The following is a 144,179-nucleotide window of genomic DNA, read 5'->3' on the forward strand; positions in this document are numbered from 1 at the left end:
AATAATTTACAAAAATATAATTTTTCTGACAAAAAATATATATATTAGAACAATGAACAACTGTGCGGATGGATGGTTTGCTTCGCTCTGTGGAATATAAAAATTTAATTGACGCTCCAATTTTTTAAAATCACAAACCTGTCATATATTTGCTTAATTTTTAATATAAGTCCTTATTTTAAAGATTATGTCTTGCGCATCTGATTTTTCCTCAGTGCTGGTGTGCTTTCATTTTCTCTATTTCACTCGCAGTGAGTTTAGGCGAGGGAGTGTTTAATAAGTAAAATTGGTCTCAGACAGTTTAGTTTAGTCTGTGTCAAACCTGCGGGAAAACATCAGGCTTTTCTGAAAGGCTGGTTATTTTACCAGTGATGAGGGTCAACCGTGGTAGCCCTTTACAGATTTCAAAGAAAATATCTTAACATTAAAAAGGAAACATAAGCTGGACCACAACAGATCCTATCAATATAATGAATGCTTAAATAATGTAGCCTAGTTTACAGCAAGCATCACGTTTTAGTGAGACTGTGTCGTCTGTCATGCACAGTAGGTCTATAGGTCTGTTATTTTTACTAAAGAAGATATACATTTACTTAATGATCAGTAAAACTGTAGAAACTGTATTTTTTTGTGAAAAAAAAAATGGCACACTATCGCATTATTGGATATCGGTTGATACTCAGAATTTTGATATCGAGATTGGATCAGTTCCAAAAAAAATGGTATCAGTGCATTCTCATATATTGTTACTTTAAACTCTTACTAAAAACACGTCTTCTATAATGTTCAATTGATACATTTGTAAACAACTTTACTTGAACCCATTGTACAAGCTTTGAACCCATTGTGCATTTTACAACTCATCCCATATTGACCATGTGTTGTGTCAGTAGACGAGAATAGGTTGTGTTTTGTGACTGTTCAAATCCATTAAATCTTTAAGTGTTTACAATAACAAAACAATCTGAACAAATGTGTTTTTGACTTGGAAGTGGTTGCATTAGACATCTTGTGATCAGATCAATAAAAATGTATCTTTACACCAGGTGTAAACTAGGTTAAAGTGGTCAAAATTGGACAAGCTCAAAATGTTTTAGAACGTTTACACCTTTACTCAATGTCATCCACTTGTGATTGGATCAATGAAAATGTTTCTTAATAACAGGTGTAACCAGGACCAAATTGGTCAAATGTGGATTACCTCTAAATGTTTTAGACGCTGTTTACAACTGCATTTAGTACCAGGATTACCTTTAAGTGGTTTTAAATCCCATTTACACCTGTTTTTAGTATTTTCCACTTGTGATTGGGTCAGTAAATATGTATCTTAATCCCAGGTGTAAATGGGATAAAAAGTGGATTAACTCAAAGTGGTTTTAAACCCCATTTACACCTATTTAATATTGTCTACTTGTTATCTGGTCTATGAAAATGTATCTTAATGCCAGGCACCAACAAGGCTAAAGTGGTCAAAAGTGGATTAGTGAAAAATGGTTTTAGACCCCATTTACACCTGTATTTAGTATTGTCAACTTTTTTATCGGATCAGTGAATATGTATCTTAATGCCAGGTGTAATCTGGGTCAAAAGTGGATTACCTTAACGTGGTTTAAGACCACATTCATACCTGTATTTAATTTTGTCCACTTGTGATCGGGTCAATGAAAATGTATCTTAATACCAGGTGTCAACAAGGCTAAAGTGGTAAAAAGTGGATTACTTCAAAAGTTTAGACCCATTTACACCTGTATTTAGTCAAAGTTTCTACAGGTTTCACCAAGTCAAATTTAAGTCATTGTAAGCCAATTTTAATTACTAATCTAAGATCATTATGAATTACATTTCAGACTTAAACAGGGACAAACGCTTAGGATTTTTACTTGTCACACCCCATATTTTAAATGTGTGTCAAAACAAGCAAACATTAGTTGAACACATACAAATTTTTTCAATATACCTTTTCTTAAATTAATACCAAATGTACAACAGTCTGTGCAGGTCAGTGTCCTCACCATATATTGTCTATAAATACAGAGAACTTTTAAACCAATGTTATTGTAAGGAAAACAACTAAACCCTATTAGTAAACAGGGTTATAAATAGAGTTTTGTTAAAAGATTTAGTTAGATGGATTGTTGGTGATTATATGGGTAGCTTAACATGGACATAGGAAAATTAAGACCCATTTAAAATGTTAAGCAAACCCACTTGAAAATGCAAACACTGTTTGTGTCTGTACAGTAGTTTGAGCAAAAAATGTTGAAATAGTGACAAAAAAATATTAAGTTAGGAAAAGAAAGTAATTCTAAACCCTGGAATCCTAGGATTTAAAATAACCCAGGTTTAACTTTGTAAATCCTCTGATGCATGCATTTAGATCATAAAGGATCTATAAAAAAAAATGTCATTTTAATTTTCAGCCCCATGCTTCAGAGGGCTAAGCATAATCAGTCAAAGCAAGACAGAAAAACAGCGAATGACAGCGAGGCAGGGAGACGCACACATGTATGCCTGCAACTAGTGGGAGGTCAGTAATTACTTTCTGCCCCTCTGGGGGACAGGAGCTTCGGTTATTGTACTTTGCTGGAATTAGTTATCAGTCTCTGCACTCATACCTTGATGAAGAAACAGCCGGCAACATAAAAAAGACGACGAGAAAGGGAGGGGGAATGAAAGGGAGCATTGTGAGGCGAAGACACAAGAACAGCAAGAATGAATCTAAAATACATAATGTAAATAATGACTGTTCATTTTCAGCTGTCTGCTAGAATGTCTGCAGCTGTGTGAGGCATCTGTCACAATAGTAATCAGCCTTTCACAGACGTAAAAACAGGGGTGAAAATTCTCCTCAGGACACACTATCACTTTAGTTTAGAGCAATCAGGCCCGGGAGGGAAAACAAGATAATAGATCAGCGCTATACGGAAAGATGGAAGATCTATTTGCGAGGTAGGATGAAGTGTGCAGTTAAGATGAATAGTAAGGCTACTTTGAAAAGAGCAAGAAAGACAGCCGGACAAAGTAGAATAAAACTGTTTGCTTTTCCATTTTTTCTTTTTTACAAGCACTGACCCACATGATGTTAGTAACGTTACACATTATTATTTTGTTGTAAGGTGTAAAAAGAAAATATGTTGCCTTTACAATGTCTGAAGGGGATTGGGGGTCATTATTATTTTATTAAACATAAAAATGTATAAAAAAATTACTAAACATAGAAATAAATAAATAAAAATTCACAATTGTATTGTTTACTGTATTTTTTTATTTAAAAAATGCTTACTTGGTAAGCATAAAAGACAATAGAAAACATTTTTGAACATCTGACAAGCCCAATCTTTTGAAAGGTTAAAGTATAAATATGCTTGTTAGGTTTACAAAGCGCTGTAATACTTTCGATCTTGATCATGGTTGCAATATAAATAACCATGCCTAATATCAGATGGCCAGAAAGTGGTTTATTTATTTATTTTTAATATTATAATAAAATATAACATGATTTGTTAAAATATTAATGTAATGCAGTAAGTCCAAAGACTATGGCAGCACAATATATCGTTTCAGCATCGATATCGCAATGTGATCATTCTCAGTAGTCACATAGTGAGTATATACAATGTTGAGTCTGGGTTATAATTTATCACTTTGCAAGTGTTTTGTGAGGTCTGTGACTGTGAAGGTTTTAAATTGCTAAATTGTACCGTTTTTAATTTAATGACAATTAATTTTATTGAATTGTTTATACAACTATAAGACAATGCAATATTATTTTACATTTGATTATTCAATTACTGTATACCTGCATACAGTTCGACTCCTCTGGAAAACAATAAAATGCTGTTTATTTGGTCACATTTTACAATAAGGTTCATTAGTTCATGTTAATTAATGCATTTACTAACATGGACAAACAATGAACAATACATTTACTACAGTATTTGTTCATGTTAGTTAACGTTAGTTAATGAAAATACAGTTGTTCATTGTTAGTTCATGTTAACTCACGGTGCCTTAACTAATGTTAACAAGCATGGACTTGTATGTTAATAATGCATTAGTAAATGTCCAATTATGATTAATAAATGCTGTACAAGTGTTGTTTATGATTAGTTCATGTTAGTAAACACATTAACTAATGAATCTTATTGTAAAGTGTCACAGTTTATTTAATTAGTATCTTTTCCTTTATTGAATTTATCTATGCTTGTAGATTTTTGTATTATATTATATGCACTCCCCAACATAATCATCCCAATCTATCTAATATTTCAAATTCTTTCCAAATAGTTATACAACTTATCTAGTTAAATTGTATTCGTTTCACAATACATATCGAAGAATAAAAACATATCACAATGTTTACATATTTACCAATATCATGCACCCTTACCAGAGACTGTGTACACCATGATTAAATAAAAAGAAAAATCACTTTAATGTGTTTACTAAAAAGGGGTCATGAAGTAATATTTTTTCAATTGAACAGAGTAGCAACTTGGACCCGGAAACAGAATTCCATATGTCACGACTTAACCATAGACTGTAAAATATATAAACACTGTATCTATGACGTCACTCATAGGTTTCTAAAGAATGCAAATGAAGCTACAAGTGTGCGTGGCCAACCTTCGTCCTTTTGTTTGCGCGTCATTGCACTGACTGGGGTTTACCAAAAAAGGGCAAATAGGTAGATGAGCGGAGCTACACATGCTGTCTAGCATTTTGCTTAGACAGGTTTTTTTGGGAGAAACATCACACCCTTAATTATGTAGACTTAATATAAACAAAATAGGTGAATTATACAAAAATTCACCCCTTCACAGTTGTCTTGAAGGGTAATATTAACTATATGCACCAAAACCATTTTTTGTACCAGGCTGTAAACACCTTTTTTCTACTGTAAAGTAGGTCATTTTGACATTGGGGTCATTAGAAATGTGCTCTATTATGGAGCCAGGACTAGCGGAATTTTAATGACTTGCAGTTTCAGTTACTTTCATATTAGCTTCACGAGGGAGAGTGGGATGTTGGCGCTTGGACTTAACAAGCGAATATATGACTCTGATAAATATATACAAACATATTTAACAGTATGCATATACGCTATGTAAAATAGTGCATGATGAAGACCTTAAAACGTGTTCAGTTTCCAGGGAATTATGTGTAGAAAAATGTAGAGTTGCAATGCATAATGCACAATTGCTAAAAGTAAATAGGCCCATGTGTGCGATAAAAAGACAAAAAGTATATGTTTGGTACCTGACAGATGGGCCATCTGCTCTGTCGTTAGTGTAGAACCCCAAATCTTCAACATGGGTGCAACAATGAGCCCTCATCTCTCATTACACTACCATTAGGAGTGAGGTCGAAGGTCACGCTGGATTCAATTATGGCTGTGTACTTGCACAAAGCCGGTCATTCTGTTCCCCAAGACAATGATCATTAAGACCAGGACCACTGTGATTTTTGCCTTTGTTGGATGTCTGTCCTGGAAAACAGGAGGTGTACAGGTCAGGCAATGGCATTTGTGGGAGGATCCATGTGGACACACTGCACTTTATCTGGTCAGCTGGTCATCTTGCCCCAGTGACCCATGACTTTTCTCACAAGCACACACTCACACAGTAACACACACTGTCAGCATCTCTTAAGTGCCGTCAATCTGTCAATTACTACTCAGGTAGAGCCATTCATCCATACAATTCAGGTCTGTGGATACAGTCTCAATGATCCACCTACTACTACACACACACACACATTGAAGAAGCAGCAATGGGATGTTCCACATGATTGGGTTTCCTAATGTTGGGCATTTCCATTGTGCATTGAAATACAACTGAAGTGCTGTATTGTTCTGAACTAGGAAAAGGGGAAAAAATCCCCGGGAATTACAAAGTTGTTTTCCACGTGAGCCACCATCAGTGCTGTTCATCCATCCAGTGCCAATGAGCCTTTAATCCACAAAAGCCTGAATGAGCCAGTGTGCTGATGGCTTTATTTTTGTTACCAAGGCTCAGCATCTTCGTGTTTGTGTGAGAGAGAAAATGGTGAGAGATGCAGAATCAGTCGGGATAAAAAAGGGCAGCATTGAGTTTTTGGCCCGTCTCAGACCCAAATTTACAGCTTCCTTTAGGAGCATCCCAGAAGTGCAGAGCTTTCAGCTGTCAGCACTTAGAAAGACTTTACTGCCAGCGTCTGATGCGTGTTTGATGATTCTTACTGTCAGTGTAAAACTATCCATATTGAGAATATACTTTAATATATACAGTTAAAGTCAAAACGATTAGCCTTCCTGAATTATTAGCCCCCTTATATGTTTTCCCCAATTTCTGTTAGACGGAGAGAAGTTTCTCAACACATTTCTAAACATAATAGTTTTAATAACTCATTTCTAATAACTGATTTCTTTGATCTTTGCCATGCTGACCATACATACAAGATACTAGCATTTAGCTTAGTGACATTTAAAGGCTTAACTAGGTTAATTAGGAAGGTTAGTGTAATTAGGCAAGTCATTGTATAATAATTGTTTGTTCTGTAGACTATCGAAATAAAATTGCTTAGAGGCTAATAATATTGAAATTGGGGCTAACTGCTAAAAACTGCTTTTATTCTGCTTTAATTAGTTTTGAGTAAAGCTCAGAGCATTATGTCAGATGATTCCCATCCTATGCACCACGAGTTTCATCTTCCCCCTTCTGGTATTCGATACAGAACTCTTATTAGTAAAACAAATCGGTTTAAACTTTCATTTATACCCTCAGCTCTAAAGTTTTTTAATTTAGGGTAAATTTGTATTGTACAATGTACTTTTGTGTATTATGTGTGACAAGCTTGTATGCTGCAACCAAATTGCCTTCGGGAAATGGATAAAGACTGACTGACTTTTATTCTAGCCAAAAATCAAACAAATAAGACTTTCACCAGAAGAAAAAATATTATAGGAAATACTGTGAAAAATTCCTGGCTCTGTTAAACATCATTTAGGAAATATTAGAAATAGAAAATGACAGGGGGGCTAATAAATTTGACTTCAACTGTATATTATATTATATTATATTATATTATATTATATTATATTATATTATATTATATTATATTATATTATATTATATTATATTATATTATATTATATTATATTATATTATATTATATTATGGCTGTGCAATTAATCGAAAATCCAATTTCGATTTTGGCTTCCAACGATTATGAAAAAACATTAATCAAGATAAACGATTATTCCATCATTTACCGCTCCCTTTCCAGCTATACACATCTGTTGCTCTTAAATGCGCAAACACAGTCAGAAGCATGCGGTTAGCATTCCGTATCATTCGCACACTGTGACGAGCAGAGCGCACACATCTAAAGTTATCTTAATGTGAGCGCTTTAATGGTCAAATAGGTGTCAAAACGCGGTGTTTAGTGATTATTCATATTAACCCTCATTTGTGTAATAAACAAACGAGTTGAGGATCAAAAGACATGTGAAAGAGAAACCATTAAAGTGACAGCACAATATTCCTGCTGCCGACTGGTTTTATTATTAATCAAACAACAAAAGGAGAAAATTCCTCACTGCTCTTGACTGAAGGACTTTTGTAGCTAAAGTTTTTTTCTTACAGTGAAGATGCTTATGAGATGCTTAAAAGCACAATTTGGTTCATATTTTTATTCTATTGTATTTATTTCTCTTTCCTTTGCAGGGAGGAAAATAACTGTATATATGCAGTTGAAGTCAGAATTATCAGCTCTCCTGAATATTAGCAACCCTTTTCCCCCAATTTCTGTTTAATGGAAAGATTTTTTTCAACATATTTCTAAACATAATAGTCTTAATAACTCATTTCTAATAACTGATTTCTTTTATCTTTGCCATGATGACAGCACATAATAATTTACTAGATTTTTTTTCAAAATACAAGCAGTCAGATTCAAAGTGTGATTTAAAGGCTTGATTAGGGTAATTAGGCAAGTAATTGTATTACACTAGTTTCTTCTGCAGACAATCAAATATATATATTGCTTAAAGGAGCTAATAATATTGACCTTAAAATAGGTTTCAAAATATTTAAACCTGCTTTTATTCTAGCCAAAATAAAACAAATAAGCCTTTCGCCAGAAGAAAAAATATTATAGGAAATACTGTGAAAATTCCTTGCTCTGTAAAACATCATCTGGGAAATACTTATTTAAAAAAAAAAAAAATTCTCAAGAGCGCTAATAATTTTGACTTCAAGTGATAATCATTTTGAATAATCGTGGTTACAATTATGACCAAAATAATCATGATTATGATTTTTCCTAAAATCGAGCAGCCCTATATTATATTATGTTATGTTATAATATAAAATTTCAATTATAAGCCCTCGTGTGAAATTGTAATACTTTCAAATATTTCCCAAGTGCTAATACAGCAAGGACATTCTATAATGAGTGTATGTATGTATGTATGTATGCGTGCATGTAAGTATGTGTGTATATATATATATATATATATATACATATATATATATATATATATATATATATATATATATATATATATATATATATATATATATATATATATCTTTTTATACATCTTTTTCTATTTAAAAAAAAAATCTTAATTCTTTTAGTTTAGCTAGAATAAAAAGCCATTTTTACTATTAACCATTTTTATAGGTCAGGATTAGGGTTAAACAATATAACTTTTGATCATCGATATCACAATGTGTGTATCTGCAACAGTCACATTGCAGGATTAGATTATTTATTAAAGATTAAAAGATAAAATTATGATTATTATTTTTTATAATATATACAATGATAACAATGTTATTTTACATTTGATTGTTCAATTTCTGTACTTGACTACTGTTACACTCCCCAGAACCCCATATTTATTTATTTATTTATTTATTTATGCTTATAATTTATTATATTTTATGCATATTCACTGCAGAGAAAAAGGTATCCCAGTTGATCTAAACTAATGAAATCTTCCAATAAGAACTATTCAAATCATCTGGGCCAATTATGTTTATATCACAATATACTGTATTCCACAGCAAAACAAAATATCGCAATGTCAGATTTTTCCACTATCTTTTCCAGCCCTAGTCAACATTATTAGCCTCCTTAAGATTTATTATTTCTTGACTGGCTACAGAACGAACCACTTAAATCAACCTAATAATCTTTCTCTAGTTGAGAAATACTAGTAAGTTGAATACTAGTATCTTGCAAAATCTCAAGTAAAATATTATGGCATCATAGCAAAGACAAAATAAATTTGTTATTAAGAATTGATTATTTAAACACTTAGGTTTAAAAATGTGCTCCAAAAACATCTCTCTATTAAACAGCATTTGGAAGATATTTGATATTGCAACAGAATTTAAATTTCACAGGAGAGCTAATAATTCTGCCATCAACTGTATATATAATGCATTGAATTATTGGGTTAGTCCTAATTTAATTATTTCACTGTCATTACTTGGCTGAAGCTCTCTCTTCCATAGCGTTAGCAGCATGCTTGGCTTGCAGGTGGATTTTACAATTTGAAGAGGTATATTGTGCTGTCACAACACAGTTAGCATGCAACAGCAAGCCTGGATAGACATTCTCTGCTTGCAATACAGACAGCGCTGTTGATTATAATGGGAGCAATCCAGTCACGTCGCTCAGCTTTCTTGCAGTGTAGCCACACTGTCACATGCTGATTTGGCCTACGTGAACAATATAGGGAAGAGATGAGGGGGTTTTCAGCTGGATTTATGTGTGAATAAAAAATACATATTATTTAGCCACAGCTTACTTTTTGAAATTACTTATTATTGTAAATTACTTATTGAAAATGTGTATTTTCCATTTCTGTATTTACCATTATTTTTCAGCAATGGTCCATTTTAGCCACATTAGAGGAAAAAATTTAATTAAAATATCAAAATAAAAATCTAAATAATGTCATAAAAAATAATAATGACAACAAAAGTCTAAATAATGACATTTTAAATGAAGTTCTGTCAATTATGATGCAAAAAGTCTATTTAAGATGGTCTATATTTAGACTTCATTATCTTTATCTTTTTATATCAGTTTTACTCAAGTTTTTATGTGATAATTGTGTGTAATTAATAATAAGTGTCTTCATTTTAGCATTTTTCTTTATCCAGTGTGTTTGACTATTTATGTTATGAATTCAATTTTATATTACAATTATGAATTAATATAATTTTGACTATTCAGAGTCAATGTGTACAGTATTTACAGTACAAAAGCATAAATGGGCAGAAATGGGCTTCCATATGAATCAAGTTATTTAAAAAAAGAAAGTCAGTTGCTTGTGTCTACATTCAGATTATTGAATTAGTGAATTAAATCAATGTAAGGAATTTATGAATAAATTAATCATTTATTGTTAAAGTTAACAATATAAATTTGTGAAAAGATTTAATTTAAAATGATTTTATTTCTAAAATTCAGCTTTTAGATTTCACAGGACAAAAAAAATTAAAATCACAAGATTATGATGACATTGGGGTTTAGTGAATTTTAACAAAGCAACCATTTTGATTTAACTATGCATATAAGCTTACACTAAAAAAAGCTTTCATTCATCCAATTAAAAAAAAATTAGGGTAATGGTTTACATAAAAATTATGACTTGACCCAATGAAAAATAATTTGCCTTAAACAATATTTTTTATCGCCTTGAGGACAATTTTATATAACCTGGTGCAAAGCATATTTGTCTTGTTGAAGAAAGTCGATTAAATAAAATTTTATTTTTGTTCTAAACAAGAAGATATAGCTTTAATCAAAACAATGATTACCATAAAAGATTAACCTAATAAAATTTTTTTTAATAAAAATGGGTAATGGTTTCACATCTAAATATGTTCACTTGAGCCAATGAAAAATAAATAATTTTCCTTAAACAACATATATATTTTTAAGTCTGTTAGCACATTAGCGTGGAGAACACTTGTGTCCCATACCACGCAGAACCCTGAGGGCGCACTCACACTATGCCATCCGAACCATGCCCAGGCCCGTTTCCCCGTTTAAGAAGTGTGAGTGCATGGAATCGGGCTCAGGTGCGGTTCAGTTGGCCGGCCCTGGCCCGGTTGGAAGAGTTGTGCCAGAGCGCAGTTCATTTGGGCTTGATTAAACATCTTGGGCATGTTTACGTCATCGATTATGCACTATTTAGTTAAGCGCTCTCATTCAGTACAGTGGAGATTTCTTGAGATATAAATAAAAAAAAACAAACACACAAATGTTGGGCATGATCCTTATATCATAAAGAGGACTGAGTTTTCTACTGAAATAAAATACATTTGCCTGTCAGAGGCGGTAGATACTGTATAAGCTATTACCTTACATGAAAAAATACTATAGTGTTTGGAAACATACTACAGATAATTACTTGAATTAAAGTCGTAGTAATTATATTGTTGCTGTGGTACAACACAACTGTAGTAATAAACAAATTCAGTAGGCTTCAGTTTTCTTCGCTATAATTATACACCATCCCAATGCACCACAATTTACACTAACGTTACAGTGTTTATTACAGTTTATCAGTCTACTATACTACAGTATTCCGTAGAGTTGTACACATTAGACATTTTACTATGTGGTTCAAAAACATATTTATTATAAATTACTATAAAGTTTTTTTATTTAAAAAAAAAAAATTCCCCATGTGAATATTTTCCACAAAAAAAACCTGAACGCTAACAAAAGCGTGGATACATAGGCTGCATTATATTATTTATTTATTTTTGTAAGGGGGAATGAACTTACCAACAAACATTCACCAGTGCTGAGCATATAACATTAGACGTTGTATCTGATTAGATACATTAGATATTGTATAACCCATTAACATATTTCTACACATAGTTAGGCCTGTATATAATCTTTATTGGTACTGTCAAACAAATTAACGCGTTCAAAAAAGCTTGTACACATGGATGTATTCTTCCGTTTTTCGACATTTTCGCTGTTCGACATTTCTTATTTTGGCCTATTTAAACTATTATTAACAACATAAAACAGAAACATTTTGATGTTCTGATTCCCCTGTAGAAGAATCACTTCCTGCCCTCCATCTGAATTTCGCACATCAATGAAGTCATGTGAAAGCAACCTATATGGCGAATGAAGCCCCGCCTTCTAGTACAGGAGCCAACAAGCGATCGTCATAGACTGACGATTCACCGGGGGATAGGATTAGATTAGACACGGGTTTCTGCAGATTTTGTGTGTTTCAAATGTTTAGAAATAAATTTAAAGAGACAGTGGTTGTTTAATTTTAATGGTGATTCCTAATATGAGATTTAATCGTAAGCTTAGCAAGCAATTTTGAAGAATTTGATGTTTCCCCATTCAAACAGAATGCCTGAGCATACTGCCCGAGAGGCGTTTCAAAGATGGCCGTCAAGTTAAATGACTTGCCATTAAGGAACTTTGGTTGAGCTCTTAATCAAAAACCTTTATATTTAACTATGTTTTGAAATTAAAATATATTACTTGAAAAACAAAACAAATCATTTTAAACTGAAATGAATGATACATTTTTAATTGGATGAAGTACTGCTTGAAAAAATGTTTAGTGTATAACAACTTCCCTCCTCGTTCATTGATATGCGTTTGTGCTAATGGATGCGCAAACATCCCTCTTGTCACAGTGGCGGTGTGATGTTGACAGCTCAGGTAGCTGTAGTGGAAGTAATGCTGCATGTCAGTGTGTGAGCAGACAAGCCGCTCTGAATTCACACTGAAAACTTCCACTTTTCAGCCTCATCTGCAGCCAATCACCCCGCTGAACAGACCCTGCCATGAGCTCATTGAGATGTCAAAACCTCAAACGACCCCAACTGGGAAGAAAAGAACAACTGCAGAAACGTCTGTCTTTCCTTCCACCCGGGGTCAGTTTTCTCAAAATCTTCTCCAAATAAGCTCAGAATCAGGGTTGCCGTGGGAACCCCTAAAGCCAGGTCCTGCTCAGACCAGCGGGCATTTAAATGATAATGGGCAGCGCAGGCAGCTCCTTAAAGGCATCTCCCTTCTCTCCTTTAGCTCGTCAGCACACATTTGGGCATGGCTGGCCGCGCAGCAAAGACACCCCACCGGCACACCACGATGTTCAGACTCAGAAGATTAGGAGATCCTTTTACAGAAACTAATCTGATGATATAAAGGGGACAATGCAAAAAAGGAGACAGGGGAAAGGCTGGTTCGTTTTAAACTGTCCCTCAGCAGCTCAAGTGATTTCATTGCGTTTGCCACCCCAAAATATGCACATAATACAATCTGGACTGCTCTTCCCCGACTGATTGTGTGTCGTTCTTGCATGTCACGATCCATCAGGATCAACATGCTGGCGAGAATCTGCCACAGAGGTGGATCACATGACGAGAGAGAGAGAGAGAGAGGATGACGGTGCCAGGATGTCATAATAAAATGGGCAGAATGAAAGGCTGCTGTGTCTAACGTGGTTAAAGAGATCAGCTCTTCAAAGCGGCCGCCCCCTTCGTATCTCTCTGATGCACCCCGCACCCAAAGGGCTGCCTTTCAGCCTCACAGCGGTCCGGTCGAGACGCATATGGTGCAGCTGTTTCAGAACGTCTCCGAGTGTATTTATGTGTCTGTTTGTTTGCGTGCTGACTGAGGCTGAGATGGTATGCAAAAAGCTGCGCTGCATTATGGGAAGAGCATGAGGTTGGGCATCGCAGCGGGGAGTGTGGCATGGTGATTTGCTTGTCATCTCCATGTGTTCGGGGATATCGATCCCACTTTATGTAAATAATTGGAAAATGAAGGCAATTTGAATGTTTGTGACAGACACGAGTGTGGCGTTCTGGGTAATTGGTACAATCCCTGCTAAAGCATACATTTGAGAACAGAGGTATGAAAAATGCAGTAGCCATACCAATTTTTTAAATTATGATTATTTAAATAATACATTTTAAATGTTTCTAAAATTAGACATTTGTGATCGTTTTTGAGCATTTATTATCAGCTTTTATCATCGCAATTAAAAGTATAATTTAACATGGTTTAAAATGCCATTTTTCTTGTGAATTTTAGTTACGAATTACACATACTCGAATTATTGTAACTGTACTGTAGGCTAGGCATGGGACGATAACCACTTTCAAGGTATACTGTAGTTTGGAAAAGTCTTAAAAACCACCAAAATGTTTAAGGTATGTGTAAGATTTTTTATTTACATTTTTTATTTTGTTGTTTTTTTAGGACAACAGTATCTCCAGCAGAAAAAACCCAAAGATGCCATTTTAAATTGTAAAGAAATCTCTGTTTTTTAAACAAATGAAGACAGCAGAAGTCAAATAATCTTTTTAATTATTTAGCCTGACATGTTTACTGTTCCAAACTATTATAAATCTTTCAAAAAATAAAATATATTGTTTTCAAAGGGGGAAAAGTTTCTGTTTTTTACCCAGACATTAAAAAAAGAATATATTTTAGAGCAGTGAGCACAATACCGTGAAACCATAATATTTTTATCCAAGGTTATCATACCGTCAGAATCTTGTACCAGCCCATGCCTACTGTAGGCACTGGACAATAACGGGTTTTAAGGTTTACCATGGTTTGAAAAAGGTTTTAAAACCGCTAAAAATCTGTTATATTATTCCTATGATATTTGCAAGTTTAATTTCTTTGCGACAAATATATTTAGTTCTTTAGGGCAACAGAATCTCCAGCAGAAAAAGACCCTCCACATCAAGAGCTAATGGTCATCCTACAATTTAGCAAACATCTAAAAAACAAATCCCTTATAAACCAACATCCAAGCATGCTATAGACCTGAGCAGTGCAGTGGCTTACTTTATATCCAAAGAAAAGTAAAATATCAAAAGATTTAGATCTTTTCAAGTTGTTTTTGAAACTAATGAAGAGAGCAGAAGTCAATAATGTATTTTAAATATTTAGCCTGACATGCTTATTGTTCTAAAATGCTTCTAATGTTTCTTAAAAACGAATATATTATGTTCAATGGGGGAAGTTGTTTTTTACCCACACATGTAAAGAGAACATATTTTAATGCAGTAATCACACTACTGTGATAGCGTGAAACCGTGATATTTCTACAAGGTTCACATACCATCAGAATCTTATACCGGCCCGTGCCTACTGTACTGTAAATTAGCTTATCTGTAGAAACAGTGCTTTACTAAGTAGTTTAGTTACATTAGTTACAATTTATCTTCAACCTGCAGTCACTACTCATTCATTCATTCATTCATTCGACTTAGTCCCTTATTTATCAGGAGTCGCCACAACGGAATAAACCACCAATTCACCTATTCTGGCATATGTTTTACACAGCCGATACCCAGTACTGAGAAATCAGCAACAACCCAGTACTGGGAAACACCCACATACTCTCTCACACACACATTCATACACTACAGCCAACTCACTTACAGCGCATGCCTTTGGACTGTGGGGGAAAGCGGAGTCCAATGTTGGCAGGTATGATACATTTAGTTTTTCCAGCGCATTCTACTCGGGTGTAATGTAATTATTTTCAGCACCGGAGGAAACCCACATAAATACAAGGAAAACATGCAAACTCCACACAGAAATGCCAACTGGCCCAGCCGGGAATTGAACCAGCAACCTTCTTGCTAACCACTGAGCCATCGTCCCCCCTACAGTCACTACTTTATTTATTTTTTTGTCATGTCTATGGTGATTGGCTAAGTAAAACAATCAGTTCTTGATTTATATCCAACCCAATCATGACAGAAAAATCACATCAGAACGATTCTGAAAAGAAGACAGTCCTAAAAACATGGACACTTTATACATGCAGAAAACATGTACAGTGTGGAAGCATTAAAGTATCCAAGAAGATGCAAAATCAATACGCAAAGACAGAGAGAACGTAAACACTGAAAAAAATTATTCAAAGATGATTCCTTGGATTTACTAAATTTTTTTACGTTAAGTGGTTGTAAACAATTTATTTGGCCTGAATTTAAACAAACAAATTAAGTGGAACATTATTCAATTTAATTTGTTTGTTTAAATTCAAAACAAATAAATTGTTTGCAACAGTTTTGCATGCAACACTTTTTTCAGAAGACGGTGTTTCACTGATGAGAATATGAAGGATGCCTACTGTATGATGACTGAAATCACCAAATGGCCACCAAACTAAATTGACTACAGAATGTTAAGTTTTCAAATACATGCACAAATTCCATGTATTCTATCAGTGCTGCAGGAGGTTGGTTTGCTGGACACTAGTAGCTTGTTAGTCAGGGTGCACAACCTAAGCGTTGACATATTGTCACAGGTACAGTTAAAGTCATAATTATTAGCCCCCCTTTTAATTTTATTTATTTTATTTTTTTTATTTTTTTTTTTTTTTCTGAGCAAGGACATTTTCACAGTATGTCTGATAATATTTTTTTCTTCTGGAGAAAGTCTTATTTGTTTCATGGCCAGAATAAAAGCTAGAATAAAAAGCAGTTTTTACTTTTTAAAACCCATTTTAAGGTGAAAATTATTAGCCCCTTTAAGCAAATTTTTTTCTCGATAGTCTAAAGAACAAACCACCGTTATACAATAACTTGCCTAATTACCCTAACCTGCCTAGTTAACCTAAATTAACCTAGTTAAGCCTTTTAATGTCCCTTTAAGCTGTATAGACGTGTCTTGAAAAATACTTACTGTCATCATGGCAAAGAGAGAAAAATCAGTTATTAGAAATGAGTTATTAAAACTATTGCTATTCAAAACTAATGTGTTGAATAAATCTCTCCGTTAAACAGAAATTGGGGGAAAAAATAAACAGGGGGTGCATTAATCAGGGGGGCTAATAATTCTGACTTCAACTGTAGATTTTTGCACCTTAGGTTACACCGATTTTGCTCCGTATGTAAACACATCAACCTGCTTTCCGCCAGTTTTATCGGTGCATATATTCATGTAATGTTCTCACATTAACTTCATCTCACATCTTAAATATACAGTATAACCCATGAATTGCAAATAATTTAACTTGTACTTAGAAACACCCTTGCATGCCACCAGTGTAGCTACAATTTCAATTCGCTACATTTTTTATTCACAGGCTATGAGGTGGAAAAATGTCAGTGTATTTCGCTACACACTACTCTTGATAACTTCTGAAAGGCTACTTTTTACTCAAACTTTGAGTAATAACTACATTTTTTTACTTGACTCTGTTTTTTCCTTACTCCTGGTTGTTAGTTAGCAGCCATAACTCGAATCTTCAGTGTTCTGTTAACAATGTTATCAATGGACCATCCATTTAGTTTTTCCAACGTGTGTACTGGAACGCGTTCTACTCAGCTGTGACATAATTACCGGCATCTCACTTTCAAAGCAAATCGAACGTGAAATTGTTGTTTTTTTACCGCGCATTTTAGTACCAAGCTTAAGTGAAACGAGATGGTGTAAAAGGTAGCAAACAACACCAAATCGTGTGCTATGACATGCATTTGACGTACAAAAGACCGCGCGTTTTTTCTAAGCAGTCATTTCATTTATTGAGAGGGGAACCCTGTCACATAGAGAAGAAAAACAGTCAACTTGGGTGAAGAAGAGACTACTTCGTTCTTACCTCTGTAGTCTGAATAGCTTATTTAAGAATAAACTTGATAGCAGTCTAGAGTCACAGCTAGCTTTCATGTAAACAGTCTGCATGCTGCGTGGCCTGCGTTTGTCCAATCAATGACGTCAGAAATATGCAAATGATATGCAAATGAGAACTATATGTTTGGGGGGGGGGGGGGGGGTTGCTACTTCGTTTTTGCTACTTCTTGTTTTTTTAGAAAGTATATTTATAAAATTTATATATTTTAAAAAGAAGAAAAAAATAACAGCCTTTATTTGAAATACAAATCTTTTGTTTTTAATTTTATAAATGTCTTTATGGTCAGTTACCAATCAAATGCATTTTTGCTGAAGAAGAGAGGTAATTATTTTTTCTTTTTATATAATACAAAAGTAATAATTACTTAAGGGTGTAGATTTGCTTTTGATATTGGTGAGGACCTAATTTGAAACCCCCCACCCAATTGCACAATTTAAATGTAACTTCTGGAAATGGGGAGGCATATGACACAATAACCATTTTATTTCGAATGCTGTTTTTTCATAATTGTCATGGAGGCCAAAATCGAAACAATTTTTTTTATTAATGGCACATCCATGGTTATTATGCTTATGTCCATGTCTCACCTGAGTCTTGCACAGTAAGCCTGACTGGAAAATTTAGACAAAGAATTATTTTATTTAGCAGGCGATTCAATTACTGGTGGGGATATTTTAATAATCTGTGAATATTGGTGGGGACCCGTCCCCTCCGTCTATGCTAATTCTACATCCTTGTACTTAAAAACATTCATGTTTTCAGATTATTAAAGACTTTAATCACTACTCCAAATGCTGATTTTATGTAAATTTAACAGATTAACACAGTGAATTGTATTGACATTTCAGTAGTCAAAAAATTGAAGAAATAAATCCATACAGTGACTGTAAAAGTCAAGCGTTGTGCCATATCACAAAATAAGCAGACAAGCTGTTTTCATTTCATATCAAATAATTGGAATAATTCCTGAAGCATCACGTGACACCGAACACTGGGGTAGAGAAAATTTGCAGGATTATTTTTAACTGTAATAATGTTTAACAACACCATTTGTTTTTATGCACTTTTGATCAAACCTGAGTCTTAGTGAACACAAGAGAATGTTTTCAAAAACATTAGAAAATCTTTATTTCAAACTTTTGACCAATAGTCTCATTTAGCATTCAGCAGTCGTCTGAAAATCTCAAACCACATGGCTGGAATGAGCAACCAGTTCAAAAATCTGCTCCTGATTTCACTACTGTTTTATTTTATTTATTTATTTTTATGCCTACGCCTGCGATTCTTCCATTTAGATTGTGAAATGTGAAAGTTACTCTCTCTCCCTCCGATCTGTCTCTCTGAAACATTCATTCATTCATTGGTTTATTCAGAGAGCTGCAATCAGGCAGAAAATCAAGCTTAAAGAGAGGGGGTGCCAGAACAGACACAGGGTTTCCTTCCCAAACCTAATCCACTTTTTGTTGCAGGCTACTAAATTGCATTCCTGTAGGCGAGGAGAATGGAGTGGGACTTTAGACTGGCTAATACAAAGTCTGAAAAGACAGAGATATGGGAGTCGTTAGCTACACTGGTGGCAGGAAAGATGTCTCCTGACAGCAGCTGTTAGGACATGCCAGCTATATAATACTGTTTGGAATAGTTTGAGCCATTGCTTTTCTCCTCGGCTAGGAAATGAATCACCTCGAGACAATCTCAGCTTCAAAATACAGTATACATTACCAACAACAAGTTGGATATTGCAAAACATAAAAGACAGATTCTCAAACACTAGCCAGACATCATATAAGGCTTGACCATAAACATTGCAACGGTATATATTATATTACATTATAGTATATAATTTTTTTTATATAATTAATATAGACCATTTGGAGGGATGTAAACGATAACAATAGTTCTGACCTATTTCCTGTTTTACATTTTTAATTTCTTTAGCTTCATAGAATCCAAAAAGGTCCACATAATGATAAATAATGTATTGGCGACTATTTTAACTCGTTTTAACATTTGATATGATTGAATTGCCAGTTGTTACAGTTATAAAATAGTTTAATTTAAAATAGGAAATGTTAATGGGCCAGTGACACCGCCACATTGAAATGGTCTACATTATACTATTGAGAGGTTTGGTGACCACAGAGTGAGGTTTTTGGTCCAAATTCTTGTAAATGTTGAGACGATGTATGTTAAGACAGATCCTAAATTCCAATTTCCAACTGAAGCATTAAACCAATTGTCCAGTGAGATTCCCCACACTATAAGTGATATTGTAAAGATGCAATATTTTATCACCTTCTTTTGATAAGCCTGAAAGAGTTTGGCCTTCATCTGGACAAGTGTTTGTCCCATTTCTGTGACTTTAGAACAGGGATGTCAAACTCAATTCCTGGAGGGCCGCAGCCCTGCACAGTTTAGTTCCCGCCCTGCTTCAACACACTTACCTGTAGGTTTCAAACAAGACTGAAAGACTTAATTAGTTTGATCAGTTGTGTTTAATTAGGGTTGGAGCTAAACTGTGCAGGGCTGCGGCCCTCTAGGAATTGAGTTTGACATCCCTGCTTTAGAACAACAAATTTAGAATGGTTTAAGTGACTTTAAAACTACTTTTTCAAAGTCAGTGAAAACCTTGAATAGTAGGCTGCCATTTAATTAATGTTTGTCAAATAATTAGGGACATTTCCACCAGATTGCTGATTAAACACCAGTAACAGTTCAGAAGGCACACAATGTCATAAGACGTTAATATTAGGTTAGATTTAGGTTGTGACCAAAATTCAATGTCTAGACAGCATCTAAAGGCTTTACTTTTTTGTCAAGTGATCGGCGTAACTCACAGCGCCTGCCTTGGGCATAGTCGTGCATTTATACTTCTGTGTGTTGTTTGTATTGCTCTGCAATAACACTTCCGAAACGCTTGCTGGCAGTAGGTTTTTTATGTTATTCTGGGTCGTGTTTCTTTGCGGGTGTTTTATTTTTTCTGAATGCTACCTTAATGTACAAGCAGCTAAAACTCGTTCATTCAGAGGCGGAAACCAGCTGACGTGCAACAACATTAATCATAAGGTAAACACGAAACAACAGTTTCTATCAAGAGCTACTTCATGGGACTCGACACTTGTAAACACTCGCTGCATCAGGCTCACGCGGCTCTTGCCCACACTGGTCAGAGCTACCAAGCCAACCAATCACAGAGCTTGCGTTACGCGTCGTTGCAATGCGTAGTTACATTTTTTGAAAGGTGAACGTCGGCGTCAGCCACGGCAAGAGCTATGTGACCATGCAAAGGCTGCGCTGGTGCATATGTGTGCGCTTGATGCAGAAGTATAAATCAGCCTTTAGGTCAAGGTTATTTTGACGTCCAATAACAATGTCAAATGACACTGATATTTGGTTGATCTTAGGTTGTGTTGGAAAGTAACCAACAACCAAGTTACCAAGTAAAAAAAGTCCAATGTCAAGCCAACATCTTAAACCAACATCATATTGATGTAGAATACTGACATTTATTCATCAGGTATGGCTACCAAAATCCAATGTCTGATAGACGTCATAGTGTTCACACAACGTTAAAGCTATAACATCATTAGACGTCGATACTTGATTGATTTTAGGTTGGACGTTGAACACTGACGTCGACCTGACATCAACCCGATTTTCATTTCCAAACAAAATGCAAACTGAAGCCTCCAAGACGTTGGGGTACAATGTCAATCTGACATCATGTTGATGTCCTTTGCTTGCTGGGAGGGAGGAATCTAGAGTGAATATTTTATGTGTTATACGAATGTAACAGAATATACGTATATTATTATTTAACATATTAAATAGACTAAAAACGTATTTGCTAGTTTTGATCTCCACATTATAGGTAGTGGACAGACAGACAGACAGACAGACAGACAGACAGACAGACAGACAGACAGACAGACAGACAGACAGACAGATAGATAGATAGATAGATAGATAGATAGATAGATAGATAGATAGGATTCAGTAATGCTTTGTGCTCTTTGAAACACTGGACATTGTCTGCAGTGTTTTAAAGACGATTCCTAATTCTGTATTCATTGTGTGTGGGAGATACATTAGGGACAGGGTCGACTCTAATCGTTATTGTCACGACTCTCTTTTCCATTAGTCAATGCTTACGTCCACACTCGCGCACCACATACACAGACACCGGGCAGCACAAGACTGATTGAAGCTTGGCGCAGTACGTTAATGAATGTATGCGCACCGAATACAAATAAGGTTCCTGCTGAAGTTGATCTAAACAAAAAAAAACAAGCTGCATATAAACAGCAGCACAACTGTGGAAAATCTGTGAAATTATTCAGATATTCACAAGAAAGCAACATGGAGGCTGAAGTCGTGGCCTAGTGGTTAGCCTAGAGGACTTTGTACTTGGTAAAGGTTGTGCTTTCAGACTTCAGGAAAATTGGTGCAGTGTTTTATCAACAGAGGTTTAACTTGCAAATCAGCATATGTCCTTCATTACTCAATGTTCAATGATACTATGGGAATGTGGAATGCTTGATGTTGATAATCCATTATTTCTTACTTAAATTCAAACAAAAGTTTGACTATAACTCAATTCAATTCATCTTTATTATCTATAGCTATAGCACTTTTACAATGTAGATTGTGTCAAAGCAGCTTAACATAGAAGTTTTAGTAAATTGAAACTGTGTCAGTCCAGTTTTCAGAGTTGAATCACAACTTCACAACATGTTTAGAATATTGGCATCAATTCAACTTTTATTCATTTTCCTTTGGTCTCTGATTTATCAGAAGTCGTCACAGTGAAATAAACCTCCAACTTTTCCAGCTCATGTTTTATGGAGCGGGCGCCCCTCCAGCCGCAACCCACTATTGGGAAACCCTCTTGCATTCACACACACACTCATACACTACTTCCAATTTTGTTAACCCAATTTACCTATAGTGCATGTCTTTGGACAGGGTGGAGGGGAGTGGAACCGGAACACCCAAAGAAAACCCACGCGAACACAGGGAGAACATGCAAACTCCATACAGCCACCGTGCCACCAATTCAACATCAGTACGCTATAAAAATAATGGGTTGTCGGAACCCAAAATTTGTGTCAAATATGGACAAACCCAGACTGTGGGTTAAAAATTGTAATTTTGAAAATTTTCATGCTTTTTATTTTCTTTTTTTTACATTGGCACAAAAATTCTGATACAAACTTTTACACATGTATAGATTATTTTTTACAACTTTTTTTAACATCCTATAGTGTATAAAGGGTAAAGGGAAGAAGAAAAAAAGAAAATGAAAAGTGTAATCTAAATTTTCATTGATAAAACATTACCCATAATGGCTATAAGGGCATCACTTTTGGTTCACAACGAGCTTTCTGGTGCAAACTGATTTACTTATCTACTAATTGTGCATACAAACATTATATTACTTTATTAACCCAACGTCGGGTCAAATATGGACGAACCCAACCTTTTGGTAAACTGTCATATAAATATAATTGTAAAAAATTACCCCAACATTGGGTTTGTCTTTATTTGACACAGCATTTTTAGAGTGTATGTTATTATAAGATAGGATAAATATAAACCACTGACTTTTAAGTTCTGAATCATCAGGGATGATGGCTTTAGCTTAAAATCTTCTTTAATGTTCTACTGAGGAAACAAGAACGAGTAAATTCACTGTAAATTTGAACATCAAGTGCTCGAGCAGGCAAGGTGGGTTTGAATCTGACTCATATTGTGTCCTTGCCATTTCTTGACCTCTATATACACTACAAAAAAAAAAAAAACAGAGAGAGAGATCAAATAGTCTTCATGGAGTGGTGAGTTTTGGTGTAATAAATGTCCTTAATTATTATTTTCTCTGGTACTATGGGAATGTGGAATGCTTAACTTTGACTTTGATAATCCATTATTTCATATGTAAATACATATTAAAGTTTAACTCTCTACCACATGTTTAGAATATTGACATCAATTTAACATCAGTACACTCTAAAAAAAGCTGGGTTATCGTAACATAAATGTGGGTCAAATATGGACAAACCCAGCTTGTGGGTTAAAAGTGTCATTTCAATTTAATTGAAAACAAAGATCACCTAATGGCTAAGTTTGTCCATATTTGACCCAACATTGGATTACAACAACCCAGCATTTTAGGGGTATGTTTGAATAAATGGAAAATGTAGTCATTTTTTAAAGGGCATCACTTTTGGTTCACAATGAGCTTTCTATTGCACACTGACTTCGCAATTGTGCATACAAACATTGTTGCAGTGTGTTAGTTGGTTTTAAATGGTTGTAGTAACCAAGCATTGGGTCAAATATGGATAAACCCAACATATTGGGTAAATAGTGTAACCAAAATTAGCTTAAAATCTTCTTTAATGTTCTACTGAGGAAAAAAGGAATGAGTAAATTTCCTGTAAATTTAAACATTAAGTGCTCGAGCAGGCAAGGCGGGTTTGAATCTGTCTCATGTTGTGTCCTTGCCATTTCTTGACCTCTATATACACTACAAAAAGAGAGAGAGAAAGATCAAATAGACTTCATGGAGCGGTGAGTTTTGGTGTGATAATCTGATGGACAGTGAGTCACTGGTACAGATGACCTGCTGCACAGGGGCCAATAAGACGCTGTTTCAGGCCAAGAAAAACAGAGCAAATCTCCACACAGAAAGACAATCCAATGCCGACCTGTGAGCTGAAGTCATCAACTCTCAGCTACCAGCCTGGATGAATGAAATCAGACCCCTGCAGCCCTCAGCAGGAGTTTATCAGTGGTTGGCCGAACGTCCACACACACACACGCACGTTTCTAGCCTGCGGAAAGCTGCTTGTTATCTCCCACCATTTAGCTACGTCCTCTTTTTCATTGCCATTGTCTTTGACAGCACTCTAAGTAAAAGAGCTATTAATTTCAGCCTCACCTTTGTTCTCCCTTTCCCCAGTCTCTTTCACTTTCTCCATTCATTCCAATGCCCTTCTCTTTTTACGTCCCTCTGTCGGTTCTTTTTCACACCCCTTCCATCTTTTTCCAGCCCGTTGGTCTGGTTTGCATCGGGCTGTGTTATTTCGAGTTCCCACTGAGGGCAAAGTGTGTGTCAAAAGGTATGATTTTACCTCTGATAGCACACGGGGAATAATTGTGGCAGGCAGAGAAAGAGAACAAGATCTGTAATCTGTTTTCCTTGGATCCCAACTTTATGAATACTCACAGGGTTTAGTGAGCTGGCGAGATGCATAGTGCAGATACTTCCTGCTGTCCCCAGACCGGACCGCCCGCAGGCTAACAAACTCTCTCTGATTCACACACACATTTATTACACTGCAGTCCCAGACACACACACATTGCAGCAGCTCCTCTTAAATTCCCTCGACTTCCGCTTGCACAGATCAGCTCAGAGTGTTTGTTTAGCATGAGCGAGGCGAGCTCTGTCTGCTGACTGGCTTATGAAAATACACAAAACAAAGCCTTTTTTTAATACATTACCCCAAAGCTATCCATGGAAATCAAATTGATCCATTTGACTTTTTAAATATGCATTTGCTATGATGTGTCTTATTTTAAATGGAAAGTATTAAGGGCTTAGATCACCCCAAAATTAAAGTTGTCATCATTTGCATGTCATTCCAAACCTAAAAAAAGAGAGTTTTGTTCATTTTCAGAAGTATTTTAATAAAGTCAGAGATTTCTGTCTCTAGATTTAAAGTCTGTTTGAAAAAAAGCTTCTGGTTATGTTCAGTGATTAATGCTAGTATGTGAGTAAAAGCCTGAAATCAATCTGTTCATCATAAAGAGTGATTTCTTGTTGATTAAACAGCTTTGTTCATATGTTTTGTTTTTTAATCTCTCAATAAACGTCTGAAGCTGAAAAACAGTTGGGATGAATAAACTTTCAATGGAAGGACATACTTTTCAAAGATTTTCTTCATTCACTTATTTTCCTTCGGCTTAGTCCCTTATTCATCAGGGGTCGCCACAGTGGAATGAACTGCCAACTATTCCAGAATATGTTTTACACAGCGGATTGCCTTCCAGCCACAACCCATACCCTACGGCCAATTTCATTCATTCATTCATTTTCCTTTGGCTTAGTCTCTGTTTCTGAAGTCACCACAATGGAATAAACCGCTAACTATTCCAGCATACTGTATGTTTTATACAGCAGATGCCCTTCCAGCTGCAACCCAGTGAGCTGCAAACCCAGTGTATGGAAAACACCCATACACTCTCACATTCACACATATACACCACGGCCAATTTGGTTTATTCAATTCATTAACAGCGCATGTGTTTAGACCAACACAATCTCACGGCAATTCGTAACTTTTTGATTTAGTGGCTAATTCGTATGAGTTCGTACGATCTAATTTGTACATTTTCGTACGATTTGCTCATCCCCCAATGACGGTTGGGTTTAGGGGTGGGGTTAGGTGCCACGCCTCCTTTTTAAAATCGTACAATTTCGTACAACTGAACTCATACGAATTCGTACGAATTAGCCACTAAACTGACAAAACGTAAAATACTTACGTTTTCTCGTGAGATCAGGCTGGTTTAGACTGTGGGGGAAACGAGCAAAACATCCAAACACCACACAGAAATGCCAACTGGTCCAGCTGAGACTCGAACCAGGAACCTTCTTGCTGTGAGACGACAGTGCTACCGTGCCGCCCAACTTCAAAGATTTGCTTCACGATCTGCATTTGTGTTCTGAAAATGAGAAAAACTTTTGGGATGAAATTATGGCATGAAAGTGACTAATGATGGCTTAATTAAAATTTTTACTAAAACACAAACTACAGTACATTTCTTAATTTTTAAATGGTCTTTTTCAATAATTATTGCAATATATTGACTTTTTTTCGTGAGTGCAAAATGCATGCCTTCTGCTGCCCAATCAATTCTATTGAGGTTAAATATGAACAGTCATAATTTGCAGTATTTACTGAACGGATGTATTTGTAAACAGCTTCGCTATAGAACTGTTTTTAAGCTATCTACAACTATCTATTGAACTTTCTGTCAGCAATCTGTTTGTACTTTACAAAAAAAAGTTTTACTATTTTTTTTTAATTCTAAAGAGGGGACGAAAGTACCATTTTTTAATAAATGTCTAACTTTAAAAGATTATGTTTTAAGCAGAAAAATATTTAAGTCAGGTGTTATTTTGTATCAATGTAGAACAACTCCAATTTAACTTTACTTTAAACAAAAGTTGCACATTGTTACTTTGGACCCCGTCAGCAGAGATGAAAGTAACACACGTGTGGGTCAAAAGTAACACAACAATATTTACTGGCTTAATCTTGTTTATTTTAAATATATCTGACTATGACATTGTTAACGTTAACTGCAAACATATGTTGTCCTTTAATATAGCAAAAAACTGTTAAACAGCATTTTCATTTTAAATTTCAGCTCCATCAAATGTTTCAAAAGCAAACATCTGAATCCAAACACTGAAAACTAATGAGGAAGTGAAAAATAAGGTCTGAATATGAGCAGTGGACCATAAATAACAGAGTTACTATCGTCCCTACAGGATCTCTTGCCATTTCAACCGTTTCAATTTACTTTTAACCTGAAAAACTCAGACACTGCAAACTTAAGGATGTGTTATTGCACTAAATAACAGTGTGACACATGAAAAGAGAAACACAACTTGTAATGAGGAAAAAAAAGATTTGCTACAATAATTTACTTTCTGCATTTAAAATATTAAATTTGGACCTAACCATGGGACATGGTCCAAAAATCAGGTGATATTTGGCAGCTCCATCAAGGGTTGCATGCTGAATGTGCTGTTATGGCCTGGAAAGCAAATGTTGTCAGGGCTTTGAGAAAATAGTTTTGTTACTTTCATCCCACGTTACTTTCGTCCCCACTCTACCCTACTTTAGCAAGGTTTAAAAAAAAATTTCTATGTTTATGTTGGCTGAAATTATACAATCATTTTGGGTACTACATTTTGGGCTTTTCCCACAAACTCCAAATCTAAAATGTTGATTTAAAAAAAAACTGTAATGAAAGAAAAGTCACCAAGGACACATAAGCTCAAGAACATATACATTTCATTTTCAAGTTCCAGTTAGTGGTGTCACGGTGGCGCAGTGGGTAGCACGATCGCCTCACAGCAAGAAGGTCACTGGTTTGAGCCTCGACTGGGTCAGTTGGCATTTCTGTGTGACGTTTGCATGTTCTCCCGGTGTTTGCTCTGGTTTCCATCACAAGTCCAAAGACATGCGCTATAGGTGAATTGGGTAAGCTAAATTGGCAGTAGAGTATGAGTGTGAATGTGTGTATGGATGTTTCACAGTGATGGGTTGCAGCTGGAAGTGCATCCGCTGCATAAAACATATGCTGGATATGTTGGCAGTTCATTCCACTGTGGCGACCCCAGATTAATAAAGGGACTATGCAGAAAAGAAAATGAATGTTCAAGTTAATGCGAAATCAAATTCCACCCTTCTTTTTTTCCTCCTTAATTATATATTTTTAAAACCCAGAATAGGCGGTTCATTCTGCTGTGGCGACACGGAGTTGATAAAGGTACTAAGCTGAAGAGAAAATGAATGAATGAAACCCAGATTAATAACAATTAAAAAAGAAAAATGGGTTGCAAACACATTTCCCACTGACCTTAAACATGCCCAGTCCAGCACTAACAGCACTCAGAATCAGCGTGTAACAAGCTGTTGTAGTGTGATGAGAATCCAAATGAAATTCTATTCTCATGCAGTGAAATTATCAAGCCCCCTTGTCTCTATTAAGACAGTTGACCTTTACGGCCGTGTGGCCACTTAAAGAGATTTGAGGTTATGAAATCTGAATTGCATCGATCAAAGCAACATCATTCATCACAGAATCTTTTTCTCTCTCTCTCTCTCTCTCTCTCTCTCTTCACACTCCCACTCTCCAACAGCTGATAACACGGGCGATGATTAGCCCCGGCGAGTGGCAGAGGAAGGTCACATGTCCAAGTATGGCTTCCTGTTTCTCTCTCCCGCTCGCAGATGGCGGTGATTAGGGCGAGCAGGACTGTGTGTGACAGCGGAGATGGATCAGGGACAGAGGAGGAGATAAATAAAGCGGGCTGTCTGCGTGCTGATCCTGTCAGCAAACCCACAACAAGCGATCTATCAGCGCAGAGAGAGGGAGATACACCGAGGGAAGTGAAGATAAATGCGGAGGGAGGGAGAGAAAGTCAGAGAGACTGGTGGGTTGTGGAGGAGGAGGAGGAAGAACGGCAGGGAAAACCACTAGAAAAGAAAGAAAATCACAAATGGGATCTCAATTCTGTCTACTAGACTGTGATAAGATTAAATGCAGAAATGATGATAAACACTTTCTGCTGGATGTTTAGACATTGAGATGTTTTAATATTGTTGTTATTATTTAATTGAATATCTTTTTTGGGGGGTGGGGGGGTTAGATGGATAATCAGGGCAAATCTTTTCCTGATTAAAGCAGTAGTTATGTTTCCATCTTCCTATTTTTATGCACATTTTGGAATATCACATACAAAGTTTAATGTAAATGCCAAGAAGCGCATAACCTTCAAGCTACTTATTTAGCTGAATCAACTCAATTCTTGAGGTTTTTTGTTGAGACAACTCAATTGTTTTATGTTTAATCCACTTAAATTTGCAAAAACAATTAAGTTAACTTAATCGATGTGTGTTGGGACAACATAGAGGAACCCAGCAATTTTTACGGTGTACATTTTAAACATATGCGCACAACTGATTAAGATCCGGTAGGAAAAACTGCTCATAAATGCTCATAAAAACACATTTAGTGAATAAATTCTAGTATGCTCATCAAAAATAGTCATGTGATATAGTTTTAACGTCATATCCAAAATGGGCTCAATGGTTAATGGACAAACCAGCAGAATGACCACATTGCACAAGATCTGAAATGTTGCTTTGGTCATTCTAAAGTACCTCAGTCAAAGTCCTTCATCAAAGTGGTTCTGCATAATTACCTCCCAGAAATCTCTTACACGTATTCATTAAATTACCCTCTAATGTCTACCCCTTCTCAAACTAGGCCTGTCACAATAATCAATATACCAACTTGTCGCATAACACTTGAACATGACCTCAATAATTTTTGTTTAAGCAATTACCAATACATAAAAACCAATTCTAGCAACATTTCAGCTGATTATGCAACATCTCTCTCTATTGGAGGTGTCAGTCTCAGTATGATTAAAAAACACTATAGTATTTAAATTCATTCATTCATTTTCTTTTCGGCTTAGTCCCTTTATAAATCACTGTAGTATATTTTCATGTGGGTGCCTGACAGCGGACAGTAGATCTGGTAGCAGACATCGCAGCCTCTGTTACTTTTTTATTTTGCACTTTTTTAGTTAACATTTATTATTATTTATTTAGGATATGCATTTTCACATTCTGATTCCAATACCTAATTATTAAATTGCTAAAATGACTATAATTAAATGAAATATTCTTAAGAAAAAAAATATGTGTTCATTGGAAGAGTGTACATGTACTTGCATTATGATATTATATTGTCATTTTGGCATTATATAGGGAGTGGCATTAAATGGTCTTAAATGGACAATAATATTGTTTATCTCCTATATATTTTGGTGCAATGGATTGTACAACAAAAAATAGATATTATGACATGCCTAACTTCAACCCTCACAGTAATGTAAAAACAGTAGTTATACCAAGAATTGTTTATATATATATATATATATATATATATATATATATATATATATATATATATATATATATATATATATATATATATATATATATATATTTAATTATTTTATTTTTTTAATTACCCAATAAATTGTATTTTATTAACGTCTACCACTCCCCCAACCCTAATGGCAATGTAAAAATATGAATTATTGTTGTATAGTGTCACAAAAATGTTGCAATATTAATGCAAGTATTTGCAGCTATATCCCATTTAGATTTTACCACCACAGTACACAGCTCTTGTTTCAGTCAACGTTCGTCCATTTGGTCCGTTACCGTCCATGTTTTTGTCCAGATGTGATCCAAAATGAGGCGACAACACAGTTGGGTTTCATTGGTGCTATGTTTGCCATCGACTTGGTGTGTCCAAGCTCTAAGATTCAGGTAATTTATTATATAAGAAAACGGGCACACTATGGCTTCTCATCTTGATATTTGGTGCCGATTTATCAGGAAGTTACAATTTTTTTCTCTTTGACTAACTGGATGGCTTAATTTGCAAATGTTTTATGCAGCATTCAAGTTTTGCACAAAAGTCTAATTCGTATCTTTGGATGGAAGCATAGCTATTGGCAATTGTCTCCCAACTAAAGCATCTTTTACACTGGTCACAGATCATCAGGTAGTCCTTGTTGAACCCAGCTGATAAATAAAACATGCAGCTTCTGTGAAATACAGATTGCAGCAGACCTGTAGACTTTTGTGCATCCTTAGCAGAACTCTCAGTACTCAGTGAAGTGTTACTGAATGAGTGCTCTAACGTCTTTTAGCCACAAGCTTTGGCCATAAACACTTTAAAGCTATTTCATTGATTCATGACTATTAGGTCTGGGAAATCACTGCTTGACACTTTAAGTATAGGAGGACTGAACTTACTCATTTTGCATTTGTAGATGTCGATGCTGACATTTCCCTCCATCCCTGCCTTCATGCTCACGACAGGGCCTGTCAGAGTCTCCATCTCTCCAACTTTTGTTTTATATCAAGTTGTTACAAGTCTTCTGTGAATATGTATGACTCATTCTGGAATTGTGGGTACATTTTAGACATTTGCTGTTCATTTTCCTTAAACTGGAATGACAAAGAACAAATGAATAATTTGCAGTAAACTGGATACATGATAAACGTAAATAATGCAATAAGTTTAAATGTGATAAGGGACATTTGATTCTGTTATCTGATTACATTTTTTTTTCACTTGTTGATCCCCCCATAGTGTCTGGGGAGAGGGAAGTCTGGGGATCTCTCCTAAGACTGCTACCCTGGAAAAGTGGATGAAAATGAATCTTTTTAAACTTTTTAAATCATAACAGTTGACAATGACAGAGATGACATGTTCCATTTTGTGCTTTAGCTCAAGATGCTCATTTCAATTCAGAGACCACATGGCATGTCTAAAACAGAATTGTATAAATTTTCATCATATTATTGTTTTTAAAACATAAATGAGAAATACACATAAAAATCACAGTAACATATAATATAGATACTATTGGTACATCATTAATATATAATACAATTTATGAAAAGTAATTACATGTCTCAATGCCTTCCAGAGTATGTGTTCTTGTGTTCTCGTGTAACGTCATCATCAACTATCAAATTTCAGTTCCAAAACTCAAGACCACAAGAACGGAGGACGCGTGAAAGTTCCTGGATGTGCTCTTGATATTGAGTATCAATGCAGACTTGAGCACCAAACTCGCTCTAGAAGTGCCAGAAGTCATTGTGACTGAATAAAGGAGGCAAAAAGGGGCGGAATTAAAGATTATTAGACATTTTAAAAAGCAAGCGATTGGTCCATATTTTAAATTCCTGGCCAGAGAGGTCATGTTTTGATTCTCGATTGGTCACATTCAAGTGATGCGATTTTGCAGGTCAGAGTTCACCAAGATTGAACTTTTCAATGCAGCAACCTGCAAAATTTGACGCACGAACTTGCGTTTCCTGTCTGACGCATTCGCATGCTTATGAATGGAAGTCTATGGGGAGAAAAGTCCAGTGTGACCGCAGCCTTACTAAGCTTTCCAGAAACATCAGTGCAGGTGTGTTGAGGTAAGTTGAAGCTTAAATCTCCAGGACGCCAGCCCTTCAGGACCCCTGGTTTAGACCATTCTATTTAAACTTATCTAGATGTACCACCAGTAGTGGACACTTGTCTAATGTAATCAATGTTGTACATCCGAGGGAACGAGACGGAGGGAAGTTAGCAAGTGAAGGGCATTCAAAATTGGACTGGAATGCAGCCAATTTAACAAAGTTGACCAAAATCCAGGGACAGACACAACATTTTTATTTATTACTAAAATTACAAATAATACAGAAAATACATAATTTAAAATGTTTGAATGTTTATTTAACTTACTGGAATAAACACAGAAAAAGTATAAAAATTTGATGATTTGAATGTATGGTTCAGGTGGTAGAGTCATAAATAGGTAAAGTGTTTTATTTAAGTTCATATATCCAAGACAAAATGTCTCCAAATATACATACAGACAAATATTTTGAGATCACTTGATGAAATTTGTTTTTATTATTCAAAACAATTTAATCAGTTTTTTTGTGTGTGAAAAATAATAGAAGGTTTACCTTGGAGACGCAAAATGTACCCGCAATTCTAGAATCAGCCATATATTCCCGAGTCGCGTTGTACAGACAGCTCATAAGTGTCATCATTATGGGAATCAGACTTAACTGGTAGTGACGAATAATGCTGTATTCCATTAAGTCACAGCTGGGAATGATTTGACAAGTTGACTCCATTCCAGTACAGTAAAAAAATCAAGACGGATGTGTCTAATGATAGCAATACCAGTTGATAAAAATGTTAAAAGTGGATTTTTTTTAAGTGATAGTTTGCGCAGATAATTCCGTAGCATCATATCTACAGTTGGATAGTACTATTTGCATCACTGCAGCAAGTTTATTTAGACATATTTGAACAGAAATGCTAATCTGTCCATGATGCCCGTTAGAATAAAACATCATGAAAATCTTTTAGGTGTGTTTTTCTCTAAAAAAATTCAATTGACTGCTTGGAAAATAAAAATATGCAGTAAAAACATTTGAGCTGGCTAAAAATGTTTCTCAAATTCTGTCCTGCAGTAAGTTAGTGGATCTAACTTGTTCTGTAGTTGGAGGGAAAGAACATTGGATAACTGGGAGAGCAAAGAGAAACCTCCGGCCATGAAGAAGACTGAAAGAGAATAGAGATTAAATGTAGAGGATATTTATATCTCATATTTGGAGTTAGTCTGAGCTCAGGGGACTCCGACTGGAGAGAAGAAATCTGAAGAAACAAGGAAAAGAGAATAGCGGGGGGGATGGGGCGCAAATGTCTATCACAAGATGGTACATTTAAGTGCAAGATAGCGTTATTAGACATGGGTGAGGCAAAAACAAATATAAAGAAAAGCATGTACACAAAGAAGCAGCGCTTAGGTTTCAGTCATAGCTAGTGAGGGTTAATTCCGTCCTCATTTTGCATGCATAAACTGTTCCTGTTCTAAAATGGAGAGCAGTGCTCCTCTGCAACTTTCGTTTGATGATGGAAAGTAATAGAACTCTGCAGACTCAATTGGTCCATTCATCATTCAACAAAACAACGTGTGCAGATTTTCCCCCACCCAACCAATGTCAGCTACAGCTCAGTCAATGGGAGCTAGATTGGTATTCACTCACGGATGTTATCTTATCAGTAACCTTGAATGTGGAATCAATTTGTTTTGTGCGGGCAGGGCTGGTGAATATTTATGCCAGGTTTGGAGCGCGGCAATTGGCTCCATATTATCTCCGTTACCTGCACCAAACGAGAATGTCAATGATGTACTCCAAATAAAACGTCCTCCTTGTAAACAATGGCCTTATCTCTGCGTTTTTCATGGTCGATTGTGAAGTCGGGGGCCATGTCGGTTTGATACAGCTGACACAGCGACCAAACCGTGATATATGCTGTTATTTCAAACAAATGACAAATGCTCTTATTGTGAAGCATTTTATCAGCATGAATTAGTTAAAAAGCAAGGGAAGGTAATTAGCGGTCAAATGGATAATATAATTAGATTTTCATTATGATGTGTTAATCGTTATTCATACATATGAATGAAAATGGGACCTCAATTTTTTTTCTAAAAGCAAGGAGATTAAATAGAAAACAAACAGAGACTTCTTGTCTCAGAGACGTCCAATACCTCAATTACCCCTAGTCCTCAGTGGGACTACACTGGTAGTAAATGGAGGCTTTCCAGTGAAATGAAATATCAAATATGCATTTTTTTCTTGCTAGGAATGAAATAAAATAAAAAATTAGGCAGAATGACTGTTCTTTCTCAAGACAGATTTACATTTACTTATTTAGGAGATGATTTTATCCAAGTCGACTTATAAATGAGGATAAAAGATGCACTTCAAATCACCAGAGCAGCAATATATAGACACACAATTGCACAATGTTTTCCAGAGATGGAGTGTTTATGAAAACGTGCATATAGAGAGGAAAAGAGTGTGTCTTTTATGCTGTGCTCACACCAGAAGCAGCACACGTGGATAAATTGCGAAGTTCGTGCATAAATAGTTGCTTGAACATTTTGAGTTTACTCGCTTCATTTGTGCGTCAAATCCGCTTCATTCACGCATCAAATTCACTTTACAATAGACGCAGATTTGCGTCTGATTTGGCTCTATCGCTGTCTCTCCACTCCATCTTCGTTGCTAAATGGCTAACATGGAGTTTATTGAGAAAATAGCTGTGTTTATGTGCTTTACGAAGGCTGATAAGAGCGACGAAAACGTTTCGTTTGCAACCGTGCCTGAGTCCACTAGATTCAGTGTACACAGCTCTGAGTTCATCAACTCCTCCAGAAATTGTACCTGGATGATGGAGGCTTCCAGCGGTACTTCCAACTGAGCCATCCCAGTTAAATGAGCTGTTGTCCAGCAAGAGGATTTTCCCCAGGGACACCAACAACAGGCGCTACGTCATAATCACGCCCTCACAAGAGAAAGCTCTTGATTGGTTAACACGGGATGTGTAGTTGCTCTTTGCATTTATTTAACATATAAACCACTTGCGCTTGACACTTAATCCGCATCTGGTGTGAACGCATTACAGGAGGTTTGTCAAGCCCACTCACCTGCATGAATCACACTCAGAATTGCACAATGTTTTGCCAAATACATAAAACAGTCCTTCATTCATTCATTTTCCTTTGGCTAATTCATCAGGGGTCGCCTCAGCGGAATAAACCGCCAACTTGTCCAGCATATGTTTTACACACCGGATGCCCTTCCAGCTGCAACACCCATAGACTCTCACATGCACATACATACACTACGGCCAATTTAGTTTAATCAATTCATCTATAGCGCATGTCATTGCACTGTGGGGGAAACCAGAGCACCTGAGGAAACCCACGCCAACACGGGGAGAACATTCAAACTTCACAGAGAATTGCCAACTGACCCAGCTAGGACTCGAACCAGCGACCTTTTAGCTGTGAGGTGATAGTGCTAACCACTGAGCCACCATTCCACCACATAAAACATTGTATGATAAACATAAATAGGAATAGGTGTTGTCGGATAATTAAATGATTACGTATTAAAGAATAAGATACGTCTTCAGATGTTTCTTGTAAAATTGCCAGAGACTCAGCTGTTCGCATAAAGTTTGGCAGGTCATTCCACCAGGATTGAACAATAAAGGTGAAGGTCCTTGCAAATTCATGTTGTGCCAATTTGGGATGTACCACAAATCGATATTACATTCTTCAGTTATTGGATCTGCTTATAATCAACAAGCCAGTGGATGCCCCCTGCTTCATTTGCCACAGTCGTATGAAGCTAGGCAGGACTGAGCCTGGTCAGTACCTGGATGGGAGACCACATGGGAAAACTAGGTTTCTGTTGAAAGTGGTGTTAGCGAGGCCAGCAGGGCACGCTCAATCTGTGTTCTGTGTGAGTCCTAATTCCCCAGTAAAGTGAAGTGGATTCTATACTGTTAGTGAGCGCCGTCTTTCAGATGAGACATCCTGACTCTATGTGATCAATAAAAATCCCATGGCACTTCTCTTAAAGAGTAGGGATGTAATCTCTGTGTCCTTGCCAAATTCCCCCTATTGGCCCTTACCCATGGCCTCCCAATCATTGCTATCCACCGAATTGGCTCTATCACTATCTCTCCACTCCATCTCTAGCTGGTGTGTGGTAAGCGCACTGGTGCCGTTGTCCTGTGGCTGCCGTCGCATTATCCAAGTGGATGCTGCACACTGGTGGCGGTGTTAAGAGACCCCCCTCATTATTGTAAAGCTCTTTGGGTGTATGGCCATACACAATAAATGCACTATATAAGTACACATTAAATTTTTTATTGTTGTTTTGTTGATTAGTTTCCCATTTATGCTTCACAATATGGAAAATCTGTCTGTCTTATACTACTCAGTCACTAGTGTGCCTCTATCCACAAAGGGACTTCCACATATCCTACTAGCTAGCCTCCATCACACAAAGACAACAATAGTCTTCTTTGTTTCTGCCTTTATTTTTTCTTAGGAATTTCCGGCAAAACACTTGAGAAATATTGATACTTCAAAGAAGCAGCTCGTCTCCTGAGCTTTGCAAGAGCGACCTTTGAGCAACGAACTGTTCCTCTGTGATGCATGCGATCATCTTTCCCTCTATGTGTGTGCGCGTATCACATTTGGCTGCCGTTTTGTCACCTGCTCATAAATGTCTAGTAGCAGATTGAAGTCACTGTAGCAGAATGGCGTGTGCATTTGTTTCGGTCCAACCTGGGTGAGATCATTACCTGAGGCGCTCCGCTACCTCCTTCACCTCTCTCTCTCCTGCAGGTTGCTGTAATGCAGCAGATGGCTTCCCTCCACTGCTGAACGTTTCAACAGAACGCCTCACAGCATCCTACTCCGTCCCGCTCTCCCTCGCGCTCTTCGCCTCGCTCTCGCTCTCCCCCCATTTGCCCCCTGTCCCCGCAGTCAGAAATGGACAGCGTCCAGACCACTGCAGACCAGCACAGCGCCCTCTCTCCCTCGCTTTGGAAGACAGATTTCAACAAAAACACAGGATGGAAATACCATTTGATTGCAGCGCGTGCACTTTGACGGAGTGATGTTTCGCATGCTAAAGATAATGAGGACGGTCTGTGCATTACCTCTTTAGTGTTGCGTGTAATTCATCCATATTTGTCCTTCAGTATAGGGTTCAGCTATAAATCCCGTCTCATATGCTCCAGAAGTTGACAAAGACGTAGAGTTTTGTAGAAATACTAAAGCCTGCCTCAGTATTGGTCTTGGACCGTAGCGAGCCTCGGAAAAGAAATGTGTTTGAGTTGAGCGCAGGGGACTTTTGGCATGGCGGTCTGTATGAATTGTCCTGTGGTGCGCATGCAAACCAAGGCACTAAGCTCACGGCCTTGTCCAAACACTTCTCTCACTCTCTCTGGCTCTTAATATTTATCCCTCGCTCCATCATTATCCCTATCTCTCGTTTCTGATGAATCGCACGAGTGTTCTCTATATCACACGTTTGCGGTTGAAAAGGTTCCAGTGCTTTGTTGCATTATAGAGATGGATCTGTTGAACTTTTCCTAAGTTGAGGATTTCAAGATTGCTGGCACGGCGCAAAGCCCTGCTCACGTCTGATTTATACTGCTGGGTTTTTCTTGCACAATCTCATAAATACTTATCACCAGACAGAGGAGAAATTAAGCCGACTGCTTTTTGGCTGCGGTGGTGTCTGCAGCATTTTAGTCTGATAGAAAACCAAACACTGTTTGGCGTGTGGATGAGGATGTTGTGTTGTCAACACTATGGGAAATGGCTGTGTATCAGCACCGCATGTTGGACTTGTTACAGGAAGTGCATCAGAAATGCTTTCAGAAATGATGCCTGCATGTAGTGTGGCAACTCAACACCTTTTCCCAGAGAGAAAGTCAACAGCTTCGATTCAAAACCTGAACTATCTACTTAATCTGGATCAAATATTTAGGTATACAACCAACAAAAAAAGTGGGCAGCATGACTAAGCTAAATGCCAAATATTTGAGCGTCCATGTGGAGAAAATTTTGCTACCAGATTTCATTCATTCATTCATTCATTCATTCATTCATTCATTCATTCATTCATTTTCTTTTCGGCTTAGTCCCTTTATTAATCTCGGGTCGCCACAGCAGAATGAACCACCAACTTATCCAGCATGGTTTTACGCAGTGGATGCCCTTCCAGCCGCAACCCATCACTGGGAAACATCCATTCACATTCATTCACACTCATACACTACGGACAATTTAGCCTACCCAATTCACCTGTACCACATGTCTTTGGACTTGTGGGGGAAACCAGAGCACCCGGAGGAAATCCACACCAACACAGGGAGAACATGCAAACTCCACACAGAAATGCCCACTGACCCAGCCGAGGCTCGAACCAGCGACCTTCTTGCTGTGAGGTGACAGCACTACCTACTGCGCCTACCGGATTTTGCCATGCTGATTTTTGATTTTTGCTAAGATGTTACAAATGCTTATTAGTTAAGACATTAATTTTTTTAAATTATATATATAAATATTGGGTCATTGACACAATTCTAACATTTTTGGTTCTATACATCAGCACAGTGAATTTGGAATAATACGGACAAGATGTGCTTTAAATGCAGACTGTCAGCTTTAATTTTAGGGTATTTACCAAATCATGTGAACGGTGTAGGAATTACAACAGTTTGCATATGTGCTTCTCACTTGTTGAGGGACCAAATGTAATGGGATAGAATAATAATCATAAATCAAACTTTCACTTTTTAATACTTGTTTGCAAATTCTGTGCAATCAATTACAGCCTGAAGTCTGGAACGCATAGACATCACCAGATGCTGGGTTTCATCCCTGGTGATGTTCTGCCAGGCCTCTACTGCAACTGTCTACAGTTCCTGCTTGTTTTTGGGGCATTTTGCCTTCATGAAACATTTCATGTTTTAACTAATATACATTTGTAACTGCATGCTCTTGAGAGCATTTGTACCTAAAGCGCTTTTATAAACACATTACTTTCAATTATTTTGTAACACTAAAATAGTATGTTGTATTTTTATGAATATACATTTGTAACACCATACCCTTTTGTTTGTTCTAAAGATTCATACAAATCGACTTTCCGTGCATTCATAATGAGTGTTTTTGAGACATTTTCAGCTTTCATACTCAAGCAATTTTCACTGACAATTAGCAGAGTAAAGAGTGCTTTTCTAGATAATTTTGTGCTTGACTGCTACCAAGTCGTGTTTGCTGTAACTTTCGCAGCCCAAGGAACTTGAACAAAAGTGCCAATTTCATTGGTCAACCAGTTTTTAACTCTACATGTCAACTACCTGAGTTTGAGGTGTAAATTTTTTACAGCTGCCATTTTGCACGCTGGTGTGCATGTTCACAATGCTATCCTTTGTTTTGTCACGAGGTGTTAAATGTTGGCGATAAGTTCGAGCAAAAATTATCCCAATGGGCCTTTAGAGTGCTGTTAGCTTAGCAACATGTTAACGAAAGCCAATATAAACACTTGGTAACACATTTCTACTAAAGAAATGGAATATACATGTAACACGTTAAGTTTGTAAATAAAAGACCAAAACTTCTGAAATTGCTGTGTGAGTGACCGTAAATTTGACATCTTTCTCACCTTAGACTGATTCCTGAAGAGACCTCAGTGACACCAGTCTTCACATTAATCCTGTGGGAGAGCCTGGACACCCACCGGTGACCTACTCACACCTGCAGCTTCTCCACGATGGACGTTCAGCGTTCTCCAGCGCCTAGACTGCAGCTCTGCACAAAAAGTTTGGCCAGTGGAGGAATGGTCATGCCCAACTGAGCCTGGTTTCTCTCAAGGTTTTTGTCCTTCACTTTGGTCAATTGGTGAAGTTTGTTCCTCACCGCTGTCACCACTGGCTTGCTTGGTTTGGGACTTGTGGAGATGCGCATCGATGGATTTGCTCTTCAGTGTTTGGACTCTCAGCAGTGAAAATTAAACCACACTGAACTGAACTAAACTGAACTTCAACTCTGAAAACTGGACTGACAGTTTCAATTTACTAGAACTTCTATGTTAAGCTGCTTTGACACAATCTACATGATAAAAGTGCTATATAAATAAATAAACCTGTTGTAATACATACTGTACAGCATCTATATATTATTTTCTTTAGGGGAGTCATGGAAATGCAATAATCAGTATTTTATTTTGCTGTTGAAGCAAACTGGAAATCAATGTAGGCTATAGTATGTGCGGTACTCTCCGTTGTACTCTGCTAGTTTTCTTTTACATTACTAACCCAGAATTTGAAAAAAAGGTCATTAGAATCAGCTATGAGTCTTTAAATGCTCTATTTTTATGATGCGTGAGCTGCTGTTTATAATGAGTGCTTCACAAATCAATCATTTAGCTTTCATTTGAGTCAGAATGCTGTCAAGCTGGATTCACTATGTTTTGAAACTGAGCCTGAATGCGTGTTAATCCTAGAGAAAGCTTGGTAAAATCAATCATAAATCCTTGAGAGTGGCAAATGATGAGTAATAGTATACAAAATGAGCAATGAAAAGACTCACTACGTACGACATTATGACAGAAGTGGGGAGACAGTGGGAAAGGGAAATAAATTGAAGATTTTAATTGCATTGAACCCCCTCTGCTCTCTCTCTCTCTCTCCATTAGATGTGTGGTTCCGGTAAAAGCCTGTGGGTGAGTATGACACTGTTAAGCAAACCTCATTACCTTTGTCATCTCTTTCTCATTAATCATGCAGGGCTGTATGAAGCTCACCACAGCATGTGCACACAGCCAAAGTCAATCACTCACACTTATACACCTCACATATTAATAGGCATCAAATGTCGATAATGTATTGACCAAAATCCGGCATCAAGTGATGAGTTAAAGTCAGCTTCATACTTTCCCAGCAAACAATTTTGTGTTTTACAGACATCTAATAGACATCTAAATGTAGACAGCTTGGCTAAAACTAGGCTAAACTTCGGCTGTCAGTGAAAATCTTAGGCCATGGTTAACTGTGATCCAATTGCAATTTTTTGCTCATATTTGACACACATCGGATCTGTTCTATGACCATGTAAACACGAAACAAACGCATGGATTTGGATTTTCAGAGATTGGTTTCAGGCCTCCTTCATATGTGGAAATAAATCCGATATAAATAGGATATGTGACAATGCGACTATCATGTAAACAGGCAGATCGGATTTATTGAGGCATTTCGTTATGTACATAATTAAACTGCGACACTGTGGTACTTCTCCACGGTTTAATAACATAGAAAGAAAAGTGTCTGTGGAGAAGCTGACGCGGTAAACAACAACAGAGGAAACATGGAGGACGAAAGTGGTCAGTCACTACAATTTGTTCCCACCAGACCTGAGATCTCTCTCGTACCCGCAAATTCCTATGAATGGTGGAGGACACCATATATAAACCATAGGTGCAAGCTGCAATGACGGCCCTTTCCCTCCTCCGCCTTCGCCTCAAAATCATTTTAAAGTTGGGCGAACTTCGCATATTTGGCAGAGCTAAATGCAAGACCATTTCTTACATCGTAGCTAGTGTGGCGCAGATGCTAGGACCCGCCTTTACGCATGCGCGACATCATAAATTGTAAGGCAAGTGTGAACACATGAATGGGATATGGGTCACAATTAAAAAAAACGTGTAAATGGACAGGCAAAAAAATCAGATATAGGCAACAAATTGGAATTGGGCGTGACAGTGTAAACGGGGCCTAATAGATATCTAAGGGTGCTTTCACATCTGTGGTTCGGTTCCTTTGGTCCGGACCAAGGGCAACAAGTGATACATTTAAGCATTTTTCTGAAGTTTTTGGGACTTTTTCTCCCCACACTGATTGCTTTGGTCCGAACCAGTTGAAAAGAACCAAGATGCAGTCATGGGACAAAATCCACATCACTCATTGGCCAGATGTTATTGAACGTATTTCCTAAGCTGCTTTTCGATTGGTCAGAATTAACGTGCAGGAAAATTCCAATGAAACTCCCGCAAGTAAACAAACTGGCAGACATAAAATGTCACTTTTTACTATAGAAGGACGACTGCGCTGGCTGACTGTATATATCTAGTATATAGTATATAGTATACTATATAGTTTTTATACATCACTTTAGACAAACTATACATTTAGAGAATAAAGCGCGGCCGTGGCTTGAACAATGTTTTAATGCATTGCAAACAGCAAAGGCGCATCGCAAGTCACTTCAGGAGGCGTGAATTCATTTAGCTAAACTGCGACATGGTTATCTTCCAGAAATTTTACCAAAGATTAATCAGGTAATGTTTTTCCCTCTCTCTCTCTGTTTAACATTGATGGTAAACAAATATTTTTCCTCCACACTCCATAAGATGGGACAGCGCATCAGACTGCGGCAGCTGGTTTAATCCAAAAAGGCACAGTATTTTTTGTTGTTGGGTCTGTTTTAGTTCGGATCATGTTCTCACCAGAACCGAACTTCCTTGAAGAGGTGGTCTCAGTACGCTTTTTTGGTCCAATTTTTGGTGGACACTTGAATGCGATTGCTCCATTAACACCTGCCCAAACGAACTGCACCATGAGGGAAAACGAACTCTAGAGCAATTCGTCTGAACTAAATAAGGCAGGTGTGAAAACACCCTAAGAATAGCCCAAAATAGACAAACTCAAATCAAAATAGACAGATCAAATAGACAGATTAGACAGACTTTATACAATTGAAGTCAGAATTATTAGCCCCCTGAATTATTAGCCCCCCTGTTTATTTTTTCCCCAATTTCTGTTTAACGGAGAGATTTTTTTCAACACATTTCTAAACATAATAGTTTTACTAACTTTAATTTGGCTAGATATTTTTCAAGACAGTTCTATACAGCTTAAAGTGACATTTAAAAGCTTAACTAGGTTAATTAGGTTAACTTAGGCAGGTTAGGGTAATTAGGCAAGATATTGTATAACAATGGTTTGTTCTGTAGTCTATCAAAAAAATATATAGCTTAAAGGTGCTAATAAATTTGACCTTAAAATGTTTGTTTTTTTTTTGTATTTAAAACTGCTTTTATTTTAGCCGAAATAAAACAAATAAGACTTTCTCCTGAAGAAAAAATATAATCAGATATACTGTGAAAATTGCCTTACTCTGTTAAACATAATTTTGGGAAATATTAAAAAAAGAAAACAAAATTCAAAGGGGGGCTAATAATTCTGATTTCAACTGTATGTGTAGTCATTCATTTCTGTTTATTTGGTGACTAGTCTAGTTTTGGCCTATACTTAGATGTCTGTAAGATTTTCACTGACAGCCCAAATTTAGCTTTGTTTTAGCCAAGACGACCATGTTTAGACGTCTATTAGACATCTTTTAAAAACAACAAAAAATGCTTGCTGGGTTCAGAGGAAAGGATGAGCAGAGGTCACATTCGAAGCATTCTAACACAAATATCAACTCATTTTAAGATCTTATGTTTGCTTTATGGAGTTGGTAAGCATTTTCCCCCATCTAACCTATTTTAATAGATTTATAATATGAATTTGAATGAGCAAACAATTTTCTTTCAATGTTTTTTCTCATTTAATACATATATTGATAGAAGTTTTAAATATGCCATCTTGCTTTAGGATACAATTGACATTTTTCATTATGAATTCACTCTCTTTTTTGTTAACAAGTCTGGACCAAAATTGAATGTCTAATAAGTTTTTGTTCTGATCTGAATTATTAATCTGCAGTTTATTAGCGAAACGTGTCCTGAAATGACATCTTGATCTCAAGCCAGAAGCTTCCTTTAGTGGTCAGGACAACGGTCTTCGCACACACACAGACACAGGCCAGGACGACTGTTTGTATAGGGATTAATGGACCAGCGGTCTTGTACAGCTTAAGGCTGATTATGGAAATGAAGAATGCAGAAGTTCCCACCAAACATTTGTCGAGACCTGAAAGGATCTGTTTTGATCACTTGTTTAATATTCAGGCTGTGCTTTTTTTTAACCACAACTTTGGTCAGTTTGGGTTTGGCAATGGACTCTTTTCACAAGACTTTTATGATGCATTTAACGGTCATCATAATCTTGAAAGTTTTTAATATTTAGATTTTTTAAAAAGCGTATGAACATTTATATTTATGTATGCATTCTATCATCTTTGCGTTAAATTACAAATAACAAATTACCGCTTATGCGAGGTGTTTCTAATGCAGCGTCTATGGGGCTGAGAGTAAAATTGACAGTATTCTCTCCTCTGGCTTTCGTCATCAGTCTTACAATTTTTTTTCCCTATTTCTGAAAGTCTTGATAACACCATCAAGGGGTTTTTCTTTAATTATTTCAGCAAATAGGATTTTAAAAAAAGGATTTGTTGTTTACCCAAGTTTACCCAACTATGACGACTTCTGCTGCTGAGAAACCCAGAAATGTGAAAAAAGGGGTCTTTATGGGTTTAATTCTCAATAAATAAATAAAATAAATACCACATGAGCATCACATTATTTATTATTTAAGCTTATATCTTACACTTCTAACTCTTTTAGTCTTATAATTGTTACATATAACCTCAAAGCTGTGTTGAAATTGAGAAATATGAACTCAGAATAATGAGTCTTTATATCTTCCTCATAATTCAGAGAGAATTCTAACATACTGTGAGGAAAAAGTGTCAATTACTTCCAGACTTGAACACTGAAAAAATATTAATTAATTAATACTATTACTATACTAATATACTACACTAGTAGTTTTCACTTTCGGGTTGAGGGCGGCGTGATCGTCGTTTGCCTAGAGCGCCAGTTCAGCTTGCTCCGGCCCTGTTAATAATATTATTATTAATTAATACATCTTTAAATTTTACATTTCGTGAAATAAACACTGGATTCTAAAGTTTCACTTTTCTAATATAAAAAGCTAAGCTTTGACAGCTACTCTTAGTGACATCCTTGTTAACGGTGACACCAGTAATTTTCCATTCTCGTCTGGAGCAGAAAACGAAAGTGAAGGAATGAATTCATTTACTGCTGTCGCTTCAGATTTTCGATTGTTAATCTTCTCCTTGTTCAACTTTTTTCCTCCTCCTCCTATATTTTTTTCCAAATCCATGTGCTGGAAGTCACTGGAAAGAAAAGATAAAGTGTCTATTGAAAAAAAGACAGATAAACGACGTAGTCCTACATCACAATGATCTGCGCAGAGAACACTCGATTCTTATAAATATAAGACCTGGCTTACATGTCCTGAAGGTTCAGACTGTACTGTTCCAGGGTTTACAGATTAAAACATGGATTTAATGTTGGTTTTATAGCGTTATACCCTCTCATGCCATTTCTTGGTCCTCAAACACACACTGTCCTTTAGCACTCTCCTAAAATCCATAAGTCCTGGTCCACACCGTTCCTGTTAAACCTCATCCAGAGCTATCAAAACACTCTAGTTCCTGTTCTCTCTGCTCTCATCCTGCAGGAATGCCGTTTCTCTTCCTCATTACATATCAACTAATTCAGGCTGGTGAGTCTTTCCTGAGCAAAGGAGACATTTTTCTTTTTTGCTCGATCCTTGCTTTTTTTTCCAGGGTGACGGCGTCTAAATACATGCATAATGAATGCATCTCTCATTAGAATGATTGTCAGAGGAAAAACATTGCTTGGCTCACGGCAGGGTTTTCTGGGATTCTAAAATTACGTTTTCTCCTCGTTTTTTTCTCTCTCTCCTCCCTCCTTTATTTATCAAAGGTTTTCCACAATCAGCCCTCATCGCGACTGGGACGGCTGTGGGAAACAGATGTTTACTGATTAAGCAGGCGTACCGTGCCAAAGCGGCTGTATTACGGCCCATTCAAAGTGCAGAAAGGACAGGAAAAAAAAGTTTAAAGAGAAAAAAAAGCAAGGGGAGGAAAAAAAAGAAAGGCTGACGAAACGCAGGCGCTCACGGGCAGCCCCCTCTTCTGCCGCCGCTTCAACCATAATACGGTTTGATTGTTGAAATTGTTCTTCGGGGGAGAATTTTCTCATTTCTCTCTCTCTCTCTCTTATTTTTGATACGCTTTTAATGTGTTGGTTCACCCTGCCAAGTTTCTTTTACTCACAATCAGCGTTTACACAAACACTCACTTCAAGCTCGGGCTGAAAGAGACGAGGAGTGGAATGATGGGTGAAAAGGAGAGGAGAAAACTCAAAATAATCTGAATGCCACTGGCAAGAGCGACAAACCTGTTTATACCAGCACATTCGACGGGCTTCGTTTCAACTTTAGCCTAAATGTAATGGAAATATGTGACCGGCATTGGAGCCAACTGTCCTGTTGTACACTCGGCTGCAGGGTCGGGATTTTACAGGGCAAAATGGCCCACATAATCAAAATGAGGGGGCAAAACATGTCCCTGTGTTCTGATTTGCTGCTTGGTAACGGGTGCTTATTGGCTATAATAAATATAATGCTACATATCATAATTTATTTACACAGGAGAAGTAGTTTTATTAATGTGTACTTTTGCTTTCCCTTGAGTACATTTTTAGTGCTGCATCGGTACTTTTACTCCACTACTTTCCTTTCACCTGCAGTCACTACTTTATTTTTTCTAGTCTATGAAAATGAGATAAATCAACCCTGTGATTCCTGTCCATTCAAATCACACATAGAAGGTAAATCGCCTCATAATAAATTACCTCAAGACATGGGCAATTTATAATTGCATTAAACTGTCCATAAAGATGTCCAAAATCTTTACACGCAATGACCCAGAGACTGTTTAGATGCATATCACTGATGAGAAAATGACGGATGTTAACTGTATGATGACTGAAATGGCCTTAAACAACCAGTGGGCACAAGACGTCAACATGACGTCAGTTTGACGTTGTACCCCAACGTCTTTGGGACGTCAGTGTCCAACGTCCAACCTAAAATCCACCAAATACCAACTTCTAATGATGTTACAGCTTTATGTTGTGTGGACGTTACCAATATGACATCTATCAGATGGTGGAGTTTGGTTGGAGTTTTGGTCAATTTCTAACACAACCTAAAATCAACCAAATATCAATATTATTTGGTGCTGTTGGACATCAAAATAAGATTGTCCTTAGATGCTGGCAAGACATTTAATTTTGGTCACCTGACATCACAACCTAAATCAAATCTAATATTAACATCTTATGACGTTGTGTGTCTGCTGGGCAATAACTAAATTAAATTGCACAACAGAATGTTACGTTTACACACACCTACAAATTAGATGTAAATGCATCAGCTTTTTACTGTGTAATACTCACTACACTTGAGTAATTTTGAAAGTCTACTTTATGCTGAATATCAAAATTGATAAATAAAATAGTGGGCCACTTTTACAAAAATGCACAGGCACCACGTGATTGCAGAAAATCTTGCAAAATGTTAATGGGTTCTGTCCATACCCAGCAAGCACACAACGTCATAAGACATTAACATTAGGTTAGATTTAGGTCATCATGTCGAGTGAACAAAATTTTATGTTGCGTTGGAAATCCAACGTTGAGCCAAGATCTTAATTCAACATCAATACTGAATTTATTCAACCAAATTCCAACATCTGATAGACCTCATAGTGGTAATGTCCACACAACGTCAAGCTGTAACATCATTAGATGTTGATATTTACACTGTAGTTGTTTTTAGGTTGTGTTGGAAAGTGATCAAAATCCAATTTCTGTCCGATGTTACGTTGGGTTCTGTCTGACGTTGGGTTCTGACGTCAACCTGATTATTATTTCGACGCAAAATCTGACATCATGTTGGCGTCATGTGCCTGCTGAGAAGGTGAGGCTGTCTTTCTATAGAAATTCACTGTCACTGACTAAAATATAATTTTTTATCACTAAATTAAGTAGATACACTTATCCTAATTGATAAATAAACCCATGGTGTTGAAAAGCTTAAACCCCAGTCATTGCTGCTTGCAGCTAGGCCTATATGTATTATTGTTCTTGCTAAAAACTCAATGTAAGCCATCCAGTGCATCTTCAAAAAGTTTTTGCGTTAGATTTACACAACCTTTTGTTAGGTCTGTGTGGCCAGATTATAATGTGCCATTTCTCCAAACACACACATGTTTTTACTGTATATGCATGTATTATTTGACATTAATAGACATTATTACAATATAATAAGCAGAGATGGTGATTCATATGTAATAATATTGAATTCCTATTTTAATTTCTGACCCTGATCTGCACTATAAAACAATATGATCAATAAATCATGGGTTTTAAAATCTTTAACTTATTAAAATAAGTTAATCATGTTTCTTTAGTTGAATATTTTTAGTCAGAGTAATGTAATGTAAATTGAAATGACTTGTAGGTTAATTTGATTCAGCTTGATTTCAGGCAGCAACTTGTTTTTTTTTTGTTTTTACAGCGAGTGCCCCTTTCTCTGAATATAAACACAGGATCCATTTTGTTCTCATCAGATGCGTCATTCAAAACCCTATCCAACAATAATTTGCACAGAATTATCCACATAAATCATTTTAGACATTAATTACAATGCACTTGGCAATCATTTATTTCTCTCATAGCTCTATTTTACAATTTACAAACTAGATAAAAAATACCATAAATAAATGACATGTTTCATGTACCTAAATTCATCAAATAAAAATGGAAGAGAGGCAAAAAAACACAATTATGCACAACGTTAAACTTAATAAAAATGTCTAGATCAGCTCGGGGGGGAAAAATGCCATTTGTTAGTGTTCCTCCAGAATAAACTACATTAGGAGACTTGGCACAGTACATTCTACTGAAATTCTCTCCTCTCACATTCATTGCATATTCCAACAGGTCCTAAAACAGGTGAGGAGGGAATACTGAGAGATGAAGCAGGAAGAAAGCAAAGCTAAATATGAGAAGCCGTCACATTAAGTCTCTCAGATGGGACGGATGGATGAATGGATGGACTTGAAACCGAGCACACTTGAAATGTTAAAAGTTTGCCCGTTTTATAAACATTCCTGTAATAAGTTTATTTTAGGTACAAATAGCGTGCCTCTTCTTGCAGTCTGCATTCGAATTAGCATTGAAATCTTTCCGGTTTGAGTCAAACGACTCAAAGAAATGTGGCTTGTTTTTTAGCTACAATCTCCAGCCTTGATAAGAAGCAAAAAAACAGCAGTGGCTTAGCACATATAGCAAACAACTCCAGTACGTTGGTCTCTAGAGAGCAGCCACAAAAGTTCTGCAGTCTTAGCACACATCATGCGCTTTTGTCCTTAGTGTAAGCTCCTCAAAACAAACCGTCATCCTTCAAAGGAAACAGCAACACGCTGCAGCGAGTTTTTCCTGTCAAGAGCGAGACCAAATGAAAATGTTCATTATATCTCTCATCAAATCTCAAAGGAGAAAACCAAAGGGCCCTCAACTGCTCCTCGGGTTGTTTGTCATGTTTTCTTTCTCCTACGCTGGAAGGAGGGAATCATGGGAATCGAAGTCCTTTGTCCCGATGTCAAGTAAATGTAGTTAGTGAAACTGCAGCGGATGCGAGACAGGATATCGCTGCAGAACAGATGTGTGAAGGTGACTCTATGGATCGAAAACAGAGAGAGAAAAAAGATAATGATTATGATTCTGGGATTCAAAGCGCGTCTTGTAAACAGAGCGGGACACACAAGCGCGGCATTAATTGTTGTAATCCATGGAGTATGGAAAATAAAATTGCTCTGTTGTCGGGGAGCATGGGAAAAACACATTTTTTGGCTCTGTTTCCGTTTCGAGTTCATCCCATCAAACACCGCCGATATATCTGCCTTGTATTCATCAGAACGGCTCATAATCCCAACTAATGAGTGGATAAATAACTGCAGGGGATGAAGAGGAAGTAGAGCAGATCCCATAAACACTGGGTCCGACTTTGTGCTTACCTTAGTTCAGCTCTGATGGAACTTCCAGTAAGGGAGACATGTGTTGATTTCACGGCCTGCCGAAGGTCTCCGGAGACACAGAGAGAGAGAGAGAGAGAGGGAAAACCGTAGAGACTGAGGTGGAGAGAGAAAGATGTAAACTGAGGGCCCATTTTTCTATTCCAGGCCAGGCCGAGTGGAGCGAATTGCGAAGTGGAGACAGATATTCCATTCTGAGGGTGGGGAGACCTGGAGACCTTCCAGAAGTGGTCTTCCATTGTGGCTGCTGGGAAGATGAATGCCTCTCCGAAATCCCCGGAACAAAAGCGTTAAGAGTGCATAAAATCTTTATCTCCGTCGCCTCCAATTCGAGCGTAAAATTCCACCAGGTGCCGCTCACTCAAGTAACCGTGAAATGGCAAGAGCGGACGGAAAAAAAAAATAGTAAAAATCCAGTACTATTTATACATTTACTTACAGGCACATACATATAAAAAAATCAAATAAACAAACTCCTTCGTAGTTTCGGTGAAATGAAAAGCTTCCTACAATCCCATCCAGAGGGTCAGTACAGCGCTAAACGATCCTCTTGACTCGATGGCGTTACTGAAAGAAAAGTGCTGTATCGTTCCTCTGAAATATTTTCCTTTTTTTCCCCCACAAAAAAATTGAATTTAAAGTGCATGGATGAGGTAAATGGATTTTCTTAGAACCAAAATAAAAAAAGGAAGTCCAAAGTGTGTGTGAATGTGTTTTCTGATCCCGTGGGGTTCAGACAGGAACCATCCTGTCCTGCATTTGCTGCATCTGGGACAACATTCCCTGCGCGCTGTTGAGGATCTTATCCTGGTGTGCGGCAGTGGAGATCCCTATCCTCGTCATGTCCCTGTTACAAACACAAGATACAATTAAAAAAGTATTTTTGCTGGTTGTTCAAACTACTTATTTAAAATGAGCTGAATCAACACAATAAAAGAGTTTTTTTGAGGGGGCAGCTTTATTCTTTTATGTTTGATCCACATAAATTTGCAAAAAAAAAAAGTTAAAGGTGCCCTATAATGAATATCTGGGTATACCAAGGCATAGTAGATTAAAAAAGCTCGGTATATGGAAATGGACAGCCTCAAACACCATTGTTTCCTCGTTTTCGTGTAAATTCGAGTGTGAAGCTGCGGTCACACTGGAATTTTTTTCCCCATAGACTTCCATTCATACGCATGCGAATGCATCAGACCGGTAACGCACATTTGTGCGTCAAGTTTTGCAGTTCACTCTGTTGCAAAGTTTAAGCTTGGTGAACTCTGACCTGTGAAATCGCATCACTTGACTGAGTGAGACCAACCAAGGTTCAAAACATTACCTGGACAGGAATTTAAAATATGGACCAATCGCTCACTTTTTTAAATGTCTAATCATCTTGTTTAATGCCGCCCCTTTTTGCAGCACCGTATGACAGAATTTCGCAAGCTTAAACTCTAGTGTGACTGCGGCATGAAACCCCGGTGGATAACAGGCCAATCAGAAGACAAAACAAATTGTGATAAAACTCACAGGCCATGCCCTCTGCATTTGCATGTATGCCTACTTTAGGCCATTCATCCAGACCTGTTGAACAGCCATGTCATCAAGCTCTGAGATCATAAAAAAGCTCTAAGATCATTAATATGCATGCCTCATGCTGTGTTTAATAAGCAACAACGTTTTCTAGTGACACAACTTGTCTCACAAGATAACTGTCCTCCCTTAGTTATTGTTAAGCATATAATTCACTTACTATGCATGTGGGACTTTTATTTTGAAAACACAAGCACCAATATGTTTACTGTGCGTTATTGAGCAACGACAGCACGAGGCACGTTCAAACTGGATTTACAGACCATACATTTATTCATCTCCACTCTGAAGAGGCATAAGTTACATCTTTTGTTAATTTATCGTGTTTATTGTGAAGTTTGATGCGTGTGGTGTTTCAGCAAACATGTGGACTGCTGAATCGTGTCAAATCACTCAGCTTAACTGACATATGCTTATGCAGAGGTTGATATTAATTCCTGGCGGTATTTTCTTTGACTATAGCTTTGAAATACAATGTGATACATCTCTAACATTCTCATTTGTCAAGTTTTATTATAATTTAGCCTTTATCCACAACAGATTTGGTGAGCAAAATTGGTTAACAGTATTCTGATTGGGTTGATATTTGTCCATGTTCAGCGTACATCATGCTGTGTGTGTGTTTGTGTCTGTAAGAGCGGCACATCTGAGCGGATAAAAATGTTTTTTATGTTTTAGCGGATAATGTTCACAACACTAACCATATAAAGTCAATCATAGACCTTTTGATTCTATGGGTATTTTATGAAGTAATAAATGAGTTTATTCTGGAGATTTTTTGAACTTACTAAAGTCTTAATCCTACTATGTAGATATTAGAGAACAATTTAACTTATTAAACTAATGCAGTATATGACCCTTTTAAAATAATCGATTTATGTTGGGACAACAGGCAGGAATTGTGTGGAACCCAGCATTTTATTACAGTGTAGAGGTGATGAGAACATGTATCATTTGCTTTCGCCAAACTCATTTGCTTTTAACATGTAATCTAAGAGCTGAACATTTGAATGCCAAAGCAGAATTCTCAACGCTTCACTGGCATCTGCGGGGGTTTTGCACGGAAATGTGACTACTGAAACCATACGTCAGGAACGTGTCTCCCTGAGCGCTGATTTAAGAGCTGCGTTTCGTTCTCTAGCATTAGTCAAACGTTCGCTCCAGGCCAACATACACACATCGCATGTCTAGTAACACCTTAAGAACGGCCAGATTTTGGGTCACGTGACTTACTCTTGTGTCATATGGACCACAGCTTCTGGAGTGGTGTAGCCAGCAGCGGTGAAGTTGTCTCTGTAACGCTCCATGTTGATGGCCTGCAGCCAGTCGGCAACTGATCCTAGGGTAGACGTGAATTCTGGGCTGCTAGGCTCCAGGAGGGTGGTGTTGGGTCTAGAAAAAAAAAAGAAGAAAAGGCTTAGTTAGAAGCCCCAAGAGCTTGGGCTGGCTCTGTGCTGCCCACTTTGAACAACCGTATGTAGGATCTATAAAAGATTTTATAGCTGAGAGCATCACTTTGTTGGACCATGTTTATATAACACTGGCAGTCATGCATGTAACCCACACTTGTGTGGCACAGCTGAGAACACATTTACTGCAATTTAATCATTGGATCATTTAAAAAAATAATAATAAAAGTTTTTGGGCTGGACTAAAAAAGATAAACCCACTCAGACTGAGTAAATATTCCGAGCCAAGGAGGGGAGTTTTTGAGCTACGTGGATTTTACATGTACATGAAAATATGAAGAAGTAATGCAACTCCAGAAAAGTAATTATTCATTCATTCATTTTTTCAGCTTAGTCCCTTTATTATTCTGGGGTCACTACAGCAGAATGAACACCAACTTATCCTGCACATGTTTTACGCGGCAGATGCCCTTCCAGCCGCAACCCATCACTGGGAAACACCCATACACTCTCATTCACACACATACACTACGGACAATTTAGTCTACCCAATTCACCTATACCACAACCAGAGCACCAAGAGGAAAACCACGCGACCACAGGGAGAACATGCAAACTCCACACAGAAATGACAACTGACCCAGCCGAGGCTTGAACCTGTGTCCGCTGGGTAAAACATATGCTGGAAAAATATTTGATATATTATATATAATTTTTTTTTAAAGGAATAGTTCATCCAAAATGAAAATTCTGTCATCATTTACTCACCCTTTACTTCACAAATCTGTTGCAATGTCTTTCTTTTATTGTTTTTTGAACACAAAAGAAGATATTTTGAAGAATGCTGAAAACAGCTGTAACCATTGACTTCCATAGTATTTTTATTTCCTACTGTGTATGTTGATGGCTACTGGTTTCCATCGTTCTTAAAAATATCTTTTTGTGTTCAACAGAGAAAAGAAACTTTTAAAAATAGTGATTAGTTTTTAATTTAAATAGTGAGTACATTTTAATTTTAGGGTGAACCAAACGACATGGAAAGAGCATTTTCTCTCATCACAATTTATATGATAATAAATGAAACAATGCAACTTCCAAAATTATTTTTAAAACAAATGATATATGTAGATACTTCGTTTAGAAAAAAATTCTCCCACTATACTTAAAAAATTTAAACAATTGTCAAAAAAAAAAAAAAAATAAATAAATAAAAATATTATAAATAAAAATAATATATATATATAGATTTATATATGAGTGTATGGGTGTTTCCCAGTGATAGGTTGCAGCTGAAAGGGCATCTGCTGTGTAAAACATATGCTGGATAAGTTGACAGTTCATTCCGCTGTGACAACCCCTGATTAATAAAGGGACTAAGCCGAAAAGAATGAATGAATCAGTGCTCCCAACACAAAGACTTTACAGGTATATTTGATGACAGTTTTTTATTTATTTATTTATTTCTTAATCAATATTATCATCCTTTTACACTGTTTTTGTAGCTGCCAAAGATAACTACACATCCGTGTTCGATTAACCACTGGAAAATCTTCACTCGCCCTACACATTTCGTACTGCTCATTGTGTGTGCGCGAGAACTGTCAACAACACTCAGACAGTCTCACATGCTCTGCTCAGACCCAAAGACATGCGCTTTTTTGCTTAAAAATGTGTCCGGCCAGTGTTTCTAAATCTCCTAAAATGTCCGGGAGTGGACTTTTGCTTTCGCTTTCTAAAGTTGTTGGCTTTTTGCATTACTCTTTTTTTTTTAAAGACTACTTTCCGCTTAGATTCACGGCTGACAGCACGTACAGCCACAGAGACCCAGAGAAAAAGTAAATAATAGATTCTTTAATCTAAACGATTCAAACATTTTTTACTGTATACATGGAGAGGATGAAATGACATCTGAATTGGCTGCAAAATATAAGTATATCAACAGAAAAGGTCAATCAACTCATTTGGCTTATTTATATAATATACTGTACAATTTTTATTCTAATTATTAATAAATATCCATTTTAGAGTTATTGTCTGTTTTTATTCATTTTTCTTGTAATTTATTTCTCATTTGCTGTATCTGTTATTCATTTGATGTTGATTTATTGCATATTTTATACATATCTAAATGCTTTGGCAATACTGTACTAAATGCCATGCCAAAACAGCAACTTGAACTTGGGATCGAATTTATTACCTGGCTATTTCTCCTCCCGTCCTTTTCAGGCTGTTAGGGTTGCGGATGAGTTTGTCCAGCATGTTGACAATTTGACTGAACTTTGGCCTTTCTGCGCGCTCTTTCTGCCAGCAATCCAACATCAGCTGGTGCAAAGAAACTGGACAGTCCATCGGCGGAGGCAGCCTGTAGCCTTCCTCAATGGCTTTTATCACCTGAAACAGAGAAACAACCAAACCAAAACATTAACCCCATTATTTAAACACAAATCAACCTTGTCTGTTCCTTAAAAACCACTTACATCCTGGTTGCTCATGTCCCAATATGGCCGCTCTCCATATGACATCACTTCCCACATGACGATGCCATAGCTCCAGACGTCAGATGCAGAGGTGAACTTCCTGTAGGTAATGGCTTCGGGTGCCGTCCAGCGAATGGGTATCTTGCCTCCCTGTGATTGATATGTTCCTGTTATTTCCTTTCAAAAGAGATAGCAAACACATGCATGGGGGTTAATCACACACACGCATGCACACACTCGCAAACGCACACTCAGCGTTTCATACTGGGGGTTAGTTCGATTGAAAAATTTCGATTCTACTTGGAAAAGATACTAGCACTTCCATGAGCACATGCGGGTTAAATGCTAGAAATGATTGGGTTAGAGAGCTTCTGTTAAGGTTGCAAACACAAGTACAAACTAATAATACGTGTCGAACTTACTCTGGTGGTATACGCAGCGTCTGGGTCTTCCTCCAAAACTCGAGACATGCCAAAGTCGGACACTTTGCACACAAGGTTGCTGTTGACCAGAATGTTGCGAGCCGCCAAGTCACGATGGACGTAGCTCATATCGGAGAGATATTTCATTCCTGAAGCGATGCCTCGCAGGATGCCCACCAGCTGAATGACTGTAAACCGTCCATCATTCTTCTGTGGAGAAGTAAAAAGATGTTTAATATAATGAGTTAAGTTAATACAGTACAAGAGAGTACAAAGACCTTATTTAAAATTGGTTTTAGGATGTGTGTTTGTTTCTGATCTGTTCACAAGTTGATAGTGGATTCATAGTAACAGGCTTTCACTGTTATCGCTCCAAAATGCTGGAATAATGGCCCGTTTCCACTAAGTGGTACAGTACAGTATCGTACAGGTCGATACGGGTCACCTTTATCAGGCTTGCGTTTCCACTGCTAAAAGGGTACAAATGGTACTCTTTTGGTGGGCGTGGCGTACGACAGAAAGTTTCAGTCAACGTCATTCTCGCTTGAGGAAATCTCAAAGTAAAGCTGTACGGGTCGTTCACATTTCATATGAGAAGTACTTCTCACTAAACAGATGCTTTATAGACATACATACTTGTGTATAATGTGTATGTTCATTACTAACCTTTCTATGAACATGATTTGATTATAACTGCAGATCAATAATGCGAAATTACTACTGTAACATCTGCATTTATATATATTAAATAAATAAATGCAACATATATGAACATATACAGACCCTTACAGTCTTCGATATGTTACCAATTACAGAAAAACTACACACAGCATACATTTAGTCCGTATTTGGGTTAAAAAATAACACGATTCTTTGTTTTTTCTGGCTTCTCCTTTGTTTTTTCACACGCCAGTCTCGCGTTTGATTGTTTCTGACAGGATCGGATGTCAGAAGCACTTCAATAATCATGCGCACGTTATTATCATCAGCTCAAGAAGTTTGTTATTTCAAATATAGACGCGCAGCGAGCGCAAGCCAGAAAAAAACTATAGGGCACAGGGTAGATTCTGCTCTTCTTCTTGGCTTTGTGGCTGTTCATCAAGACGACAAGGTTTGTTTGAGCTTGGGTCAACCATGGCTTGTTATTATATGTATATATTATTATGATGTATTGTTTCGGCTGTGTATTTAAAAAAGGCGCTTCCTTTGTTTTCATTCTGGCTTGTTGCACGAGCGAGTGACGTATCTCTGTCAACCAATAGCATTCAGCTGTGCGTCTAGCTCTGCCTTTTGGCAAACTTATATTGTGCTAGGTACCTTTTGCAAAGGGTACCCAAAAAGGAGTACAGTACGGTTTGCTTTTTGGCACCTTTTGACAGTGGAAATGGCCATAAAAGCATACCGAACAGTACTGTACCGTACCACTCAGTGGAAACAGGCCATAAGCTTTCACCTCACATTAGACACGCTCCAAATTTTGTTTGCTCCAAACATGTTTCTAAAAACCTTATGAAATAGCATCTTCATCCTTTTGAATGTTGAGGGGTTTGTTTTTATGTTTTAGTTGTTATTTATGTGCAATGTGTTCAGTTCTTTTAATTAGTATTGATTGTGTTTAGCACTTTGGGCATCGCTTTGTTGTAAAAATGTGGTATATAAATAAATAAACAACAACTACTACAACTAGTACTACCAGCAGTTAGGGCTGCACGATACTGTAATTCAGTACCAATTGATACTGAAATTTTAAAAACATTTCCCGCTAACATTTGAGCGGTGTTGAGCGCTTTCTTAAACAGCACTGACTTGCCATTGTGTTCAAGTGCTCAACAGAAATGACTGTGATAGGCCGTGAAGGTAATCAGTTCACCGAACTCACCACTGTTTACTGAGCGTAACCACAGATACAGGGACAGTGGAGCACTTCACATGCCATGTCGATCAGCTGGTTTGTCTATAAGTGGACATACGAGTGATCCGCTGATGAATCACGGCTTTAAAACGCTCCAGTGTCCCTGTATGTGTGGTTACACGCAGTAAACAGTGGTGAGTTTGGTAAACCGATGACCTTCACATCCAGTCACAGTCATTTCTGTTGAGCATGTGAACACAAGGGTAAATAAGAGCTGTTTAAGAATGCGCTCGAAATGTACCAAGCTCCAGTATAGTGATAACCCTATTAATAGTAGTAGTAGTAGTAGTAGTAGTAGTAGTAGTAGTAGTAGTAGTAGTATAAATGCTCTTAAATGTAAAATACCATGTGGTCAAAAGAATATGCTTGGAAAAAAAAAAAACATACCCTGAGAAAAGCATCCAGTGATCCGTTCTCCATGTACTCTGTGATGATCATAACTGGCTTACCTGCACAGAGAAATAACAATAAGAAGGTTTGAATACATTAAAGTGAAAAGTGACAGACACAAATTATGCTACATCATTAAAGGGCATCTTTTGATACCATCAATTGATTCTGAATATGCCTGATGGCTTTTTATAGTATATGAATCACTTTTCAAAATGTATCTTTCTATACTTCCATTGAGCCAAATGCAACATTAAAGCCAGCTGCATATACATAGTTGCATAATAGTGTCTGATTGGCTGCAGTCTGTCCTGCTCACAACCAATCAGTGTTGGTAAATCGGTATACAGAGCCAATTAGCCAATTATCTGCTTCAATCATCCGTCTTCATTAGCAAACATTTGATATGTGTTTTACATCTCCAGACACCAGCACATCCGCTTGTTAAGTCTGATGTCGCGCATCACACTTTCAGAGTCCAAACACTCTATCAGATTCTACAAGCTAACAATACATGGTAGTAATATATGTACTAATGATTTACTTAAATACTAGAATCGCCAGGGTTGATGTGTTCCTAAAACTGCCAAAGTGTCAAATTTACCGATAACTACTGTCATGACTGAAAACCATTGGTTACTGTCATAAATAGTGAAGTGAATTTTAGTCATCAACTAGGATGCTGAGTCAACACAGGATGCTTCACTTTCCCATGACATCAACCAACCACCAGAGTCACCATCACTCATGGTATTTACTGCATCTAACACCTGTTTGGCAGCAATAAATCGCCGTCTTTTATTTAATTCGAATAAAATCAGATACCGCTGTCTCAGTGGGTTTCAGGCATTGCCTAACAACTTAGAATGGTAAAACATAAGCATTGTGAAAATGACTGCGTGGAATTTAAAGGCATTACTTTGGTACTTTTGGACAGATTTTTGGTAGAATCAAATGACTTAAAGACTTGCTGTGCATCTGAAATCCCATTTTTTCCTAATATATAGTCAAAAAGAGTATGAGTCCAATAGCATGTTCGAATTCCTAGTATTCGAGAAACAGTAGACGAGAAGTGCCCTGATGACCTACTAATTCCAGATAAATTCTGACAATACGCATTCGATGAACACTTTTATCCCATGAGGTTACACATGAGAATTTATGAATGGGAGTCAAGCAACACAACTGACGCAGGTAGGTCATGTGATAATGACAATGTGATAGTGATAATTTGATTAAACAGTTGTGTATTACTATTTTTGAAAATATTCAGCTGATCTTTAGGCCTGGTTGGAGCACTGTTAGCTTAGCTTCGCATGGATCATTGAACCACACCAGACCATTAGCATTTTGCTCAAAAATCCGTTCAGATAATTTTACTATCTAAAGCTTGATTCTCTTACAGTTACATTGTGCACTATGATGGATGGAAAATGATATGGATAGGAACTATACTCTCATTCATTGCGCCTGCTGCAGCCATGCTACAGCAGCGCAGTTCCTTGATTATTACGCCAGAATGGGAGTATAGTTCCTAGCCATATCGGCCTAGAAAATAACAGCATTTCTGTCTGTCTTAGTACACGATGTAACTACAGAAGAGTCAAGCTTTAAATATGAACATTTTTGAAACTCTTTGGTCATTTTTGAGCAAAATGCTAATGACATGCGATTTAATGATTTATGGTAAGCTAAGCTAAGCTAAAAGTGCTCCCGCCAGAAAAGAGACTGGCTAAATTGATTAAAAAATGGTAAAACACAACTGTTCAACTCTTGGGTTGTTGTAAAATCAATCTATTTTCAAGAAGAATTTCTTTAATGTGTGTGACTAAACAGTGGTCATAAATGGCTATTAGGATGGCTATTTCCCAATTCAAATGACTAGAGGCTTGAACCCAGAAACATTATTCCATACAGTACGTCACAAATTAACAAGCAGGCTTGAATGACACTTCCCAATCAAGGCCTGAAGTGTCCGTCCACAAGCCCCTTCACTTTTCTCACACTCCCCCTTCTCTCTTCCTCTGCGCTCTTGTTTGCGAGTGGGATTTCTGTGTAGGTCTATTTGCTGAATGTGGCCGTTGCTGGAGGCTATCAGGGCTGGATGCCCACATTACCTGCCAGTCAGTACCGAGACAAGGCGATGCTATGGCAACACAAGCCCCTCTCACGGAGCCCAAAGCAAGGCGCGCAGGGGCTTCACAATAGAGGACAATGGCGAACGCGCACACACACCTACACACTTCACCTCCGAGGAATCATTTCAGTGTTCTAGCGGTGCCTTCATTATGCAAATACAATCTTGCATTTAATGCCAGCGTATAAAAGACTGCGCCCACCAAGCCCGTCTGTGAATGCTTTTCTGCAGAGACGGCTGGCATCCTGTTTCTCTCTCGTTCTCCGAGGCTTAGGGGCATTTCGTCTTTATTTATTTAGGACAATTTCTACATCATTAGTAATTTATTTAACAGGTTTAATTGGCCCGGTTGGAGGCGTAGGCTATGAGAGAGGGCTGCCATTGTGTGTTTGCAATAACAGTTATCCTGAAGATACTACTTCTGCTGTGCCATGCTGAGGAGTATGGGAGAAGAGCTGCTAATAATAAACAGCAGCAGTCTAACGCTTCATACAAATCTGGTAATTCAATAGCATTCATAATATATATAAATAACTATATATATAAATAAATAAATAAATATATATGTGATTTTTATATGTGCCTTCCTTCCGAAGGGGTTGCCACTGTGAAAGAAACTGCCTTTTATTTTAGTTTAGTTTAGTTTTTTATTTATTTTTTTATTTTGTTATTTTATTTTATATTATATTATTTTTACTTTAATTTAATTTAATTTAATTTGTACAATAAAATAATAAAATAAAATAAAGTTTGAAAAAAATAAATAAATAATTATTTATTTTGCATAGGCAACCCCTTCGGCAGGAGCTAATAAAAAAAAAATTAAATAAAATAACAAATAAAATAAAATAAAAAATTAAATTAAAAAATTTAATTAAATAACAAATCAAATAAAATAAAAACTAAATAAAATAATTATAATAAACTAAACTAAACTAAACTAAACTAAACTAAACTAAACTAAACTAAACTAAAAGGCAGTTTATTTCGCAGTGGCAACCCCTTTGGCATGAACTAAGTCAAAGGAAAGTGAGTACAAATAAAATAAAACAATAAAATAAAAAAAATAAAAAATTATATTATATAATATAAATTGAACTAAAATAAAATAACAAATAAAATAAAATAAAAAAAACATAAAAAATGAAATAAAATTATAAAAAAACTAAACTAAACTAAAAGGCAGTTTATTTCACAGTGGCAACCCCTTCGGCAGGAAGGTATATATATATATATATATATATATATATATATATATATATATATATATATATATATATATATATATATATAAATTAAATAAATATAAAATATAGTTAGTCCAACTGATGTGCATGTGCAATACACAAACTTAATAGCAACCAGCTCCTTCAAATTAAAAGTGTACTTTTAATACAGTAATACAAAAGTCACCACAGTAAGTGTTACAGTTCTTGTTTCTTTTTCCACAAAAAATTTCCACAAAAAAAGTCGCCTCTCTCTCTCTCTCTTGCTCTTTATGTCTCTGTCTTTGCTCTCTGTTTCACTCCTGTTCCCTTTCTTTCTCTGTAACCCATCTGTTGGCATTGTCTTCACTAATACATCAGAGAGGATGGGGGGATTTGCCAGGGCTGTCTGGAGAAAAGATGTGACTCAGTGGGATTGTGGGATTGTAACATGTCTGCAGAAGCCCCTGCATACGAATGCAGATCTCTCCCATGCAGTCTACCAAAACAAACTAAAAACACACACACACACACACATCTTCATCTTTGTGTTTCTCCAGAGCTCCCGAGCTGCCAGACAGTACAAGAACCATCAGCGTGAGAAGACACTAAGGGTGTTCTTCAGTCCAGCTGTCAAATGCAAAGTCATCTAATGCAAATCACACCTCCACACACACACACCAGGTATCCTGCATATTTGTTATGCATGGCGAGGGACTGCCACAACTACACTCTGGAGGTTTTTTTAAACACACACATGAGGGAGAGTCAACTTTCAATCAATAGCGAGTTATTAAAAGGTTTGATTTCACGTCTGCCAGCCAGCCAAGATTCCATTCTGGTACAGGGAAGGGTGCATTATAAAAGACAGGGTTGATTTTCGTCAAATTAGGGAACAAGGAGTGCGTCATTTTTTTCAGAAGAGATCCAAAAGGTTTTAAAGACGCAAACAGAAGGGAGGGTTCGACAGTAAAAATGTCAACCAAAGAATTATTAGGCTTATTATGGATAAAACGTAAAGAAATGAAAGCCATCAGCTCTACAGCAGAGCTTCAATGGGTGGCAAAATAAGCAGAGCAAACAACAATTTTCCTAATAAGTATTTTGTGTTCAAGTCAAAATATGTAGACATGCTTTTTGGTAATTGTCATTAAAAATAAAGAAAAAAATAAAGTTATGTAAGGAGGAATATTACACTTTATTTTACACTTCATTGTAGTTTTTTTTTACTCTTTCTAAAGTATCTTTTATCTTTTTATTTATCGAAATCTGACAATCCTAAGTATATTTGACCCTGCTCGGAATATATGACCATATTATGTGTCAAAATAAAGGACCATGCCTCTACTTTAAACAAAAATAAAGAATTTTCATTTATCCAAAGTAGAGTTGTTTAACTCTTCATTTTAAAATACAGTCTGATCTTCATCTACATTTACATCATCTTATCTTTTGCGCCCAGGACACCCAGATGTCTCGTAACTCAGACCCCGTTTACACTAATACGGTTAGTTTTAAAACGCATAAGCTTTGCTTCGGTTATGTCATCCGTCCAGACTATGCCGGAGTTTGAGCCCCAACGTCAGTGTGGATGGGGGAAAATGGAAACATCTGAAAATAGAGGCATGGCTGCAGACATTCGCCTATCTGATTGGGGCTTTTTCCTAAATATTAAGTAGCCCACACACAGTTCAGTCTTGCATCCTCTCCTTGAAAGTTCAGATTTCACATGTTTGATATGGAAAACAAACTCCAGAGCACATCGGGTAAATCTTCGAAGGGAACAGTGTACTTTATAACTTCATTCACATCACTCTGGCTATGCTGTTTCACTTTGATATGAGGAACTGCCTATTACATATTTATTTAACCGTCATCTTCACTGTATGCATATTTATAACAAAACAGAGCCTATAACATTACTGCCTTTTTATTTTAACTGAAAATACGAAACATACCATGTCTCTTCTGATGAATATCAGTTTTAATAATTAATAATGGCCATTATAATAGTATAACGTACATAACGTTTATACATTATAAAAAATAAATGCAAGCAATCAGTCAAATGTGCAGAATCAGTGTATGGTTACATAAATTAATATATTAACCTATCTTTGCACTCAGCCAAAACACATTACCTGAAAACAAGTAACAGATTCAAAAGACCAAAGTCAGGAAATATGTTGTTATATAGATATAAATAACAAGACGAATTAAATATCACGTTTAACAAATATAGTGAGAATAGATCCAGCGGTAGATCCTTGATGAACAGTCCGACGCGCACAGCTCTGATTGCTGCAGCGCATGCCAGAGTGTGTGTGTGTGGTCATGTGATGTGCGTTTTCAGTGGTATAATGTGGATGGGGAGTTGTTCAGGAAAGCTAGGTGAAACGTCAGTGTGGACGCAGATCGTTTTCATTCTAAAACACCATTTTAAAACTAAAACGTTTTAGTGTAAACGGGGCCTCAGTGGTCCTCAAGTTTGGACTGGTACCAGACCATGGATCAATTGGTACTGGACCGCACAAGAAATCATTAATTATTTGAGTTTTCTTTATTGTTAGTCTGAACGATCTTTTATTATCAAAAACTTTTATTATGAATCATATTCTCTAGGTTACATTTTGATGACTTGAGGGCCGAAACATAACCCACAAGCAGCAAAATGAGTAAAAAAACAGACGTCTTTGGAAAATTTCTTTAAGAGGAAAATGTCCAGTGAAGTATCTTTTAACTGCCAAGGAATGGCTCCGCAACACATTTGTCAACAAATTAGGTGAATCCAGCATGTCTATGCAAGAAAAAGGTAAACTGCTGGAGATCGCAAATGACGGCAGTCGTTCACATAACACGTCTTTTCCATGTGCAAGTTCATTATTTCCAATGGAGGCACCCAGTTGAAAACATCTTCAGAATGCTGCGAGCGCACCGCGAGTCACGTGACAAAAACTGACCAATCAGCTTCATATTTTGAATGGAATATACACATTTTAGTAGACTAATTATCTCAGACAAACACAGAAATCCCAAACATTGCAGTGCGGTTTCATTTTCTCCATAAATAAAACTTGTATCAGAGTTGCAGCAATATTTTATCAACTTGTCATACTCTGAAAAAAAAAACAAACAAAAAAGAAAATGGTTAATGGTCACCTAGTGGGCCACGGTAAAATTGTAAAGCGTTGACCAATCCACAGTGATAAAAAGGTTGGGGACCACTGCCGTAACTCATTTAGGACAAGTGCTAGGGATTCCATTACCATAATATACCTAAAACACGTATTTATGAGTTATTTCGCCAACAATTCAATAATCATTCATGGCTCAGAAAGAAAAAAAAAGATCAACTATAACCAATAAATCTGAGAATTTACTTTTAAAACATCTCTGAGGTTCAGATATTTCAACTGAACTAGTGAAACAGACTTTTTATGATAGATGGCTGGAGCACACAGCTTGAACTGTAAGATCGACAAGGTCACATTTTGCAAAATATATGCAAAACCAGAACAAATCAGTTTGAGGGGATGTGGTTAGAGTAAAAGAGTAGCTCGCTCACATTCTACACACTCGAAGGACTCACATTTAGTGACGACTCCCTCTAGTCGGATGATGTTAGGGTGGTCAAACTGGCCCATGATGCTGGCCTCGCTCAGAAAATCCCGCCTTTGCTTGTCGGTGTATCCTGCTTTGAGGGTTTTTATGGCCACACAGATCTCACGCTTGCCAGGCATCTTGAGACGGCCACTGCACACCTCCCCGAATTCTCCTTTAAACGGAAAAACCAGGCTCAAATCAGAAATGTCTGTGGTACATAATGACCCGTGAGATATCTCTGGAACGGTAGGCTAACATTTCACCGCTACAGATGTGGTCGAGCAACACTCAGTCTGAGACCCACGGAAAGGAAAACAGCAGGTCGTTTGCTCACCAATGCCGATGACCTTTTCGATCTTGATGCAGGAGGCGTCGATTTCTTTAGCGAATTCACGGACTGCTTGGTTGGGGTCCTCGTATGTGAAGGGGTCCACATAGATCCGGACTCCTGTGGAGAGATGGAGAGAGGTGCCCACATGTTAGGAGGTTTAGAGAGAAGGAGGGGTGTTTAGCTGGCAGACAGACAACATGATGAATATACAACATCTGTTTTCCATTCTCCGCCCTCGCTTTTTGGCTTCTGTCTGTCCTCCACCACACTCAGAACATACAAACTTCTCTTCTCTTTTACAACTTTTTCTTTGATTTCTTTGATACATATGTATGAAAATGTGCCATGGTGTGTGTGGTCACTGAATTACCTGGATGTAAATGCCTCTCTTCATCAGAATCCTGTTTGGCTTTGCTGTATTTGCTTCTCCTATTAATGCACAGAGATAACAGAAGATTTTAATTGAATTAAAAGATACTAATAAAATATTTGATGTTTTGTTTATATAAATTATATCTGAATATACTTATACAGTTTTATGCGAAAGTTTGGCCACCCCTGATCATTTTCATAATTGCAAGCCATAGCCTGCTGGCCTTTCAAATCAGCAATTTAATTTGGATATATTTTATACCCTAGGGATTTATTTAATCAACAGATGCAATGCAATTTAAGTCATAACAAAAACACACAAGTGCAAAAATGTGGGCACCCCAACAGAACATTTTTTTGTACAGCCACCTTTTGCTGAAATAACAGCCTGTAGATGCTTCTTATAGCCAGGGATAAGTCCCTGAGTTCTTAATGAAGGCATTTTGGACCATTCTTTCTTGCTAAATTTCTCCAGTTCAGTCAGGTTTGATTGATGCTGAGCATTAATGGTCCTGTACAAATCAATCCATAGATTATTGATGATGTTCAAGTGTGGGGACTGCGATGGCCATTCTAGAACATTGTATCATGTCTGAGCATAAATTCCTTGTAAGATCTGGAACTGTGCTTTGGGTCATTGTCCTGCTGAAACATCCAACCCTGCTGTAACTTCAGCCTTTTGAATGAATCCTGAACATTATTCTTCAGAATCTGCTGAAACTGGGTGGAATCCATGTGACCTTTAACTCTCACGCCACATATCTGCACTGCATGATGTACATCCACCATATTTTACAGTAGGGAGCATGTTGTTTTTCCAGAATGCTGCATCTTTTTGAGTGAGGGTGCCCAAACTTTTGCATAGCCTATTTTTTTTATTTCAATTTAATTTCACACATCTCAATATTGCTACACTGTGTATTTCTGTCTGAAAAACATGACATTATCTAGCTTTCTCTAGAAACTGAATGGCCTTTCACTGTGATCTTCTCTCATAAAGAAAGAGCAAATAATTATGCAGCCACAGTGGGGTGCCCAAACTTTTGCATAAAACTGTTTATATGTATGCATATCTGAAAATGATAGATAGAAACATGAGTGAACACTCAAAGTCACTTTTGAATAACAGGAGAAAAATACTCAGAAAATCAGATTTCTACAAAACATACATTGTACATGTTAACTAGCACATTTGTAAAGCATAGTGACCCAGCTTAGTCAATGTTGCATTTAAAAAAAATGAATAACATTTAACCTTCAATATAAAAATAGGTCCTTAAAAGTCTGTAAAGTTAATAAAGCTGCAGAGAGCAAGAACACCATCAAAGCAGAAAGAAGGACAGTTCATGAACCAAATCCCTTGGCCTTTTGTTTGAAATCATTTAGAGATTGACAGATAAAGAACAAACAGGAATGAGGAAAGAGCATGACAGATGAGTAAACACAAACTCATCAAGTGACCAAAACGGCAACAAAAATCCATTTGAAGCCACCCCTCCCCTAAAAACATCACTCTCCGCCTGTTCACTATGACACAGAGGAACTAGTATGCACTGCTCTCATAGTTCCCATTTTACCCAATCACCTGCTGACCCCTTAGGGCCCACCACTGACCTTTCGGCATGGGGGCAGGTGAGAGAGGAGAAGCAATGGAATGGATAACAACCCCACAGAGGACATTGCCTTAACCCAAGACTCCCTGCTGAGGATGGGGTCACCTGCCTGCATATAGAGAAGGGGGCTCAGTCAGGAATGCACAACTGTTGTTATTGTTTTTCTAGTGCGTTCTGGCGTTGACAAAGGCCCTAAAGGTTCGGGGCTAGTGAAGGAAGAAAAGGCTAAAGGGAGGGAGAGGGGCATATCCACAGGTATAACAGGAGGAAAGGGCCAGGCTTTAACGCCTGAACGCTCTCCAGAAGCTGGAAATAGCTCTGCCTGCAGGGGGCCATGCCTCCGTGGGAGGAGGCATTGCCATCAGCCCAAGTGGCCGGTGCACGTTTATTTTTAGGAACAAGAAGATTATCAGGTGTGCTATCCAAGTACCAAATCAAGGAACCCACAGCTTTGTGTAGAACTGCAAACCCCCCCCCCCCCCCCCCCCTTGTCTCCACAATTGAGCGGTTGGTGTCTCCTCAGGGTAGTGAGGAGCGGACCAAAGGTGAGAGCTACTCAGAGGTATAGTCTTGTCTCCCACTGAAGGACTCTACTGAGGAAGTACTTAATGGTTCTCTGGCCAAAACAAAAGCCCTATTCATTAGCCTGGATTGTTATTTGCAGCCTGGAAGAGGGTGATGCTTCTCTTCGGGACTTTGAGGATGCAGAGATGATTATCTTGGTTGATAATGATACAATGTCAACCACAGCAAGAATAGACACTCTCACCTCAGTCTTGGGAAACTACGATGGGACACAAAAGAGGGCCTTTAGAAAGGGAAACATAGCTAATGACAACCGTAGTGGAATAAAAGTGTAGCTGGTCGAGAGTTTGGCAAGAAAAAGTTGTTTGATTAAGGTAAAGGAACCATGACATCTTGCCCGTGGGAGTATGACAGCTGCTCTGATTGAGTACGGTACACAGACGTACATGTATGCGTACATATGGTGTCCTGCCGTGTATCTTGCCTCCCCTGGGAACATTACGTGCTCCTTGCGGATTTCGACACACACGGCAAAGACCCATAGCAGCACAGCGGAGACTAATCAGGCAGAGCTGCCAACGGTCTGTCACAATACCACTAGCAGCACCACAGGAAAAAAAAGAGAGCGAGAGAGTGGAAAAGAAAAGGAGGAAGAGCCGTGAGAACCAGACTGATGGACAGGTAGAGAGAGGGGAAGACAGCAGGAGCACAACAGATAGACAGACTGATACAGGATGACAGACGGGGTGAGGGAGAGGTGACGGAGACACCCACAGGGACAGAGGGAGAGATGGAGGAATTCTTCCCATTTCAGACAGTATCTGTGAGACGACTGACACCCAGTTGGGCCAGGTGGCTTACCTGCGGCTGATGATGAAGACTCCGATGAAGATGAGCAACAAAATCACACTGCCGATCACAGACACCAAGAGCACGGTGGAGTTAGCTCCGTCCCCGATGATAGGAGAAGGAACTGAGAGGAAAAACAACATTAAAGTTCAGATCAAATGTATAATTTTCATGTAAAGTGTCAGATCAAACTTATCAGCCATTTTAAATTCTTATTGAAGAGCTTAGCTTCATCAGTGAGGAACAAATTCTGTTTCTTTCAAGGTTCTGAACCAACCTAGAATCAAAGCTCTAAAACATTCCACTCTTCACAGAGTTTGCTTTAAACTGCTTTTAAAAATACCAGCGACTTTGTAGTGAGCAAACAAAGAAACTATCGTAAAGAAAAGGAAAACATACACAAAAGCTATAATTATGTTACTTTAGAGAAATAGTTTCCGGATGAATGGGTGATCCACCCTAAAACTCAACACAGGTCTCTAATTGTGAGAACAAAGACTTGCCATTGTTGGTTCTGTAACACGCACAAGAAAACCTACCTGAGTTGGTCATGAACTCAAAAGGGGCACTGAATTCTCCGTAGCCAGCAGCGGTGCGGGCACGCACATGAAACACGTAGGAGGTGAGTGGGCTCAGGCCTTTGATCTCAGCGCTTCGGGACGAAGTCTTCATTATGCGATAACTGCGCTCGTTTTGATCCTGATTGGATAAGCAAAACAGGAAATGTTGAACCAGTGTGTTAGACTTGTCATTAGGATTGTTTTATTATTTTATTTTATTCTCATAAAATAAAAGGTAAAGGGATTTGTTTAGCATCTGACACTGAAAATACAGCCAGGCTTTTGTAGGGAAAACCGCAGCCTTGTTGTACAAAAACAAGGATGCCATCTTTGTTTTCACTTGCTCCCTTGAGTGTAACCTGAATTTGCTTGTTCAAAATTCCTGTTTCATCACTACATCCAAACCACTTAAACGATGTTGAGTTTGAACCAAAACAAGCAAAGGAACGAAAGTTTAATTGTTTTTTCGATATCCCCTAATGTTTGGCTTGTAATTGTTGGATCACAAACCAGAAACCTTTGTGTCTTGCGTGTGTGTGTCAGAATGTGTTTGCAATGGAAAACCTCAGAGTGTAAGGGAAAGGAATCTGACTACGGCTGCAATCTGTAATCAGTCAGCCAGAGGAAGACACAGCAGGAGCAGAGAGAGGAGAACGCTGTTATCCTCTCTCTATCCCAACGGCCTACATGCTCCACCCCAGATCTGTCCATCCACCCCATGCTGTTCTGACCCGCCAGTTCACCAGACTCCTACTGCGAGTGTGAGTGAGTCTGGTCTGCCTATGAACTAAAATGCAGTTCTCTGGTTTTGATGTGCCTGACATCATACAGCTCATGTTAAGGACTTAAGCGAAAGCTTCACTTTGATTGCTACAACTTAAAACATTCAAAGAATATCTCTTCTATTTATTAGGCCTGACAAAAAAAAGTCATGTCACTATGTCTGAATTACATTTACCAAAAGTAAATCCTTAATCTCAGGCTGTGAGAATGAGGAACCTGTCAAAAAGACTTCTTAAACCAGCACAGATTGCCTAGCTAAATAGCTCAACTATCACAGTCTTTCTGGTGAAGATGGTTGACCACATTTCTGGTTAAGAAGCCTCCTGGGGCTTTAGGCCAACATCAAAGACACAACATATGCTGGCCTATTCCTCAAAGCAGAACTTTTGAACACTTCTTTCCCATGAATCATCTCACCTTCTCGTAGTATTTGACCTCGTACTCAAGAATGACTCCATTGGGTCTCTCGGGTTGTTGCCATGCCAAAGACACAGCATGTCTGGTGATGTCCTTGGCCTGGATGGTGGTAACTGGAGAGGGAGCTGGAACCGGAGAAAAACACAAAGAGAAAACTCTTAGTGTTGCTAAGAGAAAACCAACCACCAGCTGTTTCAGAGAAACATAAATATGCTATTGCAATAAAGCAGTGATGAGGTATGAGATATACAGTATATGTTGTCACACTGAGAAAACTAAAAAAAACAACAACTACTAAATGCCGGAAGCTTTGCATGTCTGAAAATATAGTAATTACAGTTTCATAACTCCCAGAAAAAAGCTGAATCATCAAAGTGCACATAGTATATCGTCTTCTACGAGAATCAGACAAAAGCTTCTGATTCTTTCCTTCCTCTCATAATTCCACTTTGCTACTACAGAAGGTCCATTGATGCAGTCATCTAGGGAGCACATGCTTATCTGTAATCTTTAGGGTTTTATCAGTGACACTCAACAGTTGCCAGAGGGAATTTAAGCCAGACCCTGGGATGATTCTGGCTCAACTCTTCAGCACAGATAAAAAAAAAATAATATAAATATAATTAGAAACAGATCACTGTTTAATACTTCTCATATTAACTTGATTTGAACATTTCCTGGTAAAAAAAGAAAAATATGTTGCTGTTCAGCTACAAAGCTTTTCTGTGCAAGTGTGACTGCTAGAGCAATGATTGCTGGTTACTAGGGTGTTAAGACTGCTTAGAACAAGTTGCTATACAGTTTAAGGGGTATTTTGAGTGTGTGGAGATTACTGTGTGGTGGTAGCTAACACTACAAACAATAGTGTAGGTTAAGTTCAGTTGCTATGGTAGTAGTGGTTGCTAGAGCAATGTAAAGTGGTAACCATTTAAACTTACATGGTTCCTAAAGAAATGTTAGGTATTTACAACAGTGTTAAAACCATGTTGCTAGGCAGTTGCTAAGAAGTTCTGAGTGCCTGCAAGGGGTGTTATAACGAAAGAGCACTGCGCTACATCCGACAGATCACACGATTATGTCTTTCTTTTCTTTTTTTATTTATTTAAAACACATTGTAATCTGTTTTGATCATTTTTATTTGTTGTTTTTATTTCTTATAATTTCAATTCCTTAGCAGTTTTAATTACTATTGTGTATGAAACTTGTTTAACTTCTCAAACAAAGCAATGCAAGAAAAGTTTTACCGTTTTAACTACATCACACCTGAATCCAATAGCTATCCTACCTAATTAGTCAATCAACAATGTAAGAAATAGAGTATTGTATCTATATTGTATTGAATAGCAATAAAATTTATGTCAATAACAATGATAAGCTCTGGACTTGTTTACTCTATGTAGATCTAAGATCACACAGCAGAAATGTGCATCAATGGGAATCTAAATGTGTGTTGATATTAGAGATTTTCTCTGCCGAAAATAGGTTACCGAAAGTAGGTTATGCTATTTAATTTAATTTAACTCTAATTTTTGTGGCTTCAGTCATTGTTGGGATACTCTTTTAAATCTGCAAGCATTAACAACTGATATCGAAATATACAGTTGAAGTCAGAATTATTAGCCCCCCTTTGATTTTTCTTTTTCTTTTTTAGATATTTCCCAAATGATGTTTAACAGAGCAAGGAAATGTTCACAGTAGGTCTGATAATATTTTTTCTTCTGGAGAAAATCTTATTTGTTTTATTTCGGCTAGGATAAAAGCAGTTTTAATTTTTTTTAAACTATTTTAAGGTCAAAATTATTATCCCCTTTTAAGCAATATTTTATTTCAATAGTCTACAGAACAAACCATCATTATACAATAACTTGCCTAACTACTCTAACCTGCCTAGTTAACTTGATTAACCTAGTTAAGCCTTTAAATGTCACTTTAAGCTGTATAGAAGTGTCTTGAAAAATATCTAGTGAAATATTATTTGCTGTCATCATGGCAAAGATCAAATAAATCAGTTATTAGAAATGAGTTATTAAAACTATTATGTTTAGAAATGTGCTGAAAAAATCTTCTTTCCGTTAAACAAAAATTGAGAAAAAAATACAGGGGGGCTAATAATTCTGACTTCACTTATATTGGTAAAACAAATGGTGTTTAAAAATGTGTATTGATTATAGAAGTAGCATACAGTATAATCGAATGACCAACATAATCTTATTGCTGTTCATTTTAATCAGCTTAAACATAACATATATAGTTTATGTTATCTCAGCACTGAACAAGTGAAAGCATCTAGAAAGGGGTAGTGATATTGGTCAAATTGTATTATAGAATTTTAGATTTACACTTTAAATACTTTGTCACCTAAAGGTTTAAGTTCGGAATTTTATCTGAAACCTTTCTTGTAAAGTTTATTTTTTTGTATATATTGTTTTTCTAACATTATTTATTAATTGTTGAACAGCTAATTATGATAGCTATTGGTTTCGGGTGTGATATGTTTAAAATGATAAAGCTTTTTTGTATTTCTTTTTTTGGTTCTCTTGTATTGCTTCTTTGATCTGATGAAGACCAAGTAGGTCAAAACATTTTCTTAATAAACATTTTTTTTTTTAGAGCAATAGTGGCAGTGTCGCAATTTTTGTTTGTTTAGTGCTAGGATATTTCAACCACTCAATACATGTTACTACAAAGTTGATATGTTATTCTTTGTGTTTGCAAAGTGTTACTATGTAGATTCTGGGATGTTCTGGCTAGAAACAGAAAAAAAATACTGATATGAAAGCACTAGACGAGAAATACACATTTGGTTTCAGTGCTTTAGAGCAATACCTGCTCAAAACCCCAATATATTGGGCCATAAATGCTAGGAACAGACGGTGAGGAGTGAAGGTCTGTTTGAAGAGTGTAGCGACAGGTGTGATGGCTATTACAACCAGAGCACACCAAAACGACGATGGTGAGAAAGACTCTTGGAAGACCCCGCTCCTAGAGGCCCTACACACACAGTCTCCAAAGCCAGACAAAAAGGCACTTCCTGTCTCATGCTTTCTCAAGAACCCAAAATTAAACACCTTGTAAAAGTTAACAGTCCACCCAGCGCAAACAAATGCGAACGGCCAACAAATGTACGTATGCGGAATTTGACCCGACACGCGGTTTAATGTCATAAAAATCCGTTCTGACAGACACAGACGAGAACTAATTAGAAATTTCTCTGTGGTGATATAAGACAGAGCACTTTCACAGAAGGGAAAGCTGATTGCTGAGTTGATGACTACGTTTGGGATCGGAGTGTGGTGAGAAATTCAACACATCACCACCCTATGACCAGATCACATGATGACATTACGCTGGTATTTAATGAAGTCATGACAGAGGAAATATCATGTTCAACAATAATTTGTTAACATAAGCCACACACTTACCCGCTTGGTTGGTGGTAACAGTCACAGAGACTGCTTGTTCGGGTCCAGGACTCTGTTTGGAGACCCCGTTGACTGCCCAGATCTCGAAGGTGTAGTTTGTGTGAGCCTGCAGGTCATTTATGGACACCCGGGTAGTGCGTAGGCCCAGCTGCTGAGGGGAAAAATGGATGCCATTGCCACAGGGCTGACAGCGTTGACCGTCTGAGCTGCACCGCTTGCATATAACGTTATAGGCAAGGTCCTGCCTGCCACCAGAGGATGCTGGAGCCGTCCACTCCAGATTCACCGAAGTCTCGTTCACATTGGAAATGAGGTGCTGAGGAGCAGATGGGGGCTCTACAAAAAGACAATTTTGGAAAAAAATGCACACTGTCAGAGAAACGATGCCAAAATAGGCGCATGATTTATGCTTCATTTCCGTTACAGTGATGTCTGAAAGTTCTAGAACAAACAAAACAGGATTATGACTGTGGCAGAGATTGATCTCAAAATACACCCTTGGCAAGGGAATCTTCAATGGCAAACAAATACACACCCTTTTTATTGCCACTGCAGGCAGATGATGTTACAGGCTATGACAGATAGGAGTCTGTTTGTGTGCTTTTGTGTATTTGTGTATATTTGCGTTGTTTTTCTCTGCGGTGTATTCGTTAGCCAGGCGCTGCTGAATTTAAAGATAATTACATTTATGACAAACCAGCACCACAGGCGACGCAGTGCTAGCTGTGCAAAAAGGAAATACACTCAGAGAGGGAAAGAGAGAGAGAGAGAGAGAGAGAGAGAGAGAGAGAGAGAGAGAGAGAGAGAGAGAGAGAGAGAGAGAGAGAGAGAGAGAGAGAGAGAGAGAGAGAGAGAGAGAGAGAGAGAGAATGATTACATCTCCATAATTGAGCAACTTGCTGATAGGGATCTCATAAATGCTAATTTGGTCGCCCTCGCTTGCCATCTTTGGTGTAGCAATGACGTTCTCATCATGAATATGGTTTTCTAAATCAGCAGTCCCAGGTTGATTTTCTCACAAAGTCTACCCAAGGAACTTTTTATTGCTCAGTGGCTGCACTTTTATTGCTCAGGAGACTTAATTGAGTTCACACTTATGTACTCCAGTATAAACTTAGATTAAGAAGTTTCTCCTAAAGTTTTTGAAGATAAATTCTGGCTGTTATAGATAAGATCATTTGCTTTAGAGAAATTTTTATAATTTTGAGCACAGTTTGAGACTCCTTTTTTAACTCCTTAGGACACAGGTGTCAAAGCCAGTTCCTGGAGGGCTGCAACCCTGCACAGTTTAGTTCGAACCTTGCTTCAACACACTTACCTGTAGGTTTCAAACAAGCATGAAGGGCTGTTTCTCAATTCCAAGAACGCAGAGAATGGACTTGCGTTCTTCTGAAGACCGGTCTTGCCAAGTTACCTCAGAAGAACGAACTCAGGAGACCGCGAGAACACAACGTGTCCTGTGAGAAATGAGATGCTGCGTTCTTCCTGATGGTCACATGACCTTTTCGCATTTTAACGGAAAATTATTTAAACATTACAGCATTATTGTTTTTCCCCTTTTCAATTTATATATACTATGCATAAAGAAATTATAAATATACTTTGCACAAATCTAAATAAAACAAATTTTAATACAAATTTCAGCAAATAAACACCCTTAATGTGTTTCTGCCTTTATAAAGATTTTAATGGTAATGATTACTTTCACCATCTCATTTAGGGAAACTCCTGAGATAAATAAGGTATATCTCTGAACTTTAATAATAAATCTATATAAAATACTGCACTTCCCACTTCCTTTATTCAGCCACAATGACTTCTGGGACTTCTAGAGCAAGTTTGGTGCTCAAGTCTGCATTGATGCGTCCTCGATATCAAGAACACATCCAAGAACTTTCATGTGTCCTCCGTTCTTGCGGTTTTGAGTTATGGAACTGAACTTTGATGGTTGATGATGGCGTTACACGAGAACACGAGGACGCAAGAATGCTGAAGAAAGCATATTGAGAAACAGCCAAGGACTCAATAAGTTTGATCAGGTGTGTTTCATTAGGGTTGGAACTAAACTATGCAGAGCTCCGGCCCTCCAGGAACTGGCTTTGACACCTGTGCCTTAGGATATAAACATGTCTCCTCTTCTACCATTTCTCAGACAAACGAGTAGTTCCGCATCCAAAATTGCACCATTGGTTAATATTGGCATATTGCTGAAATAAAAAAAATCTCAGCACTCAAAAAAAATCTGTAGGTGGTTTTAATGGCCACACATCCAACACCAAACTAAAAGGAGTGCGCAAAGAGGACAAACATTCAAACAGGATGTGTCTCATTATACCTTCTCCAAATCTCCCCATATGGCGAAAGCCATTTTCAAATATCTCCATATCCTCCAAATCATTTAAACACTTCAAACACGTATCTGACCCAGGTCTGGATTAGATTGAATTCCTCCTGACTGAGCCTTAAGTGTAAATGGTCTTTAAACTCTGTTTAACCTGTATTAAGTATGTGGCTGCCATCCCCACCCAGAAGACTGAGGTGAAGTGAGCATGCTCCCAAGGTGGCTCGGTGCCACACGCTCTGTGATTGACAGGAGCTGATTAAGTCGACTGGCTTCACTGCATTTTAATACGATAAGGTGAGAGAGAGAGGCTCGACTCGGCAAGCGTAATGGGGTCGTTCCTCTCGCGCCTCTTTGCTGTCTGTCTCCCCGCTTTCTTGCATTTCGCTTTTTCCCTCCCTTGCTACCTAGCGCCTTTTTATCTCATTCTTTGCGTGAGCCTTTAGCGCATTGACTCTTGAGTATGTGACGGGTGCTTCTAGGTGAACGACAGACGGCATTATGAAAGAGAGCTCCAATTAAAGAGGCAGGAGAAAGCTGGAAAGACAATCTGATACGTAAAATGGACGCCCGATAGGTGCATAAGAGCCCTTCCCCCGCCCAACCTGCCACCCCTGATCATTCAGATGTAGAAAACCCATTTCATCTGACACCATGAACACATCTGGCCTGAATGCCAGTGCCACCCATTTCACAGAAAGCTTTAATAGATTTATCAAGTAACACTTTTTTAAATCCCCCTAGGCTTGAGTCTGCAAACTTCTGAGTGTGAGAAAGCGTGTGTCATGAATGACTTGACGTGTGTGTTCGGTTTTTACGATTAACCCTGTCGTCTCGGCTCAGAGCTGTGGCGCGTCGGCAGTCGAAGCTCTGGTGCAGGTCTCTATTTAACAAGCAGAACACTGTTATCAAGTCTATGACTCACCTCAGGGTCTGACACACATATCTATCTTTACTCATCATGACAGGACTCCTCCCAACTCAATACTACACACACACACACACACACACACATTTTTTTAACCAGTCATGAAACTTTTTGATTAGGCAATGCAGAAATAAAAGGCACAAAATAACATCCGCTGCAATTAAACATCCAATAATTTGTCACTGTCAAGCACATTTGAATTATTTTGGTCCCTAAGTTTGATAAGTAGCCTTTAGGAAAACAGCTTCACTGGTGTGTGAAGTAAACAGCTGCGGTTTGATACAAGTCCAGGCGGTGCTGGTTTTCCAGATTGATACGTGCTTCCTCGGTTCAAAATCCCTGACCTGTTCTAATGATTACTCGTGTTTGTTTACGTCTGTGTTTTTAGTCTCATGAAAGCCAGACGTTTGACTACAGGCATAATCTAGTCCACATTATAACTTCAGCTAGCCAAGATTGTCACATTTAGATAGGAGGAATTGATATGATTGACATGTAAAATCAATCTTTGAAACTGAGTGTATTTATTTAAAACTTCCCCTTGACATTTTATTTCAGGCTTCTTTAATTACTTTGTACTTCAGTCAAAAATTGCTGGGTATGGCGAACTTACTGTGTTAATGTTGTTCTGCAAAACACTTTTGTTGCTATTGAGGTAATATGGTTGAAGGGATTGTTCCCAAAAATGAAATGTTTATGATATTTTTCTTCTGTTGAACACAAAACAATATATTATAAAGAATGTAGTAGTAGTAGTAGTAGTAGTAGTAGTGGTATAGAAGCCAATGGCTGTTTGTTTCTAACATTCCTCAGTATATTAGTCCTCAGTATATTCCTCATTCCTTCGTTTGTGTTTAACAGAAGAAAGAAACTAAAACAGGTTTAGAAAAAGGGGAGGATGAGTAAATAAGTTTAAGTTTAGGGACAGGTTTAGTGGTATGTGTAGGTTTAAAGTCAACAGTAGCTATGTTTCCATCCAAAAATGTGAATTAACATTATGTGCAAAACTGGGTTATGGAATAAAAGATGTGTGAATAAAGCAGCGTTTCCATCCAAGGAGTCAAAGAAAACAAATCGTCACTTTCTGATTAACTGGTGCCAAATATCACAAGTAAAAATGAAATTTGCTGTGGTAGGAGAAGCTGCATGACTCTTTTCTTCTTTTGTTAATAAATGACTTGCGCCTCAGAAGGCAATCCTGACACGTGGTGAACACGTAGTGGCGTTTGAAGGCGTGAGATGCGGAGCACAGACGCTCTTGATTCTGGAGGTCATTAATAATATAACAACACTGATGCTGAAACGGTTAAGGTGTTTTAAAATGACCAAAACAACAGTTCAGATGGTTTACAGTGTGCTCAGCCTGCTGGTTTGTCCATTCACACACATTATTATCATCACATGATCTCCTGTAACATCACATGACCTTTTTTATTGCGCATACTGGAATTTGTTTGGTAAAAGGGGAGCATTTAAAGGGGGGCATTTAAAGACATTTAAAAAGAACATATTTTAGATCAGTAATCACAATACAGTGATATTTTTATATCATACTGTCAGAATCTTATACCAGTCCATGCCTACTACTGATACAAAAAAGAAGAAGATATTCTAATCTATGAAGATACTGTGAAATCCACTTACGTGTACAGGGCATAGATGCAGGGTCCGTCTCAGACCTGAAGAAGCCTTTATCACAGGCACAGGAAGTAGATCCCTCTCTTACAGAGTAGCTGTGCAGGGGACACTTAGAGCAGCTGCCGTCTGTGGCTAAAGCTCTGTAGTTACCGATCTTACAGGCTGGGAAGAGAAAGAAACAGAGAAAACGGAGACGTTACGGATCATGAAACATAGTATACTGCTACAATATATCATAACTTGGAGATAAAAGTTCTTTCATGTCTAGTGATCATAACACACTCATGTAAACACACAGTGTGAAATCTGATAATATTTTGAAATCTGCTAATGATTACATTTGACAGTGTTATAAAATGATTAGTATTTTTATAAATCACCATCAGAGGAATCATTCACCCAATAAGTAAACTACTCATGCTCAGGTTGTTTTAAATTTTTATGAATCTCTTTTTCCTGTTGAACCCAAAAGAGGTATTTTGAAAAATGCTAGTAGCCATTGACATCCATAGTTAGTGAAAAAATATAGAATATTATAGAAGTCAACGGCTACAGTTTTAAAAGATTCTTCAATTTTTCTTATTTTGTTTTGAATGTAAATAAAATCTAAACTTTGGAACATGTGGAGGGTGAGTAAATGATGACAGAAGTTTCATTTTTAGGTGAACTATTCATTTGAATAGTAAATATTTTTAAAAAGTTGCTGATACAGATAAATAGAAAAAGAAAATTAAAGAAAATAAAAAAATAAAAACACTGAACTATCAATTTTAATAGTAGATTTTATAAGTAGCTGATTCAGATTAAATAAAATAAATAAATTAATAAATAAACAAAAAACCCTCAACTATTCATTTGAATAATATATTTTAAAAATAGCTGATTCAGATTAAATAAGATAAAATAAAATAACAAAAAAAAAATAAAATGAAATAAAAAATTAAATAGATAAAAACCCTGAACTATCCATTTGAATAGTAGATTTTTTTTAAAAGTAGCTGATTCAGATGAAATAAAATGAAATAAAATAAAAAAACCCTCAACTATCCATTTGAATAGTAGATTTTTTTTGAATAGCTGATTCAGATTAAATAGAAAAAAAAATAAATTACCAACAAGTATCCATTTGAATAGTAGATTTTAAAAAGGTAGCTGATACAGATAAACTAAATAAAAATAAACTAAAATTGTAAAAACTGGAACCAACTTCATGTATCAAAAAAATATATATATTTATACAAAAAAAAAAAAAAAAGCTGTGAAGGAAGAAAATCGAGAAGTTAATGATCATGAACTATGCAACATATACAGCCACAGTATGTCATAATTTGCAGATAAAAATCTTAGTCTTTCATCTCCAGCTATCATAAGCCACTCAGTGTGTGAATGTTTATGTGTAACACACTGTAAGGGAGTGGTGTGGAATTTCTGAATGACAGACAGCAGTGCACAGCTTTCTGACACTCTAATGAAGAGCGGAAGTGATACCAGAGGAATGCACTGTCATTAATCCTAACACCCAAACCCAGCTCCCCTCTCTCTCTCTCTCTCTCTCTCTCTCTCTCTCGTTTTCCAGCTCTGTTCTCTCTGTCTCAGTCTCTCTTTTCAAGTTTGTCCACTTTCTTTTATTTCTCCTTCATTTTTTTGTCCTCCCTCCAGCATTATTCTTTTCATCCTTTGTTTGTTTGTCTTTCCACTTCCTCCTTTCTGTTGCTCCCTCTAAATATGCCACACACAAACACACAGGCATAATTTCCTATTTATGGTGACAGAGACAAAGGAATGCTTTGAGGTCTTTTATTGACTTTTTTTCTCTCTACAAAGCCATCGATGCCCCGCACAAGTACAGATAGCATTTGAACAAGAATAAAACCGCACTACTTACGACATTTATCCAAGAGTATATCGATTTGTAGATAGTTTACAGATGTGTTTGCCTAAAAGGCCCCATCAATATAAACGCTCAGCAGAAAATATCACAAATCATAATAATGCTCTTAGCGATAATCATACATGCTCTTAGCAAAGCATTATGGGAAAGAAACACAAGGCTTTTATATGACAAATAGGACAAACAAGCTTTCGTGTGTCGGGACAACAGGCCTTAAAGGGCGGTCTCTCTCAGGGCTTTGTGTGCCATTCACTTACATTCATATGAATGAGAACAAATGTGGAGAATATTTGTCTTTCGCTGCGTACAAAAGTTTGGGTTTGGTGAACTCTGACCTGCAAGTTCAAGCAATGGATATAGCAATAAAACCGTAAAGCAACAGAACTTGTAAACGTCACAGATAGGCCTACTGGGTGAAAATCAAATGTGGGAAACTACACTGTAAAAATATTATATTTTATTAAATAACTAAAAATAATAATAATCCTTTAATTAATAGGTTGCATATTTTGTGGATCTCATGTGTTTTGCATATATATGTATAAGAATTTCATTATGGAACCTTGATATAGGGCTGCACGATTTGGAGAAAAATATCTAATTGTGATTTATCTGATTAAAATTGCCGATTTGCGATTTAAAATGCAACTTAGTTTCATAAAAGAGCTGCAGGTTTGATGTGGTGGATTTAACAGCACCAAACAAAGACCAAGCATAATCACAAAGTACGCTACACTATGCTACTGTTTATTTAAAAGATTTTTTTTCCAATTAAGTTGTCAGACAAATTAAGACAATAACTACAGTATTTTAAATTCAATTAAATTAGTTATAAATAAAATCTTATATACAGTTAAAGTCAGGTTTGTTAGCCCCCCTGCCAATTTTTTCCCCCCAATTTCTGTTTGACGGAGAGAAGATTTTTTTCAACACATTTCTAAACATAATAGTTTTAATAACTCATTTCTAATAACTGATTTATTTTATCTTTGCCATGATGACATTAAATAATATTTGACTAGATATTTTTAAAGAATAAAAAAATAAAATAAAGACAAAACATTAATTCATTCATTCATTCATTTTCCTTTGGCTTAGTCTCTTTATTCATCAGGGGTCGCCACAGCGGAATGAACCACCAAAACCTTAGAGAGTGTTGGTTGGTTCCTGTTAGTTGTGCTCCTTTTTTACCAACCAAGTTTGTCGACGGCATTATAACGACACAGATCACTCTGCCTATTCATGCCAGAGTCCCACGGAAAAAGTGATTGACAGTTGGTAATTTGTGTGTAACTTATCATTATTTATTTATGATTTGGTTATGGGTAAAACAATGACCACGTGGGTTGGGTAGCTGAAATGATAAGCTACAAATAATTAATTCGTTATGAATTAATTAATTATTCATAAATAATTAGTTTACTGCCTCCTACGATGACAATGTCATCATCCACCATGATGTTTCACATTAGTCATCGTACGATGCCAAATTGGTTGACATCGCCCAACCCTATTGTGAAATATACACATACTTTCATTTCAAGTGAGAACTCAATAAGTTCTCTGCCTTAACAAACCAAGAAGAACAGGCAAGATGCAGGAGGTCAAGAGAGACAGTACTTCAAACAAGTGTCCCTCATCACTCTCTGCCTCATTCTCTCCTATTTTCTCTCCAATTCTTTTAATCTCACATAAGTGTCAGAAACCCCGGGGTCGCATTAGTGCTCGCCCTCGGGAATCGCCACCTTCCAATCTCCTCCATTTCATCCCTCCCTCCATCAAAGTCTGCCCAGGGGCCAATCACTTGCAATCAGCCACAACGACACGCTTGATCAGAGGACAGAGCTAACGTACATTCTCAGAGAGCAGATTAACGCAGTTTTGTCATCTTCTAAACGGGATCCATAAAACAACGGTAGGAGGGTTGAGGGGATGGAAAGATGGAACAAGCTCAATTGCTGCCTTAAGTCGTGACCTCCGATGGACAGGCCTGCTTTGTAGCCGTGCGTTGGAGGAGAAGGATGATGGAATTAGAGCCTGATCAGCTTTGGTTCATCTTAACTCCAGCTGGGGGACAGAATTAATTGAAGAAGATTCTTGGGAAGCTTAAAGCCCCCAGTTAAGTTTTTAAAGGTGTTATATTTAAGGACATCTATAAGCCTGTGGGCTCCAAAACAGTGACAAATGTCACATTTAGAAAATATAAACAACCAAAGCTTGCAGTTTGTCACTTCCACCTAAATAAATCAATGATTCTTTTAAACAACATTTCATACTTCAGTTCCTATCAAATCTGACCAATCAAATGTTCTATAGTATCTGACATGACCCGCCTCCTAAATTTGCTTTTAAATTCATGAGCTTAAGCTCAACCACTCTTACTTACAGAGCTGTGCTAAAACAAAATACTCTTAACTATTCTTTATTAAGAGGAGCAACTACTCTATGTCCCACCCTGCCTTTATGTTTCAATGGGATATTTACTTAATTATTCTTGGCCTCTTCTACCTTGTGGTGTAGAGGGCAATGGGATATATAAACAGCTAATGTTTTCAGCCAATGATAAACTTCCGGTGAAAGTTTTATGTGACTATTTTCAATGTCATAATGTTCCTTTTACAACATTGATGTTGTGATGGTGTCTATTGAAAAAGACCATGCGGTGGATGGTGGGACGAAATCGCTGACATATTTAGCATTCATTTAGTTCAATTCAATTCATGTCTTTTTCTATAGCGCTTTTAAAATGTAGATTGTGTCAAAGCAGCTTAACATAGAAGTTCTAGTAAATTAAAACTACGTCAGTGCTGTTTCCAGAGTTGAAGTTCAGTTTAGTTCAGTTCAGTGTGGTTTAATTTTCACTGCTGAAAGTCCAAACACTGAAGAGGAAATCCATCGATACGCAGCTCTACAAGTCCCAAACCAAGCAAGCCAGTGGCAACTTATGGCGAGTTCGTACTGCATGATTTTTTAAAGTAGTCACGTCACAGATGTTTTCACACTGCATGACTATCTGGGGTAGCAATCAGTCTGTGATGTGTTTACATTGCAAGATGGATTGGTGACAAGACAATTCACACTGCATGACTTTAAAATAGTAAGAATCGCCGACAACTTTGTCTTTGTCTGCAAACTACGTCTCATAACCAAACACGCGAGAAGTGACAAGGAAACAAGGTGAGGTCACATAGTACATCTTTGTTATTTTGTTATGCCTTTAGTGAGGTAATAAAATTTACTTATTTTGCTTACCTGTACCTTTGCTCACAAGGGAATTAGCAAGAATTTCTCCTCAACTTTATTTCTTTTTCGACCCGGTTGTGATATTGCTCAGATGACACGTCAAACAGACACGAGTGCTCTTGCCAAATTTACACTAGTTTTTCATCCATTTCTTGGGTCCAAATAAACCCAACCTCCCGCTGACATGCAGATACCCATACTAGTGGATGCTGCTCTCTCAATGGCTGTAGGTAATTGCCGATGCTATTTTTCAATGAGAACTCATTTCACACGGCATGATTTTGATTTGGCGACAGCTCCAGATATTTAACATGCCAAATATCTCACGGGCGTCATTGACTCATCTGTGATTCTCTCAGACCGCGTCTTTGATAGTTCACACTGTGTGATTGTCACTCACGGGAACGAGCACTGATTTGCCTGTGATTGCAGGCATTGGTTTGTGATTTCTCAAAACCTTTTGGTGAGTCAAAATCGGGGCTAAAATCATGCAGTCTGAACATGGCATTAGTTGTTCAAGCTTAAAACAAGACGAAAGACTGTGTAAACGCAAGCGATGTTAGTAGCAGCAGGCTAGCGCAGAAACTCCATTGAAAATACTGGGGTACAAAAACCCACTAAGACCCACTTTATTTTGTACACTAATCAGGCAGTGAAGATCACAGACTTTTAAAGAAATCAGATCTTAAACTTGCCAATTTTTTAATGGTGCGACAGTTCGCCGGAAGTGCTTGAGCTGGCTGACTGATAATTAAAAATCCGTGTGTATATACCTCATTGAAATGACGTCGCACATCGTACAAATACGCACATTTCAAAGCACTTCACGGGACCTTTAAAAGCCTCGCTAGGAAACCGAAGAAGGTGCGTTCGAGAGCAGATCTCCGGTGCAGGAGCTTGGGTCTTGTTTACAAGTGAATGCACTCGTTGACTTGCAGCACTTTTCTCGAGCACTTAGGACATCTAACACCCTCCACCTGCTTAAGAGTCGAGTGTTTTCTCAGTCCCAGACCCTTACGAAGGACGACCAGCTGTCTCGTCCTTCCATCCCAGGTCCCTCATGAGACTCCTAACAGCTCCTGGTTTCCATTCCACACAAGGCTCTCATCCCCCCCCCTGCAGATCTGACCTTTCCTCCCTCTCTCCATGAAGCCTCTGACCACTGGCTTGGACAATAGGAGAACAATCATGCTCTCATTGTCCATTCTGGTAGACGATTGAAGAGATGAGCTTACTGCCTGTGACATAATAAAGCTGTAATTACGAGCCCATGCCCCAATATTCAGGGTCAGCGATTTCGTCCCTGCGTTCACCGCATGGACAATGTCTTTTTCAATAGACACCATCGCAAACTGAGATATGAATGCTTTCTATGGGGTTTGGACCTTAAAACAGTCACCTGTTGTCCTCCATAGAAAGACAAAATGCAGGGTGGAGTTGAGGACAAAAGATGGATTGAGTCATTGTGTTGGGAAGAGAATGAATTATGGAACTACAAGGTATGTGTGGCGGTTTATGCGTATTGAAAGATGTTCCAGGCGGGACAAAAGGAGTTCAATTAGATGCATGTAATCTGAGGACGTTTGGTTGGACACGTAACAGAGGTCTGATGATAAAGACATCGGTGGATCCTATTGAGAGGATCACAAATAAATAAATAGTGGACAAAGAGGTAAGACTGCAGGAAAAGTAAATAGAATGTGAAAGAAAAGAACGAGAGAGGGACAGAAAAATGAGAAGGAATAGTGCTTCAGCACTGGGTGGTCTTTTAGAGAGTGTGTGTGTGTGTGTGTGTGTGTGTGTGTGTGTGTGTGTCCTCTTGGAAATTCAACACTGACTTAACTTTGCCAGGTTATATTTCTCCCCTCTCACACACACACAAGTGAAGTGAGACTCTTTCCTTCTCGATCTCTCACAATTTCTGCTCATTTACTTTCTCGGCTACATCCTGTACCTGACTAATTAAACGTGTTAAAAGTAGTAATGTATGTAAACAGAAGTTTCAATAATACTTCATGTTTAAATAATTGTGTTCATCAAACATATATTTTGGTTTATGTATCTTATAATCACTGAAATGTCAATGGAAACCTAGCTAGTACAGCTAGTTTTACAAGTTGGGAGATGTGATTGGGAAACTGATTAGAAATTGAGCAAACTGAACAATTTGGTCACTCCTACAGCATGGTCTTTCACAAACAAACACATACACCACCCACGTTCACACGCACACGCACATGCCGATGGCAGAGAAAGTGAAGTCAAGACCAGTGGGTTTGCGTGAACTAATGGCTAACATATTTATGACACTTTTATGATGCCGGCTTATCTCTGATGCCGCCGCTCAGGAGGATCAGCAGTGGCTAATCCACCTCACATACACAGACTCGCATTATCTCACAAGTTATCAGGTTTAGGCCGGAATATCAGGGACTTTTCATGACATTTACTGCCTTTTATGCTGTTCCTTGTCTCTCCTTGTCAACTCAGTGTCACAGGCTGGTTATTTTACTTTTAACACTGTTATACACTATAAAAAATGATTAGTTCACAGTACTTAAATTAAGTGAGTAAACCTACTGCTTTTAAACATATTAGTTGAAATTACTTAAAATATGCGAGTAAACTCGTTGCCTTAATATCTCTAAGTAAACGAACTATGTGCATAATTATGAATATTGAGTTAAATCAACTTAACAGTTTCAAGCTAGAATGGGTTTACTCGCTTATTTAAGTAAAGTCAACTCTTAAAAAAAATTGTTAACCAGTTGCCTTAAAAGTAAAATAAATAATCACTTTTTACAGTGTATGTATATTTAGGCTAAATTGGTTGATGAAAATAGGTTGGCAAACATTAAACTGTTATATAGTCTTATATATTTTTCATATCTAATTTAATATTTACCATAATTTACAGAAGACAACCACTAAAATGTCATTCAGTAATAATTCATTGTAATTTTTAAACGTTACACTTTGCCATGATTTCTCAAATCTCTAGGTTTCACTTATTTGTCAGCAAATTTTAATGATTTAAAAGACAATAACATTTAGTTTGATTACTTATTCTTTTACATATTTGAATAAATACAAATTATAATAAGCATGCTTTTTTATCATTTATTACATAATTCCTGTTACGCTGAATGACAACAGAATTCTTTTCATAACTTCACATTGTTTGGGATGATTTTTTAGTGAAGTGGATCTGCCTAAAATATTAAGGATGTCCAGATCACATGATCAGAAATCAGGCTTGATCATGCAGTTTTAGACTCGATTGAATATCGACTGGATATTATATATACTGCATATATATATATATATATTTTTTTTTTTTTTTCATTATTTTATAACACATCTATAGTTATTTGGTGGCACAGAGTTAGACCTCGTTCTTGACTTCACACAGAAACACGTGTGGCATCACATCACTTTGTTGCAGAGACGCTATTGGTTAAATGCTGGCAAATTAGAACACAGAATGTGTGTCTGCATTCTGGAGGTCTTATAAAGTTGATGACAATAACACTGCCATAGCAAACTGTGAGATATGTAAACTTGGGATTGCTTGCCAGGTATTTTAAGTTGAGTAGCTATTTATTTTTATATTAGATTTTTTTATATATATTTACTGTTGCACTAAAGTCCAAAAATAAATAATTGATGTTATTTATTACTTGATTGTTCAAGCTACCTCACAGACGTGCTCTGCTTATAAACAGAGTTGTTGAATGTTAAAATAAGGTGAATTAAATGAAAAATAAGGAACATCCTCTTCACTAATTTTTATTCTTTTTTTTATGTATTACACAAGTATCGAATTGGGTTTTGGTATCGGTAGATACTCAAAATCAAATGACTCGGACTCGAGGGCAAAAAATCTGTTTGGGACATCTCTATACAATATACAAACAAAAAAAAACATACAAAATAAAAGCAACTAATTAAAACAAATATTTTCTAAAAATATTTGATAAAAATGTAGCGCTTAATGTTTTTTTGGTGGAGTCTAACAGCATTGAGGTACAGAAATTTATAAAAAAAAAAGTAAAATAACACTGTATATAGTCTTCATTGTATAATTACACACTATTAATCTTCACTAAAGTGGCAAACTTTATAATTTCTTGTGCCAAAATGGCTTAAAATTGCTTGAAATCTTAGTTACAGTCCTTAAAAACACATTCAAATAAAAAACTAATCACACTATTAGATTATTATTATATAGATTATATTATCTTTGTGTCAAATTACAAAAAACGAATTACAGCTTTATGCAAGGTGTTTCCAATGCAGAGCCTATGGGGCTGACAGTAAATTTGACATTATTCTCTCCTCTGGCTGCCATCATCAGTCTAACACAATTGTTTTCCTTTTTCTGAAAGTCTTGATAACACCATCATGGAGATTTTATTTTTTCAGCAAATAGGATTGTAAAAAATTAATTGTTGTCCTCTCCTATTCACTGCACTCTAAGTTTATCAAACTATGACGACTTCACTGCTGAGAAACCCAGAAATGTGAAAAGGGTCCATTGGAGGTTTGCACATTGCGATATTGATGATGAAACGATATATTGTGCAGCCCTAACTTAAACCATTAGTAAGTAGTTACTTCCCTTGCATTAATTAGTTTTTAGTGTATTTATATAAAATCTATTTTGTACATGTTTTTTGACCTTAAAAAAACACACCCAAATACCTACTTCTGATGTGTTATTGTGAACATATCGACACACATCAGTCGCTCTACACGGTTGACCACTACTTTACACGTCCATGAAATTCCTTGAGTTAAATCTTTTTGAACCTTTCAAAAACTGCTTATCTGATCCCAAGCCTGAATGAGCATAGAAAGAAGTACAGCGAAAAAAAAAAGAACAGCAAAAAAGAGAAACGATTATCATCTCTGCCCTCTAGCACGAACGCACCAATTCCCTCATTGATCGGTTCCCGCCTTCTTCCTTATTAATTACATCTGCAGTGACTGATATACCTTTATCCACTCGCTGCATGCAAACATTCCTCACCACTGCAGTGTGTGTGTGTGTGTGTGTGTGTGTGTGTGTGTGTGTGTGATGATGCTGTGATTGATGTGGCTCTAACCCTTGAAAAGCTCATTTGTCAGCGAGAGGCCAAAGCTTACTGGCTTTAATTTCCATATTTGCGCCTAGGTTTTATTTATCGCTCTTCTGCCTGCGTCTGTTTCCCCTTCTCCTGCCCTCTCTGATCGCCTCAGAATCTGTCGAAAGTCTCCTGAAACTTTTCTGAAAGCCGTCCCAAGGTCTTGGCAAAGTAAGGTGTGGAGGTACAGCTAGAGGCGAAAGTAAACACAAAGGACGTGCGTTAACCTTTATGTACAAGATCTCCGTTCTGAAGCAATTATTACTTGGCCATCTGCTATACAGAAAAGTGTGTGCGTGTGTTTTTTATAAGGAGCTGCTTTGAAGGAAAGGCAGAAAGGGGGAGCCAAGCGGCATAGACAACAACTCCAGGGTAGGTCTTTCTGTATCATATCAAGATCCCAGCCAGAGTTTTGGATCTGATAGACAGGAACTCCACCTACACACACATTTCAGGAAGTTCTTTATGAAGACTTGGCCTAGGCAGGTGACAAGAAGACAGTCTTTTCTGCTGTCGGTCTGCTCTGGGGGCCGGGACACCGCAGCAGCAGGGATGTGGAGGTGAAGGCTCTCTGAAATGCAGCTCATTGTCTTGTCTACTGTCCTCTGAGAGGACTGGGCAGCTGAGAGACTGGTAGGGGGCCAAACGTCTCACATTCCTAACAATTCCGGCATAGCAAACAAGGAGGAGCAGCCTGCCAATGTGTGTGTATTCGAAGGGAAAGTTCAGCTGATGAATGCAAATTCGGTCTCATGTTGCTAAAAACATGTAGGATAGGATTAGGTATTGACAAAAACAAGGAGTTATCCAGCAAAATATGGTATATATATATATATATATATATATATATATATATATATATATATATATATATATATATATATATATATATATATATATATATACCATATTTTGCTAGATATTTTGCCAAATAATATATATATATATATATATATATATATATATATATATATATATATATATATATATATATATATATATATATATATATATATATATATATATATATATTATTTGGTTCTCTCCTCCTAAGCTAGTTTATTGCTCATTGATTAATGACTATTTAAGATTAATTTTGAATGTAATGGAAAGAGTTGGCGAGGTTTGGGGTTTGGAATAGCTTGTGTGTTTGTAATTGTCCTTTTTTATTTTTATTGTTTTGCTCATGTCTTTATAGGACCCCCTTGAAAATGGGGATTATCCTTTAATACATTGAAATTGAAATAAGGTATAAACAAGAATTCAAGCCATTTACTTGGAATCATGGAATTTGAACTTTCGAAAGGACAATGGTATTTAAGAGTGATGGTGGGATGTTTAATGGAATGATTTTTTATTATTTTTTTCAATTTTCATCAAGCGAAACTATGAAACAACTTCAAAAGGCTTGCAATACAACCAGCTGAATAAACTACTTAATGCGAATTGTATTCTCTAGCACTTTATAGCATTTTGTAAATTGGCATACACTGTAAATACTTTGGAACTGACATTTATGGCCATGCAATGTTATTTTAGTAACATTTATACAGGATTATACCATTAACTGATTAATATTTTGAGTGTATTTTAATTTTTAGATTTTTCACTGTTTATTTATTTTATTCTATATACGTTTAAGCTTTTTATGTTTATGCTTTTCATCTAACATATTCAAAAATCAATACTATTTAAAATATTTTATAGCCAACACTGACAACACTGTTTGAATGGTACTAACAGTAGAGAATAAACTGTAAACTAAATACTACTGTTGTGGTGGCTTTTCACAGTAAATCTATCAGATGGTACAACTAAGGTACATTATAAATATAAATTTTATAAATATAAACTAGGACTGCATGACATTGGAAAAAAAACTGACAATGCAATATTTTTATTCACTGCTATTTATATTGTGATATAAATGCGACTTCACTAGATGACTTGAATAGCTCATAAAGAGTTCATAATTTTAGATCAATTAGGATGACTGTGTAGGGGAGCGTATCTTCACAATACAATTAAAAATATGACATAGTTGAATACAACAGACATAAGATGCAAATAAACAATGATTTATGATTTTCTGGAGAGTCAAACAGTATTCAGAATCAGAACTAAAATAATCACTGTCTGTATAACAATAATAATTATAACACTATATTATTTTAATTGAGTACAAATGTTTAATTACATTTTTAGCTACAAACATTTAATTTACTGTGCCCAAATGTTTAAGTTTGCTTGAAATCCTACAGTCAGGCCTTAAAAACACATGCAAATAATAAACCTTCACTTAAAGCTTGAAATTTAAAATTACTCCACCATGTTGTAAACTGTGTCTGGTCAACTATAATCTCAACTACATTACAGATCCCTGCGATGCAACTATTGTGGTTTTGCGATATCGATGCTGAAACGATATGTTGTGCAGCCCTAATATAAACTGATATGAATTACATTTTGGTTCCTCCACTGTGCTGCTACTATGGTAAAAATCCCAATACAATGGTAGCAACAATATAAACAATGCCTTCATAGGCAACTACACTACCTAACAAAAGTCTTGTCACCACTACAAGTTTTAGGAACAACAAATAATAACTTGACTTCTAGTTGCTCATTTTGTATCAGAAGTGGCTTATAAAGGCAAAGGCCTCTAGAATACACCTATTTTACCAAAATAAAAACTGATCATGTCTTGATTTTTAATTATTTAATTAGGACAGTAAGGTCTGACTTTGCTAAGACAAAAGTCTTGTCACTTAACAGAAATAATGTACAGTACAGAATATAAAGTCATGGTGCAGTGGGAAATGAATTAATATTGTGTTTGATTCCCATGAGCTTGGACGACTGCATCCATACATCTCTGCAATGACTCAAATAATGTATTAATAAAGTCATCTGGGATGGCAAAGAAAGTGTTCTTGCAGGACTCCCAGAGATTATCAAGATACTTTGGATTTATCTCCAATACCTCCTCCATCTTACCCCAGACATGCTCAATATTGTTCTTTCTGGTGACTAGGCTGGCCAATCCTGGAGCACCTTGACCTTCTTTGTTTTCCGGAACTTTGATGTGGAGGCTGAAGTATGAGAAGGAGCGCTCTCCTGCTGAAGAATTTGCCCTCTCCAGTGGTTTGTAATGTAATGGGCCGCACAAATGTCTTGTAACATCAGGCTGTTGATGTTGCTTTCCACTCTGCAGATCTCTCGCACAACCCCATACTGAATGTAACCCCAAACCATGATTTTTCTTCACCAAACTTGACTGATTTCTATCAGAATCTTGGGTCCCTGCAGATTTCAATAGGTCTTCTGCAGTATTTGTGATGATTGGGATGCAGTTTAACAGATGATTCATTGGAAAAAGCTACCGTCTGCCACTTTTCCGAATGATTAACTAGAAGTCAAGTTATTATTTGTTGCTCTTACAACTGGGATCGACGACAAGACTTTTGTCAGGTAGTATCCTGTAGGTCCTGCTAACACCATGGTGGTGTTGTTTTTTTGTGAGTATCAACTGTTAAGTATCAGCTTCTACTTGAATTCTTCCAGGTTTCACTCTCTCTATCACTTTCTCTTTTGTTCTCTTTTCATCACATTTTTGTTCTTTTCCCTCTTTGTTTGTGTCTTTTTCCTCTTCTCACTCGTGGTCATAATTGCGCCGTTGCAGAGGGCGCAGAATCATTGTCCCCTCATTGCAAAGCCAACATTTTTCCCCTCACTGTGAATGCTCTGGCCTGCAATTGCTTTTCTGGCACTCCATAAAGCACCCCCCTCAGCCCTGTCTGTCTCTTTCAACACATCTCACAGGCAGGATTACTCTTACAATCATTAGCAAATAGCACTCGCTTCAAGCAGGCTTGGCAGTGGGCTCTCTCTGGACCGCTATATTAAATTCTGCAGAAGGGTCGGGGTGGTGCGTTCGGCGCGAACTCTGGCTAAGTGGTGCTCTCTTGAAGAGCCGATGCTTTCGAGAACAGGTCATGTCCCGTCCACTTGTTTTGTTCAGTGCCAGACTGTAGAGACTGTAAAGGGCTACTCTGGACTGGGTCATAGCCATTGGTGATGGGACGTGCTTTAACAGCTTATGATGAGGAAAGAGAATTTTTTAAATGAACACTTTAAGAATTTTATATTTTAAAGTTAATAGGTTTCAAGCAACCAGCTATGGTGCTCATATGAGAAATATAAGTTGAGTTCTGCTCCTGATGCTACTTCACTGACTTTTGCTCTGGACTTTTTTTTTCCATTTCAAATTACGGTAAAACTTAATTTTGATGGTCCATTTTAGTATTAGTAGATTGCCTGCTTATTATCTGTTGATATGCTCCTTCAACAGACATTTAACTGACTATAAGAAACTTTGCAAGTACATGTCAACTTACACCGACATTAACATTAAAAGTCATCTAAAAGAAGTTAGTATGGTAGCTCAGTGGTTTGCACTGTCGCCTCACAGCAAGAAGGTCGCTGGTTTAATTCCTGGCAGGGTCAGTTTGCAGGTTCCTCCAGGTGGTCCAATTTACCCCACAGTTCAAAGAGATGCAGTATAGGTGAATTGAATAAGCTAAATTGGCTGTAGTGTATGAGTGAGCGTGTAAATGTGAAAGTGTATGGGTGTTTCCCAGTACTGCCTTGTGGCTGGACGGGCCTCCGCTGTATAAAACATCTGCTGGAATAGTTGGTGGTTTATTCCGCTGTGGCGACCTGGCTGATTTATATTACTGCGTCGAGTGATCTGTGTGATCCATGGCTCCTGCTTTGCACGTAGTCGTGCATTTATACTTCACACTTTGTGTAGCTCTGCAATAACACTTCCGAAACGCTAGCTGGCAGTAGGTTTTTATGTTCCTATGTGTCAAGTTTCTTCACAAGTGTTTTGTTTTTATCTGAACGCTACAAGTAGCTCAAACTCGCTCATTCAGAGGTGGGAACCGGCGGACGGGCAACAACTTTAATCATAAGGTAAACACAAAACAAAAGTTTCCATCTGAAGCTCCTTCACGGGACTCGACAGTTGTAAACAATCGCTCCATCGAGCTCGCGGCACTCAGCACTACCCACGTTCGTCACCGCTAATAAGCAGACCAATCACATAGCTTGCGTCGTATCTATGCGACATGTAGTAAAAATTTTTGAGAGGTGCGTATGGCGAGGTCCATGCGACCACGCGAAGGCTGCGCCGGACCATATGCGTGCGCTTGAGGCAGAAGTATAAATCAGCCTTAAGCCGAAGGAAAATTAAATTAATGAATAATCACAGATCCAATTTGGATATATTATGGAAAAAATGTACAAAATGCCTGGAAAATGTTCTTTACATTCTAATGATATTTGGCATAATAGAAAAATTACGTAATTAGGCTATTGCCACAAATATACCCATGAAACATAAGACTGGTTTGATGATCCAGGCTTACACCAGATACTTTTTATCCAAACTAGGAAAACACCAAGTGATGGGTTTTTGGAGTTCCAGATGGTATTGGGAAGATCATTCTACCAGCTCGGAACAGTGAAAGTAAATGTTCTAGAAAGTTATTTTATTTACTAAAAAATTCAAGATGGAAGCTTAAAGTCACCAAAAATGCATATCACCATTTCTCTTGTTTATGGATTATGAGATATAGCATCATTTTTTTTCCCAGAAAGCACCTGAGGGACACAGTGAACATGGACAAATGAAGGAAAGGTCTGTATGGTGCTGGTTGATGCCAGGGAGGGTCGTGGCCTCAGGGTAGAGATATAGCAAGAGAGAGCTAGATAGAGAATGAGAGGGAAAAGAGAGATAGAAAAAAAGCCCTTATTGATTCTAGGAGCTTTTGACATGCTAATGTTCTCGCTGTAGGCTTGGGTCCCCCACCTCCTCTTAGCCAACGGCCTTCAAAGGAAGCCTGCCACATAAAGACAGGGAGAATGCACTGTGCTGCCGCTGAATGGACACTCTCGCTTACCGAGCAATCTGTGCCTTAAAAAAACACCATGAACGGCATGACATGGAGAACATTGCGCTAGAGAAACAGGCACACTCTTTAAATCTCAAATGGATCGGATAAAATCTAACAGTTTGATTACATGCATCAAATCAGAGCCAAGGAAAGCAGTAACAACTTACAGAGAAAATAAACAACATTAAGACTCAAACATTTTCCTTTCTCAAATGAGCCAAAATTGGACACAGTGCAAGAATTCCTTAGACATACTGAATGCACAGGCAAAGGGTTATGGGTTGTGGGTTGCAGCCACAAGCTCGTGCTTCAAAGCAGAGGTGTGTGCGGATGAGGTGGTGAGCGAGCAGAAAGAGTTTCTGGCTTCTCAGATTAATGTCCAGCAAAGGATATTAAAGGGTAAATGTGTCAACACCAATGCAACGATGAGTGAATAACACTTCGCAACAGTTTTTTTTTTTTCAAATGATTGCTTTTCTTTGGGTCAGTTTTGCTGTGTTCGTTTTTAAAGGTTGAGGAGTGCAAATATAAATGAAAGAAATGCATGTGTGGTTAGATTGTAAAAGCATGCATGTAAGCGCACATAAATGCACTGGGAGTCTGTTAAGAGAAATATACTTGGCTTATTTAAGTAAGCCACATGTGTTGGAGAGGCACACAACATTGTAATCCTGTTAAGGGTCGTTCACATGCCAAGAGGAATGTGTGTGTGTGTGTGTGTGTGTGTGTGTGTGTGTGTGTGTGTGTGTGTGTGCTTATTATAATATGCTTGAGTTTGGTTTCTTACTCACTGATTGTTTGAAAATTGTGGTTAAATAACTTTGTGAAGAAATCTACTGTAGGTGTTGTGTTATTATAGACTGTTCTAAAAGGTCTCTTTATCTGCATGAAAAAGGGATGTCTTATTCTTTGTCTTTGTCCTAGTGAATACTCGGCAAAATACAGCTTTTTTCTCATATCACCTGCTCTGAACATGCCAGAACAGTAGTACTATTACTGTGTGTTGCTAGGGAAGGTATTTGAAACTTTATCTTACCAAGCTACAAGTTACCCATGATTTAAAATAGGTTAAATTAAAATCAAGCCTTCAATAAAACGAGAGGAAAAAGTAGTTCACTACCAACACAAAGCAGCATTGACACTATCAGAGACAAATATCCTTAAATATCTAGTCTTATAAAACATACTGTACTTAAGTTTGATTTTATGATTTATAGGGATGAACGATATATCGGCGGCCATATCATTATCGGCTGATAAATGCTATTTTTAATGTTATCATAATCGGTCCGATATCAAAATTAGGCTGATAGATTACGTAATCGTACAGAGCTGCCTGCCTCACGCATGCGTGGGAACTTGTTCAGACTTGTCCGGTGCACTATAATGGAGCTACAGTAACCTCACATTGTTTATTCCTTCAAAGTCTATCCTTTCTTTGTGTGGCATTGCTGGACACTAATAACTCAGTAAGTAACCATGTTCCTTATCATTGTAGATATGTTTTATAGAGTGTCATTGTGTATTTTGGTTAAAATCGCCTCAGGAAAAATATCACATGTGTAAACTTAATAGCAGCGCAACACACGTGCTAAACAACTCGTCGGGTTGTTTGTAATCTAATATGATTATCTTTTATTATCAACGCGTTGTATGCCATGTGTTGTTGATGTAAGATTCAGTTTAATCTGCATATTTATAATGATTATAACGAGCGCACGTGATGGCTATCAGCAACACACACACACACACACACACACACATAGTGATCAGACAGCCTTCACAGCAGCAGGGAGGAGAGGTGTCCCAGTCACTGAATCCAGCATAGGGCAGCACCTACATGTGTTTAATAGAATCTGCCAAACTCTATTTAGCTTTTAACTTGTATTGTGGGGTCAAAACCCCTCTTAATAAAAGCTTTTTCAGACTTTACATATTTGTCCATATGTACGTTACTGTAACATGTTTTCTTCAACAACATTTGAGCTGGTTTCAGTTCTTCAATCTTTCATTTTCAATTTATTTAAAATACATTTATTTTACTTGTGTGTTAATTAAATCCCATTTTGTTATTAAACCTAATATTTGTTTGCAACGGTCAAGTTGCATGTTAATTTGCTATAGAAAAGGAAATAATTTTATTTTGGCATGCTGATTTATGTGAAATTGTAGGCTATTCAGTTCATAAGATCAGTTTAAATGTTTATGGAGTTTTTTAAAACAAAATAAATTTTTACTGTATAAAAAAATAACATACTGAAATATTTATATTTATCAGAATATATTGGTTATCGGCCTCCAAATCTTAAGAGTTACTAAATATTGATATCATCCAAAATAATCCATATCGGTGCATCCCTAATGATTTACAGTTAAATTCAGAATTATTAGAATTATCATTCTTATTATGATTTTATATATATATATATTTCCCAAATTATGTTTAACAAAGCAAGGAAATTTTTCACAGTACGTCTGATAATATTTTTTCTTCTAGATAAAGTCCTATTACTAGAATAAAATCAGTTTTGAGGTCAAAATTATTAGCCCCTTTAAGCTATATATTTTTTGATAGTCTACAGAACAAACCATTGTTATAAAATGACTTGCCCAATTACCCTAACCTGCCTAGTCAACCTAATTAACCTAGTTAAGCTTTTAAATGTCACTTTAAGCTGTATTGAAGTGTCTTGAAAAATATCTAGTCAAATATTATTTACAGTCATCATGGCAAAGATAAAATAATTCAGTTATTAGAAATGAGTTACTAAAACTATTATGCTTAGAAATGTGTTAAAAAATCTCTCTGTTAAACAAAAACTGGGGAAAAAACAAACAAACAAGGGGATAATAATTCAGGGGGTCTAATAATTCTGACCTCAACTGTATGTAAAATTATGTAAATGATAAATATCTTTTTTATTTAGATTTCTTTTAGGTTTGACAAGCTTTAGATGTGGCCAGTAAAGATAAGGCTTTTTGTCAGCCTAAACTGTAACTTAATCGCATCCTAAGATAAAATATGGTTAAGCAACAGTAGTAGCTTAGCAAAATTTGCTACTTTTTACTCTTCAACATTAAGGACACTGATTTATTCTGTGATTTCTCAGCTATTTTTGAGTGAAAAACTGCCAAGCAACAACATGTAGCAACATTTCAGTGCTTCTATATAAGGCACCCATTCGAAATTCCTTTGTGAGATTTACATCGACAGAAGTGCTCCAGCAAACGTTCTTCATCTTCCCCTCCCACCTTCCCATGTCTTTCTCTCAGCGCTAACAAAGACATAAAGTCAAAACTAATTGCGTTCAGTGACAAACCGAGTGGCTTTTTCCACAGCAGCTGGTCTGAGAGAGACCAATCCACTCTAACGAAAACCCCAGGAATGAAATAAACCCTCAAGTCTAATAGCGAGCATTAGATCCAGCCATGCTTCAACCCCTCCAAATAATTACCAGTATTAATGCGCATTGTGAAGTCGCCGCTGTGACCCCTCCGGGCTAATCACTAGTGTTGCCTTGCATTGTGGAAACAGGTCTGCCGACCCCCGAAATAATCCCATTACTAAGTCTGTCCTTATTCCAGCTTCTGTTCTTGTAGACACACTCAGCTAATTGACATCTGTTAACTGACGTCCTATCTAGAAATGCCGCGAGAGAGTTCTGCGAAGAGCACTTCAGTCAGGAATCCCTGAGTATGTTGCAGGGGTTGCATGTTTGCGCAACGCCGAGTTCAAAAAGTGCTTTTGTGCACTTCTATGAATAACATTTCTTTCATTCCCATTGCCATATTTACCTACGTGAAATAACAGAGTCACTTTAGTTCCTGTCATTCATACTGCAGAGAAAAGGTTTGTCATTTAGTTCAAATTGCTGGCACTAAGATTAATTCGTGACATCAATCATCATGAATTGAAGCATTCATATTAGGCCTTCATAAACACTTCATTAGCAAAAAAGAACAACTGCATTCATGAGCTCCATCTGGTGCGTTTGTACTGAGAAAATTTTGGCAGCGTCCTAATCAAACCCGAAGACAAAGCAGCGCAGCAGCCATGCTGACTGTAAAGTTAACCGTGCCCCACTCACATAAAACAGGTCAGCAGCTTCAACGACTCATTCAGTATAGAAGATGATGGCTCGGGCCTTCCTTCCTTCAACACAGGCCCGGGTCGACCTACGACCTTCTCTGGAGGGAAGCCAACTTAAGGGTTCCATGTATGGAGTGGGAAAAGAAAGGAACCAAGCACTAACTGACAGGGGGGAATCGCATAAAGTAGCTGGGTTGGGCGCATACGTCCATCGTTGATGGACATCTTGTCAAATGAACACGAACCCTTTGGCATGAAGCATGTGTGGAGAGCAGTGACTAAATGGATGCTGGGTTAATCAGAGAGAATGGGAGGACAGACTCTCGAGCAGTGAGTCAATAAGGCTCAACTACACCAATAGATATTTACCCTGGCATGTGGATGCTGAGACAGCGCTGTCCACACCACTGTATCGGTGATGCTAAAGGAGATCTGTGCTCAACTCAGCTCTTCTGATCTAACGTATCCAGACTGTCGGTAATGAATGTGTGCCAGACGGCGTAATTAAAATATAATTAAACACCAGAGAGATGAGACTAGCTCTATCGGAATTTCTCAAAAGGGAACACAGGCTAGTTCGCATTAGTAAAAAATTGCTTAGCGTGTAATTTCGACAGACTTTCTTGGGAAATGTTGTAAATTCATCAAGGATATTATAGAGTTTCTACTTAATATGAGTATTTGAGGCATTTTGCCTTACCGCGATAGTATCACACCTTTTGAACATATAGTAAAACATATTTGAAGTTATCTTTTGAACATATAAGTTGTTTTCAATCATGTGGTTCTGGTGACGTGCGAAATTCAGATGGAGGGCAGGAAGTAAAAATCAGAATGGATGACATAGAGAAAAGTCCACATTTTTGCGATTAAACCATATTTCAAAGCAGATATACATAGAAAGTAACCACATATGTGAGGCATGATCCTTATATCATGAAGAGGGCCGAGTTTTCTACTGAACTAAAATATATATTCATGTTATCGAGATGTTAGATACTGTATAAGCTATTACGTCACATGAAAAAATACTATAGTAAATACTATAAATGTTTGGAAGCATACTATAGATGATTTAATTAAACTGTGGTAGTAATTACATTGTTGCTGTGGTATGACACACCTGTAGTAATAAACAAATTATTCAATAGGCTTCAGATTTCTACGCTATAATTATTACACTAATGTTAAAGTATTTATGACAGTTTATCAGATTACTACAGTATTCTGTAGCATTCATTAACAAAGAGTTGTACACATTATATACTTTACTATGTGGTTCAAAAACAGGTTTAATATAAATTACTATAGTTTTTTCCCCATGCGGATATCTTCAAGACATCACAAAATAACAGATAAAAAACAAACAAAAGGGTGGACGCATAGTCTACATTATTAATTATTTATTTTTGTAATGGCAAAAAAGAGCTCCACAATAATAACCATCTAGTTTTGTCGCAAACATCTCGATTTTCACGTTACAATTGTTTATTCCACCAAAACGCCAGTAAAGACTTGGACTATTGGAAGACAAGACAGATAATTCATTACAGCGATTACATGATAGGTACATTATGTATATTCTCCTGGATTATGTGGTGGTGTTTGTATTTGAACACATTAACCTGTTTATACACATAGCTAGGCCTGTTTATAATCTTTATTGGTGCTGTCAAGCTAATTATTGTGCTCAAAAATGTTTGTACACATGGATGTATTAAATAAATATTACATGCCATATTACTTTTCTTTCATTTTACAGCCAATTTTTTTGAACTTTCTCCCCTTTATGAGCAAAAACCTTTGGAAGTCCATAAAAGCTGTTCGGCATTTCTTATTTTGGCCGATTAACAACTATAAACAACAAAAAAGAGAAACATTTTGATGTTCTGATAGCGATTCCAATGTAGAAGTATCACTTTTTGCCCTTCATCTGAATTTCGCACATCATCAATGACGTCATGTGAAAACAACCCATCGACCTTATTCTACAATGCGGAAGTGCGCTCGTTTTTGCGATTGTTTTAGGACTTCCGATTCAGTTGCCTATGGAAGAAATGACTAGAAATAATAAATGGCAGAAAATAGTCAAACTACTCACTCTACAAACAAGTGTTTGCATGACTATACATAAAAAGTAGAATAATATAATAAAAAAAGATCAGCTTGCAACGTAAAGCAGCATTACGAGCTGTTTTTAACCTCTAAAAATGAATGGATGTGAATGACACCGGAAGTTTCGAGCCAAAAATATTCAAATGGCTGCGCCCACTCGTACGCAAAGAATAAGGTGAATAGTAAAGCATACTTGAAATTCTCTTTTGAACACATAGTAAACGCTTTAAATTTTGGTAAGCAATGTACATCTGGTCACTTTAATTTACAAGGTATCTTCACTGTACATGACTAAACATAGTACTACTGTAATTTATAAGTACCTACAAAACAATGGAATCTGGCCTCCATAAGTTACAACCAAAAGAGTACCATGCTTCACTTTCATATAATTCAGAATTTCTTCACCTTCTGAATATATCACCTCACCCCATTTGTATTCTCACTCCTAAGCTAGCATAAGAATATGTGCAACAGTTCACAAGCACAAAGTATCCTGTTACACAAATGACTGTGAAGGTAGAAAGGTTCAGAGATTGCGTCAGAAAGTAGGGGTTAGTTAGGGTTAGTGGGGTAGTTTCTTTGAAAGAGGGCATCGAACAAAGTTGCAAAAACTGAATTCTATAACTTCACCGATGTCTGAAACTCTCATTAGCATGGATGCTAACAATTCGGTCAGAGAGGGACAGTCACCTCCATCCCGCACCCTTCCCACCAGTTCTGTCCTTCAGGCCGTTTTCCGCCCCCGGTGCATCCATCACAACATGACAACCGAAGAGCTGTGAGCTGTCAGGGGAGCTTCCGTATGGAAGCACCGAATGATGATAGACAGGAAGAGGTCAAGGAGAACAACACACACATGAGCAAGCAATTGCACACATACAGACAGAGAGAGAGATGCAGACAGACCAGAGCGTCTGAACTCTGCATAAGAAGTGCAAACATCAGACTCGGCCAATTCAAAAGATGTGGGTTTAATCATGCGAATCGTATTATCCAAATGATTTCAAACATATACAGCACATCGCCATGATCACAGAGTGAAGAGGTTGGACCCAACCTTCGCCCGCTCTCGCTGAAAGGACGAGCCGCCCATTGTCTTTGAGAGACAAGTTTGCTGGCTTTGCATTTCACGGACAAAATATGCAAATGACGTATTTGTTTGATATCAAAGGGCACCTCGCTCCATCTCTCTCTCTATCTCTCTTCCCCGGGACAGCTGACAGTCCATTCAGGGGCCGATGGAGGGGCTCAGAGTAGAGAACTGAGGAGGATCGTGACAGGAATCAACATATGTGCTTGCCATCAAAAGCAAAAAGGAAGTGTTGAATATTCATAGGTGGGAGCATTTTGGCAGACGGCGACTATTGTCTAACAAAGAAAAGAGCAAAAACAACTCACAGCTGAGGATGATGAGTCTCATACACCTGCTCATAATTATGACAGCAATGAGATACACGAGCAAGCTTTTCCTAATTAGGCAAGCACACACACACACACAGCAATACACAGGTGCAAAGTTTACACAAGGAAAAAAAAAAGCTGTACCTCAACAATAACACCGGATCAATACCTATCCTCAAGTACACCAATTTGCTTAATGTGTGATTAAAGCTAAAATGTACTTTTGCACAGCGAAGTCAATACAAACGCTGTTCTCCTGAGAGTCTATCTCAGCTTACATACATAAATAATGCCTTGTCAAGCATCGTTTTTCCTTCCAGTTACACAAGCCGCTGTCTGTTCTGATTCAAAGAGCAGTGTTTCATATTATCACACCTTCCCATCATGCTCTAGTTTTTCAAACCCTTTATCCTTTCTAATTACTTAAATATGCATGAGCTGTTTTACATTAGCGCCCATTACAAAAATAATGTGGCGGCACCACTGCTGAGTGATGCATCAGATGGTGCTTTGATTAGCCTATGGTTCTTGTATTACAAGGTACATCCAAAAATACCACAGCATCGCTAAAAAAATGTAAAATATATATATTTTATCCCGATATATTTTTGTAGCATATATGTTTATGGATCATTCCTATGATGGTGACCCTCTGATACAGTGTAGGTATCAAATTGCAAAATTATGATACTTTTAAATGGCCAAACAAAAGTACATGTCCAACCTAAGTATTATGACAAAATGCCAAATTGTACAATGGAACTGATATAATATTTGTGTAAGCATGTTTTCTGAATGTCCTATATACTTGTTTCACTATGCTTTATTTTTGGTCATTTCCCATCCTAATACCATGGTGTCATTTCATTCTGTGGTGGATTCCATAATGGATGTCTACTATATATCCAGTTCTGCAATAATATCATAGTTTTAGTCAAGAGAGCTGAAAACTCACTCTTGTTTGTTGGAGTTTTACTAAAGTATGTGTCGTCTACAGTGTAGTGAAACACTAAAAGTGGGCTGTCATTCTCCATTGCAGCCTAGCACCTCAGCGGGCTTTTACACGTCTCCAGCTCGTTGGACGCCCACTAGCAAGCGGAGATTTCCTCTCTGTCCTCACCTCCTACTCAACACAGCAGATGAGCAGTGAGAAAACAACAAACTCTTATAAAGAAGAAAAGATACCAAATCCTCTGGCCAAGTCTCCTCTCCATTCACCAATGGAACGGCGGCTGTTTCTCTCGCTCCTCTGTTCTTGGACCTGTCCGTCTAGGCTGCAGCTGTCAAAATTTTGACGTCTTAATCAATCTCGGCCATGACCCCCGTCTCTCGGGGAGGAGATGCAGATAAAGCCAGGGGTCACCCCTGACCCTGTCTAGTGTTCCACCACTCGCGCCCCCATCCCTGATCACGACATCCCAACAATTGGGGAATGGCTTCTATTGAGGCCTTCTGGGGTATTGGGGCTTGTATACCTTATCCTCAATAGGCTTTTTTCACAAGGTCCTAGGGACGCCCCATTGAGAAAGTTCTTGCCCTCTCCTACACCCTCACATTGAAGGTGAACCTCTGCATCCCTCTCTTGGCCTGAGCTGCACACACAGACTTATTAAAAAGACAGTGACTCGCATCTGCATGCTGGGAGAGAAAGCCACCTTTTGAACCCGCTTCAATGAGAAAACAACTGCCTGTTGCCAGGCTGAAGACAGCATTTGATGGCTTAATCAGCCACTGATGATAGGCTCATGCTTAAATAAAGCAGATATAAAAAGATGGCCTAAGAATATATAGCCTGAAGTAGTTTTAACTTGCATACTTATCCTGCCAACAGCTTTACTGGTTCTGCCACAAAAGAATGTTACATTTTAATGTATACGAGATTTATTTTTTTTTACTAAATGCAACATTTTTGTAATAAAATGGAACAAAATTACTATAATAGTTTCCTTTTATATGAAAAAAATATGCAACAGACCAGAAATTATACAGCTCTACAGTAATTCACCTTGAGGAACTCATTATACTTTTGAAGACAATGACGGAAAAAGAGGTAAAAAATATTTCAATTCTTTGCAATGGTTTGGACCTCATATATGTTAGCCAACTACTCTTTTGTTTTTTTGCTCGCAAAAAAAAAAAGAAAAAAAAAGTGCAATACAAATGCGCAATAAAAGTTTGTGAGCTATATGAACACAATACATCTGAATGTAATAACGGTGTTACCGTACTATAAGTTTGTTCCGCTAATCTGAAAATCTGAACCAGCAGTCTTGTGCAGACAACTGCCCAGAAATTAAACAAATTGTCCTTTAATTACCAGCTTTTTAGACTAGAAACTTTTTCACTTTTTATTGATGTGTGAGTTGGGAAATTAAATCTGAAAACTTCTGCTGATGCAAAACAACAGAAATTTGAAAAACGCCCTTTACCCAGTATCACAGTTTAATGAAATCATCATCATCAGCCCTGAAGTTAAGTAAAACGTTCCACCAAATGTCTTTGTGGAAACGGCGTTCTGCTCTCAGTAAATTACAACCTCTTTCCTTCATTTCAACATTTCTATATGGCAAAAGAGAGCAGAGGGAAAAAGACAGAAAGCAAGAAGTAAGCAGGGAACCCGGCCACTGCCAGCGTGGTCTACTAATAAAAAAGTGTCCAAGAAAAACGTTCAGAACTCTGAGAATGGCCTTTCTCAGTGTACCCCTTCAACCACCCACACGAGCTCATCCACTAAGAGAGATCATCCGCGGTGAATCCTGACCGCCCCCCTTGAGCTCACAGGAGCCCTAAATTACAGCCCGTATTTGTCATGCAATTAGCCCGCTGAGATAGCGCTCATAAATAAAGGCCGTTAGACTGGCCAGTCGGCCGTTTATCACCCCGCTCAAGCGATGACCCTCTTCTGGACCAGACGGAAAAGAAAGAAAGGGCGTGCTCAAACTGTCTACATGTCCTCTGGCTCTTCCTTTCTGCCTGTGCTGACCTCAGCATTACCCCAAACAGTATATCACAGCTTTTTCAGTGCCGTATGGCCTGACTACGGACACTGGGAATCAAAGCCAGAATGGAGAAAGAGAAACGGCCCTCTGGTGACAGAAGCAATCTATCTGATCCTCTTCTTTTCTTCTTTTATCTCTCCTGCTCTTTCAGTGTTTTGCCAATCGCATCTTTTGGCTTTAATGTGAACTGAAAACCACCGCACATGCTCCTGAGAGATAGCAATGAAGAACGAGAGTGAAAAGGCTATGCAAGCCTTCGCCCATGATCTAATTAAGCGGATTCTGCACATAAACCACACGACTGTTGCTCCAACAAAATAATTAGCACCAACGCTTCTCATGCACAAACCCGCAGGGAGGTGTTTTAATATCAAACAGGGCAATTCATAATCATAACCAGACCTCTCGAATAGCAACACTCTCTTAATCCACAGTGATCCGCCGAGTACCCAGCTGTCTACATCTGAGTAAACTCTCACATCCCTAAAGGGTGAAAGGGCATCCAGGTCAGCTTCACTTACAATGATCTCATCTTAAATTCTAGAATATATCGCTGCTGGGCTGTATAGGGGCTTTTTTTTGCTTTCTGTTTGAGAGGTGGATAAGTCTGAAATCATAACAGAACCTGGTGTGGAAAAACTTGAGCAAAGGAGGTATCCGAGGTCTTACCTTGGCATGTCCCTTCATGTTCTTCATAGCCAGGGTTACACAAACAGTTTCCAATAGGCACCAGCCATTCTCCGTCTGCTCCGCAGTACATTTTAGGGACCTCACGTTCCTCAGAATTGTCCACACAGGATCCACGTACCTCCACTAGCGATGAAGTGTCTGCCCCGGTGGTGGTGTCTGGAAACTGGGCCAGGTTGCGTACAGTAAGGGGGCATTTCTTGTAGAAGATCCGTACTGATACCAAGGCAATGCAAGCCCCAACGTCCTGGAAGGCCAGGTAGAAGCCCTTCCTTGTCAAAATTCCCACATCCCTCACTTCCGTGTTCAGCTTCATGATGCGGTCTCCTATGTCCACCTGCGTAAAGCTTTCATCAGCCGCAATGGTGTCGATTTTGGTGAACTGGTTCTCTCGGATGTACCGCTCTTTGTCATTGTTGGACTCATAATAGTAAAGATTAAAGGTCTCCTTGCAGGTTCCCATGACTCCTGGCAGACTGTTGCAGTCACGCAGGGTGAATTTGATCTCGATGTAGACCCGCTGAGCTCCGCCACGGGGGATCCAGTCCGTTCGGAGCCAGTTGTTCTGGCTGGGTTCCATTACGTTGCACACCTGGTACGTCCTGATTGGCGTATTCTTCTCATCCATGATGCTCACCTCTTCCCACTGTGAGAGGAAAGACAGAAAGGTAAGTAAGCCTGTAATGCTTCTGCTCGTTCTCACAGCAGGTGCACACTATTCCAGGCCCATTGCTGGAGATGTTCCACAGACCAACAGCTGCAATGATGCAACGATTTCAATGATTAGGATATGATAATGAGAATGCAATCACACATCTGCCAGATTCTGTGCACTTATTATGTGCATGTGTTGCTCCAAACCTTAAAGAGATAACAAAACATCCTGTAATCATTTACCAAACCTGTTTGACTTCTTCTTCTTCTCTCTGAGTGAAATAAAAAAGATATTTTAAAGACTATTGCTACAGCTTATGTATAACTACACTGAAACCCAACAGTACATTTTCATTTTGAATTAAATTATCCCCCATTTTAATACATTATAATTTGTTAGAACAAACAAATTCTTTGACCACCTAAAAACATAATTGTAATTTTTTATTACTATTCCTAGACTACTTTTAAATAAACAAAACCTCATTAGGCTCCATTTCTGTTCATCAGACCTGAGAAAAGAGTTCAATTGTTTGGTTGCAGTGCCTGGGAAAATAGACGTTTATAAGTACAGTTTCCAATAACAATACAACATTACCAACACACTTGCGCATACACCAAACAAACGCAGTGCCCAGAAATCTTTACAAGAACGCCCTGATTTCCTGGTCGCCATTAATCCCATATTAGGCCATTGTAATACTATGAGGCCTAGAGTTTGACGCTTCCTGCTGGTGAGAGTTTCAAATGAGATGTATGCAATGAAGGAGAGTTTTGAAAAGGCCTGTCACGATCTATGACGTTGTCTTTTCTTCTCGCCTTTTTACTCTTTGTAAGTCGTAAGTGTAGAAATCCCAGCTGTCACGCTGATAAAGCTGTACATTTGGCCCACTTGCGTGCGAGAGGGGGCTCTGTCGGGACCCTGTCAATCAAATGGTTTTGATGAGATAAAGCAGCAGAGAGTGGGGGGACCACATTTCTCCAAATGCCAAGTTCACTATTAGACCTGAAACCAAGCAAAATGTGTAAGGAAAAAACAAAGAAGCCTAATTGTGGCATAATCAATCGAATCGCAGATAAAAAAAACTACACGCATCTTTGAACAGATTGATTTACATATTAAAAAAAAAACAAAGAAATTTATAAAAAATTATGCATGATGTACTGATGCAATTTTAGACAAATAATAATAATAATAATAATAATACATACATACATACATATACACACACACACACACACACACACACACACACACACACACACACACACACACACACACATATATATATATATATATATATATATATATATATATGTATATATATATATATATATTGGTTACAATGCTTTCCCAGTGATGTACGTAAAACATATGCTGGATAAGTTGGCAGTTCATTCCGCTGTGAGGGCGCCACAGCAGAATGAACTGGCACCTTATCCAGCATAAGATAAATATGCTAAGCCGAAAAAGAAAATGAATGAATGAATTGTTACATTGCTCGTTTTGCATAAAAACACACTAACAATATTTATTTACATATAAAAAAAGCCTTTAAAATTGCAACATTTAATTTTTTACTGCATAATAAGTGAAATCAAGTATGAACATCATGAAGTAAACTGGCCAAAGAGGTAAACAATCTATATAATTACAGAATGTTTTTTTAAAGGAAACAAATAGCAATAAAATCTCCGCGTGTTTAAACATCAGCACATTTATACTGTGTTTATGTAAGCCCTAAACATACCCGTTTTAGACAAAACATAATTTCTTTGTCATATACGCTTAGTACACTGCACCAAGTACCTGAAAGTTTCCAAATATGAGACGCCAATGCACAGATAATGTAAAAAAAAAAAACAAAAAAAAAAAACATTAACATTATAATTACAAAGCACAGCATCTCTAAATGAATTATCTTGAGCACAAGCACTTAAAATTAAGCCGTTTCTCAGTCTGTATGAAACATCAAATTATAAGAACAAAGCCATTTCATCTCTCAGATTTTATAATTATGGATGTTTGTGCAGATTTCATTAATCGTCTGCACTTATCTATGCACTAATGCAAAAAATACTGATTTAATACAGTGTGATGCCTCCTAAATCGATTTCCATCACTTTTTTTGGTATGCTTTTGGCACAACATGAGGCCTTGGTTAGACCTTGTTTTATTAGAACAGCAAATCTATTGTGCAAAATATATTCTAATTCCTGCAGCTTTAAATGTACAAAAATATCTCCCAAAAACAATTAACACCTTCTAGAGTTGTTAAGAGGAATTTTTCCACATAAATACTGAAGGAAAAGCAACATTGTCTGTCCTCTGTAGACTTACCCCTCCTTCCGTCGGACTTGCAACCCATTTCAATTCTCCTTGCACAGTTCTCGAGTCCAGCAGTGTCACTGCGGAAAGACAAAATGCTATGAGTCACTGAATATGGATCATCAACCTCTTTATGACTAGATCAAACTACCTTGTAAGTCATCGAAACTTGTTTCTGCCACTAAGCTTTTGTTCCCAACTGCACAGTTATTACTCTCTCCATTTTCTCAAAGCACACTGATTAAGGGTCACAAAGACTCTATCTATTGGTTATGGTTAAATAATACAGAACATTTGGCCTAAGTATGCAATTTAAAGATTCTGATTATGCCATGATTGTGTATTGTTTAAATCAGCATCCTAAGTTGGCTATTGTCCAAGCAAAATTAGGTGTTTTGAGATAATAAGTGCGATGAATGTAAAGATTATACTAAAATGACTGTTAATCTGAGCTTTTAAAGTAGCTATATATATATATATATATATATATATATATATATATATATATATATATATATATATATATATATATATATATATATATAATTCCAAAACAAAGCCTTAGGATTGAAGTATTTAAAAAATCGTGAAGTATGATGCCAGTTTAACTGAGACTTATATACAAATTGTATCGGAACGCTTGAATCATTCGTCGGTCCGCGTTTTTGTAGATTCATCAACGAATTTCGCGCATTTAATGTAAATAGTTTTAATAATTGACAGAAGAATTGTGGACTATTTCTTTTTTCCATTCTGGTATCTCCACATGCCACAAAATATGAATAAACGAATAAAATTAGCAAAAAGAAACTTCCAACAAAATTGGAAATCGGCTGAAGCAGTGTTTACTCCCAATTAGTGTCCGAGTTTAAACTTCTTTTGAAGAAGAAAAAACGGCTCAGCTTTCCATTCGATTTGCGGGTTTTGGGAACCACAGACATTTGGAGATACCCAAAGGGACTTTCGGAGAAAAAAAACGTTATATAATTCCTTTTCGCTGGTGAGATAAAGTGTCGAAATGAATAAAACAAATGGCAGTCACAGCGCTGTGCCACTCTCCGTCCCAAGTGGCAACCCAAACAACAACAAAACATAACTCTTGTTGAAATTTCCTTGGGCTTTGGTAAATCCTTACCTTCATTAGGAGGGTAGACCCGCGCGGTTAATGCAAAAGTCGGTATCCAGATTATTAGCGCAAAAGTCGCTGTGAACACAAGCGCAGCCATTGGTGTCATTTCGTGTGCGTCTCCTCCGCTCCGCGCGCGGACCGAAGTTGCGTCTGTCCCGGTGGAATTAGCGTTTGAGAGTGATGCACAGAGCACTGCTGAACACCGCCGAGGGGCGGATCTTTACTGCCTGACGTGCCTGTCACAGCGAGACACCAAAAGTCAACAGTCCATCCATTCGGGTAAATAGCCAGCCCATTTTTCAGGTATATGATAATTGAAAGAATTGTATAAGAACAAAAAGTCTTTCTTCTTTCAATCTATTGCTCAATCATAAAAAAAACTCGGCTCGCCTGTGTGTGAGAATGCAGAGCGCGCGCGTTAAGGAGAATGCGTTAGAAAATACATAAAGGAAGAAAAAGGCGCTGCTTTTACATGCTGATCCTAGTCCATACTATATGGGTAATACCCTGGTCAAATTTATTATAGCGGTGTACGTCATGCAAAATACTGTATGAAGCGCGCAAGTCATTAAAGTTAAGTCAAACAGCTTTATAACGGGAAGAGCAAGTGCGCCGTCTAGTGTTTGCTATTTATCCATCTAATCCACGGCGCTCAATAAAATAATCAGTGTTTCTAAACTTTCTAGGTCGTGCTTAAATACTTATCACATTGCTAATAAGCAGGTCATCAAGAGGAAACTGTACACATTTAATGAATAATTAAACACTTACATAATAGAGAATGGAATTATGTTTGAAAACGTAAGCATGAGTATTTGCTTATTCTAATATTATCACTTGACTATTCTTATACTGCAGTGCTTTTTGTGCTACAGTTTGAGACAGAAGTCGGACTCGTCATCCCAAATCTGATCATTTCAAAATTATTTAAAAACTGATATTTTATATCATTCAGCATTGCTGCGGCACAATAATAAAACCAAACGTGCACAAATATTTTATCACCTTATTGATATGGATCATGTAACATATTCTTTTTTTCGATTACGTTGTATTGATAAGTTTGTTGTGTGAATAAGAATGAGTCAGGCCGACTGAGCCCTGAACCACTTTTTTCAGAACCCGTTTTGTGAACTGCGTCAACTTTTTTTAAAGCCCCAAAAGAGAGATTCATTTGCGCATCGGGCACTGCTGCTACTACAAAGCCTAAAAGTTATTAAATGTTAGGATGAGACCCTTTATGCCTTTATCAACTGGACGCCTACACTGCACGACCTCATCCTGCCCCTGTCAATCAAGCGTTTCATGACGCCCACAGAGTCAGAGTTGCGCACCAAATGCGTCTTTTCCATCCTAGAATTCCATCAATAGCAGCAGATGCGTCGATTTCGCTTCACGCTTTGCACCGTACTTGCTTGCGCCCACCTGACGAGCCAATCCACATCCTGTAAAGGGTGTCGGGTTGACTGTGTGCTGACAACTTTGACAACAGCGTGTTTGCATATGGATGGGTCGCAAGGGAGAGCAACTGACTAGAGCTATTGGGATCCGCCCTCGAGGCTGATGGATCCGAAAGAGACAAGGCAAAGTTTATACTTTAACATTAACAGTTGTGACAGCACTTCATTGTTGTGTCACTAGAAGATAAATGTTCATGCTGCAATGAAGTAAAAAAATTTTTTTTTGCTAAAAAAAAATACATAAATTATAGTGTAAGCGTATGCTGCATACGAAATCATGCCGTTCCAATATTTAACAGTATACGTGACAACATATATATTCCTGAATTCAAAAAGCTGACTAAAAAACACAACATGGTGAATGTAGTGGAGTTTACATCCATACTTAACATATTCATATTCAGAATGTAATTTTTAGTGTGTGCAAAGTAATTATTTATACACAATTCTTATGCTTCATTGGTTATACCCACAGTATGCAAGACTACTGTATGTATGGCATTACATGACCATTTTTGAAAGTAAATATATAAATAAATCCCAATATATAAGTCCCATATGCTTGTCTATTGGGTAGGCTTGATAAATTAAAATAGTATTAATCATTAAAGCCTCAAACACAACTTATGGACTAATCACCATCTTTCCTTTTCTTATGTACATACAGTGCTTAGCATTATGTACATACAGTACACCCCTCACAAATCTCTCTTTTAAAATTTATATTTTTAATAGGAAGCAGTCTTATATTTGTGCATATTATTTATAATAGTCAGTTGTTGTTTTTTTTGCAACATTTTGCTTAAATTTAATTGTATTATCTTTCAATTTCTAAATATGTTTGGTGACTAAAATATTATTTAAATAAATATATCTGTTACTAAGAAATGGATAAAAATATTCTTTTTCAAAATGGAGTGTACTCAATTACGCCGAGCACTGTACCTTTAAATAAAGTTTGACAGTTTTCAACTAAAAACAAAAGATTGAATTAATGTTGGCCAATTATTTGCACAACATTTTTGTTATTCTCTCCATGTGAGGTACAAAACATGAAGTGTATCCCAAAATCTCATACCAATGCACTGCTCTATGCCATTTTGTAGTTTAAATAAGTAGTGCATTCCCACTGAAAACTTTTTAAAAAAAAGTGCACTCTAAACATGGATGACATGTTGGTGCTAAGGTTGGATTACTTTATTTATTTTGGATTGTACAAGCAAACTTCTCCTACGTAAGCAATTATGCCTCCTATTAAGTAGTTTGGTAATTTAATACAGCAATTTGGCAACCGTTAAACCATATTCCATGTTGGCACAACACTACACTCATACACTACACAGTTGAGTGCATAAGTGCATAGTGTTTAGTGTGTCTTTTGGGAAGCAACTACTGTGTGGTTTAGTGAAAATTGTGCATGTTCATATTTTGTGTTTGTGCTGCAGTGTGTGAGTACTTGGCAACCTGTATGACAGTTTATCTGTATACTGATGTCACCAATTACTGGTCTGGCATGTGTAAGGCAGTGTTTTTAGTGAATCTGAATCTTTAATACATTTTTTTTTGTGAGAATAGGGTTTATTTTTAACAATTTGTGTACTAGAAACATTTCAAAAAGTGCAAATGAAAACTTTAACATATTTAGCGCATCATTACACTCTAAAAAATGTTGAGTTATTTATTTAACCCAATGGTTGAGTTAAAAATAGTTGGTGTATTGTCGGGTTATTTTCATCTTTATTGGGTTATTTATTAATAACTCAACCAGTTATGTTAAATATTTGGTGCTTGGTTGGGTTATTTTTATCCTTTAGTGGGTTATTTATTTAATAACTCAATCAGTTGGGTTAAAAAATTTGAATTTCAGCAGTCAACTGACACAGAACAGCTGTATTAACATGCATACTTAATGTTGTTTTTGCATTGTAAATTTTATTTAAGCTCTAATGCAATAATATTGTTAAGTTACCTCTTCATGTCATGTTTTTTTATATCTGTTAAGGGTATAAAATATATGGGTTAAATGATATAACCCAATGCATTGGGTTAAAATAACTCATTGTTGGAAAGATGCTATAATCACCTATAGTTGGGTTATATGTTGGAGTATTTTTAACCCAACTATTTTAATGGAGTATGTTAACTCTGAGTTCTACAATTTAGCGTTACATTACATTCAAATTAGCTCAGTCGTTAAGAATAATGACTATCAGCTGCGGATCATCTCCAGACTTAAATCCATACTTTCCTTTCAAGATCTGGAAAAAGTCATACATGCTCTAATTACATCTCGCCTAGACTATTGTAATTCCTAATATATTGGTCTCCCTCAATCTTTATTGGCACGGTTGCAGTTGGTTCAAAATGCAGCAACCAGACTTTTAACAGGCACCAAAAAACATGCTCATATTTTACCAGTTTTAGCAGCCCCTCCATTGGCTTCCTGTTTATTTTAGAATTCTGTTCAAGATTTAACTTATTGTTTTTAAAGCATTAAATGGGCAAGTATCTTCTTATATATCTGAACTTGTTAGCTTACAGTCAACTCCTCGGTCCCTTAGGTTGTCAAATAAAGTCTACAAATTCCTCTGTCATGACTTAAATAGAAAGAAGATGGAGCCTTCGCAGTCACTGCTGCATGTTTATGGAACCAGCTTTTATGGAACCCAGGCTTTTCATCTTTATTGTACATTGTTGTTGTCATACTATTATTCTTATTAGTACTTTTTTTGTTATTTTACTGTTTTAGAATGCTATGTGCTATGGTTTTGTTCAGCACTTTTGTCAATGCCTAACTGAAGTTAAATGTGCTTTATAAATAAACGTAACTTACTTTACTACATAATTACACTCAGAAAAGGAATAGGAAAAACAGCTTATATAAAATATGAAGTGATTTTACACACATTTTCTGAAGACTTTCGGAGCATCTGCTAAAAAAAATAAACAATATTCAGGACCAATTTTATACTATACTCATGAAAATTATAAGATCCTAAAATGCATTTCTTATTATTTACCTAAGTGTAGGTTAAAATATATGACTTTAGTTTTAGTTTGTTTGTCTTTTTGGTCTCATTAGATTAGTTAATAAAGGGTCTTAAAAAAAGTTCCACCGCCTTCTCCAACTTTAACATTCAAGATTCGTCTGACCACAGCTACCGTTTCCTGTTTACGTATAGACCAGAAGAGCTACGTTTTTGTTCTTTTCCATATGTGTGTTTGGGGGGCCTCTCTGGGATCTCCCGTTTTTTAATAGCATTAGGCTGAGGAGCAGGTGACGTCCGGGACTTTGTCTCTAGGGCCACGATCGAAGCGCTTTGTGGCGAGGCCGTTGCTCCGGCGAAACCATCTCGCCTGACATAATGAAGTCGGGCGGAGCATCTGGCGTTTCGAGATGGGCGCCCAACATCGATTGTCACTCAGCTTGACCAAAAGAATGGCGTTTTATTTTCTCGATCTACACGAGAGACTGCGCAATCATAAAGGCGCAATTAGTTGGGGAAGGGGCGGTGCACGTTTAGTGCTCTCCACCAATCGCTTTTGCTTATCTCATGCGAAGGCCTATTGATTGCGTTTTGCCCGGTGGGCGGAGAATCGACGCAGCCAGGGGTGTGTTTGTGCAAGGCTTTGCTCTGGGCCCTTGTGTTTGGTCATTTGTGTCACCATTTTTTTTGATTGATTACCGTCAGATCATTTTCCATTCTCTTGCTGGATTCTCGGGTCTCCTGACTGAATTCCCTGAACGGCGCCCCCACACTCGGTTTTGTTCTCCGAGCCCCAGATGGCATCTGCCCACACATCTGTATTGTGCGACGCTAACACAGGCCTCCAGACAGAGTGCACCAGGGACCCCCAAGGGACACGGTGCGGTCTGTAATTGCCAACTTCGAGGAAGACAAGGCTCTTCTACTTTCTGTACGCTCACATTCTGGCTTCTTTCTTTCCAAATAACGTACATTAACCTCTAACGGAACTCCGCTTTAATGCGTACATCCTGTGCACATGCAAACACTGAACCCGTGATGGATTAGTTAAAACATAGTAGAGGAGATGAATGCAAGCTGGCCGAATTAAAAGAACAGGCTCAGCAGTCTGAAGAAGAGTGTGGGTGTTTGTGATAGAGAAACAAAGGAGAGCTTTTGGCTGTTCAGTTTTTTTCTTCTTTAAAACACAGCACAGACTGAGCTATTTCACCCTCAGCTCGATTGAGATGTGACCGAATCCAATAAAATAGGAGATTGATTGGTTTTTAGTCCTAGATAAAGATGTACGCTTACTAGATGTTTCTATAGCCTTTCAAGGGAACCAAATGAGGAGAGAAGTTCCTTTGTTAGGACGTGTCTGTCTTTTAGCAAATCCAAAAAGACCTTGCTGAGGTTTTTGCATGAAATCCTCATTCTCCTTCTGATAAAGATGAGGAATGACTCATGGTCTCCCTTTCTCCCTCTCTATACATGAAGACCCTTTTTTGTGTGTGTGTTCGAGATAGAGTCCCGTTCCCCCTCGAGTGTGTGAATGGATTCCAGACTCTGCAAATCAAACACAAAGCTATCGGGCCAGCTCTGTGTTCTCAAGCACTCATCCACAGCTAGAGGAGAAATCAATGGATAGCGTAAGAGCTCCTAATCATGGGCAGAGAAGAGTCCCTGATGTTTTCCTACAAGTACAGCATCAGATACCTAACAATCAATGTATCGGACACTCGATTGGAGTTTGGACAGTTTTTATGTAAATGTTACTTATGTAGGAAATGGCATTGGTATTCTTTGGAATCTGTTGTCAAGATTAGGTTCCACATGTCCACTTATTTTCCCTGCATGGATTCAGTTGAGGGTTTAACTGGTCAATACTGATATCTAGAAATCAGAAGCAGATATTTAACAGGTAATGCATAGCAGGAAATTAAACGTTCTTCCAACTTTGACAAACATGTATGGAATGAAATCTAACGTATGAACTAAATTCATCCATCTTTAAAACCTACAAAAGAAAGCTTTGTCTTGACAAAATGTGTACATTTTTTCTCAATTTAACAATAAAATATTATCTAAAACTATCAATTCTGCTTTCTATCGTAATTAAAATGAATTAATTTTATACAAAGACATTTATAAACCACAGTTTGGACGAAAAAACTTCATGTTATGCACGCTGGCCGTTCATTTACACAACAAGAACATTTTGAGACCCTGAAAAAAGTAAAAAAAAAAAAAAAAAAGTAAAATAAAATAAAAACTAAATTATCCATTTTATAAAAATTTCAGAAAATAAATAATAATCTGAAGAAGAAAAAAATAAATGCACAGTACAATTTGACAAATAAATGATTTAAATAAGTAAAATTAAATGGATAAGGTTGTGGGTTGAGTGTTGGGCTAATGACCCACCTCGTAAAAATGAGATGTTACGAAACACCAACATGGTGCGGATCTATCTATCTATCTATCTATCTATCTATCTATCTATCTATCTATCTATCTATCTATCTATCTATCTATCTATCTATCTATCCACCTACAGTATTGTATTCATTGACAAAAGCTTCCCCCAGACCTCAAAGTGAATGTGGTTTGTTGTCTAAACTGATAATCTGAAAATAGCCATAGATAAACAGATACATTCCTCTAGCGCTAGTTTGAGGAATTAAACGGCTTTAAAACCCCACTGGCACAAACATACCACAAAACTCAATCCTAAAGTACGAACAAAGACAACGGTTCCAGACCTCCACTGGCAAACATCCCACAGTGGTGCACACTGAGTGGCACACGGCCTCAAGGTTTGCTGTAGTGTGGCTTCTATTTGCTAATTCTACTTCTCTTAAGAGTTTTAAATAACAGCCTAGTGGCAGCCACAACCCCACAGCAGTAAAGCAGGCTTCAGATGTGGTCTAGTGGCTGTTTGCTGAAGACGAATAGGCTGTGTAATGGGATGGGGTGTCCACACTTCAAAATATAAGTCCAGTCATTAGAATGATGAAGGCATTGCTGTCTCATCACACCAGCCAGCTGTCACAACAATTTTTTTTTTTTTTGATACTGGGTCAATGAGGTGTCATTATTCTCCTCATAGTTAATTGATTAAATATTAATGACAACTTATTAGACATAACAAATGATTTTAATACTTGCAGACCCATGAACAGCCCCAAAAACGTCAAAATAAAGGATATTAGACATGTTCCTAAATACAGAATATGACTGTACTCAGTGTTGGATGCAATTAGTAACAAAGTAACTAGTTACTGTAGTTAGAGTACTTTTCATTTTTAGGCAATTTAGTTACAGTTACTTATAGGGAAATAAGTATTAAACACATCACCATTTCTCTCAGAAAAAATATTTCTAAAGGTGCTGTTGACTTGAAATTTTCACCAGATGCTGGTAACAACCAAAGAGATCCATATATGAAAAGAAAACAAATCGAATTAGTTTACAAATTAAGTTATGTGTAATAATATTAAATGACACAGGGAAAAAAAAATATTGAACACATGAAGAAAGAGAGGTGTAAATGGCAGTGAAGGCCCAGACAGCAGCTGAAATCACTCAAAAGTTATTCAGCAACCCTCTGCCAATCGTCACTGTAAATTAATTTTAGTTGCTTCAGTCCAACATTATCAGGATGATGAATATGAAATCAGGGTGAACATTTCAGTAAGACAACGATCCAAAACACAGCCAAGGAAACTCTCAAATGCTTTCAGAGAAAGAATATCAAGCTGTAGAATGGCCCAACCAACCACCTGACTTGAATCCAATATAAAATACAAATTAAAGATCAGATTTGATAGACGAGAGCCACAGAACCATCAAGATTTTTACACTGTTGAAGTTTGTGAAAAAATCTCACACCTGAGCAATGCATGTGATTGCATTCTACAGACGAGAGTCATCTTTAAGCTACCTTCACCAAAAAAAAAGCCTTTTATATAAAGTATTAAATACATTTCAGTAGTTCAATACTTTCTACTTGTGTCAATCCATCGTTATTAAACAATCTTTTTTTTTTAATTGTTATATTTTTATGTTTGTATAGTTTGGGTTTTTAACAAAATCTTGTTCAATTCCATGTCACCAGGTACTTTGGAAATATTATTCCCAGAAAAAAAACATGATGTGTTGAATACTCCCCCCCCCCCACTGTACTAGATTAAATACTGCACATACATTCAATTGCACAGTAAATAATTTTAGATACGCAGAGAATGACTATATTTCTCAGCTAAAGAAAGTTTCATTTATCAAATAGATTGTGCATGCTTGAGAAACAATGAATTGAGTCAGAAACGTATGTCAATATATAACAATGTATGAAATATTGTGTTATTTGAAATGTTTCTGTTAGTTTTGATACTTAAGCATTCTTTAAGTGTTTATTTTCGGTTCTCTATTTGCATTGACATTTACATGTAGTGCATTTATGCGTTGGATTTCAAGTAGTGAGACAAGAATTCCGAATACTTATTGAGGAATTAAGTTACTTTTCAGACATAATTTGAATACAACATTAATGATGTAATTATTAATCAATGTCTTTTTTTAATTAACTTATCCAGCACTAACTACAGTTGTCGAAAACTCGAGCCGAGCACTACAGGACAAGACAAAACAGAGCTAGTGTCCGGACTCTGCCACCAAAACAAGAATTTACAAGACCAGAGTGGCAGAACCCTGACAACAGTAGGCAATAGACCATTTCAATGTCATTACATTTTCAATGCCATTGGCCCATGACCATTTCCTGCTTATTATCAAACTATTTCATAACTGAAACAAGAGGCAATTCAATCATCATTTTTTGTTAAAACAGCTATCATAACAATATTGATCGAAATGTGGACCTTTTAGGATTTTCGATATAGAAATGTGAAACAGGAAATACGTTGGGACCAATGTTTTTATTTACATCCCTAAAAATGGTCTATAACAAACACTAAATAATATGGAAGAACAAAACTTTGGCCAAATATTTGCTTATGATACTCCAATTTTACATTAAAAAACCAAGTGTAACATTTCTTTCTTAACTGCTCAAAATAAAGCACAAAGCCAATAAGTACCTCCCACTCAGTTGTCACTAAGTATATGGATTATTTGTAGCAAAAATGATCACACTTTATTGTACATGTACATTCATGCTAATAGCAAACCATTAACTAAGACCAATAGCTCTTAATAAACTACTAATTACCTGCTTTTCAATAGTTAGTAGGGAAGTAGTTTAGTTTATGTGTTGGGTAGGATTAGGGATGTAGAATAAGATCATACTTTATAATAATTCCCAATAAACAGTTAATATCTTAATACGCAGGTAATTAGCCAGTAGTTAACAGTGTGCATTGCTACTGTAACTAAAGTTTTACCACACAAACATATCTGAACTAATATGCTTCAATTATGGGTGACATGGTGGCTCAGTGGTTAGCACTGTCACCTCTGCATTTCGGCAGTTCTCCCCGTGTTCGCGTGGGTTTTCTCCGGTGCTCCAGTTTTCCTTACAGTCCAAAGACATGCGCTATAGGTGAATTGAATAAACTAAATTGTCCATAGTGTATGTGTGTGAATAAGTGTGTTTGTATGTTTTCCAGTACTGGGTTGCAGCTGGAGGGGAATCCGCTGTGTAAAAACATATGCTTGATAAGTTGGTGGTTCATTCCACTGTGGCGATCCCTATGAAATAAAGGGACTAAGCCGAAGAAAAATGAATGAACGAATCTTTCAATTACTTTGAATGAAAGTGCAACACCTAATTTGAAACACAGAAGCCACATGGCAAATAGAGTGAAAACCCACAATGAATGAGGAATGAAAAGGGAAAGAGAGAGTCATCCGTGACTGTAAAACGCATTACAATATTCCAATACTCCAGAAAGCCCCATAACCTCTACCTCTGTGACTTATGTATACCATTGCTCAAAGAGTGAGACGTCTGATCCGTCATGCAAGACTGCGCTCTGCCTTTTGTCATGTGACTAAGCGAGCTGCCACGACTGTTTGTAAGTCTAACCTTGAATTATTTCACTGCAGCCTTATATTGTTTTGTTTAAACATCCTCTGTCATTTGTTTTAGAGTCAGTTCTACGCTCAGTGGTGCTGAGAGGTAAAGACTGACATGCAAACAGAAACTCGCAGCGGCAGCAGGTGCTGGCAGGGAGACAGGAAGACAGGCAGACATTTTGTCATTTCAAACCGGCTGCTGTGCCAATTGCACACACCGTCCCGGCACACAAAGTCGAATTTAGTCAAATATATTCAGTTACAAGAACTAAACCGAGACTAGAAATCATTGAGATTTGCATCCCTTTTGAACATGGGTCAAAAACGTGATGTCTGTTTATTGTGTTCTCATCAAATTCAATTTATGAGTTATTTTTGAAACCAAATTAAAGGATAGTTCACATAAAAATGGAAATTCACCCTTGAGTGGTTACAAAAAAGGCTGCACGATATTGTAAAAGTCTGACATTGCCATATTTTGTTTTGCTGCGATATATATATTGCGATATATATGAATAGGCATGGGATGATAACTGTTTTCAAGGTATACCGCAGTTTGGAAAAGGTTTAAAAACTGCCAAAACTTTTTGTAATACAGTTTCTAAGGTGTGTGTAAGATTTTTTATTTACATTTTTTTTGTTTTGTTTTTTTTAGGACAACAGTATCTCCAACAGAATAGATATCCAAAGACGCTGTTTCAAATTGTAAAGAAATCAGTGTTTTTAAAAACAAATGAAGAGAGCAGAAGTCAATGATTCATTTTCATTATTTAGCCAGACATGTTTACTGTTCCAAAATATAAAAAATATTTCACAAAATAAAATATATTGTGTTCAAAGGGGAAAAAAGTTTTTGTTTTCTACCCAGACATTCAAAAATAAGATATTTTAGAGCAGTAAATCGCAATACCGTATTTTTATCCAAGGTTATCATACCGTCAGAATCTTATACCGGCCCATGCCTAGAAGTGAAGCACTGTGAATACTTTCCGGATACACTGTATAACGGGAAACAGAAAAGAGATGACAGCGATATTAATTTACACCGAGGAGCTCATGATGACAATAGCTACGTTTCCATCCTTTTTTATGCGTATTTTGGATATGCACAAAAAAATCGATTGATGGAAACGCCAAGATGCACATATGTTTTGAAAATGTGCATTAAAAAAATGTATGTGCATGACTGAGTAGGGTAAACCTTTTATTTGATAAGAAAACATGTGCATAAATTATGATAGAAACACTTTAACCGAACAAATTCCAGTACGCGCATTTAAAAAGTCATGTGATGTTGTTATAAGAGATCATGTGAGGATAAATGTGCGCAAATGAACCAACCAGCAGGCTGAGCATATTGTAAAACATCTGAAATTTTGTTTTGGTCATTCTAAAATGCCTTAACCGTTTCAGTATTAGTGTTGTTATTTTATTAATGACCTCCAGAATCAAGAGCGTCATTTCTTAAATGAAGAAAAGATTCACACAGCTTCTCCTACCACAGTAAATTCTGCTTTTACTGTTGATATTTGGCACCAATTAATCAGGAAGTGACGATTTTGTTCTCTTTGACTCGTTGGATGGAAACGCGGCTTTATTCGCACAACTTTTATGTGATAATACAGTTTTGCGCATAAAGTTAATTCACATTTTTGGATGGAAACAGTTAATGAATAATTATCTCCTTCAACTCACAGCCTCATTTTACTCTCAAACCAGAAGACTTTAAATTTCTTTCAAGAGTGTGTTGTGTTAATTGTATCTATTAATTAAAATGAGAACTTCTTCATGACAGAGTTCTTATCCCTGCTCTTTTCTCTTTCATGTGTAGGATTTATGTGTAACTGTGTATTTTGCGTGCATTCACGGCTATGTGCATTGTCTGTTATAGTGACTGACTGTAATGTACTATAAAAATGTAATTTGTCATTTTATTTTCATAGGACATTTACATATAGATGCATTAGTTGTAGAATTTTAAATCAGTTTAGGGATTGAATTGTTTTCATTGGATTTTACACCATTTAATGAGACTACGCATGACTTTACAGAGAGCTTACGACCTACTAACTACGGTTTGCTTTAAAAAATTGTAAAAAACTAGCTAGTAGTTACTAAGCCCCTAGTCTGGACTTTACCTTCCAGATTAAGAAAGAACATACAAACAGCTTGTGCAAGCTATCCAGAAGATACTGAAAAAAGTATGGAACAAAAGGATGATTTTCGTGTTAACTATCCCTTTAATTGCAGGTAAGGTATAGGTATTAATGTTTCGAATAACTTTTGTAAAAATAAAATGTCAAAATATGGGTGAAATAATGTTCAGTAATCAGAAAGGCCCATTTAAAAAGACAAAGCTTTGTATATATGAAGTCCACATGAAAGTAATAAAAGTCAAGTTGCTTCTGTTTATGTGGATTGAATTAATTATAACGAAATCCCAAGCGGAATGAAATATAAGCGAAGGGCTGTCAAATACACTGTAACTTTAGCAAACTGCAGTCATTAAGCTGTTTTTCTCATTAACTGGCATGTGTGTCCTGTCAGAATTGTTCCAACTAGTCTTTAAAAATCACAACGAACTGAATGAAATGCAATAATGTCAAATAAAGGGAAACACATTATTGTTAAAATAAATATGGTCACATTAAGCATATTCAACCAGAATAATTTATTACAAATAACACATTTATGCATTAAATACAATGTTCTATTATTAGAATACGTAAATATTTGTGTGAGTAATTTATTTATTTACTTGCGTTAGTTGTTTAGTAAATAAATCGTTTACATTTTTGTTACAATAACAATAGCTAAATATTTTAAATAAAAAATGTATCCACAACAGCATTATTATTAGTATTATCAGTAACAATAATAAATAATCTAAATATGTAATTATTTAAATAAATGATTTAATAAAATACAGTTGAAGTCAGAATTATTAGCCCCCCTGTTAATTTTCTCCCCCAATTTCTGTTTAACAGAGAGAATAATTTAAAGGCTTAACTAGGTTAATTAGGTTAAGTAGGCAGATTAGGGTAATTAGGCTAGTTATTGTTTAGCAATGGTTTGTTCTGTAGACTATCGTAACAATATATAAAGCTTAAAGTGGCTAATAATTTTGATATTAAAATTGTTTTTTAAAACTTAAAAACTGCTTTTATTCTAGCCGAAATAAAACAAAAAAGAAGAAAAAATATTATCAGACATACTGTGAAAATTTCCTTGCTCTGTTAAAAATATTTTAAATTCAAAGGGAGGCTAATAATTCTGACTTCAACTGTATTTTACAAAGAGGTGAAATATTTTGGAAGATTCTATGTCATTTTTTTTTTTGAATAAGGGCCTATAAATTATGTTAAACTGGATATGACAATGTCTAGAATTAGCAGAGTGTTTATTAATATGCTCCAAACCTGATTGCCACATTTCTTCCGTAATTACCTCCCCCAATTCTTTCTCCCACTCTTTCTTAAGACTTTTTTTGGAGGAGGAAGTAACGGATTGTAGTTGTTCACAAATTATTGATAATGCTTTTTTACTACCTTTACACCAATCAAGGCATTTGTCAATGATTGAAGGGGATGTATTATATAATGAAAATGTATCGGCATGTATGTAGTTCCTAATCTTTAAAAAATCTGAAAAAAAAAAAGATTTCTGTTGTAATCGGTTAAATGAAGCGAGATTTCCATAAGCGACAAAGTCCCCCATAGTATTGTGCACCCATTTAACAATAACATTTCTAATTTATAATATACAGTTGAAGCCAGAATTATTAGCCCCCCCTTTGATTTTTTTTCTTTTTTAAACATTTCCCAAATGATGTTTAACAGAGCAAGGACATTTTCACAGTATGTCTGATAATATTTTTTCTTCTGGAGAAAGTCTTATTTGTTTTATTTCGGCTAGAATAAAAGCAGTTTTTAATTTTTTAAAAAACATTTTACGGTCAAAATTATCAACCCCTTTAAGCTATATATTTTTTCGACTGTCTACAGAACAAACTATCCTTATACAATAACTTGCCCAATTACCCTAACCTGCCTAGTTAACCTAATTAACCTAGTTAAGCCTTTAAATGTCACTTTAAGCTGTATAGAAGTATCTTGAAAAATATCTAGTAAAATATTATTTACTGTCATCATGGCAAAGATAAAATAAATCAGTTATTAGAAATGAGTTATTAAAACTATTATGTTTAGAAATGTGTTAAAAAAATCTCTGTTAAACAGAAACTAGCGAAAAAAAATAAATGGGGGCTAATAATTATGACTTCAACTATATATATAAAATAACAACAATATTGTTGTACTTGAAAATAATACATTGACATTGTGCATGTGTGTATATCCAGTGTCATCGTGTATACATGGTAGACCCACGCCTATAAAAACTACAAAAACATACATGGACATATGCGATAACACACAGAAACCCAGACAAGCAAACACAGACATATGGAAATGGACACAAATTCAGACCCACATGCCAAAAACTGACACACACACACAGAGAGGGGCGGAAAGCAGCCAGATAGTGAGTTTCAGCAGCGCCAGAAGCCTAATAAATCATCAGACGTGAGGCTTGAGGTCTTGAGACAGCAGTTGACTGGATCTTGGAGCGTCAGTTGCCTAGTTAGATATGTAAATATCGCGTGAAGAATTCCATCCACAATGCCTTCTCCCATCTGCTACTGTTGGCATATTGATTTTTAAAGCAGCACTTGGAAACTGACGAAGCCTCAGCTTTCCAAGTCACTGCTTTAATTTGCCAGAAATTACAATAGCTACACTGTGCAAACCCTTCATATATCATTCTATCGTTACATAGAGTCTTATGTCCTCCTTCACTGCTACAAGCTGAATGTAGCACTGTTACCAACATACAGCTTCAGTTTTAGCAGCTTAAATCAACTATTTAGAAAAAAACAGGAAGGCTGAAAAAGAGATGTCCCCCCGCCACTATGTTGTATTTAGTATTATCATGGTTCAGTAGCAGTGGAGGTGAGCGGCCCGTGTCTGGTCTGCAGAGATGAATGGGAAATCTATGATCTGTCTGAGCGATTTCATTAGGAAAGGGAGAGACGGGGCGGCAGTGTTAATTACTGACAGTACGCCAGTGCTAAACTGCCACTGATACACACGATCAGAGCCGATTTTAATTACTGCTGTCGTAATGTGAGCCACGTTTACAGTAATAACATGATTATGGTATGAATATTGCAGTGTGAGAGGAGGCATCGCCTCACACTTGGTAATATTTTACGCGCTGACTGCAGTAATTAGTGCGGTAATTGTGTTGGCATGCTTACTGATAAACAAGCAAATTATTTTGGGTATTACTGTGAGCTTCGGAAAGCCTTGTGATACATTTATCTAACGTGACATTGAGAGCAGATGTGTTTTCCGTTAGAAGTTTGGACAAGTTTGTTTGGTTCACAGTCATCAAGGAGATAAATTCACTCTCAAAATGAAAACTCTGTCTTTATTTTCACTCACATTTAACTTAATGCTTGATGTTCAAGTCAAAAACCCTATTGTTTCGTGCATTGCACCTCATTACAAGAATAAAATTCATTAGCTCTTGCAAGAGACAAACGAATATACATGATTTTTTTGTTTTTGTTCTTTGAAAATTAAATGACTTGGCTGCGAAAGACTATTGGCGACAAAAGTCTTGAAAATTAGTGAAATTTTTGTGAAATTTTATTGCATCAATACAAAGTATGACCACTTCACAGAATCAACAACCAAATCCTCCAATATGACTATATTTGCATATGGAATGCATCTAACATTAGATGTACATTTTTGAAAATTAAATATGACTTGGCTGCGAAAGCCAATTGGCGACAAGAGTCTTGAAATCTGTAATTTTTTTGTAAAATTTTAATCGCATCAATACAAAATTTGACCACTTCACAGCATCAACAACCAAATCCTTCAGTGAATTGCCTGTATTTGTGACTATATTTGCATATAGAATGCATCTAACATTATATGTACATTTCTGAAAATTAAATATCCTAACATCCTATGCAAACATTACAGTATATATTCCAATATACAGACATTCCATCAACTTAAATTGCTGCCAAAATTATTATAATGTTCAAAATTATTGCCTTTACATTATCAAACTATGCAAGTTAATAAGATCACATTTCATAAATTTCATTTTAAAGACTTTTGTCCCTGATTGCCTTCCATACTTGACACATAAAAAAATGAACTTCATACAGGTGGGTTCTTGCAGAAGTTCAAATATGCAATGTGACCCACAAGAACAAACCTCACTGGTTATCTTGCATCAAGCAAGCACGCTAAAAATTTTCAAGACCAAATTTACATTAGACCAAATGCTGTAAACACTGTTCATTGATAAATTACTAAATGAATTCCTAAATTATTCACAAGGTAAAGTCCCTTTTAATGACTTGGATTGACCTGCTCAATTCATATGCATTTTTCAAAATCTTTATAAACATTTTGGAGCATTTGAGTGTTGGATAAACAAAAACCTCTCAGCTTTAAAAATATAGTAAATTGTGTCTTGAAGATGAGTGAAAGTCATGAAGGTTTGAAATGACAGATGATAGAATAGTAAACAATGACACAAGTCTCATTCTGCAGAGTGAACTAACCCCTTAAGACGATGACAGTGTGCATTCAGGGCTTTTTAATGTAAATCTATGCTTAAGTATGTGTGACAATGAGAGGTACCGGTCAAAATAGACTTGATGGTGGTCTTGGTCTTGTCTGACTGTCAGCGGGCCGCCCAGCCGCACCGTCAGGTCACACATCGACCCCTCTGGCTCCAGCACTCGTTCCGTTCCCATGATGCACGCTGATTCCCCTTTCAGCGCCTGACCTGGCAAGGTGAAGGACTGAGTTTCAGGCCCCTGGGAGTTCAGATAAGACCCGCCTCTAAAAATACCTCTCAACAGCCCTGGAGAGCCCTTCTGTCCCATGTGCTCCCTGCAACAACGAAAAATCGTTCATTTGGTAAACCAGGGGAAACGTAGCTAGATCAAGTCATGTTTGCCATCCTAACTGCACCGCAATATCTACACAACGTGACAGCCAATCAGAACATATTTGAAGATTAATTTGACCTAATTAGGACAAATATGAATAATACTTATATAAACAATATTGGTGCCATAATTGGTTATAAAACAATTTTTAATTAGATTTATAGTTGAAGATGCTTATTTCATTATATGTTTTATTAAGATTGATCTCATCTTTATTTTTTAAATCTTATAATGAGTTTCATACGTTTAGGATTAGTTTGATTTTTGATTATTAGCATTACATTTATTTGATTATAAGATTGTAATAATATAGAAAAATGGAATAATAATTTATAAATCATTATATTTCATAGATAAATATATTACGGTAAAGCTACAGTAAATAATCAGAATCATTACTCTAGTGTAATACTACTGCTACTACTACTACTACTACTACTACTAATACTACTACTACTACTAATAATAATAATAATGTTTTATTAATTTATATCTAAGTTTATATTTAATACATATTTAATGCAGTAAATGTGCTGCTTAATATTTTTGTGGAAGCCATTATGCATATTTCTTTCATGATTTAATAGTGGCTAAAATGTTCAAAAGCAGTGTTTAACACAAGCTGCAGAGGAAATGAGAAAAGGAATGTCCCAAAACAGGCAGCTCTGCTATGACAACACTTTAAGATGATTATATATAGATCACAAGCTTAAAAGTTCTAGAATAAAACAGCACCGGATTTAGTTTCATTTAAAGCATCTTGAACTACAAAGTCTGACTGATGTTTCATGCCTCGTCGTCTGTATTCCCCACCAGCAATTTTCAGGAGGAATGCTGTTCCCTCTGCTCGGACTTCAAATTTCACATACGCTCTTTCCCTTTGGCTCTCTTAAAGTTCACTTTCCATTTAATTGCTATAGTGTCTATCCTTCTCAGCGTGCCTCTGAAACACGACTCCTTCTGCAGTCCATTTGTTTCCCTCCACCTATCCTTACCTCGACTTCGCTCCAATTAGCTCCCATTTGCCGGAATCCATTAAAATTCTTTAGTCCAATTTTGGGTGAACGGTCCACTGTGAAAGACTTTCTTTGCTTGCTCCAGGTACTCGGACACACTCCTGTAGAGACATGGGTTTGGCAGGATTTCATTAGCATGTCTGTCCTTACTGTATTCCAGTACACTTACAAACAAGTGACATTATTGTGGTTTAGTTATCATGATTCTAATTCAGTAGTGCTTCCATGAAGAACATCAAGAATTTTCATATTACAAAGGTTCAGTGAAAATGTTCCTTTAGATTTCTAAAATGTTCTTCACACTAAGACACAAACCACGACTTTAAGAAATGTATAGTGCAATTTATTTTAAAGGGCACCTATTTTACCCCTTTTACAAGATGTAAGATAACACTTTGGTGTCTCCAGAATGTGTCTATAAGTTTCAGCTCAAAATACCCAGAAAATGTATTATAGCCTCCAGAATCTGCTCATTTTGGTGTCTGACTACAGTGTAGCTGTTTTTGTAGCCTGTGGCTTTAAATCCAAATGAACTGCTGCTCCCCGCCCACCGCTCACACGTGCATGTCTGCTTCTCCTGTGTTACAATAGATAAACAGCCTTCAATCATAGACACAGACTTAAATGTAGCTGAAATAGATTACATTAGTCAAAAATACAGAGTAAGTTTATTTCATGTATTTGTTGTGGAGTTTATTCAAGCCTTTCTGAAACGATGAGTCACACACAAATGCCAAAACATGGCACCTGTCAATCAAATTGGTGGGCGGGCAAAACCACACTGCAGTTGGCCTCAAAATCACTGGGATTTGGGTCCTAATTTAACGTCAGGAGAAAAAAAAGAGGCTTGTTGTGTATATCACTCCAATATAACTGTGGACACACTGTACCTACACACAGTTCTGTCCACAGTTCTGCTCAAAAATTACCAAACAGTTGTTATTTTCTACATTGATTTTTTTGAAAAATATACTACGTTGAGTTTAGAAAATAGAAATGTTTAACTTTCTGTTAGTCTTGTTATATGAAGTGTCAAGCTTTAAATAGAACAATTATTTAAAATATTTTTTTTATTTTTTAAGGTCTAATCTGATTCAGTGATCTATGTTAAGCTAAGCTAAAAATGCTCCCGTCAGACCTGAGGATTGGCTGAATGTATTCAAAAATATTAAAACTCAGGGAACTTTAGGGAACTTTTAAAATGAGCCTATTTAAAATAAATACAAATATTTATATTTTTCATTCTTTATTCTTTTTTTAAATAGCAAAACTCAACTGTTTAACTCTAGGGGAGTTTTCAAAAAAAAGTTTACAGTTTACAAAATAGGGATGCTTTATTTTCTGTCAGTCTTGTTATATGAAGTGTCAAGCTTTAAATAGAACAATTATTTAAATTCTTTTTAGATTTTTTAAATGGCATGCTAATGGTCTAATCCGATTCAATGATCTATGCTAAGCTAAACTAAATATGTTGACCTGGAGATGAATGTATTCAAAAATGTTAAAACTCAAATTGTTAACTTTTTTAAAATTCAAAATATAGTAAAACTCGATTGTTTAACTTTAGGGGAGTTTTCAAAAAAACATTTAGCTTATCATATCCTTTAAACGAATTAGACAGTAGCATCTCGCTCAAAAACACAAAAAAAATATATAGTTTTTTGATAATTTTATTCTGTTTAATTAAATTATCTAGTTAAATCAGTTTTAAAATCATAAATATTGCACGGTATGCCGCTTTAACATTTAATAGAGCACTTTTAAGCAATTTTATAAAGATACACATTCACGTTAGATGACATGAAGCGAAATATATTAACAAGGTAATTAAGAAAATCCATTTTAAAATGAAATATAAAGGTGTACAGACAATACGCCTTGCTGAGCATTTTCTAGATGTACACAGAAATACAACTGCACACACTTTAGTGAATAAATCAAAGTTTAAATGAACACAAAGTTTTTATAGACCTCTAGTGTTCTTGAGTGGCGAATAAACCAGGTAGTGATAGGCTATTTGTAATATATATTGCTAAATCCAATGCTAAATGTTCTCCTCCAGAGCGATGTGTTTGCACAGTTCGTACTCTTGAAGTCAAACATTTCACTTTTCCTCTCCCGTTACACACACACACACACACACACACGCGCACACACGCACACACACACACGCACACACACACACGCACACACACACACACACGCACGCACACACACACGCACACAAACTGTGCATTCATCCCCACTGGCTAAAAGAATGTACTTTAATACTCATCTGTCTAGCTTGTTTGAATTGTGCCGGTGATGAATGATATTTATTCTGCTCAGGACCTTGAGGTAGCCACATTTTAGCAGCCATTAATAACGTCCATGGCACGGCCTGGCCACAGAGGGGCTTGTAATCTGCGGATGGGTGTGGGGAGTTGCGGTCTAGGGGTCAGTGTGTGTTTTTCAGCGCGTACTTCCAATCCAATCCGCACCCTAGTCTGATACCTTGATCTGCCGTTGAATTCAGGCTCCTACAGAGTCAGAAAGAGTGAAAGAGGCAGAGAGAGAGAGATCACGGCAGGGTTGTTTTGTTCCGGGTGGAGTATTTAAAGCTTTACCCTCCACCAAAAGAGGGGTTTTACAGCTGTCCTCCCACTCCCTGTCCTTGCTTTTCCCGACGGGGGAAAAAATACTCTTAATCAGTAGTGTTTTGGTCCAGTAAACATGTATTTAAAATGGAATAAATTTACCTGAGATGTAATTTTTGGCAATTATATATTTAAGAGAATTTATCTTGATTTTTTTACACATTTTCTTAAATGATCTTGAATTTTTCTTGACTCTTTTATGTTTGAATAAGATTTTGCTTTTCGTTTTAAATTACAAATATTTAATATTTGATCATTCAGTTATTTTAAACAACGCAAGTAAAAAAATTAATAAATAAAATCAACTAGCCAAAATAAATTTTTGTTTTTATACAATTTTGTTTTATGGTTTTAAGTATGAAAGAAACATATAGAAGGATCATGGTTGTTACTGTGTTTTCTGGATTTCGAGTTTTACCCTCCAACTAACTGCTCTACCAAATGGTTGACCATATTTTCACTGTTTTAAATAATAACTGTTTTAAATAATAGTTTACACTACACAGCATTGTTGGTTTACAAAACAAAACAAAACAAAAAAACAATCCTGTTTGATTTTTAATATAATCCTGCACTTGATTTTGGTTTTATTGAAAAATAAATAAATAAAAATAAAAAATAAAGATGATTTAATATCCAAAACAGTTTTATTTTGATTATTTTTTTAATAAATTAGTCTTACACTTCATATTTTTCAGATTTTTATAGTATATGTATTAATTCCGGTGCTTTTACCATAAACCAACATATCAACCATTTGGTAGAAGTTGTTATTTTAGAAATTATGTTGAAAAAAAATGCATTGAGTGTGTTAACTAACGACATTAGGAGTTAGAAATGCAATCCAAAATTTATAATCTTGGTGGAGCAGTTAAAGCGTTAATATTTACTTTGAAACAGTAGTATTTTTGTCTAGTAAAAGCATATATAAAATCAAATATATTCATTTGAGAAGTAATTCATGAAATTTTGGTAATTTATAGAATAAAACCTGAAAACATTCAAAGCACTTTTTTTTAAAGTCCATTTGAGAAGGGTTATTTAAATATAACGTTTTGTTTGTAGAATTACTTTTTATTTTAGTTCATAACTTTTAATTAATATTTATTTAATCATTTAGTTATTTTAAACAATGTAAAGTTTATATATTTCAAATAATTTTAGTTTGATGGTTTTAACAGTGAAAAAGGAAGATGGAAGGATTACACTGGGTTCATTTTGTTCTTTTTGGAGTGTTTAAAGCTTTACCATCCACCAAAAGATTTATCTTTATTTCGTTATTTATTTATTTATTTATTTATTTATTTATTTATTTATTTATTTATTTATTTATTTAATATATAATGGTTACTATGTATGTTAACAAATGCTTTATTAACTCAACTTTGCTTTATTAACTCAAGCAGTTTTGAGACCTAATCTAAAGTGAGGACTAATAATGCTTTATAAATCCTTTGTAAATGACAATTTAAGGCTCGGTATGAACAATACATGCTTGCAATCATATCTAAAAAGTAAAATTACTGTAAAGTTCAAACATTGCCAAATAACAGCAGTGTAAAAATACAACATAAAACTGGATAAACAATAACAACAACAATATAATAATTTAACAATATAATAGGATGCAATGTTTAAATTGTGCAGTAATTTTATTTTAGATAAGGTTGCAAAGATTTATTTTTCATTTGAAGTACAGTTTCATTTGTGTATCTTCAAACGAATAGGAATGAATAATATCAAAATAACTACACACTGACCCATTTATTAAGCATTAGCAAATAGTGAATTCATTATTTGTTTTAACTCTACATTAATAAGAGTTAGTAAACAGTTTATAACTGCAGCTACAAATGCTATATACTTGACTTACAACCACATTTATAATGTGCTTAGTAATTGTACTTTCATTCTTTGTTAATCATGTATTTTTCCTTACTAAATTAAGTATTGCATTATTTACAAACTACTCTTATTATTCAGGCATATACTACTAGTTAACAGTTAATAGTAATAAATGGTTCATAGCGTGTAGTTATTATAAAGTGTTACCATTATTTTTGTTCTTTGTGGAGTGTTTAAAGCTTTATCATCCACAAAAAGAGTTTTTAGATTTATTTCTTTATTTATTCACTTATTTGTCTTCCCATTCCCTGTCCTGGTTCTTACTGAATTGAAAACATACTCTTAAATCAGTAGTATTTCTGTAGTAAAAGCCTATTTACACTTTAATAAATGCATCTAAGAAGTGATTTTTGTAATGTTTTTGGAGCGTATATCTTGAGTATCTTTACTCTTCAAGGACATATAAGAGAACTCAGTGTGCATTTGAGAAGGGTTATTTAAATATAAATCTAGTTACTTTTCATTTTAATTAATATTTTTTATTTGATATTTATTCAATCATTTAGTTATTTTAAACAACATAGAGCATATATACGATTGGTAATTTTAGATTTTAGAACAGTGAAATGGTCAGATAGGAGAATAACGCTGGGTTTGTTTTGTTCTGGGTGGAGTGTTCAAAGCTTTACCATCCACCTACTACTTGTTTGCCTTCCCACTCCCTGTCCTGGTTTTATCTGAAAGGGAAAACATACTCTTAAGTCAGTAGTATTTTTGAAGTAAAACCCTATTTACAATTAAATCTATGTTTTTGGAGCATAAATCTTGATTATCTTTACTTTTAGGACATATAAGAGACCTCTGTGTGTATTTGAGAAGGATTGTAAAAATATAACTGCAATTTTTAATAATATTCAAAATTTGTTTTGCTTGTAGATTTGATTAAAATTTTAATTAATAATTGTTTAAGTAATTTTTATTTGATAATTTTATTATTTAGATTTTAAAACATGGCAACAAGTTAAAATAAAATACGTTTATTATACATTTCATAATTTTGCTTTTATATTTTTAATGTTCTCGGCAGGGTTGTATTTTCTGTGGACAGCAAATTTAAAGCTTTACCCTCCACTAAAAGAGGGGTTTTTCAGCTGTCCTCCCACTCCCTGTCCCAACTCTTCCTGAAGGGAAGGGGGTAACAAAGAATGGCTTCCCCCCCTGCGGTTCTCTTGGCGGGACGTGGGAGTACCTGTGTTTGGCTCAGCACCGATCTGCGCTTTCCGATCCACAGAGCCATTTTCATGACATCTGAGTAAATATCTCCATATGGAGAGGCAAACAGAGTCACACACACTCTACACAAACACAACAGCGATGGCCTGGCTCAATTAGAAGCATGACGTTTGTACACTGGTCAAACTAGATGTTTGTGTGTTCGGCCAAAATATACACACACATGCAAACACAAGGCCAGTCTGAAGCCCATAGTTTGACTTCCAAGACCGAGAACCACTTCCATCTCGACTGGAGCTGGCAAGCGCTGGAAAAGCTGGAATGCGGTCTGAGGAGAACACACAAACCACAGCAGCGCCCGTCCAAAATAAACTCAAATGTGTTACACACACACATACATACACACACACACACGGACGTAAAAACACAGAGACATTATGAATGCACTTTTACAAACCCTGTACTGCAAAATAAACACTGTTAATCAGCAGTATTTTGCTCTGGGTTTCCAGTAAAAGCCTATTAAAAGTTAAGTAAATTAATTTGAGATGTAATTATTTCTCATTTTGACAATTATGTTTTTTTAAATAATATGTCTTCTTGACTAGCTTTGCTTTTTAAAGAAAGATTTCAGTACTCATATCTGAACGGGTATTTTACTACTAAACTTCTACTACTACTACTGTTACTACAACTGCTGCTGCTGCTACTACTACTACCGATACTGATACTGATACTAATACTACTACTAATAATATTTTATTTATGATGCGCTTTTCTTAAATTAAAAATGCAACAAAACATATACAAACAAAATTATAATGCAACCAAATCCAATTCAATTCAATTAACCTTTATTTGTATAGCGCTTTTACAATTTAGATTGTGTCAAAGCAGCTTCACATGAAAGGTCATAGTAAATTGGAACATTGTAGTTCAGTTTTTAGTGTTTAATCCAAAATTACAAACTTGCATAATAAAACCACTATAATATAATGCACACTGTAATAATCAATAAAAAAGGTAAATTAGAAATTGCATTGTCTCAAATCAGAAACATCAAATATTTATCAATAATAAATATTGAGTAGTTATTGCAGTATCATTAATATTTGAATTAGTTCAAACATTTGTGGATACATGTTTTTAACTGATTAATTTTTGTTTTTAATGTGGTCTTAGACATTTAGTGTGACTTGAAACTGGCAACAAGCTGAAATAAAATAAAAAAACGTTTTTATACATTTCATACTTTTTCTTAATTTTAATGAACTATAACCTTCTTATTGGCTACTTGACATAATAAATAAAAAATAAATAAATAAATCTCCTATGCAATATTAGTTCTTTTAAAAATATTTCTCAAGTGATATTTAATGGATTAAAATCATTTTCACAGTTTTTTCTGGAGGAAGTCTGATTTGTTTTATTTCTTATTATTTTAAAATTCCTTTTGAGGTCAATAATTTATTGAGTTTATTAAGGTAAATATTATTAGCCCTCTTAAGCAATATTTATATCCAATTGGCTACAGAACAAACCACTGTTATACAATGACTTGCCTCATTTACAATCATTTTACACTGTAAAAAATTACAGGAACAGTTAGTAATGACAGCATATGTTTTTAGTTCATTGTAACTTGTTAAAACTAGATTAATCATGTTCTCACTTAATTGTATAAGTTATGCAAGCAGTTTTAAGTCAGTTGAACATAATATAAGTTCAATGGACTCATAAGGTTAATTTGATTCAGCTTAAAAATTTAGGGCCACCAGGATTTTTTTTTACAGTGTAGTTAACCTAATTAAGCCTTCAAATTCCACTTTAAGCTGAATACTGGAATCTTGACAAAATTAAATATTTTGTGCTGTCATCATGGCAAAGATAAAATAAATCAGGTATTATAAATTAGTTATTAAAACTATTATGTTTAAAAATGTTTTAAACAGAAAATGGGGACAAATATAAAAGAATTACATTTTGACCGGATGGCTAATAATTATTTATTGTAATATGTAGACTTCAACTACATATTTACAACTTTTTAAATCACTATTTTTCATATTGATATCATATACATGCAGTTTTATGACCTGAAAATAGTGGAAAAACCATGTGGAAAAAAGTGTACATATACATACATACACACACACATATATATAATGCATTTTTATAATGGATAATTATAAATATTATTAGAAGATCATCTATATTTCATTTAGTTATAATTGCAACAACTGTGAGATGCCGATTTAATACATTATTGAATAGACACACACAACCTTATTTAATATACTATGTTGTGTACTATTTGTACTTAACAGCCATGTTGAGACACATTTCACAATGACAGTTACTATGATATTAATTCAGCTCTTCTTGGCCTGAAATGTGTGTCTGAGCACTAACACTCACTCATGCCATCAATGAAGGAAAATGTAGTCTCTCATTTGCACGTTTCTCAGACAATTAATCCACTGTAATCTGCCATTTGATTTGGTATGACTGTCATGCACTCTTGAGCACAGGGTGGTCCATCATTCATGACAATAGCAGCACATCTGCGCCGAGCAAACAGGAGTTACGAGCAGATTACGAGCCCTATTGAAAGCCTGTGTAATCAGCATCAGAACTACTGCACATTCATCCACGCGGCCTGAACCATCTCACGGAGGTTTAGGGTTTGCGGTGCAGTGTTTGCTCAGAGAATGACCTATTGACAAACAGACAGATTGAGCAGAGACTGCAGCACCTCAATGTCACTTCCTGAGCCTGCCTGCGTACGCTGAAGAGCTTTACTGTACTGCGGTCTAGCAGCGCTGTGATTTGTTAGGAAGACAAACATAGACATGTCTGGGTCATATAAAAAAAGAATAAAATAAATATACTAATATTTGTATTATTTTGCTTGTGAAAAATTTAAACCTGTCTTGATGACCATTATTTTAGGCAAAACAAAAAAATAGCTGATTTTAAATTGTACAGCATTGTTTGAGTTTTCAAAATAATTCAAAATAATAAAAATGATACAATAAATGAGCAAAAAAATTTAAGAAATGCATCTATTTACTTATTTAATGCATTACAGCAATTATTTTATTTATTTGAGGATATTTTAATAACAATTAAGCACATTTATCATGCATTTCTCAGTAGTCTCATAAACAAACAAACAAACAAACACATATAAATAAATAAATACACTTTGGTCTTTTTTAATGACAATTAATCACTTTTACCTACCTTTCTCATTAAGTGCAAATAAATAAAATAAAATAAATAAATACAATATTTGTTTAGCTTAAAATAAATAGAGTACCCCTCCAGACACTCGAGTGACATCCACCCGGAAGTTGTGGTATTCTTTTTGAATCACCCTGTGTTATGTCAACAAACAAACTTTTATTTTGGATGTGATTCTTTAATTAATCGATTCTTTAATTGATGAATTTTTGCCCAGCACTACATGTAAAGTCAAATATAATAAAATACATTACAATAATACATTTAAATAAAAGGACTAGTATGTGTGGATTTCTTAATAAAAAAAATTGTTTTTCTCTTTGATTTGACACATAAATACAAGACTGAATGTGTTTTTCTGACCAGTAACGGCCAGCTAATGCACTGCCTTGAGCACAGCAGAGAGAGAGAGAGAGAGAGAGAGAGAGAGAGAGAGAGAGAGAGAGAGAGAGAGAGAGAGAGAGAGACTGGCCCACTCACTGACACAAATGCCATCAAACTATATACATTCTGTCATGGCCCTTCATACACACACACACACACACACACACACACACTCTGGGATCAGACGGGGGAGGAAGTGACAGTGAGCTGTTGAATTCCTGCTGTGTGTCTCTGGCTTTGCATGCACTTTTTGTTTCTTTGGTCACACACACACACACACACACACACACACACACACACACACACACACACACACATGCGCAGTCACACTCAGATAGTGACAAGATCCTCTGAAGTTTTCTGGAGGAGTAGGAGAAACTGACTGTAATGTGCTGTTCACTTCCTATGGGCAGCAGACCTTCACAAACTTAACCACCTGTCATACACAAAACTGTACATGCCGTGATCATTTATCAAATATTGAGGCCTGCTAAACTGTATCGGCTGATCGCAGTCTTCACAGTCAGAGCTGATTTTTTACTTTACAGTATCATACAAGGTCTTCTTGCTGGTCACATATTGTAACACCATAAATTAAACACAAATTAACATATTTAAAAATATGTAATAAGATAAATATCATGGTTAGTTTCAGGTAACATTGTTGGGAATAGAATTATTATTATTACTTGCCAGCTATTTTCTTATCTACAGCTGAAGACAAAATTATTGTCCCTGCTGTGAAATTGGAATTCTTTTCAAAATATTTCCCAAGTCCTGTTTAATGGAGAGAAGTTTTTCCAATACATTTTAAAACAAAATAATAACTAATTTCTAATAATGAATTTCTGTTGTCTTTGACATGATGACTACATAGTGTTTACAAATAATTTTTCATGATATTTTACTAGCATTTACAATAGCTTAAAGCACAATTGAAGACTTGAATTAAAGTAAAATAAATTTGAAGTAAAATAAATTAAATTCAAAGCAATTTAAAAGCAAGTTATTATATAGTAAATGCAGATATAATAATTTCAAAAGGGGGCTAATTATAATGACCTTAGTTGTTTTTAACTATACAACTAGTTTCATTTCAGCCAAACTAAAATAAATCAAACTTTCTACAGAAGAAAAAAAATATATATTAAGAAATGCTGTGAAAAACTTCCTTTCTCTCTTAAACATCTCAATTGGCAAAATATTTTAAAAATGTATTTAAATTTTAAAGGAGGGCTAATCTTTTTTTTCTTCAGTTGTGTACATAGTTGTGTTATTATTCAATTATTCATTCATTTATTCATTTATTTTTGGCTTAGTCCCTTTATTAATCTGGGGTCACCACAGCGGATGAACTGCAAACTTAATCTGCATATGTGTTACGCATCGGATGTCCTTCCAGCTACAGCCCATCACTGGGAAGTAGTGTTATTATTTTAAATATTAAAAAGCCAGTTTTATAAATACACTTTTTTTTCAGCAGTATGGAAGTTTGAAATCCATGTGGAACTAGATATTGCATGCCTGGTTCAAAACACACACAAGCGCAAGTTGCCAGACTGATGACAACAACAGGAGCTAGTCTGACTATCAAGCCTAAAGGCTGATTTAAGTCGTGTCCTAAATAAAAGCAACGACACACGATGGAAGGAATATTTTCCATATTAAAATGAGTTTTTGTTCTAACCAACACCCTTTTTTTCTTGCAGCTGAACAACAGGATAAACTGACAATGCTCACCTCAGGTACTCCTCATGCGCTTTATTTAGTGTTGAATGCTAATAATGTGAGTTTGAATGGCATTTTACATGACATTTATCGCCATACTACTAAAAGCAGCAGCAGATTAGATTTTGAAAATAAAATAAATCATTTGTACCTTGACTCAGTGCAAGCCAACACATATCAGTGATTCAGCATCTACATTTCATTATGTTAAAGATGTTTAATATGTATTCATTAGGTTATAAACCTTACGATTTCGTTGGTGTGCAGTGAGTGAACTATTCTGTGCTTCCGAATGGCAGCATTTAAGGTGTTTTGTCTGGTCCAAACAGCCAAATTGCTTATCACTGCATATCTCCTCACGTAGTGTGTTGTTGGAGTACGCTGGGTTACAATGTATCCTGCTCACCTAATGTTGACGTTTGTATTTAATTTGCTAATTAATAACCACCTCATGTGGAACTCTGAACCACCGGATGTCGCATTTCAGTCGCGGACACACACTTTGAGAGCCTTTCTGACTGAATGAACGAAATGCGTTGTTTTCTACAAAGGCAAACCAGCCTTGGCATTAGGTGGGTTAAAGGGACCAAAACAAAGACAGACCTTCCAGCACGTAACAGACATTTTCAAAGCAAAATATTTGACTTCAGCATTGTTTTTCAGATAAACAAGAATGTTCACTTAGCTATGTTTCTTAAATATCTGCAAACATATTTTGTTATTTTTATGCTTTAGAAATGCCTAAAACTTGCATACGGCACCTGTTAGATGCACTTCTTAATCGTCATCATCATTTTCCACGATCACTGCAAATGTTTGACCAGTTGTGTATGTACTATACAAAGAAAATGTTGCAGTGCCTAATATTTACAATAACTCAAATTCATTAAACATTTTCTGGGATTTAAGACAAGTGTGAGTCAAGCCTAACTTCTGGCCAAGCTCTAATAACTCTTTCTGCCTTTATTTTGTGATAATAACTGTTTGACATTATCCCTTATTATATTAATTATGCTTTCAGGTCCCAGACACAGCCTAGTACTGCATATAATACAATTTCTAAATCCATCCCAGCTAAATTTTGCACACTTTTTCTTAAAGAGATAGTTCACCCAACACTGAACTTTCTGTCGTAATTTATTCACTCTTTACTTGTAACAAACAAATTTGACTTTGTTTGTTAAACACAAAAGAAGATATTTGGAAAAATGTTGGAAACCTCTAACCAGTGACTTCCATTGTTTTTTCCTACTATGGAAGTCAAGTTTCCTCAAAATATCTTCTTGTGTGTTCAACTGAAGAAAAAAAAAGTATAAAGGGTGAATAAACAGTGAGTAAATTTTCATTTCTGGGTGAAATATCCCTTTAAAATGTTGTACAATCCCACAAAAAACAGGCAGGCCTGTCCATGGGAAAGGTCTCTGCAGCTTTAAGTAAATCAGACATAAATTCACTCCAACAAAAGTCACACATATGCTGAGAGCTTTAAGCAATAAAACACAATGATAGGCAAAGAAATATGTAAACGACCTCTCGCCATTTATCTAATTTATGTATTTCATAATTGCCCACAAAGACATACCAGTGATGTGAAAATGAAGGGCATTAACTTTAACACGCACGTTTGGAGGAGGATAATATACAATCGCGTAATAGCTTGGCCTCCTTGACCATCTCCCAAAACCACAGCTCATTTCTCCAGCTGGAGACAAGATGCCCCATTCATCAGACCCACAACCGTCTTCCTCATCTGTCACTCCTCCTAACACTTAAAACAATGCGCAAATGTTCCTGTGTGTAAATACTACACTACAAACCAGAAATAGCTTTCCAAGTAAAAGCTTTGAGCGATAAAATTTACTGCAGTCAATTTCTCAACGAAACGCAACTACAGACAGCATAGTTGTTGTCATCATGAGCCCTGTTCACAGAGATCCTCAAAAACTAATAAAGCTGTATTATTCATGTCAGGCCAAAAATGTGCCCTAGTGATGTATTTAAGATAGTCAAAAATCTATATGTTGGCCTCTAGTGGATTTGTGAAAATTAAAACATGGTACAGGGTACATATTTCTCAGTTCTCAAAAATGTAGCCCTGGGCACATATTTCCAATGAGCCTGGCAGGGTTGGGAAAAGTTAATTTAGAAAGTAAGTCATTACAATATTGAGTTACTCCTCAAAGAATTAGCTAGTTCAGTTAGTTACTTTTTATGGTAAGTAATGCGTTTCATTACCTTTGAGTTACTTTATCTGACCTGGCTGAAGTTTTATCTCTTTCAGAACTTGCAGGGTTTTTTTTTCCTTCTTGTTTTTAAATAGAGGAGCTCTGCAATTAAAGACAAACTATAACTTTAAACTACTTAAAAATCACTGTCCATTCAGATAATAATTTTTTTCCTTTTCTTTCATGTGTTCAAAATAATGAGAATATTTTCATTGCAGAAATGTCAATTGTGTCTGTTCCTACATTCTTTCATTGCAAGCATGATTCAATGTGACTACAATCATTTTAATTCTGCAATTTATTTTTTAAAAGTGAACTAAACTAAAAAGTAACTTGCATTATTTTTATTTTTACATTTTTTTTTTTACTTAATTTTTAAGTTCCTTAATTTTTGAAGTAATACTTTTCTCGTTACTTAAAGTAATATTACGTAACTCACAATACTTGTAATGCGTTACCCCAAAACTGGAGCCTGGATTGCACATTTGGCCCTGTAATTCGCCATTGTTGCTTTAGCATTTTCAGGTCCACATGTTGTTGTCATATAATAAACACCCATTAAATACATTACAATTCTTTGTTCTGCATTACATATCCTATATTCACTATGCTATAACTGTCATGTGACCTACAGTACACTGTCAAGTTTAACAAAACATTGATCAGTCTGAGTGCAATTGTTTTATTTATCGGCACCCTATAATAGACCAATTTGTGATGGCTTCTCTCAAAATTGGTTTATATTTGTTGTATATATAATAAATTATATTTGTTGTAGTTTCCTGTTACCACTAAACAAGTTTACCCAACTATAAGTACAATTACATGGCAATGATATACTAATTCACATCAAAATGCCTTCAAAGGGATATTTCACCCAAAACTCAAAATTCTGTCACCGTTTACCAGTGTGCGGCTCTTTCATTTAATTAGCTATAGATACTAGTTAGTTCTCACAAATAGTATCTGAGTTGCATAATTATAAAAGTAACGCTGGTCTCATGAAAACCGATTCAGTGTTCTCAAGTAACATGCATTTTATTGTCAATAACGGCATTGTAATGGAGGAAACAGTAACTCATTTTATTACTTATTTCTGAAAAAAGTATCTCTGTTAGTAATGCATTTATTTATAGCATCGTTTTCCCCATCACTGCCTTTTACTTATCCTTTAATTGCTCCAAAACAATTTTACTTTCTGTTAACACAAAATAATATTTTGAAGAAATAAGTAACCATTGACTCCCATATTAAGAAAAAAAAACAAATAACATGGAAGTCAATGGTTACAGTTTCCCAGCTCTCTACAAAATATCTTCTTTTGTGTTCAACAAAATAAAGCACAACCGTTTGGAATCACTTGATGCAGGCTGAGAGAAAACTGATTTATAATATTTCAGAGTAGCATAAAAATCCTTGTTTATGCTGTATTAGCTCAAGCATCAATA

General features: G+C 36.6%; 1 protein-coding gene across 2 annotated transcripts; it reads right to left on the reverse strand.

Annotated features, from left to right (window-relative positions):
- Window positions 1–48,978: 48,978 nt before the first annotated feature.
- Window positions 48,979–111,184, reverse strand: epha4a (eph receptor A4a). Of its 2 annotated transcripts, none has more exons than XM_056479260.1 (18): window positions 110,921–111,184; window positions 109,798–109,865; window positions 106,785–107,448; window positions 79,294–79,449; window positions 74,381–74,716; window positions 70,959–71,083; window positions 69,738–69,897; window positions 69,211–69,322; window positions 66,210–66,268; window positions 65,843–65,956; window positions 65,495–65,680; window positions 58,561–58,622; window positions 56,262–56,471; window positions 55,840–55,989; window positions 55,560–55,753; window positions 53,187–53,345; window positions 50,361–51,225; window positions 48,979–50,022 (listed from the first exon to the last, which is right to left on the reverse strand). In XM_056479260.1, exons 1-17 carry the CDS (start codon window positions 111,018–111,020, stop codon window positions 51,111–51,113), a joined length of 2,970 nt encoding a protein of 989 aa, XP_056335235.1. In that variant the 5' UTR covers window positions 111,021–111,184; the 3' UTR covers window positions 48,979–50,022; window positions 50,361–51,110. The 2 variants fall into 2 exon arrangements, with proteins under 2 accessions (XP_056335235.1, XP_056335227.1); XM_056479252.1 differs by having other exon boundaries at window positions 55,840–56,016.
- Between the last annotated feature and the right edge of the window lie 32,995 nt (window positions 111,185–144,179).

Source organism: Danio aesculapii, chromosome 2, assembly GCF_903798145.1.
Source record: "Danio aesculapii chromosome 2, fDanAes4.1, whole genome shotgun sequence".
Lineage (NCBI taxonomy): Eukaryota > Metazoa > Chordata > Actinopteri > Cypriniformes > Danionidae > Danio > Danio aesculapii.

Coding starts and splice junctions, on each gene's coding strand:
- epha4a (XM_056479252.1), bottom strand. CDS start 111,020: ATGACACCAATGGCTGCGCTTGTGTTCACAGCGACTTTTGCGCTAATA. Junction 65,681..65,842: donor CGAAAAGGTCATCGGCATTG/GTGAGCAAACGA, acceptor TTCCGTTTAAAG/GAGAATTCGGGGAGGTGTGC. Junction 56,472..58,560: donor CACTGGATGCTTTTCTCAGG/GTATGTTTTTTT, acceptor ACTTCTCCACAG/AAGAATGATGGACGGTTTAC.